This window comes from Kogia breviceps, chromosome 7 (genome assembly GCF_026419965.1).
Source record: "Kogia breviceps isolate mKogBre1 chromosome 7, mKogBre1 haplotype 1, whole genome shotgun sequence".
Lineage (NCBI taxonomy): Eukaryota > Metazoa > Chordata > Mammalia > Artiodactyla > Physeteridae > Kogia > Kogia breviceps.
This window is the reverse complement of record NC_081316.1, coordinates 57,932,488-58,076,666: the sequence shown is the minus strand read 5'-3', so window position 1 is coordinate 58,076,666 and position 144,179 is coordinate 57,932,488. Positions and strand designations below refer to the sequence as shown.

The 144,179-nt window shown below is 39.6% G+C and overlaps 2 protein-coding genes across 7 annotated transcripts; one reads left to right on the top strand and one right to left on the bottom strand.

The window, feature by feature from the left end:
• Positions 1-54,736: 54,736 nt before the first annotated feature.
• Positions 54,737-123,820, bottom strand: PRCP (prolylcarboxypeptidase). 6 transcript variants are annotated; one of them, XM_067038409.1, is made up of 12 exons: positions 123,765-123,805; positions 122,614-122,671; positions 122,083-122,269; positions 90,050-90,190; positions 86,982-87,083; positions 83,929-84,110; positions 83,536-83,693; positions 82,673-82,845; positions 67,373-67,537; positions 66,241-66,428; positions 55,268-55,484; positions 54,737-55,166 (listed from the first exon to the last, which is right to left on the bottom strand). In XM_067038409.1, exons 3-11 carry the CDS (start codon positions 122,248-122,250, stop codon positions 55,268-55,270), a joined length of 1,494 nt encoding a protein of 497 aa, XP_066894510.1. In that variant the 5' UTR covers positions 122,251-122,269; positions 122,614-122,671; positions 123,765-123,805; the 3' UTR covers positions 54,737-55,166. The 6 variants fall into 6 exon arrangements, with proteins under 6 accessions (XP_066894510.1, XP_058923815.1, XP_066894508.1 ...); XM_059067832.2 differs by lacking the exon at positions 122,614-122,671 and having other exon boundaries at positions 123,765-123,820; XM_067038407.1 differs by having other exon boundaries at positions 54,737-55,484; positions 123,692-123,801.
• A 24-nt stretch (positions 123,821-123,844) lies between these two features.
• On the top strand, positions 123,845-143,767 carry DDIAS (DNA damage induced apoptosis suppressor). Its single transcript, XM_067038404.1, has 6 exons — positions 123,845-123,950; positions 130,163-130,288; positions 131,555-131,683; positions 138,484-138,645; positions 139,923-140,040; positions 141,159-143,767. The coding sequence occupies exons 3-6, from the start codon at positions 131,571-131,573 to the stop codon at positions 143,757-143,759; spliced, it is 2,994 nt and encodes a 997-aa protein (XP_066894505.1). The 5' UTR covers positions 123,845-123,950; positions 130,163-130,288; positions 131,555-131,570; the 3' UTR covers positions 143,760-143,767.
• Positions 143,768-144,179: the final 412 nt, after the last annotated feature.

Sequence of the window (144,179 nt, the reverse complement as noted above, 5' to 3'; positions counted from 1 at the left end):
TAGGCTGGACATGGCCTAGGAAAGAATCTCTAAGGTTGAGAATATCTCAGGAGAAACAACCAAAACTAAGAAACAAAGGAAAAAAACAGAACAGAATATCCAAAGACTGTGGACCAATTATAAATGGTGTAAAATTAGTAATGAAAATAGCAGAAGCAGAAGAGAGAAAGGAACAGAAAAAATATTTGAAACAATAATTTCTGAGAATTTCTCCCAAATTAATGTTAGACACCATAGAAAAGATTCAGAAAGACAAGAGAAGAGCAAGCAGGATAAATGCCCCCCAAAACCAGAAACAAACAAACAAACAAAAGCTACACATAGGGATATAATTTTCAAACTATAGAAACTCAAAGATAAGGAAAAAATCCTGGAAGATGCTAGAGAGAAAAAAAACACCTCACCTACAGAGGAGCAAAGATAAAAATTATATCCAACCTCTCCTCAGAAATCATGAAAGCAAGAAGAGAGTAGAGGGAAATATTTAAAGTGTTGAGAGCAAAAAAACCCACCAACCTAAAATTCTGTACCCTGTAAAATTACCCTTCAAAAGTGAAGGAGAAATAAATACATACAAACATTTTTAAAATATCTTTTTTGGAGTATAATTGCTTTACAATGTTGTGTTAGTTTCTGCTGTATAACAAAGTGAATCAGCTATACATATACATATATCCCCATATCCCCTCCCTCTTGCATCTCCCTCCCACCCTCCCTATCCTGTCCCTCTAGGTTGTCACAAAGCATCAAGCTCATCTCCCTGTGCTATGCAGCTTCCAATTAGCCATTCATTTTACATTTGGTAGAGCATATATGTAAATGCTACTCTCTCACTTTGTCCCAGCTTTCCCTTCCCCCTCTGTCCTCAAGTCGTCTTTATTCCTGCCCTGCCACTATGTTCATCAGTACCATTTTTTTAATATTCCATATATGTATGTTAGCATATGGTATTTGTTTTTCTGTTCCTGACTTACTTCACTCTGTATAACACACTCTAGGTCCATCCACCTCATTACAAATAACTCAATTTCATTCCTTTTTATGGCTGAGTAATATTCTATTGTATATATGTGCCACATCTTCTTTATCCATTCATCTGTCTATGGACACTTAGGTTGCTTCCATGTCCTGGCTATTGTAAATAGTGCTACATTGAACATTGTGGTATATGTCTCTTTTTGAATTATCATTTTCTCAGGGTATATGTCCAGTAATGGGATTGCTGGGTCATATGGGAGTTCTATTTTTAGTTTTTTAAGGAACTTCCATACTGTTCTACCTATGGCTGTATCAATTTACATTCCCACCAACAGTGCAGGACAGTTCCCTTTTCTCCACCCCCTCTTCAGCATTTATTGTTTGTAGAGTTTTTGATAATGGCCATTCTGACTGGTGTGAGGTGATACCTAATTTTGGTTTTGATTTGCATTTCTCTAATGATTACTGATGTTGAGCAGCTTTTCATGTGACAAACAAACATTGAAGGAATTTGTTGCCAGTAGACCTGCCTTGCAAGAAATTGTTAAAAAAAGTAATTTAGAGAGAAATAAAATAATATACGCCAGAAACTCGGATCTACAAAAAGAAAGAAAAAGCGTTGAAGAAGGAATAAGTGAAGCTAAAATAAAACTTTAATTTTTCTTATTCTTAATTCATCTAACAGATGTTTGTTCAAAATAATAATAGAAACAATGTATTTGATTATATATGCTTATATACACATACATATGTATGTGTATATCTATATGCTTATATATGCTTATGTATAAATGAAATGAATGACAGCAATGACACAAGGGATAGGAAGAATTAGAATTATTTTGTTATTATGAGGCACTTGCACTACCTGTGAAGCAATATAGTGTTATTTGAAGATAGACTTGGATTAGTTGTTAATGTATGTTGCAAACTCAAGGGCAACCACTAAAAAAAGTAAAAAAAGAAGTATAACTGCTGTGCTAACAAAGGAGAGAAAATGGAATCATATAAAATGCTCAGTTAAGACAACAAAAGGCAGAAAAAGAGTGGAAAACAAACAAAAAAGGAGCAGGGACCAAGGGCAACAAATAATAAACTGTAATAAATATGGCAGATATTAATCCAACTATATCAATAATTACTTTGAACATCAGTGGTCTAAAAGCATCAATTTAAAGACACAGATTGCCAAAACTTATGACCACATGTTATCCACAAAAAAAGCCCACTTTATTATTTTTTCTGGTGGATTTCTTTTTTTCTTTAGCTGTACCATGCAGCTTGTGGGATCTTTAGTTCCCCAACCAGTGATTGGATACTGAGCCCAGCAAGGAAAGGGCCAAGTCCTAACCACTGGACCACCAGGGAGTTCCCCAAACTCCCACTTTAAATTAAAGCACATATAGATTAAAGGTAAATGGATGGAGAAAAATATACCATGCTAACACTAATCAAAAAAAGTGGAAGTAGCTATATTACTTTTGCACAGGTAAGATACCAGGGATAAATAGGGACACTACATAATGCTAAAGGGGTTAATTCTCTAAGAGAATTACTCAGAGAACCTTCTCAGAGGAATCTGATAAGTTCTGTCTGGAACCCAGTACTGAATCAAAAAAAGGAGGAACAGTTGTGCATAACAGGTCAGTTTTCTATATTCACACCATATAACCTCGAAAGTGGGCTTTTTCCTTCCTGAACTGCATGTCGCCACCCACCACCCACCACTGAATTATCTTCCTTTATTATAAAGGATAGTTCAGCTTTCTCTAATTCCTACCTCTGAATTTGCTTCTCGAAATCCATCAAGGCCTCAGCTGAACTAAGGGCCTTCCATCCAGTAACCATACTCCTTAAAAGGAGGTTAAAAAGTAGTATGAAAATAATGTGTATCTGCCATTACAATTCCTCATACATTCCAAAGAGAAAATCAGAGAAATTGACATGTAGAAAGGGAATAAGACTTGTCTAAGACAATTTATCAGTCCAAGCCAGATGTAGCTGAACATCAAACTCTCACCAAACTCAAGTTCTCTGTCTCCTAGGCCTGAGCTATTTTCACCAGAACGTTGTACCCTATGTGGTAGTTTTTCAATTATTCTCTCCATTCTTTGTTTGGACAACTCTTGCTTATTCTTCTATGCTTGGATGAAATATTAACTCCTTAGAGAGACTTTCTTTTATTGCCCCTCCAGCTAGATTAGATTCCAGCATTATTCTCTGTCATAGTACCTGTTTTTATAACATTGGTACCAAAATAATACAATTGTATATTTCCTTGTGCATTTATATTGAATGTCAATGTCGCTCAGTGGGAAGCATGATTTTTTTAAATCATTCTCAACCCACTATGTATTATAGTAACTGAAACAAAGAAAACATTCAATAAACATTTGTGATAAAGAGTTCAATAAAGAGAAAGACAAAGGTTTTGGATGGCTTGTCCTTGTAGACACTGATGTCACTAGGATAATGAAAGACCTTGGCCTGGAGAGTGGCATGGAAGCCAGGGTCTGACACCATCAATGAATGAGGAGAATGACCATGAGACCAGGCAGCAGGAGATAAAGTGCTATTAAACAGAACTTGAAAGAGAGAGCTTTTATATGATCAAACTTTAAGTTGTGATCAAAATTTGTCATCTCCATTCATCCTCTGATGTGAATCAACCTCTCACTGTTCCCAATCCCTCCAACCCAAACTTTTCCTCAGGGCCTTCTAGAAAGCTATTCCATTGAAAACAACTCTTGTGACATCTTTCAACTCTTCCCTCAAATTCCATCTACCATCTTGCCTTAATGAAAACCTAAATTTACCCTAAGCATCCTACTTTGCCTTGCATTTCATTCAATTCGCAGGGCCAGTTCTAGCCTTTTCTCCTCTTCCAATCATGTACTTCCTGTAATTTAAGGTTTTGTCACAAGCCAGTCACTTCTCTCCATTTACTGAAGACTGAGTTGTAGTCTGCCTCTCCACTCTAATATCTGCCATTGCCTTAGTTTACTTTAATGTTCAAGGATACAGTACATCTAACACACTAGCATCTCAGTTCTATGCATGCCACATTTCCACTGTTAAATATTTATCCATGCACTTATCCAACAAATATTTATTGGGCAACTTTTGTAGGCCAGCACAATGTTCGACACTGAGAATACCATAACTGCTAAGATATAGTCTTTATATTTACGAGACTTGCACTCTGGTAAGTGGAGAAGGCTGTGCAACAGAAAAAGTCCTTGAGGGCTAGACCATGTCTGACTTGTTCAACACAGTATCACTAGCACCTATCACTGTATGTGGCACCTAGGAGGAATTTAATACGTATTCCTCAAATGAATGAAACTGACAGATATAAAATGCAATGTATGGAGTAAGCACAGGATGCTATGAGAACAGAAAGGAGAGACAGATAATAGAAAGATGGGGAGAAAGACTCAAAGTATAATTTTCAAGATGTTAAAAATATAATTCTCATTAAAATACTTAAAAATTGGGTGCCATAATTTTAATTAACTCACAAGTAAGGGAAAGAGTAGGATAACAAAATCAGTTCAAAATCAGTGAAAAGAATAGAATCCTAAAATAAGACTGCTAAGTTAATGTTCTACAGGGCAATAAAACCATAACAACGTTTTATCAGATGATTCTTAGACAAATTTATTGGATAATATTTTTTAGTATGACACTGAAAAAACATAGAATTACCTTTTTGCTGTATTTCCATGTTTTAGGCACTTTCTCAACAAAGTCTTCTTTGAGATAATATTGCACCTGATACCTGAAGACTGAGCAGAAGTTGGCCAGTAGGAATGGCAAAGGGAAAGGTGACAAGTGTTCCAGGGAATAGGGAAAGTACAGAGACCTGCTTCACTTCAATCACCCATTACCCTTGTCAGACTCTGGGCTTGATCCAAATGTGAAAATGTTTCAGTTCTGAAATATTAAACCCTAATATCTCACTTTTTGATGACAACTTCCAATTTTTCCAACTTTTTAGTTTACCTCTTTTTTTTTCTTACATAGGCTTTTCCACCTCATAGAGGCCTCTGTTTCCTTGATTCTTCCATGCTATCCCAGGCTACAAGCCTCAGCCCCATCTAAACTCCATGGCTTGACTCTCTGACCTACTCCTTTTTGGTTTTTTGTTTTTTTTTCGGTACGCGGGCCTCTCACTGTTGTGGCCTCTCCCGTTGCGGAGCACAGGCTCCGGACGCGCAGGCTCAGCGGCCATGGCTCACGGGCCCAGCCACTCCGCGGCATGTGGGATCTTCCCGGACCGGGGCACAAACCCGTGTCCCCTGCATCGGCAGGCGGATTCTCAACCACTGCGCCACCAGGGAAGTCCCAACCTACTCCTTTTTGATATCCTCGATTCTGTTACAGCCTGTTATACTGCTATTTTTCCATTGAAGAAATGAATTTACTTGCTTAAATCTATTGGCAGAACAAGTAAGCTAATATTTAAATGGAGGTTTGAATTATTTATGCTTAAATAATTAACTGTAAATTGAAAGGGAAATGGAGGTAGAGTCTTATGTTTTTCTAGACAAAAATGTCATCTGCTTCAAGAGCCCTGTTAGTCTAAATTGAGAAAATAAGCTTTTCTTAAAGTTATTTCTGGGAATTTCCAGTGTGTGAGATGTATACACAGACACAAGTGTCCATAGATCTTTTACTACCTACTGCATGGGTCAGTCTATGAACAATATTTTCATAGTCATAAAAGGGCTGTAAATTAATTTCACTAAAAAATTATACATAAAGTCCAAAAATAATATCTATAACTGCAAAAAACCTACAGCTAACATCATATTCTTAGCAGTAAAGGACTGAACGTTTTCCCCTATAAGATGAGGAAAAAGGGAATAATATCCACTCTCACCTCTTCTATTCAATATTGCACTAGAGAGTCCAGATAAAGTAATTAGGCAAGAAAACAAAATAAAAAGCATCCAGACTGGAAAGCCAGAAATATATCTACTTGCTAAAGACATTATCCTATATATAGAAAATCCTAAGGAATCCACATAAAAACTATTAGAGCTAATAAACTAGTTCAGCAAGATTGCATGATACAAAATCAACATAAAATATCAGTTGTATTTCTATACACTAGAAATGAACAATTCAAAAGTAAAATTAAGAGAACAATTCTGTTTACAATAGCATCAAAAAGAATAGAATACTTAGGAATAAATTTGACAAAAGTACAAAACCTATGCTCTGAAAACTACAAAGCATTGTTGAAAGAAATTTAAGAAGGTCTAAATAAATGGAAGATATGCTATGTTCACAGATCAGAAGACAGTATTTTTAATATGGCAGTACTAACCAACTCACTCTACAGATGTAATACCATCACTATCAAAATTTCAGCTGACACCAAAGGGAGCTGAAAACAGGGAGGCAGTCCCTTCTCCTCTTTTCTCTCCTTCCAATTTCCCACCAGTGCCTCTCACTGGCACAACCTAACTGAAGGAAACCAGCTAGCAAGGAAATCTGGAAAAGTAGTTTGCAGAGTCCCACCCCAGCATCACAGTACAGAGTATAGAAGAGTAGGCTTAGATCTAGGATACACTAGGTAAGTAAAAAAAATGCACAATATACCTCTTTATTCAGTATCCAATCAAAGCTCTCTATGCATATTTAAATTTTCATACAACTGAAGTAACAGCCTCAGGCTGTCTCCTAACAAGATGCAACTAACATTTATACAAAGGATGACATTCTCACCCAAAAAGGGGAGACAGAGTCCCAACAGCCACCATATCCATCTCTGGATGAAGTTAACTTCTGTTTTAGTTCAGTCAAAATTGTACCTGAATATTTTTTAGCCTAAATAGTAAATTGTAAAGTTAATCCCAACAAACAATTCCATAAAAAATAAGAGAAAAGGAGGGAGGCAAAATAGTTAATGTATACTAAAATAAACATAAAATCAAAGACTGAAATAATATCTGCTATAATTCTCATTTCTATAAATGATCACAATCTCTAGTTGAGGTTTATACTTTTTTTATTCCACTAACTTTCCATGTTCCTCTTTCCTTCATCCATTACCTCAGTTGATTAAGGTTCATAATCTTGTGGAACGACCCAAATCTTCATTCTTAAAGGGTCTGAAGCTTCAGCAGTCTTACCTTTATTGGGTCACTATAGTCCACCAGGAGAATCCCCTAGTTTCCAGACATTGTTCTCTTTTCTCCACTGTATAGCAGCAGCCCAATTTTCCCTTGGAAATTAGAATCAATCACCTCAGCCCCGGCAGTCACATCCTTCTTTGTATGTTAGATCAATGACATGAGGAGCCCAAAATAGCCAGGTGACAGTCTCAACTTCCAATTCAATGGAACCATTGCATGTTTCCTGATGAAAGCATACTTTCTTTGAGTATTAATACTTTTTAAATCAGCAGTAGCCAAATACATAAATATGGAAAGAAAAAATTCTGAAATTTTGGGGGTGATGAAAGGAGCAACTCCCACTTTAACCCCTTGATTTCCAGGCCTGTGTATTCTAGCTATGAGATGAGCAGCATTATATATTGGCCACTAGATTAGCATATATTGCAAATTGTAGGATAGCATCCAACCTCTAAAAGTGTTGTTTCCCAGCTGATATTCTACTGTCCTATAAAGCCAGCTCCCTCTGGATAATGAGATATGTGATTGCACAATAAAAACAATGATTCCCATGGGCTAGAGCCCTTAGCCTCACTCTTTTGCTGTAAATCATTATTTCCTTGGACAAAACGATGAAATGTGAGATGCTATGGTGGAGAATAAGGCATTCTGTAAGTCCATAGATGATGGAGCTGGCAGAAGCATTTGGGAAGGAAAGCAAATCTATACCCAGAATGACTATTCTAGTGAGAAAATTTGTTTTTAAAAAAAAAAGAAGAAAAGAAAATGTGTTCCCTCAGTGATGGAAGGGACATTTTTATCAACCCCCTGGGTACAGTGTGAAGTAAGGGGCTCAGCATTCATGTTTGCTGTTGGCAAGTTGGGCTTTCAGCTGTAGTGATAGGTAGGTCAGCCTTATAGACGGGGAGGCCCATGTTGTTAAACCCATGCACAACTTTGTGCAAGCAGAGTGGCTGGGGAAAAAGAGACTGACTTCTACAAAATTGCTCTTAAATGTGCTCCTAAAGCACACTTCTGGCTGAGGCCAGTAAAACATGTGGAACCACATGTAGTCCAGGCTAGAATTTTTTTAATGGTAACAGAGAATTCCCCATGAAGCCATGGGTATGGGTCATTGAGATCACACCACTAGTACACAGTGAAGCTAGCATTTAAATCTGGTTCTGATTGACACCTAAATCTATCCTCTTTCTACTATACCTCCATTGCTTTACAGCAAATTAATGACAACTACGTGAATCTTTCTCCCAAATTGCTTTGTTGCAAACAGAGGTTTTTAGGTCTAGCTCTTTGATAAGCCCTAAACTGAGGAAAGACTTACAAAATCATATACATCTGTGCTTATGAACATCAGAACAAATTTCACTACAGAGTGTGGGCTTCCAAAAATTTCTCTGGAACAAGCTGCATCCTGATTAACCCCAGATGAAGCTCTTCTATATCATGCGGGGAAGATTTGAAGGGTCAGTTTGGGAAGTGGACGATTTATCTGAACATTTGGGTCTTGTAAGCCCCTTTAAACTAGGCTTACTCACTTACTGACTTGAGACTTTATTCCAAAGCCACTATGTGTGATAACTCCCCCAAGTTGTGTCCCAGTAAGAAATTAAGCCTTGTTAATGGGAAAGGACTATCATCCACTTCTATTTTGATGCAAATTGTTCCAGCAGAATAAAAAAGGGGACAGTGAAAGTGATGACACTGATCTAATTATCTGCAGGCCAATATCACCAAGTTTTTGAAAGGAACACACAGAATGGCCTGACACAGACACACAAAACAGCCAGGAAACAATCAGGACCTTAGCAACAAGGCAAAAACTGGCTCCTCTCTGCATAAAGAGCTGTTTTATGAGCATTTCTTGTTACTTTGCATTAAGTCCCACAACCTCCCCCAAAGAAGGTTGCAGTCCATTTTTAATTGATGCCCCATTGCCCTATAATCATTGACATGCACCATTCCACCAACTTCTGCTTTCCAGGACTATTGTCCACAGACCAGTGTCAAGCCCTGGTTTCATAGAAAATGTAACACATAAGAATAAGACTTCAGTGGATACAGAGCCCAAGCATCCAAACAGTGTGGTACTTCACAAACTGTTTCTCATATTATCCTATTAGTCACAAAATGAAGCCAATGTTAAAATCTCCATGTTTAAATTGAGGAAAAAGAAATCCAAAGAGATGAGGCCACGTGACAAAATGTTCAAAGCCAGCAAGTAGAAAGAAGGAGGCCCAAGTCTAAGATTCTTCATACTACACCACACTGCATCTGTGTTAAGATATTGGCAAAAAGAGGAAATGAGAGGTATACCCTAAAAATGACCTTCAATGAAATTTAGCAAATGGTTCCCTGGTTTGCACTTTAGTTTCCTGAATCCAGCCTACTTTACCTGGGTTCCAAGGCCCTACAAACCTTTGCTAAGAGGCTTCTTCTCTCAGCCCTGGCCCTGCCTGAGTCCAGATGCATCCACTGCTCCAAGACCTAACATTAGGGTTCCACATGCTCTAGCACAGGCAGTGTAGGATAGGCAATTATCATAGACTTGGGAGTCAGGCAGACAGACCTGGGTTTGAATCCCATTCTATGAGCTCAGCAAGTTATTTCAGCTCTATAAAATTCTATTTTCTTACTTGCCTATGGAGAACAATACTATGTATCTTGTGAGGAATCAGCACACGATGATTGTTCAACTAAGGGTAGGTGTATCCAAGGTCATACTCTCATTTATATTTAATCAAAATTCTTCCTACTGTTATTGAAGGATAACTGCATTCAAATAAAGTGGTGATAAATCGCCTTACTACCTAAAAATAGCTAACACTATTTAAGGAGTGAATAAATAATTAAATGAGTGACTACATAATTGAATGAATCAATCAAGCCATTGGATATACATGGTATAATTGAATCAATTTAATTAAACAAATACTATTATGTCCCAGGTACTGTAGTAAGTTCAAAATATATAACAGTGAATAAGATAGACAGGATCTTTGCTCTCATAGATCTTAACAGTCTAACAATTACTCTCTCCTTTGGTTTTTGTTATGAAATCTATTAAAACATTGATCAAACTATTGGAACTATTTGCTTTGGAAGATACCCCCTCCACTGGCCTATGAGCACCATGAATATAAAAGCTGGGTCTTCATCACCTGTCTCAGGTCCTGGTAACATTTAACAACTTTATGTACTAGCCCAGTTTCCCATTCCTGAAAGATTTTGCCATCTCCTCTGGACTTTCCTTAATTGTGCACATTCCTGTTGCTCTTCCTTAAAAAAATATTCAGACAGGAGGCTGCCCTAGGATTTATTCCTCAGGATATGGTGGGAATGGGGGCTTTGGCAGGGAAACACTTTTAGGCCCAGTTGCAATGTATGGATCCAGAAAGTGAAGTTAAATAAACTATATATATAGATATAGATATAGATATAGATATAGATATAGATATAGATATCTTAAAAGAAAATGATGACCTTGTGATAGAAAATGAGTCCAAAATGCTATGTCAACTAAAGAGAGCCAAGGGATCAATGAGAGACAAACTGGGCACCAGGGAGCAAGGAACTGGGTTGGAGGAAGCTCCTGATGATGCTCAAATTACCTCTGGAGACCGGAAGCCAATCCTGTGGCTCCTTTTGTATCCTCCCACCATGAATTTGAGTAAGTGGCCCAGGATAGTTAAAGAAACAGAACAACATGGACACTGTTAATCTGTGGCACTTCAAACCCACCCCAGGGACCAAAGAAAATTTGGACCAAGCCTGAGAAAACTTGAGTGATCACCCTTTTCCTGACAGGAAAATTAGCTCTACCTTCAGAGACTTGGGGCTTGACTTAAAAAATGGATTCAATCAGCTGTCAGACACCTGTACAAACAGGATGCACCAGGGTTCCTTCACCTTCTTTCTGGTGTCACAGATCGGGGGAGGACAGATAACAAGGACTAACAATGATTTGTACTTACTTATGCAATGGGTGGAGAAGAGGAAGCCTGAATGCAACTGCCTCACCCCTGTCACGGCTTGTAGCTGGAGATCGTGAACATCTGAGAGTGTGTAGTTTTCAACTGTTTCACAGAGGCACCCTTCGGAGTAAATTGTGCCCAGTTGGTCATTTCAAAAGGTCCTATGGGTAGAGTGAGGCTATGAGGTCTGGAAGGCCACCTGCTCAGCCCCCTCCTTACCCCATGCAGTTGGTAGGGGTGAGAGGAAGGGAGCAGGAAGGGAGAGAGAGCTGGGGAAAGGATAAGGATGCTGTGGTTGCTAAAGAGAAACTGACAACGCAGCAGAGCACTGGGGATTTCATACTCTTTCAGGGTTTTATACACCAAAACAATGGTGAATGAGAATGGTCACAAATGAATAATAACTGGCTGCCAAGAGCCTTGTTAACCATGGTGATTATCTCCCAGCCAAAGTCAACAGGCAGAAGACTGATAAGAGACACCTGTTCACAATTCATTTAGAGCTTTTTTTTTTTTTTAATGTGGAAGCCAAATAATTCAGACTTCCAACCTAGGTCTCTAGTCAGCAAGAAAGCATTTTCCCTTATCCCTCACCCTTTCTGATGCTTCAGAACCAGGGAGGAAAAGGCATCAAACCAGCTGGTCAGAAAGGTCTGCATACAGGCAAGAGCTTCCTTCAAAGGCTCTGGAAGCAGAGCCCTGTGTAACTGTATCTGCCTGTGGCCAAGCATCTTCGGAGGCCCCCTCTCCCACCTCACCCCAGCTCTGAGCATCAGCTTCCCAGCTGCAGTGGTTACCAACCCTCAGACTACAGAAAGAGAAATAAACGGTTGCCATTTATCACCTGTCAGATATTCAGCCACCATTAGTCCTGAACAGCAAAGCCAGACACAAAAAGGCAACTACTAGTCTCTTTCATGTATCTTGATGTCTTGGGGGTAAATGCTCAGGCTTTTGGCTTTCTCCTCCTACTTGTAATCCACCCCAGGAATGGTATTTGGATCTGTGAGGAGGGGGTTACACAGGTCCGGGGCAGCTGGGGAGGAAGGCCCTCATATCTCTTCAGGAAGTTCCTTATGCATCACTCTCATGTCTGGTCCCTAGACTGGTAGACACAGAGGTGTTGTTGATACCATCAGATCTTTGAGGATATCATATCAGTGTCTGCTATTAGTTCAAACTATCATTTGCCCCTGGTTGCAAAATTTCTATTGCTATCTGCCCTATTCTTTAGTCCATCAAGTTTCTTAGCACATCTCAGCCCCATCACCAACCCAAGCAGAAATTTTTAAATTCCTTGTGTTCTTTACAAGCCAAGGGAACCAGCAGTGCTATCTTACACCATCTATCTAGACCAATTCTCAGGTACTGTTACACTGTACAGTTCCTGACTCTGGTTAGGTTTAGTACTAACCCAAATGCACCACTTCTCCTAGAGACTTGAAGGATCCCTAGGCCCTGCACCCAGGCCACTAGTTCCAATGCTTACCATTCCCTCATATCTATCTGAAGACTTCTGTGGTACACGTACACACTCTACACATACATGTGACATACACACACCTCAAGCTTGTACCCTAAACAATGGGGGGCATGATGAGGACTCCAGTGTCTATCTTACCCTACCTCTTCCATGGTCTCTCTTCTTCCAACATTAACAATGCTAAGACAGGTGGAATTTCTTCAGTCTCATGAGTCAGAGCCTTTCCCTGTGTACTCTGACTGTTCCCTGGACTCTGATTTATAGTAGCTATTTAAATTATGTTATAATTTATTAATTTGTTGCAAAATCAATTTAGTGGGTCAAGACTAGCATTTTTGTAAATGAAATAAAATAGAATTGAACAGAATAGAAAATATTAGAGGGCATCCCCTGAAGTAAGAGTAATACTATTTTCTGAAGTTTTTTTGAAGTATAATTATTTACAATATTATATTAGTTTCAGGTGTATAACATAGTGATTCAATATGTTCATGCATTATGAAAAAATCACTACAATGATCTGTTTACCATCTGTCACAATACAAAGTACTGATTATACATATTCCCTATGTTGTACATCAAATTCCCATGACATGTTTATTTTATATCTGCAAGTTTGTACTTCTTAATGCCCTTCACCTATTTCGCCCATCCCCATACCTCCTCCCTTCTGGCAACCACCAGTTTGTTCTTTGTATCTATGAGCCTGTTTCTGTTCTGTTCTGTTTGTTCATTTGTTTTGTTTTTTAGATTCCACATATAAGTGAAATCATACAGTGTTTGTCTGATTTATTTCACTTTGTATAATACCCTCTAGGTCCATGCGTGTTGCTGCAAGACAAGATTTCATTCTTCCTGAGTAGTATTCCATTGTATATATACACCACATCTTCTTTATTCATTTATCTATTAATTGACACTTAGGTTGCTTTCATATATTGGCAACTGTAAATAATGCTGTAATGAACATAGGGGTGCATATATTTTTTCGAATTTGTGTCTTCATTCTCTTCAGATATATACCCAGGAGTGGAATTGCTGAATCGTATGGTAATTCTAGTTTTAATTTTTTGAGGAACCTCCATACTGTTTTCCATAGTGGCTACACCAATTTACATTCCCACAAACAGTGCACAAGTGTTCCCTTTCCTCCATATCCTTGCTGATACTTGTTATTTCTTGTTTGGTGATAGTAGCCATTCTGATAGGTGTGAGGTGATATCTCATTGAGGTTTTTTTTGTTTTTGTTTTTGTTTTTGTTTTTTGGTACGCTAGCCTCTCACTGTTGTGGCCTCTCCCGTTGAGGAGCACAGGCTCCGGACGCGCAGGCTCAGCGGCCATGGCTCACAGGCCCAGCCGCTCCGCGGCATGTGGGATCTTCCCGGACCGGGGCACGAACCCGTGTCCCCTGCATCGGTAGGCGGACTCTCAACCACTGCGCCACCAGGGAAGCCCTCATTGAGGTTTTGATTTGCATTTCCCTGATGATTAGTGATGCTGAGCATCTTTTCAGGTGCTTGTTGATCATCTGTAAGTCTTCTTTGGGAAAATGTCTATTCAGGTCCTCTGCTCATTTTTTAATTGTACTCTTCGTTTTTATTTCCTGAAATTTTTGTTTCAATTTTACATGAATATAGGCATGTGTGTGTATGTTGGGTGATGATTTTTTAAATGTATTTCCTACCATGGGTTGTGGTCAAAAAGTCTGAAAACCACGGCTAAAATTAAATGTTCACGTTAGGAAATCTAAGCTTCACCTTTGATATATAAAGGTAGCTCAAGACCTTTAGAAGTCAATCTTTTCTTTCAAAAATGCCTGATTCTCAAAAATATTCTCCTCCTAAGGATTCATCAATGAATTCAGGTCTGAATAATAGATGAATAATAGGCAATTTTTTCTAGGTGGTATCTGCCGTCCCAGTGTTTTTGCCCTGGGTCCCGGAATACACGAGACCTTGTGTGCACCCTCCAAGAGTGGAGTCTCTGTTTCCCTCGCCCTGTGGGGTTCTTGCAATAAAGCCCCCCTGGCCTTCAAAGCCAAATGCTCTGGGGGCTCTACCTCCTGATGCCGGACCCCTAGGCTGGGGAGCCTTACGTGGGACTCAGAGCTCTCACTTCTGTGGGAGAACAACTGCTGTATAATTTTTCTTCACTTTGTGGGTCGCCCACCCAGTGGTATGGGACTGGATTATATAATGAGTGTGTCCCTCCTACAGTTTCACTGTGGTTTCTTCTTTATGTCTTTGGATGTAGAATATCTTTTTTTGGTAGGTTCCAGTCTTTTTAATCGATGGTTGTTTAGCAGTTAGTTGTGATTTTGGTGTGCTTGTGAAAGGAGATGAGCCCAAGGTCCTTCTACTCTGCTATCTTGTCTCTCTGGCCTCCCAATGAGTCATTGAGTCATTGAGCAAGGAGCTACTAGGCAACAAGATTTATATTAAAATTTATCTGAATGTCCAAAAAGTATATTTTTAGAAAGGCATGTATACCACTAGCAGATCTGGCCCAAGGAACATATTAAGATTCAATGAACTGTTACTCCCTAGTGTTTTGCCAGACATCTCAAAATCAAAGATATCCTGGCTCAGTTATATCCTATCACAAATGTTCTATTTTAATCTAGTGATTCTCCTCAGCCAAACTGATTATTCCTAGAGTCAAATTTAGGGGCAGGCCAACCAGGCCACTTCCCAAGACCCCAACTTATCCGGAGAGCTAAAGCAGATCTATACTATATAACATCGACACAGATGGTTTTAAAAAGTGACAGCAACCCAGTTTCACCAGAAAAATCCACCAACAAAGTCAGAAGAAAGCCTCAGAGGGACTTCCCTGGCAGTCCAGTGGTTGCAACTTCACCTTCCAGTTCAGGGGGTGCGGGTTTGATCCCTGGTCAGGAAGATAGGATCCCACATGCCTCACAACCAAAAAACCAAAACATAAAACAGAAGCAATATTGTAACAAATTCAACAAAGACTTTAAAAATGGTCTGCATCAAAAAGAAAAAAAGAAAAAGAAAGCCTCAGAGTACCTTGTGCTTTATAAATGAGAAGAGTGTTTGGAGGCTGGGTTGAAACAGACAAGACTGTCTCTCTCCGAATTCTGTGCTTCTGTGGGACCCTGACCTCCCCCTCCTTCCCTTGTCTAAAACTCACAGCCTCATACCACTATCTGCCTTGAGACCTTCAAGCTTAATCTCATATGCACTTTATACCTGTTTAAGTCAGACACCCTGTGGTCAGGGCATCCTCATCCTCTGGGCTCTCATCCCCCATTTGGCTCTCTATATCCGATTTTCTGATGCCTTTGACTTCAGGAAGTACCTGAGGAGACCCTTCCACTGTATCCCTCTGGAAGTCAGAGCAGTCATCAGCAAATCCTATATATCCTCAATCTTGTACTGTCCCTTTGCCTTCTTATTCTAACAGAAATCTGACTCTCTTGGCAGGGCACTGCTTACCCAGCAATGCTCTCAAGTGGTTTTTGTCTTATCTACCACAGACCCAGGTGAAGTAAATGTTCTCCTTTCCCATCCTAGTGTCTCTTGACCACACTTACCCTTTCCTCCTAAAACTCCCAACTTTGAATAATGTTGCCAGACCATACTACCCTCTACCCTCTCGTTGTTGCTGTCACCTACTGACATTTAAGTCATGCTCTTTCATTTCCTGGAGACTGTATCTCACTTTTATTCTCAGTTATAATTCAATAATCATATAGCTGTTCTTCCCCATGTCCTGGCTTTTGTGTTCCTTGACCTCATCTCCTCCAGTGATATTGTCTTATACCCCAACGTAATCACTTATCCCCATAGTCATATCCTACACCTTATTATTACCAAGAGTTGCAATTTCTACCTCATCTCAGTTCCAAGCATGCCAATTCTGATCACCACCACCTCTTATCTTTCCAGTTTGGGTATTCCAATTCCAACAAGTCTTTGACCCCACAAAGACCTACAATCTATAGATCCTACTCTTTTTCACTATTCCCCACTATAGCACCTTGCTGTGGCTTCCCTCCCATCTCTATACAGCTTAGCGTCTATAATTCAACATAATAATTTCTCCCTTACATGCTCCTTCGGCTCTCTTTTCCTTTCTCGCTTCATTGTACTCTTCTTGAAAAATTCCAACCTCAGCGAGATCCACCTCTTCACTTCTCCTAGCCGGCACCTAAGCAGCTGAACCTGGCTAGAAATAAACACACAGCTATGCTGACTGGTCTGAATTAAGTTCATGACTCCTAAACTTGAGCAGACCCTCAGAGCTCAGGAATTGTCTCCCAGATCCATTCACTCCCCCACTTTCTCAGATAAGTATTTCATAGGTTTTCGTCTCTATAACCTCCACCCCTCTTCCATCGTTGCTGCCTTTCACATAGAACTTCAGAAGCTGCATCACCACATTTGCCCTCACACATGTGTCTGTGCCCACGTCCTCCACCTTCCCTCTCATTACTGTGAATGGACAGTCTCCTACCAAAGGCCAACCTGTCTACTCCTATAGTGATTCTTTCTCCTCTCCCTATAATCAAGGGCATCACTCCAGTAATTCTCTTCTCTCTCTTTTATGTCATTGATTACTATCTTTCTATAAAATCATCCCCATCTGCATAAAAAGCATCTGAAATTCTTCCATTTATTAAAAAATATTAATTTATTTATTTGCTGTAAAGCAAAATTCTTGAAAGGTTTGTCTTGTGTTCTTTTCCTCCAGTTCCTCTCTGTGTTTTCTAGGGAATCCATCTCAAACAAGAATTCACTCCTACCATTTCATAGCTACTACTCTTATCAAGGTCCTTAGTAATCAACACTACCAAATCCAATGATTAATTCTTAATCACAGTTTACTTCGCCAATCAGAAACATTTGATATATTTTGTTCCTCCCTCCTTCAAACATCGTGTTTACTAGGAATCCAAGAAGCTGAAAACCTCCTTATCTCACTGACTGCTCCTTCTCAGTGTCCTTTTCTGGTTCCTCCTTATCTTCCTGACCTCTAAACATTGGCACACCCCAGGGCTTAGCCCTTGGATCTGCTCTCTTTCCTTCATGTACTCATAACCTTGTGATCGATCTCATCCAGTCTCATGATTTTAAGTACAACTGCCTGGCTGACAATTCTTAAATTTATAAATTCAGTCCAGACTTCTCACCTGACTTTCACACTTAAATATCCAATTGCTTAATCAAATAACTCTATTTAGAAGTCTAATAGACATCTGACATTAACATGTCTGAAGCCAAACTCTTGATCTTCCCTTAAAACCTCTACTTCCAAAATTTTCTCTATCTCAATTAAAGAAAACTCCAAACTTCTGGCTTCTCAGGTCAAAAACTTTGGAGTCAACATTGACACCTTTCTTCAATACCAGACATCGAACCCATCAGCAAGTTCTGCTGTCTGTGTTTTCCAAATATCTACAATCCAACCTCTTCTCCACACCTACATTTTTAGCTCTTTGGTCCAAGACAACAAACCTGGTTTATTGAGTAAAAACTACTAACCAGAGTCCCTATTTCCTCCCTTGCCTTGCCCTCTAAATCTATTCTCCAAACTTTTTTTTTTTAAAGTTATTTATTTATTTATTTATTTTTGGCTGCGTGGGCTTTCTCTAGTTGTGGCGAGCGGGGGCCATTCTTCATTGTGGTGCGCGGGCCTCTCACCGTCGCGGCCTCTCTTGCTGCGGAGCACAAGCTCCAGATGCGCAGGCTCAGTAGTTGTGGCTCATGGGCCCAGTTGCTCCGCGGCATGTGGGATCTTCCCAGACCAGGGCTCGAACCCGTGTCCCCTGCATTGGCAGGCAGATTCTCAACCACTGTGCCACCAGGGAAGCCCTCCAAACTTTTTTAAATGTGTAAGATTGGGTCATTTCTCTGCTCAAAACCTTTCAGCAGTTCCCATCGCACTCAGAGTAAGAGCCAAGGTGTTCCATGAAGAATAAACTAGTCTCTATTTCCTCTGAGTCCTGTATGTACCTGTAATAACACTTATCACACTGAATACTAATGAGCTTGTTTACCAGTCTGCCATTGCCTACTCTGTTAATTCCTTGAGGACATGGAATGTGGACACTTTTTTTTACTTTCTCATTTCAGTATTCACTATGCCTAGTACACAGAAGGAGACCAACACATAGCCATTGAATTCTAATTGCACATGACCACAGTCAGTCCTCCTAAATACCCAATTTTTCTTGAAGAAAAGACCCAGGTACATTCCCAGATAGACTATAAGCTCCATGAGGAGAGAGACTGCATCTCCCTCTTTCACAGTTCTGTCCTCAGTACCTAGTGTGATGCCTACTACACAGTGGGTGCCAGGTAAATGGCTATTGAGTGAATAAATGACTAAGTAATACAATAAATGTCCCACCGCTCAGGCTGACTACCCCTCCCCACAACTGTCATCTCCAGAACAGCTCCCTGTACTTTTTGGAGAGAAGGCTTCGAGCTGTTAGCTTCTTTCAGAAGTGCCGTGTTGGCAGAGAGAAACTGCTAGCCTCGTTTTCCCGGCTCAGCTGGCCGGGCTCCGAGCTGCACGGCTGGCCCTGGATTGGGGGAGAAGGGGAAGGGCAACTATAGATCACTGTTTCAGTGAAGTGAGCAACACTTGCTTCCGCAGGGAAAATATCTTCTTTATTCACCTTCACCTCGATTCCGAAGCGCTCCCGACCAGCCAGCTTTGTCCCCAGACACTTTCTCCTCCATCTCAGGAAGCCAGGAGCCAGGGCCCACTCTCTCTTTTCTGGTGTGTGGTCTGAGTTTCAATTCTGTCTGGCAGACAGTATGGAGGACTCCAGGTCAGCAGGGTCATCAGAATGCTAAGAGGAAGTCTGATTGATGAGCAAGTGTCAGCAGGAATGAATGGGAGCCTTAATTAATGACTTCTGCCCTGTTTCAAATAAAGGTTCCCTTACACCCAGTTCTCTCTTTTCTCTGAAAAAAAATTGGGGTGGGGTAAGGAACTGAGGAAGAAAAAGAGGAAAAAGCACCCCTATAATCCAAAGTTTTCAAAACGACATAAAGGAGACTTCAAAGACAGACATGGTCAGTTTTTTATGTGCGAGACTGGTTCAGTGATTCTCTCCTCTCTTTGTTTCCACGGACAGCTAGGCTCCATTCCAAAGCTAAAAAATAAAAGGCCACATTGTTCTGAGGGGAGCTCGCTTTTACAAGAAATTTCCTCCTCACCACTGGGGCAAATTAACTGCCTCGGCCCTGGGTGCTCCTAGAGCATTTCTTCCCAAGCTGGCTCAGCAGGCCAGCCTCCCACCCCTGCCTGCTCAGACCAGAAGAGGAGCTTAGTAATCCAACTACTCGACTCAACAGACTTAGAAAACTGACCTGCCTAGTGGAAGATCACAAGTCAGAGTGATAAGGGTGGTAACAGGAGATTGATCAGGATTTATGTGCAACAAAGAGGTAACATTAGGGTACAGAAGGGTACCTAGAACAGCGCGTATCTAAACTGAGGTTTACATTCAGGAACTTTAGCTTGCCACTCAGCAATGGACATCTGCCACATGCCTGGTCACTGAGTTGGATGAAACAACAGAATACAAAGAGGACATTTCCAAACTGCAGCTCAGCAAGTCACTTAAACTCTCTGTTCTGGGAGATCAGCTCAGTGCTTTGTGACCACCTAGAGGGGTGGGATAGGGAGGGTGGGAGGGAGACACAAGAGGGAGGGGATGTGGAGATCAATGTTTACATATAGCTGATTCACTTTGTTACACAGCAGAAACTAACACAACATTGTAAAGCAATTATGCTCCAATAAAGATGTTAAATAAATAAATAAACTCTCTGTTCTTATAATCCTCATCTCTAACCTGGACTCATAATATCTATTTCCAGGGGTTGCTGAGGAAACAATAAAATGAGATAACATAGGTACAATTCTTAAATAGTACTTGGCACATAGAGGTTCATCAATAAACGATAGTTTAGAAAGGGGGAGGGGAGTTAATTCTTGTTTGAAGGATTTCCCAGCCTAGTGAGAAAAACAAACATGAAAAACAAGTAATTACATGTATCTTAGTTCTAGTTAACAAATTACCATAGATTGGGTGTCTTATAAACAACAGAAACTTATTTCTCACAGTTCTGGAGGCTGGAAATCTAAGATCAGGGTGCCAGCATGGTCAGGTTCTGTGAGAGTCCTCTTCTGTGTTGTAGACTGCTGCCTTCTCACTGTGTTCCCATTCATGAGGGCTCCACACTCGTGACTTAATTACTTCCCAAAGGCCCCATCTCCTATCTCATTGAGGCTGAGGATTTCAACATATAAATTTTGTGGGGGACACATTCAGTCCACTGCACATTGTGATATTATGAAGGCTACAAGAGGTGTGTACAAAATATAAATGAATATATACAGGTGGCCAACAGGCACATAAAAAGATGCTCAACATCACTAATTATTACAGAAATTCAAATCAAAACTATAATGAGGTATCACCTCATACCAGTCAGAATGGCCATCATTAAAAAGTCTAGGGGCTTCCCTGGTGGCGCAGTGGTTGAGAATCCGCCTGCCGATGCAGGGGACACGGGTTCGTGCCCCGGTCCAGGAAGATCCCACATGCCGCGGAGCGGCTGGGCCCGTGAGCCATGGCCGCTGAGCCTGTGCGTCCGGAGCCTGTGCTCCGCAACGGGAGAGGCCACAACAGTGAGAGGTCCGTGTACCACAAAAACAAAAACAAACAAAAAAAAAAAGTCTACAAGTGGGCTTCCCTGGTGGCACAGTGGTTGAGAATCTGCCTGCCGATGCAGCGGACACGGGTTCATGCCCCGGACCGGGAGGATCCCACATGCCACGGTGCGGCTGGGCCCGTGAGTCATGGCTGCTGAGCCTGCGCGTCCGGAGCCTGTGCTCTGCAATGGGAGAGGCCACAACAGTGAGAGGCCTGCGTACCACAAAAAAAAAAAAAAAAAAAAAAAGTCTACAAGTAACAAGTGTGGGAGAGAGTGTGGAGAAAAAGGAACCCTCCTACACCATTGGTGGGAATGTAAGTTGTTGGTGGGAATGTAAGTTGGTACGGTCACTATGGAAAACAGTTTGGAGCTTCCTTAAAAAACAAAAAATAGAGTTACCATATGATCCAGCAATCCCACTCCTGGACATATATCCAAACAAAATTCTAATCCAAAAAAATACATGCACCCCTATGTTCATAGCAGCACTATTCACAATAGCCAAGACATGGAAAAAACCTAATGTCCAGTGACAGATAAATGTATAAAGAAGATGTGGTACATATATAAAATGGAATGCTACTCAGCTATAAAAAAGGACAAAATCATGCCATTTGCAGCAATATGGATGGAACGAGGGATCATCATACTAAGTGAAGTCAGAAAGAGAAAGACAAATACCATATATCACTTATATGTGGAATATAAAACATGACACAAATGAACTTATCTATGAAACAGAAACAGACTTACAGACATAGAGAACAGACTTGTGGTTGCCAAAGCAGGCAGGGGTGGGGAGTGATGGAGTGGGAGGTTGGAGTTAGCAGATGTAAGCTTTTATATATATAATGGATAAATGACAGGATCCTACTCTATAGCACAGGGAACTATATTCAATAATATACTGTGATAAACCATAATGGAAAAGAAATATTTTTTAAGCCTTTTTTTTAAACTTATTTATTTTATTTATTTTTGGCTGTGCATGGGCTTTCTCTAGTTGCAGTGAGTGGGGGCTACTCTTCGTTGCAGTACACAGGCTTCTCATTGCGGTGGCTTCTCTTGTTGTGGAGCATGGGCTCTAGGTGCACAGGCTTCAGTGGTTGTGGCTCGCAGGCTCTAGAGCACAGGCTTGGTAGTTGTGGTGCACAGGCTTAGTTGCTCTGTGGTGTGTGGGATCTTCCCGGACCAGGGCTCAAACCCATGTCCCCTGCATTGGCAGATGACTTCTTAACCACTGTACCATCAGGGAAGCCCAAAAAGAACATTTTTTTAAATGTATATATATATGTATAACTGAATCACTTTGCCGTACAACAGAAATTAACACAACATTGTAAATCAACTATACTTCAATTTAAAAATACAAGTATAAAGCATGGTATATAGTATAATAACCCTCAAGGGGAAGTTTCAGCACAGATTTAACAAACTGGCCAAATTTAATCTGAGTGTTAAAAATCAGGTAACACTTCACCAAATAAAGGAAGCTGGGAGGACAATCTGAGGAGCGGGCCCAGTGAAATCAGATCAAGCTGCTACTATGAGCTTTATGAGTGGAGATGAACAGATGAGACAGGTATTGGGATAACAGAAGAACCAACTTGGCAATGGGTTGGACGTGGGGTTGAGTCCAGAGAAAGAAGTCAAAGATGGCTGGGATTGGGTTTGATGGCGGGAAGCTGTTGATGCACCAAATTAGTCTCAAAAGGAACAAGGCACAGTCAGGACAAAAATGAAAAAGCAAATTGAATGGATCCAAAACCCAAACCGATGGTGTACTTTATATTCTCTTATGTTTCTGGAAGTGATGAGCTAGATGGAGGACACTTGGCTGACTTTTGCTTAGCAGCCTCAAAAGATAATAGACCCCATTCTAGAATTCCATTACACTTATGAATTACTGATTCAGCACTGCTCCTTTCTGTGGCAATGGTCCCAGTGAGGAGAGAAGGGAAAATACACAATTAAAGGAAACAGAGCCAGCTTGGGCCAGACCCTCAGGGCTTCTGCTCCAGCAATTGGGATTAGATCACACCCCCAATGGAGTGGTGATAGCCAGACCAGAGGGGACGTCTCACCTTACAAAGGGCTCTAGCTCTAGCACTTCCATCTCTAGCCTCACCCCCTACCAAGGTGACAGCTGCCAGCACAACTTGAGGAAAGACATGAATTGGGGCCACATCAAATCCAGCTCTCTCACCAAAGGCATTGGGCATGTGCAGTCTGTATATGAATGCTCCCAGGTAAGAACACCACTTCAAGACCACAATAGGTAATTGTTTCATCTAAATTCATAGAAACAGAGAAAGTTAGACAAAATGAAAAGGCAGAGTAACTGCTTTCAATTGACAGAGCAAGAGGAGACCTTCAAGATGGAAGAGGAGTAAAATACATCAAAAATACATCTACATGTGGAACAACTCCTACAGAACACCTACTGAACACTGGTAGAAGACCTCAGACTTCCCAAAAGGCACGAATATCCCCACGTGGTAGGGCAAAAGAAAAAAAGGAAAAACAGAGACAAAAGAATAGGGACAGGACCTGCACCAGTGGGAGGGAGCTGTGAAGGAGGAAAAGTTTCCACACACTAGGAAGCCCCTTCACTGGTGGAGACGGGGGGGGGGGGGGTGATGTTTCGGAGCCACGGAGGAGAGTGCAGCAACAGGGTGCGGAGGGTAAAGCGGAGAAGTTCCCACACAGAGGATCAGTGCTGACCAGCACTCACCAGCCCGAGAGGCTTGTCTGTTCACCCTCCAGGACAGGTGGTGGCTGGGAGCTGAGGCTCCAGCTTTGGAGGTCAGATTCCAGGGAGAGGACTGGGGTTGGCTGTGTGAACACAGCCTGAAGGGGGCTAGTGCTCCACAGCTAGCCAGGAGGGAGTCTGGGAAAAAGTCTGGAACTGCCTAAGAGGCAAGAGACAATTGTTTCAGGGTGCACAAGGAGAGGGGATTCAGAACACTGCCTAAACGAGCTCCAGAGATGTGCATGAGCCACTGCTATCAGCACAGACACCAGAAACCGTCATGAAACAATAAGGGTGCTACTGCAGCCACCAAGAAGCCTGTGCACAAGCACAGGTCACTATCCACGTCTCCCTCCCAGGAGCCTCTGCAGCCCACCACTGCCAGGATGCCGTGATCCAGGGACAACTTCACCAGGAGAACACACGGAGCCTCAGGCTATTGCAATTTCACACTGGCCTCTGCAGCTAGAGGCTCAACCCACATTCCATATCCCTCCCTCCCCCCAGCCTGAGTGAGCCAGAGGCCCCTAATCAGCTGCTACTTTAACCCCCTCCTGTCTGGGCAGGGAACAGATGTCCTCAGGAGACCTACACACAGAGGAGGGGCCAAATTCAAAGCTGAACCCCAGAAGCTGTGCAAACACAGAAAAGAAAGGGAAATTTCTCCCAGCAGCCTCAGGAGCAGCAGATTAAATCTCCACAATCAAATTGATGTACCCTGCATCTCTGGAATACCTGAATAGACAATGAATTATCCCAAAATTGAGGTGGTGGAATTCGGAAGCAACTGTAGACTTGGGTTTTACTTTCTGCATCTAATTTGTTCTGGTTTTATGTTTATCTTCGTTTAGTATTTAGAGCTTATTATCATTGGCAGATTTGTTTATTGATTGGGTTCTCTCTTCCTTTTTTTAATATATATATATATTTTTCCTTTTTCTATTTTGTGACTGTGTATGTGTATGCTTCTTTGTGTGACATTGTCTGTATAGCTTTGCTTTTACCATTTGTCCTAGGGTTCTGTCTGTATTTTTTTTGTTGTTTTTTAGTATAGTTTTTAGCACTTCTTATCATTGGTGGATTTGTTTTTAGGTGTGGTTGACCTCTTCTTTCTTTCTTTTTTTCCCTCCCTTCTCTTCTGAGCTGTGTGGCTGACAGGGTCTTGGTGTTCCGTCCAGGTGTCAGACCTGAGCCTCTGAGGTGGGAGAGCTGAGTTCCGGACATTGGAACACCAGAGACTGTCCGGCCCCACATAATATCAAACAGCAAAAGCTCTCCCAGAGATCTCCGTCCCAACACTAAGACCCAGACCCACTTGACAACCAGCAAGCTACAGTGATGGACCCCTATGCCAAACAACTAGCAAGAGAGGAACCCAACCCCACCCATTAGCAGAGAGGCTGCCTAAAATCATAAGGTCACAGACACTCCAAAACACACCACAGGACGTGGTCCTGTGCACCAAAAACAGAAGATCCAGCCTCATCTACCAGAACACAGGCACCAGTCTCCTCCACCAGGAAGCCCACACAACCCACTGAACGAACCTTACCCTTGGAGGCAGACACCAAAAACAATGGGAACTACAAACCTGCAGCCTGTGAAAAGGAGACCCCAAACACAGTAAGTTAAGCAAAATTAGAAGACAGAGAAATACACAGCATATGAAGGAGCAAGGTAAAAACCCACCAAACCAAACAAATGAAGAGGAAATAGGCAGTCTACCTGAAAAAGATTTCAGAGAAATGATAGCAAAGAGGATCCAAATCTTGGAAATAGAATGGAGAAAATACAAGAAGCATTTAACAAGGACCTAGAAGAACTAAAGAGCAAACAAATAATGATGAACAACACAATAAATGAAACTAAAAATTCTCTAGAAGGAATCAATAGCAGAATAACTGAGGCAGAAGAACAGATAAGTGACTTGCAATATAAAATAGTGGAAATAACTACTGCAGAGCAGAATAAAGAAAAGAAGAATGAAAAAAATTGAGGACAGTCTCAGAGACATCTGGGACAACACTAAACTCACCAAGATTCAAATTATAGGGATCCCAGAAGAAGAAGAGGGAAAAAAAGGGACTGAATAGTTGAAGACATTACCATAGAAAACCTCCCTAATATGGGAGAGGAAATAGTCAATCAAGTCCACGAAGAGCAGAGTCCCATACAGGATAAATCCAAGGAGAAAAACGCCAAGACACATATTAATCAAACTATCAAAAATTAAATACAAAGTAAAAATATTAAAAGCAGCAAAGGAAAAGCAAGAAATAACATACAAGGGAATCCCCATAAGGTAACAGCTGATCTTTCAGCATAAACTCTGCAAGCCAGGGGAGAGTGGAAGGACATATTTAAAGTGATGAAGGAGAAAAACCTACAACTAAGATTACTCTGCCCAGCAAGGATCTCATTCAGATTCAATGGAGAAATGAAAACCTTTACAGACAAGCAAAAGCTAAAAGAATTCAACACCACAAAACCAGCTTTACAACAAATGCTAAAAGAACTTCTCTAGGCAGGAAACATAAGAGAAGGAAAAGACCTACAGTAACAAACCCAAAACAATCAAGAAAACGATAATAGGAACATACATATCAATAACTACCTTAAAAGTAAATGGATTAAATGCTCCAACCTAAAGATACAGACTGGCTGAATGGATACAAAAACAACACCTGTATATATGGTGTCTACAAGAGACCCACTTCAGACCTAGGGACACATATAGACAGAAAGTGAGAGGATAGGAAAAGATATTCCATGTAAATGGAAATCAAAAGAAACCTGGAGTAGCAATTCTCATATCAGACAAAATAGACTTTAAAATAAAGACTGGGCTTCCCTGGTGGTGCGGTGGTTGAGAGTCCGCCTGCCGATTCAGGGGACGCGGGTTCATGCCCCGGTCCGGGAAGATCCCATATGCCACAGAGCGGCTGGGCCCGTGAGCCATGGCCACTGAGCCTGCGCGTCCGGAGCCTGTGCTCCACAACGGGAGAGGCCACAACAGTGAGAGGCCTGCGTATCGCAAAAAAAAAACAAACAAACAAAAAAAAACTACAATGAGGTATCACCTCACACCTGTCAGAATGGCCATCATCAAAAAGTCTACAATTAATAAATTCTGGAGAGGGTGTGGAGAAAAGGGAACCCTCCTACTCTGTTGGTGGGAATGTAAATTGGTACAGCTACTATGGAGAACAGTATGGAGGTTCCTTAAAAAACTAAAAATACAACTACCATATGACTCAGCAATCTCACTACTGCATATATACCCTGAGAAAACTGTAATTCAAAAAGCCACATGCACCCCAATGTTCATTGAAGCTCTATTTATATAGCCAGGACATGGAAGCAAACTAAATGTCCATCAACAGAGGAATGGATAAAGAAGATGTGATATATATATATATCACATATATATCACAATAGTAATGGAATGTTACTCAGCCATAAAAAAGAATGAAATTCTGCCATTTATAGCAGCCTGGATAGACCTAGTGAATATTATACTTGGTGAAATAAGTCAGACAGAGAAAGACAAGTACTATATGATATCGCTTATATGTGGAATCTAAAAAATAAAACAAAGGAATGCATACAGCAAAATAGAAACCAACTCACAGATTTGAAAAACAAAGTAGTGGTTACTAGTGGGGAGAGGGGAGGAGGAAGGGGCAAGATAGGCGTATGGGATCAAAAGATTCAAACTATGAGGTATAAAATAGATAAGCAACAAGGATATATTGTATAGCTCAGGGAATTATAGCTATTATAACAACTTTTAATGCAGTATAATCTGTAAAAATACTGAATCAATCTGCTGTATACCTGAATCTAATATAATATTATAAATCAGATATACTTCAATTTTTTTAAAAGGAGAGAAATTGTGAAATTGGCTTAGAGGAGATCAACCTGATGTCATCTCACAGCCAGTGAATCTTTAGGCCTGGGGTAATTTGCACGCATCTTGGAATCCTTTGGGGAATGCTGATAAAAGGGGCTTCATTTATCCAGATATTTTAATAGGAATCTGCAGGCAACTGGAACTGCTGTCTTTTAGAGAATGTGCTCTTGTAGGCTGCTCTTGTTCTGGCCTGTCCCCCTCCACCGTCTCCACAATCTGCTACCATCAGTACATTTTATAAGAAAAAGAATTGAGAGATTTCATTTCCATGGAACATAGAATTTGGAGAAATAACTTGAATCTCAATCAAGAACCACCTTCCACTTGCCCATCAATATTGGGAAATCAGGGCTCCAAACAGGAAGTGACTCTATACATCTTTCCATAGTGAGCAGACCTCAAAACTTTTACCTTGGTTCCCACTTCAGTACTTTTTATACTGTTGGGGAAATATAACTAAAAACAAAATCTCTTCCCAGCCCAGAAACCTTCTTCACAAAGGCCAAAGAGAAAGAAAACAATTTTATTAAATTGTTTATTGAACAATTTAAAAGTTGATTAAGTATTAAACCAGAATATGATGCAAGAACAGGCAATCCACTAAGAGATTACAAAGACAGAAAGAAATCTCACCCTTTTATACAGCTGTTACAAGCTGAATCCTTTCCTCTTCAAAATTTAGATGTTGAAGTCCTAACTCCCAGAACCTTGGAATGTGACTGTATTTGGAGATAGGACCTTTAAAGAGGTGATTAAAAGGAGGGCCCTAATCCAATCTAATGTCCTTATAAGAAGAGGAAATTTGTACACACAAAAAGCCACCAAGGGGACTTCCCTGGTATCTCAGTGGTTGAGAATCCACCTGCCAATGCAGGGGACACAGGTTCAAGCCCTGGTCCAGGAAGATCCCACATGCCGCAGAGAAACTAAGCCCATGACCCACAACTACTGAGCCCACGCACCACAACTACTGAAGCCTGCACACCTAGAGCCTGTGCTCCACAACAAGAGAAGCCACCGCAATGAGAAGCCTACACACCGCAACAAAGAGTAGCCCCCGCTCTCCACAAATAGAGAAAAGCCCGCAGGTGGCAATGAAGACCCAACACAGCCAAAAATAAAATAAAATAAAATTTTAAAAAATAAATAAATAAAATAAAAGCCACCGGAGTGTGTGTGCACAACAGAAAAACCATGTGAGGACACAGCAAGAAGGCAGCCATCTGCAAGCCAAGGAGAGGCCTCAGAAGAAACAAAACATGCCGACACCTTGATCTTGGACTTTTAGCCTCCAGAACTGTGAGAAAATTAATGTCTGTCATTTAAGGTGCCCAGTCTGTGGTATCTGTTATGGCAGCCCTAACAAACCAAAGCAGATGCAATCCATTTCAAACATGTTCTCAAGCGAAACAAGAACTAGTCCTCAGGTAAGAGGACTTGTCACATATAGTTTATCCTATATTCACCTGGTAACTGAGGTGGCCATCTATGTCTGCTAATTGGTTTTATCCAAAAGAAAAATGAACTTCTCATATCTTTATAAAAGGAGGAAGTTTTACAACTTGGAGCAGGTCACCCACTGAGGTTAGGCTCCTACCTTCTCCCAGAAACTGGGATATAGGTGTTCTGTCTCCCTTAATGGTTACCTTTCAAAGAGAAGTCTCCCAGGATGGATGGTGATGCAATTGTACAACAGTGAGAATGTATCTAATGCCACTGCACCATTCAATTTAAAATGGCTAACATGGTAAATTTTCTGTTATATATATTTCACCACATTTTAAAAAGAGAGATGGTTCCCAAGTCCTTGAAAGGCATTCCTGGGTTGTAAAACTGGCAAGATGCTTTTTAAAAGATTTATATACATCTCAAAGAGGTAGAGAAAGAATTTGTAAGTTTTCTTTTAAAAATGCTCTAAGGAAGAGGGGAGAAGTCTCTTCTTATTCTCAACAGTGCCCTTACAACTTAAATTCTATTCCTTAATTTCATACTTAAGGAAACTGAGGTCCAGAATGATAAAAGAACTTGCCTGAGGTCACACTTGGTGAATTGCAAAGCCTGAACTTGAATTCAGATGTCCTGATACCCAGGCTAGTTCTCACTTCTGAGATACCTCCAGAGAGAGTAAAGTCCCTATACCTATACCTGGACAAGCAGCATCTTATCTTGAAGCTCACTGCCTGGCTGCTGTGCATATTAAGGAGTCAATGTCCTTTGGCAATGTCTGTGTGGCTAGAGACAACACAATAACTCATCTCAGTTCAGACCAAATACAAACCACCAAGAAGCCTCTCCAGGCCCTGACTCCCTGCTGCAAGGAAGTACCTGCTCACAGTGCTTAGGGAAGTGTCCCTGCCTTCCTTTCTAATCTGTCTTGACTTGGATAGATGGTATAAATTCTATACTCCCCCTCTGCTTCTAGGCCAAGGAGAACCCCTTTGAAGGCAGGGCTTTGAAGAAGCAAAGCTTTGAAGGGGTTAGGAGAGAAAGTCCTGGTGCTTGGCCCAATGTGGTGCCATCTCCAAGAGGCTGGCTTATATTGTTCCAGGCACTAACAATAATAGCGATTACATTTCTACAGCACTTAACAGTTTCTGAAATCCTGTAAAACCGCCTTTATCATCATAATAACCTTCTGAGTAAAAAATGGAAGGTTTTACACACATTCACTACCTACCTTCCCCTTCCCCTAATACACACACACACACACACACACACACACACAAACACACACACACACCACCACCACCACCACCACACATATCACTTCACCCTCCTGTCAAAATATAAACATACATCTTTTCCCTCCACACCCAACCTATTATTTTTTAGTTAAAAACATTCAGGAGTTTGACCAAGTTGCTGACACAGGAGGCTCCTGAACTCCTGTTCTCCCATGTACACTCCAAATATACAGCTATAGACAGAGCAGTTCGCTCTGAAATAAATACAGAAACTAGCTGAGAAACTCTTACACATCAGGCAAATGAGAAAACACCCATATCAAAACAGGTAGGAAAAACTGAGACACACTCTCACCATAGACTCTACTACCAGCACGGCACCATGTACTTGGGAAGCAATTCCCAACACCCAGCTTCTCCCTGAAATGCAAAGGGTTTGGACCCACATTTTGTGATCTAACTTTTAACCTGAGGGATAGGCCCCCAGAACACCAGGTTCTGAAAGCCAGTGGGACTTGCATCCACAAGTCCCACAGGACTGTAGCAAACAAACACACAGTTCCTAATGGTTTCAGGAATATACCACCATGGTTACACACCTCAGGCCAAGCACAGAGGGAGCAGGCAAAAATGCTCATGTACCAGTTTCTTCCTGAAAGGGACTTAAATACATACTTTCCGGGCTGCTGCCTGAGGGGCCAGCTTTCAATCAGCCTGCATCTAGGCACTGAATGCATTCCTGCCCTTTGGCACACTGACAGGTCTTGACACGCCTACTACCAAATAGTCATTAAGAACAAACAAGGCACTTTGGACAATCACAAAGGTTTGTGAGACAATTAAGAGCTAGGGCTGGGCTGAGCAATAAGGTTCATCTCCTACATGAGGCCACTCCATCAAGACTGGGAGAGTTTGCTCTTTAATCTAATTTACATAAACCGACACAAAGAGTCAAAGAAAATGAAGAAATAGAGATTTACGTTCCAAACAAAGTTGAAAGATAAAACTCTAGAAATAGACCTTAATGAAACAGAGATAACAGATTTACCTGATAAAGCATTCAAAATAATGGTCATAGTCTCTTCAGCAAGTGGTGTTGGGAAAGTTGGATGCTGCATGTAAATCAATGAAGTTAGAACATTCCCTCATACTCTACACAAAAATAAACTCAAAATGGCTTAAAGAGTTAAATATAAGACATGACACAATAAAACTCCCAGAAGAGAACATAGGCAAAACACTCTCTGACACAAATCAAAGCAATGTTTTCTTAGGTCAGTTTCCCAAGGAAAAAGAAATAAAAGCAAAAATAAATAAATGGGACCTAATCAAACTTATAAGGTTTGCATAGCAAAAAAACCCATAAAAAAAAACAAAACAAAACATGGGCTTCTCTGGTGGCGCAGTGGTTGAGAGTCTGCCTGCCGATGCAGGGGACACGGGTTCGTGCCCCGGTCCGGGAGGATCCCACATGCCACGGAGCGGCGGGGCCCATGAGCCATGGCTGCTGAGCCTGCGCGTCTGGAGCCTGTGCTCCGCAACGGGAGAGGCCACAACAGTGAGGCCAGCGTACTGCAAAAAAACAAAAAAACAAAAAAAACACAACCTATGGACTGGGAGAAAATATTTGCAAATGATGTAACTAACAGGGGCTTAATTTTCCAAATATACAAATAGCTCATATAACTCAATAACAAGAAAACAAACAAACCAATCAAAAAATGGGCAGAAGACCTTATTAGACATTTCTCCAAAGAAGACATACAGATGGCCAATAGGCACATGAAAAGATGCTCAACATTGCTAATTATTAGAGAAATGCAAATCAAAACTACAATGAGGTATCACTTCACAGAATGGCCATCATCAGAAAGTCTACAAACAATAAATGCTGGAGAGGGTGTGAAGAAAAGGGAACACTCTTGCACTGTTGGTGGGAATGTAAACTGATACAGCCACTATGGAGAACAGTATGGAGGTTCCTTAAAAAAATAAAAACAGAGCTAACATATGACCCAGCAATCCCACTACTGGGCATATACCCTGAGAAAATCATAATTCAAAAAGAGTCATGTACCAAAATGTTCATTGCAGCTCTATTTACAATAGCCAAGACATCGAAGCAACCTAAGTGTCCAATGATAGATGAATGAATAAAGAAGATGTGGCACATATATACAATGGAATCTTAGCCATAAAAAGACATGAAATTGAGTTATTTGTAATGAGGTGGATGGACCTAGAGACTGTCATACAAGGTGAAGTAAGTCAGAAAGAGAAGAACAAATACTGTATGCTAACACATATATATGGAATCTAAAAAAAAAAAAACAGTGGCACTGATGAACCTAGGGACAGGACAGGAATAAAGACTCAGATATAGAGAATGGACTTGAGGACACAGGAAGGGGGAAGGATAAGCTGGGACGAAGTGAGAGAGTGACATGGACATATATACACTACCAAATGTAAAATGGATAGCTAGTGGGAAGCAGCTGCATAGCACAGGGAGATCAGCTTGGTGCTTTGTGTCCACCTAGAGGGGTGGGATAGGGAGGGTGGAAGGGAGACGCAAGAGGGAGGAGATATAGGGATGTATGTATATGTATAGCTGATTCACCATGTTATACAACAGAAACTAACACACCATTGTAAAGCAATTTTACCCCAATAAAGGTGTTCAAAAAAAAAAAGTCTACAAATAAGGGCATTCCCTGGCAGTCCAGTGGTTGGGACTCGTGCTTTCACTGCTGAGGGTCTGAGTTGGATCCCTCCTCAGGGAAAGAAGATCCCACAAGCTGTGTGACACAGCCAAAAAACAAAAAAGAAGTCTACAAATAACAAATGCTGGAGAGGGTGTGGAGAAAAGGAAACCCTTCTACACTGTTGGTGAAAATGTAAATTGGTACAGCCACTATGGAGAACAGTATGGAGGTTCCTTAAAAAATAAACATAGAGCTACCATTCAATCCAGTAATCCCACCCCTAGGCATATATCTGGAGAAAACCATAATTCAAAAATATACATGTACCCCAAGACGGCTTAAAGATGGCGGAAGAGTAAGACACGGAGATCTCCTTCCTCCTCACAGAGACATCAGAAATACATCTACACGTGGAACTTCTCCTATAGAACACCCACCGAACGCTGGCAGAAGACCTCAGACCTCCCCAAAGGCAAGAAACTCCCCACGTACCTGGGTGGGGCAAAAGAAAAAAGAATAAACAGAGACAAAGAATAGGGACGGGACCTACACCAGTGGGAGGGAGCCGTGAAGGAGGAAAGATTCCCAAACACTAGAAGCCCCTTCGCGGGCGGAGACTGCGGGTGGCGGAGGGGGAAGCTCCGGAGCCGCGGAGGAGAGCGCAGCAACAGGGTGCGGAGGGCAAAGCAGAGAGATTCCCGCAGAGGATCGGTGCTGACCGGCACTCACCAGCCTGAGAGGGTCGTCTGCTCCCCCGCCGGAGTAGGCGGGGGCCGGGAACTGAGACTCGGGCTTCAGTCGGATCCCAGGGAAAGGTCTGGAGTTGGCACAGTGAAAACAGCCTGAAGGTGTAGTGCACCACAACTGGCCGGGAGGGAGTCCGGTTGAAGTCTGGAGCTGCCGAAGAGGCAAGAGACCTTTTCTTCCCTCTCTGCTTCCTGGGCGCGAGGAGAGGGGATTAAGCACACCACTTAAAGGAGCCCCAGAAACGGGCGCGGAGCTGCCGAAGAGACAAGAGACTTTTTCTTGCCTTTTTGCTTCCTCGGGCGCGAGGAGAGGGGTTTAAGAGCACCGCGTAAAGGAGCTCCAGAAACGGGTGCGAGCCGCGGCTGTCGGCACGGACAGTAGAGACGGGTGTGGGACGCTAAGGTTGCTGCTGCCACCACCAAGAGGCCTGTGTGTGAGCACAGGTCACTCTCCACACCGGCCCTCCTGGGAGCCCGTGCAGCCCGCCACTGCCGGGGTCCCGGGATCCAGGGACAGCTTCCCCGGGAGAACGCGCGGCGTGCCTTGGGCCGGTGCAGTGTCACGTCAGCCTCTGCTGCCGCGGACTCGCCCCGCACCCGTGCCACTCCCTCCCCCCAGCCGGAGCCCCCGAATCAACTGCTCCTTTAACCCCGTCCTGTCTGAACGAAGGGCAGACGCCCTCGGGCGACCTACACGCAGAGGCGGGGCCAAGTCCAAAGCTGAACCCCAGGAGCTGTGCGAACAAAGAGGAGAGGGGGACGTCTCTCCCAGCAGCCTCAGAAGCGGCGGATTAAAGCTCCACAGTCAACTTGAAGTGCCCTGCATCTGTGGAAAACCTGAATAGACAGCGAAATATCCCAAGTTGAGGAGGTGGACTTTGGGAGCAAGATATACTATTATTTTCCCCTTCTTTTCTTTTTGTGAGTGTGTATGTGTGTGCTGCTGTGTGAGATTTTGTCTGTATAGCTTTGCTTTCACCATTTGTCCTAGGGTTAGACCGACCCGTTTTTCTGTTTTTTTTAATAGAAATTTTTCTTCTTAATAATTATTTTTTATTTTAATAACTATACTTCATCCTACTTTATTTTGTCTTCTCCCTTTCTTTCTTCCTTTCTTCCCTCCTTCCCTCCTTTCTTCCTTCCTTGCTCCTTTCTTTCCTCCCTTCCTTCCTCCCTTCCTCTCTTCCTTCCTTCCTTCCTTTCTTGCTTTCTTCCTTCCTTCATTTCTTCCTTCCTTCCTTCCTCCCTTCCTTTCTTCCTCCCTTCCTTTCTTCCTTCCTCCCTTCCCTCCTTCCCTCCCTCCTTCCTTCTTTCCTTCCTTCCTTTTCTTTCCTTTCTATTTTTTCTCCCTTTTATTTTGAGCCGTGTGGATTAAAGGCTCTTGGCACCCCAGCCAGGCACCAGGGCTGTGTCTCTGAGGTGGGAGAAGCAACCTCAGGACACTGGTCCACAAGAGACCTCCCAGCTCCATGCAATATCAAACGGCGAAAATCTCCCAGAGATCTCCATCTCAACACCAAGACCCAGCTTCACGCAAGGACCAGCAACGAACAGTGCTGGACACCCTGTCCCCAACAAAGAGCAAGACAGGTCTACAAACCCATCCATTAGCAGAGAGGCTGCCTAAAATCATAATAAGGCTACCAACATCCCCAAACACACCACCAGACGTGGACCTGCCCACCAGAAAGACAAGATCCAGCCTCATCCACCAGAACAGAGGCACTAGTCCCCCCAACCAGGAAACCTACTCAACCCACTGAACTAACCTTAGCCACTGGGGACAGCCACCAAAAACAACGGGAACTACGAACCTGCAGCCTGCAAAAAGGAGACCCCAAACACGGTAAGATAAGCGAAATGAGAAGACAGAAAAACACACAGCAGATGAAGGAGCAAGATAAAAATACACCAGACCTAACAAATGAAGAGGAAATATGCAGTCTACCTGAAAAAGAATTCAGAATAATGATAGTAAAGATGATTCAAAATCTTGGAAATAGAATAGACAAATTGCAAGAAACAGTTAACAAGGACCTAGAAGAAATAAAGAGGAAGCAAGCAACGAAGAGCTACACAATAAATGAAATGAAAAATACTCTAGATGGGATCAATAGCAGAATAACTGAGGCAGAAGGATGGATAAGTGACCTGGAAGATAAAATAGTGGAAATAACTACTGCAGAGCAGAAGAAAAAAGAATGAAAAGAACTGAGGACAGTCTCAGAGACCTCTGGGACAACATTAAACGCACCAACATTCGAATTATAGGGGGTCCCAGAAGAAGAAGAGAAAAAGAAAGGGACTGAGAAAATATTTGAAGAGATTATAGTTGAAAACTTCCCTAATATAGGAAAGGAAATAGTCAATCAAGTCCAGGAAGCACAGAGAGTCCCATACAGGATAAACCCAAGGATAAACACTCCAAGACACATAATAATCGAACTGTCAAAAATTAAATACAAAGAAAACATAATAAAAGCAGCAAGGGAAAAACAACAAATAATACATGTACCCCAATGTTCATTGCAGCACTATTTACAATAGCCAAGGCATGGAAGCAACCTAAACATCCATTGACAGATGAACGGATAAAGAAGATGTGGTGTGTATATATATATATACACACACACACACACACACACACACACACACACACAATGGAATACTACTCAGCCATTAAAAAAGAATGAAATAATGCCATTTGCAGCAACATGGATGGACCTAGAGATTATCATACTAAGTGAAGTAAATCAAAGACAAATATTATATAATATCATTTATATGTGGGATCTAAAATATGATACAAATGAACTTATTTACAAAGCAGAAACAGATTCACACATAGAAAACAAACTTACAGTTACTAAAGGGGGAAGGGAGGGAGGGATAAACTAGGAGTATGGGATTAGCAGATACAAACTACTATATATAAAATAGATAAACAAAAAGTCCTACTGTATATTATAGCACAGGGAACTATATACAATATCTTATAATAAACCATAATGTAAAAGAGTATGAAAAAGAATATATATATATACATATGTATAACTGAATCACTTTGCTGTACACCAGAAACTAATACAACATTGTAAATTAACTATACTTCAATTTTTTAAAAATGGTCATAAAGATGCTCACTAAAGTCAGGAGAACAATTCATGAACGAAGTGAGAATTCCAACAAAGAGATGGAAAATATAAGAATATCAAACAGAAATCACAGAGCTGAGGAGTATAATAACCAAAATGAAAAATTCAATAAAGAGGTTCAACAACAGACTACATCAAGTGGAAGAAAGGATCAGCCAACTTGAACACAGGGCAATGGAATTCATTACATCAGAGAAGCAAAAAGAAAAGAGTGAGAAAAAGTGACGATAAGAGATTTGTGGGACACCATCAGGCAGGCCAATATATGCATTCTAGAGGTCCCAGAAATATAACTGAGAGAAAGGGGCAGAAAACCGCTTCAAAGAAAAAATGGCGAAAACTTCCCTAACCTGGGGAAAGAAACAGATATCCAAATCCAGGAAGCCCAGAGAGTACCAAATAAGATAAATCAAAAGAGACCCACACTGAGACAGACTATAATCATCAGACAGACTTTAAGCCAAAGACTGTAACAAGAGACAAAGAAGATAATAATAATAAATGTTGTTATTATTGTCTATAATAATTAAGAGGTTAATTCATCAAGAGCATATAATTATAAATATAGATGCACCCAACAACAGGATAAATAAATATATACAGCAAATATTAACAGATCTGAAAGAACTAGACAGCAGTATAATAGTGGGGTACTTCAATAACTCATTTTCAGTAATGAATAGATCATCTAGAGAGAAAATCAACAAGGAGACATTGTCCTTAAACAATGCATTAGATGAGATAGACCTAATAAACTTTTATAGAACATTCCATTTAACAGTAACAGAATACAGATTCTACTCAAGCACACATGAAACACTCTCTAGGATAGATCATATGTTAGGCCACCAAAAAAAGTCTTAATAAATTTAAATAGATTGAAATCATATTAATCATCTTTTCTTATCACAGTGGTATGAAATTAGAAATCATTTACAAGAAGGAAACTGGGAATTCACAAATATGTGGAGATTAAAGAACACAGTACTGAACAACCAATGGGTCAAAGAAAAAAATCAAAAGAGAAATCAAAATATATCTTGAGACAAATGAAAATGGAAATATAACATACCAAAACTTATGGGATGTATTAAAAGCAGTTGTGAGAGGGAAATTTATAGTGATAAATACCTACATTAAGAAAAAAGAGGGGGCTTCCCCGGTGGTGCAGTGGTTGAGAGTCCGCCTGCCGATGCAGGGGATACGGGTTCGTGCCCTGGTCCGGGAAGATCCCACATGCCGCGGAGCGGCTGGGCCCGTGAGCCATGGCTGCTGAGCCTGCGCGTCCGGAGCCTGTGCCCCGCAACGGGAGAGGCCACAACAGTGAGAGGCCCGCGTACCGCAAAAAAAAAAAAAGAATAAAGAAATATTTCAAATAAACAATCTAACTTTATACCTCAAGGAACAAAAAAAAAAAAAAAAAGAGAAGACAAACTAAGCCCAAAGTTAGTAGAAGGAAGGAAATAACAAAATCAGAACAGAAAAAAATGAAATAGAGACTAAAAATACAAAAAGATCAATGAAACTACAAGCTATTTTTTTAAAAAATAATAAACCTTTAGCTAGAATTACCAAGATAAAAAGAGAAAGGACTTATTTAAATAAATGAAATTATAAGTGAAAGAAGAGACATAACTAATACCATAGAAGTTCAAAGGATCATAAGAGACTACTATGAACAATTATACACCAACATATTGGACAACCTATAAGAAATGGATAAATTCCTAGAAAACTACAACTTAAAGACTGAATTATGAAGAAATAGAAAATCTGAATGAACAAATTACTAGTAAGGAGATAGAATCAGTAATCAAAAACCTCCCAACAAACAAAATTCCAGGATAGATGGTTTCACTGGTGAATTCTACGAAACATTTAAAGAAGAATTATTAGCAACCCTTCTCAAACTCTTCCAAAAAATAGAAGAGGAGGGAACATTTCCAAGTTCATGTTATGAGGCCAGCATTACACTGATACCAAAACTAGGCAAAGATATTACAAGAAAAGAAAGTTATAGGCCAATATCCCTGATGAACATACATGCAAAACCCCTCAACAAAATATTAGAAAACTGAATTTAACAATATATTAAAAGGATCATACACCATGATCAAGTGGGATTTATTCCAGGATGGAAGAATGGTTCAACACCTGCAAATCAGTCAATGTGGTACACCATATTAACAAAGGATAAAAATCATATGGTCATCTCAATAGATGCAGAAAAATCATTTGACAAATTCAACATCTATTTACGATAAAATCTCTCAACAAAGTGGTTATGGAAGGAACGTATCTCAACATAATAAAGGCCACAGATGACAATCCTACAGCCAACATCATACTTAACAGTGAAAAGCTAAAAGTTTTTCCTCTAAGATTGGGAACAGGACAAGGATGCCCACTCTCACCATTTTTATTCCATATAGTATTGGAAATCTTAGCCAGAGCAACCAGGCAAGAAAAAGAAATAAAAGACATTCAGATCAGAAAGAAGTAAAACTGCCTCTATTTGCAGATGACATGATATTTTATATAGAAAACCCTGAAGACGCCACCAAAAGTAAATTTGAAGGATACAAAATCAACATACAAACATCAGTTGTTGTCTCTATACACTAACAATGAACTATCAAAAAGAGAAATAAAGAAACAATCCTATTTACAGTAGCATGAAGAACAATAAAATACTTAGGAATAAATTTAACCAGGGAGGTCAAAGACCTATACACTGAGAATGATAAGATTTTAGTGGAAGAAGTTGAAGAAGACACAAATAAATGGAAAGATATTCTGATATTCCATACTCATGGATTGGAAGAATATTGTTAAAATGTCCATTCTACTCAAAAAAAGATTCAATGCAATCCCTATAAAAATTCCAATGGCATTTTTCACAGAAATAGAAAAAACAACCCTGAAATTTGTATGGAACTACAAAAGACTCTGAATAGCCAAAGCAATCTTGAGAAAGAAGAACCATGCTGGAGGCATCACACTTCCTGGTTTCAAAACATATCACAAAGCTATAGTAATCAAAACAGTATGGTTATGGCATTAAAAATAGAAATAGAGACAAGTGGAACAGAAAAAGAATCCCAAAATAGACCCAAACATTTATGGTAAACTGATCTTCAGCAAGGGTGCAAAAATACACAATGGGGAAAGGATAGCCTCTTCAATAAATAGTACTGGGAAAATGGGAATTCTCATGCAAAAGAATGAAATTGGAACCCTATTTTACACTATACACTAAAATCAACTCAAAATGTATTAAAGATGTAAAGTTAAGACCTGAAACTGTAAAACCCTTAGAAGAAAATATAGGAGGAAAGTTTCCTGACATTGGTGTTGGCAATGATTTTTTTGGATATGACACCAAAAGCACAAGCAGCAAAAGAAACAAATCAACAAAATGAAAAAGCAACCTATGAAATAAGAGAAAATATTTACAAACCATACATCTGATAAGGGGTTAATATTCAAAATATGCAAGAAACTTTTACAAATCAATAGCAAAAATACAAATAACCTGACTTTAAGATGGGCAAAAGACCTGGATAGACATTTCTCCAAAGAAAAACATATTTGAAGATCATAATAATGAGTTCAACTAAAACACAAGCCATAGAGATGTGATGCATGGCAACCTTTTTCAACAGTCCCCCAATAAAATTAAATCTTACAGAAAATATTTCGAATGACTTTTTAAAAAAATTATCTTAAGGATGGTGCCATTTCTAGATGCAATGGAGAAAAGTTAATTCATTACACACAATAGATACTTTAAGCATTGGGGCATAATTCCTTCATTGAATACACAAAAAAGACTTGAATTGAGAGTCTGAGAAAGAGAGAAGGGTCAAGAAGGAAGCCTGGGCTTCAGGCTTGGCACCTGAGAAGCTGGGAGTTCTATTTACTGAAACTAGAAACACAGCACTCCATCCCCACCACTCTGGTTGTAGAGAGTTCTGCTGCATCTACAGTGATATTTCTTGTCCTTTCTGTCCAATCTGCTTGGATGTCCCACAAGCAGAATCACTCCTCATGTCCTGAAACCAAGTTCTCATTTTTCATTCCCTTACATTCCCTCTCTTGCCCTCAGTTGTTTGGACTTTACCCTGGAGATGACAGAAAGTCAGTGTTTTGCAATCATCAGTTCAAGGGCAGGGTCTATGCAGATGTATCTGTGCAATCTCACAGTGCCTGCCACAGGGCAGGTGCTCCATATATATTGAGTGAATAATTAGTTATGCATTTATGATGACTAAACCATTTGGAACTTCCTAAGCAAGAAAGTGACTTAAGATTTGTCTTTAATGGGATTACTCTGGCTGCAGTGTGCAGAATCTCCTAGAGCAGGTTTTCTCAACCTCAGCACTACTGATATTTGAACTGATTAATTCTCTGCTGTGAGGGGCTGTCCTGTGCATAGTAGGATGTTTAGCATCCTACATCACTGGCCTCTACCCACTAATTACCATTAGCTCTCCTGTCACCAGTTATGAAAGCAAAAATGTCTCTTCAGACATTGGCAATGTTCTCTAGGAAGCAAAATTGTCCTGGGATGAGAACCACTGTCCTGAAGGGAAAAGAAAATGAAAGGTCAGTCAGGAGGCCATTCACCACATAATGTCATAGGAGGAAGAAGAGGGAGTACAGTCACATTGATTGAAAATGTCTACTATGTGCTGGGCACTTTGCATATGTTATCATATTTTAAAGAGGGATATGGGATAAGAGAACTCTACTCTCATACCAACTGCCCCCTAAAATCCCTTCAGGGTTACCTGAGGTCAAGCTTCCAAATGATTAAACCCTAAAACAGACACCATCACTTTCTCTGGCCCCATATGAAAGCAGTGGAGTCTAATTCCCACACCATGTCAAAGAGAAGTGTTTGACATTGCTCCATGGATATTAATTTAAGTTATTCTGGGGAGGCCTCAAAGTCACTTTCCAGTCAGGTCCAAGGGGGGACAGGACAGAGGTTCTTTGCACAAGGTGGTCAGACTCCAGAACGTGGGTATCTTATTCCTTTGTCCAAGCCCTCAGCCACCCTTGGGAAGCCTCTCCCTGGGGACCACACAGCAGCTGGGCAAAGAGCTGAATGTTGGAGCCGACCAGTTTTCCTGGTGAGGTCCAGCTCGGAGGGACTTGGAAGGTGCCTCTGCATTCACTCAGCAGCCTGGGGACTCGGTTTGCTCCCACCAACGCCCGCTGATTGCTGCTGGTATTAATAACATAAGCAGCAGGAGGCTTTGCACCAGAATCAGGGCTGTCTGGATAATTATCTAGTGGCCTAGGACCAGTCAGTAAATTACTCTGTGACCTGAGAATTCAGCAGGTTACCACCATCACTCAGGCCTCCTCACTTTATTGCTCTCCCCTCCTGCTGCACTGACATTTATTTGTCTCCTTTACATTCAGAGCGTTGATTTCATGCCTTTTGTTTTGTGTCTTAGAGGTGAGAAGTAGTTTCTTTAGGAAGGCTGGTTCTCAGGTCAGTGGGATAGCTGTAGTGACACCGGGAGGTGGGAATACTGAAGTTTTTGTTTTCTGCAATCATTTAGTGTGCTCCCAGCACATCAACACCTGCTCTCTGTGGTACTCTCAAACGCATTTCTATCTTTTTTGTCAGAGTTGTGACACTGTCTAGTAAACTGCCTGTATATGTAAACTTGCATATTGGGGAAGGGGAGGTCAGAGAAGAAAACTCATATCACTCCCTCCTCACACACTATACTTCAGCTATACCAAATGGGAATGGTACATTCAAGTTAATTTTCCCAAATTACTTGGGGTATTGCATAAACTGTTCCCTTTATCTAGAGCACTCTTTGCCCTCTCCTGCATTGCACTCTTACTCATATTTCAGGTCTTACCTTAGATGTCACTACCTGCACCCCCCCGACCCAAGGAAGCTTTTCCTTGCCCATCCAGAACACAGTTACTCATGCCCCTTCTGGGCTGCCATAGCATCCTATACCTTATTTTTATTACTAAATTCAGTTGGTTGCAATTACCTGTTTTCTTGTCTGTCCCATCTTTCAGATTGTGAGCTCAATGAGAACAAGAACCAGCTCACATCTGTTCCAGGTCCCCATTTAAAGTGGCCAAAAAAATGTAATAAGTAGACATAGGAAGATACACCCTAACTGTTTTCCAGGCAAACTCATTTCCCAGCTTCAGTTCAGCCAGGACACTCACTCACATATCCAACACCAGTCTTCAAAGAGAGCTGTCGTGAAGTTTCCCAGTGGGGAACCTACAGCTTCAGCTAAGGACTTTATTCCCATTCCCTGCAATTATCTACTTTATCTATCCCTCTTTTTAATTCACCAATTTCTATAAATGCACCTGAAGATAATCCTGTAACTATCATTTATTGTTCACTTTAACTCCATAATCCATCTGAAAAACACAGATATTTCTGGCTCAGCTGATTAAACTGCTCTATAACCTTGATTAAGACATTTACATGCATTCAATCTTGATTTCCTCTTGCATAGAATGAGTCCAGATCCCTTAAGTGCCTTCCATCATGAAAGTTTTGATTCTAAAATTTGAAGTATATTTTATGATTCTGCACCATAAAAGTGGCTACAGTTCCCACTTTCTGCAAAACCCTTCTTAAAAAATATTTATTATTATTATTATTTTTGGCTGCATTGCATGCGGGATCTTTCATTGTGGCACGTGGGCTCCCCGTTGTGGTGCAGGGGCTTCTCCCTCTAGTTGTGGCACGTGGGCTCAGTAGTTGCAGCGTGAAGCCTCTCTAGTTGTGGCACTCAGGCTCCAGAGCATATGGGCTCTGTAGTTGTGGCACACAGGCTCCCCAGTTGCGGCACGCAGGGTCAGTAGTTGCAGCGCACAGGCTTATTTGCCCTGCGGCATGTGGGATCTTAGCTTCCTGACCAGGGATAGAACCAGCATCCCCGGCATAGCAAAATGGATTCCTAACCACTGGACCACCAGGGAAGTCCTGTAAAACCCTTTTTTTTTTTTTTTTTTGCGGCACCCGGGCCTCTCACTGCTTTGGCCTCTCCCACTGCGGAGCACAGGCTCCAGACACGCAGGCTCAGCGGCCATGGCCCAAGGGCCCAGCCGCTCCGTGTGTAAAACCCTTTTTGATAAACAAAATATAAATCAAGTAATTAATTAAAGTAAATAATTTACATACTTTTTCCACAAAGGTGCAGTGTGAAAGATCATAATCTGGCCCCAACTTACTCATCCAACCTGCCCACTCCATTATCACCACAAACTGCTTCTAGTTCCTCTCTGCACAAATACTTTTCTAGCCAATGTGCTCTCTTATGTATGCTATTCCACCTGCCTTTCTCCTCCGTACACCTGGAAAACTTCTGTTTTGAAATCCAGCTATGGTTAACTCCTCAGAGAAGTCTTCCTTGATGTGAGATGCAACATGGCACAATGAATAAGGGTTTAAACTGTGAAGTCAGACAGATCTGGGACTCTAATTTGGCCCACCACCTATGGTGGTGGAAAAGTGACTTAATTGATCTGACCAAGCCTCAGCCTCCTCATCTGTGCAATGGGCATAATAGTTCCTACCTCATAGGGCTACAAGGATTGAATGAGGTAACCTAAGGAAAACATTTGACTCAGCTCCTGGCAAATAAGTACTGTATACCATTTAGCTATTATTATTGACTCCAGGTTAAAATTAATCACTTCTGATGCATACTTATCAAGCTGAATTTTACATTCCTGTCTTCCCTACAAGATTATGACCTCCTTAAAGTTCAGAGACTTATTTGTATCTGTATTCCCAGAACTGTGCCCAGCACATAGTAAGTAACGAATAAATGTTTTAAGTTAAATTGAATTATACATTTAGAAAAGAAAGGTATTCTTAAAAGAACAAGAATTTAAAATAATACTTTAAATAAAGTAAGGTAAAATAAAAAATAAAAGTGTACAACATGTTATCTGATCATGCTCTAGATTGGCTGTGACACTTTCACATTCATGTTCAGGTTTTCACTTTGATTCTCACAGTGAATTTATGTGGCAGGTATTATTATCCTGAGTTCACAAATGAGAGAAAGGACTTAGATTTTGCTTCAAATTCACAGAGCAATTTGCAGAACCCAAACCTGTATCACTTTTCTCCCCTCCTATGCTTCTCTTGCCACCCATACCCCCCAAAAAGGAGCAGCTCAACCACTCTTAAAACTCAGGTGTAAGATTTTAAGCTCCCACAAGTGATCCCTCACCCAGCACCCAGTGAAAGCAGGCACAAAGAACAGGGCGCTTCTCCGAGATGCCATTCCCGCTGGTTACTGCGGCCCCTACTTCTTCGCACGCTGGTGGAGAAAGCATGCATGGGCTGTACATTTTGCCCTCAGCATTCTGGAGACACTTGGTTTCTGTCAGTGCTTTGGGCTCCTCCAGGCTTTTTCTGTACTTTTGTGCAGCTGAGAAGGTGAAGCATAAGGGTATCAAAAGCTGCAAACAGTCCCTACCTCTGGAGACAGGCATTTACTAGAAGAAAGAACGGACCAATGGCTCCCCAGAGCATTGTTCAGCCACATTAGAGAAAGGATTAAGCAGATACATTCAGCTATTCTAACAGATTTTCTTTAAGCTTTGAATACGCCTCTCACCCTCACTCAGATAATCACATTAGTTTTGTCATTAAAAGCTCCCTTTTGTAGAAAGTACCTAAACCGCTTAAACCACCCAGAGAGGTCGCATACATTACCAAACACCAAGACAAACAAAAGGGATTTTCTGTTCCACATCTCAGTTTTCCTTATGCCTCAAAAAATCTGGGAAATCAAGGTAGATATTATTTTGCAAATGGATAGTGGCAGGACAGCAATTCTCACTCCTTCCTTCCCTGGGAAGTCCCTTAGCAATCGGAACTGGGAAGACTGGAAAACTTCTTCTGCGCTGGGGCCAGAAGAAAACAAAAGTTTAGCCAGAGATGAAGACAGCAGAGAAAGGAGGGGGGTAGAAAGAGTGTACTTGCCTCTCTGCCACAGGAAATTGCATTTGGAACCAAGGAATGGTACAAAAGCACAGGATTTGGGATCAGACGATGCCATTTACTAGATCTGTGGCTAGTGGTTGGGGGTGGAAGAGTTTCTTCATTTTTCTTGGCCTTATGGTCCTCCTTTATAAAATGGAGGTAGGTAATATCTGCCTTGCTTCCCGCACAGGGATGTTAAGGGGTTCAAAATGAGAAAAAGCAGGCAGCAGAGTTCACGTAAACTATGATACAAGCATTACAGGGGAGGTTTCTTTTGGCTTTCTTTTTATAACCCCCATGATGATAGGTGCTATGTCTATCTTTTTCACAATAACATGATGGGTGCCTAACCCTTGGTACATGATGAGTGCTTAATATTTTTTTTAAATAGTGCTTTTATTGCCTTTCTCACCAAGCTCCATCCACCCTGCAAACTTCCATCCTTCAAGTCTCAGTTCAAATGTTACTTCTCCTTTAGAGCCTTCCTCAAACTTTCAGGATGAATTCATCACTTCAGCTTTCATGCTCCCACAGCATTCTGAATGCAACCCAAATTCTTAGCCCAAAGTATTTAATCATCTGACATTGTGACCATCTCTCCCCTTTAATAGTGAGCTTCTTGAAAACAATAGGGCTTTGCCTTTGAATTCTTACTACCTAACACTGTACTGCATAGAGTAGCCATTCAATAAACGTTTGAATGAACAAATGATAAAAGAACAAACAATCCAAAGAATTGAAGTTATTTGGTCCATTGAAGAGAAATTCAAGGAGGAACTTAAGAATCAGACTTCAAAATAAAGGTTATTAAATTTTAGAGAAGATAATGTGTCTCTACTATACATTGTGCTATTGTGTTTTTTAGAGTGTAAGACTATTGTATGAGCTGAATAAACCATCAGTTTTTCATCTCCTTTGCTGGGTAAAACTTGAGAAAAGGGCCTTAAATTATATGGAGAAGATTTAGGTTAGACTAGAGTTTCTCAACACCAACATTATTGCCATTTGGGGCCAGACAATTCTTTGTTGTGAGAGGTTGTCCTTTGCACTGCAGGATGTCCACTAAATTAGATGCCAGTACAACCCACCCCTTACCCCCCACACACACATACACACCGACTTGTGATGACCAATAACATCTCCAGACATTGTCAAATGTCCCTGGGCAGTAAAATTGACACCAGTTGAAAACCACTGGCTTAGACCTAAAGAATAAACTCCCGCAGGTGAGGGTTTTGTGGCATCAGAAAAGGAGACAAAAGAGGTGGTGTAACTGACCGTGAGTTCCTTAGAGATAAAGCAGATGATTTACTTTACTGCTTTATATTGTACCTTCCATTCTGAAGGTAGATAGATTAACTAAATGAACTGACATCATGATAACATATGAAATGTCTCCTGTTGACCGCGAGATTTCTGAGAATAATCTGATAGCCTGTGTCAGTGAAAAAGGAGGCTATTTATCAAATCATCTGGCTATTTCTATCAAATCATCTGGCTATTTCCACTGTATTGCACTTATTCAAGGGCATTTACTATACATCCTCAGTATCATAGCACCTTACCTATCACCTGAGCAAAAAGTTTCATTTGGAGTTTAATATCTTGGAGTTATTGATGGATCGTTTTCTGCACACCTTTCTTTGGCTCTTTGCATCTAGATTTCAGGGGCTACAAAACAAAGAAAAGCAGTTAAAACCACTCTCCCAAAGCTAAGGAGGAAGTTTGTTAACAGATACAAACATCACTGCATAGAAGCACCTGATTCCCAATCTCTGCTCTACCTCCACATGGCTGGTGAGCTGCCACTGGTCTCATAGTTCACCTGTGAGCCAAGTAGGATAACAGTAGATACAAATGTCTGAGTAGATTCAGAAGCAGTTTTTCAAACTACTTCATTTGTGTTACAAAACATCATTCCTTCCCCTTATTCAACTATCTACAATGACACTTAAACTGGCCAATGAACATCTATTCAGAAAAATTTTGACTGAGTGTTCCTCCAGACACTGTAAAATGCATATATTTCTAGATTAAGTCAGATCAGCAAATACACACACACACACACACACACACCCCAAATATATATACATGCCAGTAGTATATTTCATTAGCTCATTACAGTTTAATCATTATACTTTGGTGTTATGACTTTCCTTTATACTGAAAGGTCACATAAGAATGAATACAGTGAAATTTAGCAATATGTATAGAGAAGTTGAAAATCTTATTCATTACATTTTTCCACTTTCTGAAGCTCTTTCAGGAAGTTCCTGCCTGGGACTCTCCAGGCTGACTGATCTTAAGTACAGTGTGAACTGTCTTTGTTTTCCTCTTTGCAGATGGCTGATAAAAAGCTTAGAGCCAAATTTTCTTGGCCTCTATCATCAGAAAATGTCTAGAATTCCATGGCAGCATTTCCCAGTGTGTGTTTGGCAGAGCATTAGTTCTTAAATGTTGTTGAAAAAGGGGTTCGAGATCAAATAAGTTTGGGAAATGTCACATTCTTGTTGATTTCACAATGAACGTGGCATATCAAAGTTTTGAGAGATTCTGTAGTAAAGATAATCTGTTTAAATTTATTTTAACCATATTCAAAGTTTGATCATGCACCTCTTTTTTATGTAATATCCACTTACATCTGGCCTTACTAGCATTCTGTGGAAACTGTTTGATAAATGCTGCTTTATGGTTTGCATTCCTAGATCCATTTTACATCCCTATCCCTTTTAAATCTCTTCTGTCCCACTTAGGCTGTGCTTACTGTATATCTTTAGATCACCTGAAATCCTTTCAGAACCAGGTGTGACAAAAATCTTAAAATAAATAATAAATAAACATGTGAGCTGTATAACCTTGGGCAAGTCACTTTCACATTCCAGGCCTGGGTTTCTTATTAAAGATGTTAGCCATGTTAAACACACATGTAGAACTAAATGATCCCAAGACTGCTTTTCAGCTCTGCAATTGTATGTATCTCCACTATTAGGCAGCAATATCTGTTAAAACCAGCCCTCTCCTTCACCCCCTTGAATTGAAAAGTGGCTCCAGAGAAATTTATCCACTTGAATGGCTATTTCGAGTCAGTGTTCTATTCTCATCTAACATCAAGGCAGAGTTATATTCAGCTCCCTTGATAAAAAGTGCCAGGCTGATGGAGTAGGAGAGGGAGCCTGGGGCATGAGTAGTTGAAGTGAGGGAAAAGCAGTGAGTCCAAGTTTTAGAGGTATTGAGTACTTGGAGACGCAGGGAAGCCCAGGGCAGGAAGTACTTTCCAAAATCCAGGGGAGCCCAGGGTAGGAGGTCATGTGAGCACATCAGAGCTGTGAAAGATGCTTGGCTATAGAGATGGACAGAAAACTTGGCCTTTCCACCCTGCAAAGTATCCATTCGTATAAATTTACCAAGGGGCTACTGAGACCAGCTGCCCAGTGCCATGCCATTACTAGATGCTGTTTACTAGAAGTAAGGCATAATCCCTTCTCTCAGATAGTTTGGTCTTCCTAAAAAGAGGGTGAAAACATTTAGCAATTTATTGCTAAATGTTTGGGGCATGTGTACTAAATTAGAGGTGGTCAGGCACTGCTGAAAGGTACTAGAGATGCAGAAATGAACAAGACAATCTCTACCTTGATGAAGTTTACATTCTAGCTGACACCCTAGGTGTGAACCTTGTTCTGTGACAGCATAGATTTAAAAGAACTACTCCTATGGGGAGGGGGAAGGGTAAGCTGTGATGAAGTGAGAGCGTGGCATGGACATATATACACTACCAAATGTAAAATAGATAGCTAGTGGGAAGCAGCTGCATAGCACAGGGAGATCAGCTCAGTGCTTTGTGACCACCTAGAGGGGTGGGATAGGGAGGGTGGGAGGGAGGGAGACGCAAGAGGGAACAGATATGGGAACATATGTGTATGTATAACTAATTCACTTTGTTGTAAAGCAGAAACTAACACACCACTGTAAAAGTTATACTCCAATAAAGATGTTAAAAAAGAACTACTCCTTTGGGAAAGCTGAGAAAGACTTCACAGGAGAGGTAATCAAGTTGATCTGGGCTTTGAAGGATGCAAAGAAGTTTGCCAGTGAAAACACATTGGAGGGTAGTGATGAGAAGGGAATTAGACAGAGGAGCAGTATTTTATTTTAATTATTTTTTAAAATAAATAAATTTTTTATTTTATTTCATTTATTTTTGGCTGTGTTGGGTCTTTGCTGCTGTTCACGGGCTTTCTCTAGTTGCGGTGAGCGGCGGCTACTCTTCGTTGCCGTGCGTGGGTTTCTCATTGCAGTGGCTTCTCTTGTTGTGGAGCACGGGCTCTAGGCCTGCAGGCTTCAGTAGCTGTGGATCGCAGGCTCCAGAGAGCAAGCTCAGTAGTTGTGGCACACAGGCTTAGTTGCTCCGCAGCATGTGGGATCTTCCCAGACCAGGGCTTGAACCTGTGTCCCCTGCATTGGCAGTCGGATTCTTAAACACTGCGCCACCAGGGAAGCCCAGGAGCAGTATTTTAGAATAATAGAAATTTTTGTGTTTGAAGTGCAGGTTATTAGGAAAGTGAAAGGCAGCAGTAAGAATGGGAAATGAGTGCAGAGAGGTAGATCTCAATTTTAGCAAAGGCTGTACCAGGGATCAAGTGATGGGTTGGCTCAGTGGAGTCAAATGTACTACAGTTGTAAGAGAATTAGGATGTTTGGGGTCTTCTTAAGAATGTATTGTGGTAAGTACAGTATAGTAGCAGCTCCTGAAGTATATTTCCTGAACATTAGTTCCTTGAGCTCACATCCCATGCTTTGATTACCATCTATTCACCATGGCTCTCCAGCGCAGACTGGGTTCCAGATCTTTACATCCAACAGTCCTACTTGACAGCTAGCTCCACTTGGTTATTTCAATAGTATATAAAACTCAGCATGACAAAACTGAACTCGTAATCTTCCTGCCAAACCTGGTCACCCAGTGGGGCTTTCTTTCCAGTTTATGGCACCAGCATCTATCCAAGCACACAGTCAGAAACCATCAACCCTGACACCTGCCCAACTCATATCTCATATAAAACTCATCACCAAATCCCACTGGCATTCCTTACCAAATCTCTCTCAAATTCATCCACTTCTCATTCCCTCTTCTACCACCCTAGTTAAAGCTCTTTCTCTTACTTGGACAACTGCAACTGTGGCCTCATATATTACATGCTTACCCCCTCCAATACACTCTCCAATTTATAGCCAGAGTGATCTTTTTAAATGAAAATCTGTTCATGCCACTCCCCTGAATAAGGACAGTTGACAGTTTCTCATTCCTTATAAAGACTCCTTATCATGGTCTACTTGAATGAGCTTCCTCCCTGCCCAGGTCTCCAGATTCATCTTATGTCACTTTATCTGTGGTCATGTGGTCATCTGCTGTCCCATACAGAGGGCTTCTTTAGTTCCTTGAGTATACTACACTCAGGGCTTTTGCGCATGCCGTTTACTCCACTCCTCTTCTAGTATAGCCCCCATTTACCGTTTAGATAACCTCAAACGTCACATCTCAGAACAGCATTCTCTTGCTCCCACAGACCAGCTCAGACTATTCCCTGCTGGATTTCCTAATAACCCCACTCTTCATAACACTTATAATTGTACCCTCTGTCTGTATAATTTGACATTTCGTGTCTTCCTCCCACTGGAATGTAAACCTTATTAGTAGAGACACTGTTTGCTTTTCCACCATTGTATCCTCCAGGTTCCAGAACAACATCTTATGCCTTGTAAATGCTCTGTAAGTAAGAGCATTTCTGTAAGCAAAAGTTGTATTCTTGATCACCATTTCAGAAAGTCACAATGCATATTTACAGATTAAAAAAAAAACTATTTAACTTTGTTTAACCCATCATTTTCCAACCTTGCTTAACTATGGATCTTTCTATTACATAAGTCATTGGCATTTTGTTGGACACCTGTGTTCCAAGAAACACTGTTTGATAGTTATATACTAAATTGCTTGAGCTGATCTTCCTCCACCCGCATCCTAAATAGTGTGTCTCTGAAGCCATGCGTTTATGATCTTATCCCTCCCTAACCATCTGAGAGTTGTGGGCTTGTGAGATGGTGCAGCCTCAGGGGCCTGCGGACACCATTCTGGGAAGTCATCACAGGCCTTTTGCAAGCTAAGAAGAGGAAGCTGATCTGCAGAGATGAAGCAGCCATGGGAAAGGAAGCGTTCAGCAGGGCTCCCTTACTCAAATGGGATCAGGTAGGACAACAGGAGTGAGGAAAACTGAAGGCACATGCCTTGTCTGAGAAAATTTCAAATTCAGAATTCTCTTAGCTAGTGGTACTCAAGGTGTGATTCCCCAGAGTCATCTGGAAACTTGTTAAAAATGCAACTTCTCAGGATCCACCCCAAGACATATTACAAACTCTGGGATGGGGCTCAACAATCAATGTTTTAACAAGCCCCTCGGGTAATTCTGATGCACATGCACACTTTAGACTGCTAACCAAACTACAAATAAGAGAAGCAAATCGTACGCACTGGTTGACAACTGGTGACCTCTGCTGTAAGTGAGAGAAAGTAGCAGTCTTGACTTTTAATGACTTTCCAGACCCTAATTCCATTCTTTCACAATTCCTCGTTTCCCAAGTCCTGGAGCTATTCCTGTATAGTTTCAATAAATTCCCTCTTTTGCTTAAGCTGGTTTAATGAGGTTTTGTTGCTTTAATTCAAACAAAGATTTAAGCTACACCAATAAAGTGAAAGCAACAAAACAACAACAACAAACAAACCTGGATGCAAAGCTGGGTTCTGCTAAAAATGAGCAGTGAGGCCTTAGACAAGTCCCTTCTCTCTGGGCCACAGTGCCATCACCTACGAATGATGTGGTTGGACTGGATGACATCTGAGTTGCCTTCAGAACTCTCTAATATACAGACTAGACATTGGCTCCTCTGGATAATCTCTTGACTTCTACAGATCCGTTAAGAAAGATCTCTAAATTTCTTTAGTTCTGCCCATTGACTCTAGGTAGTTAGAGTAACAAAGACAGAATTAAAAAACACTCCAACTCTCTGTGTCTCTCTTTCCTGGTCTTCAAAAGCATCACCTAATAATTAGAGGGATGCTTTAAATAAGGCTTATATGATGCTTCAATTCTCTTTCAATTTAAAATTAAATTTTAGCATATAATAATTAGGCCAACTTTAGTTAAGATTGCTATCTGTCATGAAATGTACATAGAAAAAACATGTACATAAAAAACAGTCATTTTTTGACAACTTTTCTCTTCACAAAAGTGCAACCTATCCAAACAATCAATATTAAGTGAAGTGGCAAAGTATTTTAAAGATTTTAAGTAAAAAAGGTTTCAATGAAAATATCCTAAAATCAATATAGCCTAAAATAAATAGTAAGAATATCCTCCATTAAGCCCATAAACCCTGCATTGTATAACTTCTTAGTTGACAAAGAATAAAAACTAGTATTGTCTTGACCCTTAAATTCCCACCCCAGCAGACTTTTCTCTGATGCTGAAACGAAAATAGTGACCAAATGCTTTGATGGACAACTTATTACAATGAGAACTGAAGGCTTCCGAAACCAGACAAAGATTTTTCTGTATCTCCCAGATGCCAGGGAAAGTAAGGGGAATATTTCAGTCTCCCACCCGAGAACGAACATTATATCTGCATTTTATAAAAAAAATAAGTGCTTTAGAAATACTCAAGCTCAAGATACAATTTTTAAAAAGCAGAAAATGTTCCCAAGGCAGAGTGAAGAAAAAAAAACTGAGAGAAAATAAAAGGAAACAAGGGAAAAGAAATCTTTCAACAGAGTAGAAACTGTTAGTCTCTCTCTCTGTCCCTGAAAGGTTTTGATCCAACCCTATTTGTTATCCTAGAAAAGCTCTTCTGAAGAAAGGTCTCAGTGTAAGAACTGCTTGAAAGAAGCCAACCCCTTGGAAATAGGAATGGCTCAGCCATTTATTAATGTCAAATATGCTGCCTGCATGAATTAGTCAGCTTGTCTTTTGGAAGCCATACAGAAAAGTTCTTGTGCACCTGCCTCTTAGTGTCCTGACACTTCTGGCTTTAATGACAGCATAACAATCACCAGAAAATAAAATTTAAAAACCAAAATGCTGAACATAATTATATTCTACCTTCTGAATAGCTGATTCATCAGTTTTTAAAGGCTTCTTACAGAAGTATCATCAGTAACCACAGAATATAACTTGCTCAGATGTAAAAAGAAAAGGAAAACAGAGTCATTTTCCTAAACTGGCAAAACCTGACCAAACTACCACAAAACTGACCTCAGAAACAAAGAGAAATGGAGCAGAAAAAGGCCAGATTTCTTACTGGCAGTACCATGGTGGCAAATATCCCAGAACTAAGAAAAGCTGCCAAATAGAAGAGAGAAAATTAAAGGACTTTACAAAAACAGCCAAGCCCAGCGCACACAGCATTCCCAACAGCTGGAGTGAGCTTCAGAAGCAACACACAGGTATAAGGTCCAGCCCTATTCTTTATTTACAGCACAGTTCAAAGTCATTAAATCAAGCACAAAAGAAATGGTTCCCATTTCCTGGTTTGGCACTGGATATCCTTCCTACCAGCTGCAATTACATCATTTTTATCCATCTTCTGCTTTTCCTTTTGGGAAAGTAGAGAAGGGGCTAGTGACAAATGGGCCAAAGAGACTTCAACTTCGAAACCAATAAATCCCTGCTTTCAGAGAAACCAAGGAAGTGACTCCCCCTCTTGTGAAAGGCAGTCAATACTCTGCTCCAGGTATCAAGGCCACTGATGGTGTGGGAAAGCTGTCATGAAGAGATTTTTCCTGGAGGTGGCACAAAGATGGCAAGGACTCAGGTCATTGGATGGCTGCTATCACCACCATCACGTTCTCTTCTATCTCAACCTTCGCCACACCAAATCTAATAAACAAGGGAAAGTAATTTTGCAGAGAAAACCAAAGTGAATGGAAATGTGGGTGGAATGAACTTAAAAGAAGAAACTGAAAATGATCGAACGTTACTCAGTGCATCTTTCTCAGACTTGCATAGAAATCTTTGATCCACTGCTTCATGTGTCTAACTTCCAAGGAGCGGGCTAATAGCACAGTGACGGGATCAAAGGCATTGCTGGCTCGGAGATCTAGATGATGCGCTCCCTCTGGGATGACGATCGCAAGTAAGGTGTCTGTAATATCCTTAGTTACTCCACCTCCTGACCACGGGTCTATTTCACCATTGCTAAGTGAGGGAAAGAAAAAAAAGAAGATTATTAGTTTTTTATATCTACACAAATATAAGATAGGAAAAACCTACTATATGCATAACACCTAAAATTATAAGCTTAGAACCTGGGGGATTTGATCTGAGGATTTAATCTGTCATATAGAAAGGTGCTTTATCCTGGAGTTTGACAATATTTCTGCAAGTAGGTACAGAAATAGAACCAGAGAAGACTGAAGGTGATGCCCCATGAATCAACCTAGATCATACTGGGACTTGGAATTTAGAAGACTGAATTCCAATCCTGGCTTCATCACTCAAAAGCTATATGACATTACACAAGTTACCTGACTCAGTCTCCTTATCCGTAAAGTAGAGTTAACAAGGTCTACCTCATAAGGTTGCTTCAAGGGTTAAATCAGATGCTACATGTGGATATGTTTAATAAGTGTCAGGCACATAGGAGTCCCTCAATTAAAGCCAGTCTCCTTCTTTCCTAAGACCCAAATACCAAAGTGATAAAGAAAAATTTCCATATTTAAAAATGCTAATTATCTCTTGGCTCTTTAAAAAGAAAACAAACCTTCAATTAAAAAAAAAAATTCCCTCTTAGTATAGTACTTTGGGAAATAGGGTGGTAGGACTGAAAAAACTGCTCTGAATCTAGAATCAGAACTTTTGGGCATTACTCAAGATACTCATTTCACATTAGCTTTAAAATTAAGGAAACGCTATTAGGTTATTAGTCCTGGCTGGTTCACACAACATTTTAGAATGATGTAAACAGGATCAGTTATGGAAACAGGATATTTAGTTTAGCTGAAAAAAAAGCCAATACAAACACAGACAGCATCCCTAATAATATCTGTTAACAGGTTTGTTGAGATATAATTCATCTCCCACAAAATGGACACTTATACTGTACAAATTCAATGGTTCTTAGTGTATTCAGAGATGTGCAACCATCATCACGATCAATTTTAGAACATTTTCATCACCCCCAAGAGAAACCTATATTCACTGGCAGTCAAATCCCCAATTCCCCTCTACTACTTCCCCTCACTCTCAGCCCCAGGCAACCACTAATCTACTTTCTATCTCTATAGATTTGCCTATTCTGGACATCTCATATAAATGGAATTATATAATGGGTGTTTTCTGTGGTTGGCTTCTTTCACTTTGACATATTTTCGTTTCATCCACGTTGTAGCATGTATCAGTACCTTTTTCCTTTTTATTGCCAAAAATATTCTATTGTATATGGATATGCCACATTTATTTATCCATTCATCAGATGCACATTTGTGTTTTTTCCACTTTTTGGCTATTATGAATATTACTCCTATGAACATTTGTGTACAAGTTTTTACATGGATGAATGTTTTCATTTCTTTTGGGTATATAACTAGGAATGGAATTTCTGGGATATATAATACTTAACCTTTTGATGAACTGCCAAACTGTTTCCCAAAGTGAGTGCACTATTTTATACTCCCACAAACAACATATGAGGGTTCTTTCTACATTCTCTGTATCCTCACCAACATTTATTATGTGTCTTTTTGATTATAGTCATCCTATGTGGGTGTGAAATGGAATCTCATTGTGGTCTTGATTTGCATTTCCCAAATGACTGACGGTATTGAGAATTTTTTTCATGTGCTGATTGGCCATTTGTATATCTTTTTTGAAAAAAATGTCTACTCAGATCCTTGCTCAATTTTAAATTGAATTATCAATCAAATCATTTGATCCATCTTGAGTTAATTTTTTTGTATAGTATGAAATAGGGATCCAGCTTTATTCCTTTGCCTGTGAATGAATATCCAGTTTTCCCAGCACCATTTCTTGAAAAAAACTATTCTTTCCTCAATGAATTGTCTTAGCATTCTTGTCAAAAATCAATTAACCACACAGAGAAGGGCTGACTTCTAGACTGTCAATTCTCTTCCACTGATCTATATGTCTATGTTTATGCCAGTATCACACTGTATTGATTACAGTAGCTTTATACAAAGTTTGAAATCAGGAAGTATGAGTTCTTCAAATTTGTTCTTCCTTTTCAAGATTGATTTAGCTATTCTGGGTCCCTTGCATTTTTAGATGAATTTTAAGATCAGTTTGTCAATTTCTGACTGGTTTAAAGTTTACAAAGCCTTTCATATTTGACCTCACATTATACCACCCATGTGAGGTAGGCTTTATTACAACTCTTATAGATGAGAAAACTAATGCCTAGTGAAGTTAGAAGTCTTACTCAAATCAAGCCTCTGAGATACAAACTCAGATCTTGTAACCTTATTCCAACGCTCATTTTATACTACATTGCATTTCATGGACACATGATTGCTGTTGGAAATCAACAGTACATACCATCTTGGCTTGTGTGGTGCAGAGTAAGAAGAGCACAAACTTCGGGATCAGACACACCTGGGTTCCAGTCCCAGGTCTGCCTCTCATCTTCCTAATCTCATGGAAGCTTAGATTCCTCAGAATATAACAGGGGCTGAAATACCTGGATTTAAGTACCTGGCCCATGGTAGGTATTAGGTCACTTTTCCTTGTACAACATCTCTTGGTATATCTATCTATAAATCACTTGAAATCACTTACAGAACATTTTAATGTGTGTTCTGACATTTGTTTAACGCACATTCTATTTTGCTGATATTGTTACGAAGCCTGAAATAACAAATCTTCAAGGTCATATTATCAGACCTATGAAATTATTTCCAAAATTTGCATAATCATTTAAGATAAACCCTCTCATCTATTAAGTACCATCGATACACAAATGACTATCAAATAATATCTTTTGCCAGGACCTTTCCCCTAAACTTCAGAACCAATATTCAATTATATACTTGACATTTTTACATGGCAGTCTAACGAGACATCTCAAGTTTTCAGGTCCCAAACACAGCTCTTGATACTCTCCAACTCCCAACTAGCCCTGCCACTATCTTCCCAATCTCTGTCAATGGCAACCTTATCTTTCCAGTTGCTGGGCCAAAAACTTGTTACTTTTTAATCTCTCTATCATACCTAATCTGTTGACAAATTCTGTCAGCTATAAATTCAAATATACCCAGAATGTGAACTCTTCTCACCACCCCACTGCCACTGCTCTGGTCTAAGTCACCGTTATCTCTAGCCTGAATAGCCTTTTAACTGATCTTCCTGCTTCTACTCTTGTCTCCCTGTAATCTAATATCAATACAGCAGCCAATTTGATGCTGTTAAAATCTGAATCAGATTCTGCCACTCCTCTCCTTAAAACACTCCAAGTTTTCCCATTTCCTTCAGAGTAAAAACCAAACATGCAGGACCTACAAGTCTCAATCTGGGCCCTCTGCTGCCTCTCTGATTTCATCTCCTGCTACTCTCTCCCTCCTTTACTCCACTCCAGCCACACTGACCTTCTCACTGTACATGGAGGAGAACATGCTGGGACATTTACCTCTCAAGCCTTTGCCTCTGCTTACCTCTCTGCTTGGAGTATTCTTATCCCACCGAACTCATGGCTAGCTATCCTTCCTCCACATCACTATTCAAATTCACCCCTTGGTGAGGTCTTCCTTAGTCACCTCATCTAAAACTTCAAACTTCTCCCCACCCCCACCAACATTTCATAACCCTCTTCCCCTTATTTATTTTTTTCCCTTAGCACTTATCTCCTTCTAACATGCTTATAAGTGCTATCTTGTTCATTATTCATCTCTCAAACTAGAACTCCCCAAGGGCAGGACTTTTTGTCTGTTTTACTACTGTATCTTCAGCACCTGGCACACAGTAGGAGCCATACAAATATTTATCGAATGAATGAAAAAAGAATGTATCTAGTTATTTGTGGCCTTACATTAGATGCCCTACACAAACAAGATCTATAAATACATGCATGCAAGTTTAAAAACATGTAAATCACTTCAGTACTTTTTACATGGGAAAGCAGAGTTCACCTAAGTGATTCATATAAATATATAGAGACTGACCTTCAGCTATGTATAATACTGGCAAGAAATAATGAACTAAGTCAGAAGATCTAAGTTTTATACCCTAGTAAGCCACATGACTTTGGGTAAGTCACCTGATCCCTCTGAACCTCAATTCTCATGTGTATTACCAAAAAAAAATTTTTTTAAAGATAATGCCCCTCACTCACAGAGATATTGTGAGGCCCAAGTTGAATAATATGTGTGGAAATATGGTATAAACTATAAAACACTACATGAATGTGCAGCATTATTATAGTTATTATCATATCCTATAAGCATAAGAAGTGTTAATACTTCTGAGAGGTAAATGAATAATGAAAAGGGATAGAAATAGTATTTCTCACAGAAATTTGGTCAGAAAACTAATGCAATCAATTTTCTTGGTAAATGTACAAATTAAAAAAATAAGGGGAAAGCTTTTGACAAAATTCAACACCCATTTATGATAAAAACCCTGCAGAAAGTAGGCATAGAGGGAACTTTCCTCAACATAGTAAGAGCCATATATGACAAACACACAGCCAACATCATCCTCAATGGTGAAAAACTGAAACCATTTCCACTAAGATCAGGAACAGGACAAGGTTGCCCACTCTCACCACTCTTTTTCAACATAGTTTTGGAAGTTCTAGCCACAGCAGTCAGAGAAGAAAAAGAAATAAAAGGAATCCAAATCGGAAAAGAAGAAGTAAAGCTGTCACTGTTTGCAGATGACATGATACTATACATAGAGAATCCTAAAGATGCTACCAGAAAACTACTAGAGCTAATCAATGAATTTGGTAAAGTAGCAGGGTACAAAATTAATGCACAGAAATCTCTGGCATTCTTATACACTAATGATGAAAAATCTGAAAGTGAAATTAAGAAAACACTCCCATTTACCACTGCAACAAAAAGAATAAAAAATCTAGGAATAAACCTACCGAAGGAGACAAAAGACCTGTATGCAGAAAATTATAAGACACTGATGAAAGAAATTAAAGATGATACAAATAGATGGAGAGAGATACCATGTTCTTGGATTGGAAGAATCAACATTATGAAAATGACTGTACTACCCAAAGCAATCTACAGATTCAATGTAATCCCTATCAAACTACCACCGGCATTTTTCACAGAACTAGAACAAAATATTTCACAATTTGTATGGAAACACAAAAGACCCCGAATAGCCAAAGCAACATTGAGAATGAAAAATGTAGCTGGAGGAATCAGGCTCCCTAACTACAGACTATACTACAAAGCTACAGTAATCAAGACATTATGGTACTGGCACAAAAACAGAAATATAGATCAATGGAACAGTATAGAAAACCCACAGATAAACCTACACACATATGGTCACCTTATCTTTGATAAAGGAGGCAAGAATATACAGTGTAGAAAAGACAGCCTCTTCAATAAGTGGTGCTGGGAAAAATGGACAGGTACATGTAAAAGTATGAAATTAGAACACTCCCTAACACCATACACAAAAATCAACTCAAAATGGATTAAAGACCTAAATGTAAGGCCAGACACTATCAAACTCTTAGAGGAAAACATAGGCAGAACACTCTATGACATAAATCACAGAAAGATCCTTTTTGACCCACCTCCTAGAGAAATGGAAATAAAAACAAAAATAAACAAATGGGACCTAATGAAACTTAAAAGGTTTTGCACAGCAAAGGAAACCATAAAAAAGACCAAAAGACAAGCCTCAGAATGGGAGAAAATATTTGCAAATGAAGCAACTGACAAAGGATTAATCTCCAAAATTTACAAGCAGCTCATGAAGCTCAATAACAAAAGAAAAAACAACCCAATCCAAAAATGGGCAGAAGACCTAAATAGACATTTCTCCAAAGAAGATATACAGATTGCCAACAAACACATGAAAGAATGTTCAACATCACTAATCACTAGAAAAATGCAAATCAACACTACAATGAGATATCATCTCACACCGGTCAGAATGGCCATCATCAAAAAATCTAGGGCTTCCCTGGTGGCGCATTGGTTGCGAGTCTGCCTGCTGATACAGGGGACACGGGTTCGTGTCCTGGTCCGGGAAGATGCCGTGGAGCGGATAGGCCCATGAGCCATGGCTGTGGCCTGAGCCTGTGCATCCGGAGCCTGTGCTCTGCAACGGGACAGGTCACAACAGTGAAAGGCCCGCGTACCACAAAAAAATAATAATAATAATAATAATCTAGAAACAATAAACGCTGGAGAGGGTGTGGAGAAAAGGGAACACTCTTGCACTGCTGATGGGAATGTAAACTGATACAGCCACTATGGAGAACAGTATGGAGGTTCCTTAAAAAACTACAAATAGAACTACCATACGACCCAGCAATCCCACTACTGGGCATATACCCTGAGAAAACCATAATTCAAAAAGAGTCATGTACCAAAATGTTCATTGCAGCTCTATTTACAATAGCCAGGACATGGAAGCAACCTAAGTGTCCATCAACAGATGAATGGATAAAGAAGATGTGGCACATATATACGATGGGATATTACTCAGCCATAAAAAGAAACGAAATTGAGTTATTTGTAGCGAGGTGGATGGACCTAGAGTCTGTTATAGAGAGTGAAGTAAGTCAGAAAGAGAAAAACAAATACCATATGTTAACACACATATATGGAATCTAAGAAGAAAAAAAAGGGGTCATGAAGAACCTAGGGGTGAGATGGGAATAAAGACACAGACCTACTAGAGCATGGACTTGAGGATATGGGGAGGGGGAAGGATAAGCTGTGACAAAGTGAGAGAGTGGCATGGACATATATACACTACCAAGCGTAAAATAGCTAGCTAGTGGGAAGCAGCCACATAGCACAGGGAGATCAGCTCGGTGGTTTGTGACCACCTAGAGGGGTGGGATAGGGAGGGTGGGAGGGAGGGAGACGCAAGAGGGAAGAGATATGGGAACATATGTATATGTATAACTGATTCACTTTGTTATAAAGCAGAAACTAACACACCATTGTAAAGCAATTATATTCCAATAAAGATGTTAAAAAAGAAAACAAGAAAGAAGCATTTAGGTACGTTAAAAACATGTGTATTTGAAATACAAGTTTAAAACCCCTGTTCTACCCTCACCACACTTTTAACCACATTTTTCTTTTTAAAAAAATTAATTCAATTGCAACTTAACAACATCATTCTTGGGGGAAAAAAATCACTCCAAAAATGTACTTTTTTGGGGGTTTTGTTAAAAACAAGAGGAAAAGCTCACATGGAAAATAGGAGCCTTAGTTTTCACCTATGAGATAAATTTTTAAAGTAAACTACACAAGGGGTTGGATTCTCCTAAGTGAACAAATGGCCTTTATCATTATTGCATTTTGACAGGACCAACCCAGATAGGAAACTCTCCATTATTTGCAAAACAAAAAAGCTATCCCAACAGCCACATAATAAGCAAACTGCATTTGATTTAAAAGGTCATCTGAATCAGCCTAGTGGCTTAGCAACAGTGTTTGGAGTTGCTGAGAGACCTAAGATGCACATGGACTTGAATTTCTTGGTCCTAGACATGTGAAAGCTAAACCAGTCACTGGGAAATTTACAGGAAAAAAAAAAAATACTGGCTTTCATGAGAGAATCTAGATGCCTGGATAAAATTCCCAACAGTGAGCCTCACTTAATTTCTGGCAACAATTAATTTGCCCGAGAAATTATGTTAAAGTAACCAGCTTCTCAGAGACTCCTTTTTGAATTTATATTTAAATAACTGAAAATGACCATTTGTAAGATAATTTTTTACCAACTTGAGTTGGGGAAAAAATAAATCCTTCCAACAAAACCACTGTGGAATAAGAACATTGCTGAAATGGAACTATTAATAGCTACTATTAAATCCTCATTCATTCAACACATTTACTGAGTGCCTACTATGTGTCAGTTACTGACTGGGTACAGGTCACTTAACCATGAACAGACAAAACCTCTGCCCTCACAGTGCTCACTTCTACGATAATCTACTCCTCGAAGTAACTCTGGCAGGTAGTCATTATTTCTAACTCATATAAATTGGCAATTTGCCTGAGGTCACGCAGCTAATTCAGAGTAGAAGCAGAATGGCACCCAGGTCTCCCTGACTTCAAAGCCCAAGCTCTTAACTGGCAAATCTCTAATCCAACAATTAAAAGCAGACTGAATTTTCTAACCAGAAAAACAGTCACATTTGGATTTGTGTGAGGTGACTTGAAAGAAGCATGAACATAAAATACACTTTCCACATGGTTCCTTGGACATTTTCTTACTCATCAACCAGTAATGTTTTCTAGCTGATAGCCACTAAGTAGACAGAACAGACACCTAAAGCTGCTCTTTTACTTTCAGAATATGCTTTCTTCAGAAAAGCAGTAGAATTTTGAATTTTTAAATAACTTAAGTTTTACATTGAATTCTTCATACCTAGCAGCATATGGGAAAAGATTTCTTTTTAAAAGTAGACTTGCCACTGCACAAAGATAAACCAGCATTTTCATATAGTTCTGCCTTTAAACTTTCACATGCCTCTGAAGCCTTTCTGAGCCTTATATCATTCCTCATCCTTATCAAACATATTAGGCATCCACTACGTGCCAGTCACTGTAGCAGGTGCTAAAGGCACAGAGATGATTAAGACAAAGTCTCTGTCTTTGAGAAGTTTACAGTCTCATGGGGCAGACAGAAACACAAACAGATAATTTCCACACAGGGCGCAAAGGGATAGTCACAGGCCTTAGAGGAGCTAAGTGTGTGTGGGAAACCTAACCCCCGGGAGGTGTCAGGGAAGGTTTCTTGGAGGATGCCCGAGTCTTAGGAAACAGAAAAAAGAGGAAGAAAAGGACATTCAGGGACAGATAGTCCCCTGTTAGCTAGAAGGTAAAGTAAAGGCTGAGAGTATACTTCCATTTATTCATTCAACGTACATTTTTTGAGCATATATATTTGCTAGGTCCGGGCCAAGTACTTCACTAGGTTAAATTTTTTAAGCTTCACAACAACTCTGTGGGTGATTTTACAGAAGAGAAAACTGAGGGTCAAAGAGCTTAAGTAATTTAAGACAGCTCATTCTGCCTTTGCACAACTCTGTTAGGAAGTCCTTTCTTACACTGAGCTAGAAGTTTTTAACACTGAGCCATAATTTCCACCTACTGGCTTCAGTTCTACTCCTCAACCTTTTTTCACAAAATCTATCCTTTCCCCTGATGATGATGATAATGATGATGACGATAACAATTGTTATTTTGATACCCTGAGGAAAATAGTATAAAAGGACAAATGGATCACTAAAATACTCATCTGTAATGGTTGAATCCAATAAAAAAGGATAATGTATTTGACAAAAACTCAGATATTAAAAGCTTTATACAAGGATTTAAATATTCTACTTTACAATTCAACTTGAACTTCAGCTTTGAGCTTACAGCATCAGCACGCTAGAGAAATCCATATAAATACTACATGGAGGTAAGGTCCTAAAGAAAAACAAGAACATGACAAAGTACTTCCTCCTCTGAGGCAACAAAGATGACCTTGGACACCCAAGGCTTATACTTAAGCCTTTTTCAGTCCTCTCAGTCCTTTCATGTATTCCTGATTTCAAACATCCTAACTTGGTAGTTTCTTTAATACCTTAAATATACTTATTTGCTCAACTGTCACTTCATAAGGTTGAGATGAAAAGTATAGTTTTGAAGACTCCTATTGAGGACAAGGAAAACAATTTCAGGAAATTAAAAAGAATCTTTAAGTTTTCCATATAGGGGGGCAGGTACCCTACTGAGTGAGAAAATAGCATGAACCCAATAAGACAGAGGCTCTTTTGCAAAATGGGCAGTGCCACTGGCCTAAACCCAGAGAGTGATCCTTCAGTCAAAACAGCATTCCTCACTCCTAAAAGCTATTGGTCATGTCTAGAAGGTCAAATGTGACTGTTTAGAAGAGTTTGTAAAAGAATGACATTTACAATTTAAACAATAGGTCCAGGTTAAGGGATATGTATGGGTATCTCTCTACTATCTCCATATAGATTTGGAGAAATTTTTTAATTAAATGGTTGCTATTTCAGTAACTAACAACCTAATATTCAAGCCAAAACATGGAAATTTTGAAGTCGCAATCAGACACATAGAGTCTACTCAATAAACTCCAACGTGAACCAATAACAAATATGACACTACTAGTGCAGCAGTGTAACAGAAGAACAAACATGGGTTTTGTAGTCAGACACGGCAAGGTTGAAAACTGACTTTATCACTTGGTTACTAAAACAAAGCTGGATGAGTTTTGGCAAGTGACTGCTCACAGTGACCTTCACTTTTCTCCTCAGTAAAAAAGGGACTATAAAAACTGCTTCCAAGGGTTGTTGTGAGAATTGAATTAAGTAATTTATTTAAAGTGCCTCATACAGTGCCTGGGAGAGAACAGAGTGGGCACTTCAAAAGTGTTTGTTAAATATATATTAAAATTTTTTATTATCATTGACAACAATAGTAACAGAAATTGAGAACAACAGATGATGCTTCATTTTGTGTTGGAGAGTATTTTTTTAATATTTTAACTTTGTTGCTGTTGTTTTTAAGCCTTTAAGCATACTGGTAATAGAGCAAAAATTCATATCACCTCTCAGCATCCTCTGTCTTTCAAGGAGTAGAAAAACATGATGGATACCACTGCTGTATTCTATATTGTTGTAACTGTGCAGCATTTTCCTGGTTCTCTTTTCTCAGCTATTCTAAAAATGTCTCCGTCAACCAAAGTTTTCTTCAGATCAGCAAAAATTCACCTGAAAATGATGTTCGTGTGCGAACTGATGTTTTTGCCTCCATACATAGTAGGGATCCAAGAGGGCCTTGGTTTCACACCCCACTGTTTAAAACAGTCATCAGAAAATTCCTTAAAGTTCCACGAGTGAGGTTCAAACATGTCATCAATACCATTAGAACAGAAGGGCATGACCATTTCTGTGCAGGTCTGAAAAAGCAAACCAGGAGAGATTCCAGTGAGAAGATGAGGCATAAAATGTTAAATAAATTATCCAAAGTCATACAGCTTGTAAGCAGTAAAGCCAGGGTTTGAACTCAGGCAGTCTGGTTTCAGAGCCCCTGTTCTTTATGCCATACCACCTCTCATTATTCCTGAAGGCTCAGCTGAGAAGTCACAGAAGTTGGGGCTATACATTCCTTCTTTGCAAACTGCTTCATTTCACATCTATTATCATATTTAATCCTCCAAACAACTCTGAAGGAAAAGTATTACTATTATTATTACTAGTCTCATTGTACAGATGAAGGAAGGAATGGAGGCTCAGACAGAATCAAGTTAGACCCCCCCCTTCTTCTCTGTGTCCATAAAATGCTACCTTTATAGGACTTACCAAGATTTATTGTAACATTAGTTTAGTTACCTATCATTTCCACCAAGCTATATTTGATGATTAGATCGTATCTCATTTACCTTTGTGTCTCTGGAGCCTAGAAAAGTGCCTGACTTGTGGTAAGTACTCAGAATATATTCTGTGATGATTAAATACCAAACTGAACTAGTATATATAGTATATATAAGACAGATAAACAACAAGGTCCTACTCTATAGCACAGGGAACTATATTCAATATCCTGTGACAAACCATATGGGAAAGAATATGAAAAAGAATATATATGTGTATAACTGAGTCAATTTGCTGTACAGCAGAAATTAACACAACATTGTAAATCAACTTTGCTTCAGTAAAAGTTTTTAAAAAAAGGAATTGGTATTTAATGAATGTATGAATGAGGAAACTTATCCACAGTCTCAAAGTATAAGGTAACAGAGCTCAGATTTGGATCCAGGTGATAAAATCTTGTAAATTCTCTGTTATAGCATAACCATATCAGTGAAAAGTAAGTTCCACTTTGGGAAATATACACACTTACCTGATAGCTCCAACCCAGGGCTCCCAGACTGCTGGTTGCTGTCTCTGATATATTCAGGCATCTTGCCTGGCCTGAATAATTGTAATATACATTCAGAGCTTGGAAAATATTCTGCAGCAGCCATGTATCAGATACATTGGGATTTTTCAAATACTGGCACACTACCTGTCATTTTAGAGAGATAAAAGGGAGAAGAGTCAAATATAAATATAAAATTACAGTTTAATAAAACAAAGAAGAAATATGAGTTTGATTTCATCATAAAACAATCTTAACCATCTAACGGCATTGCCTGACAATTTCTATCTATTGCATATAACCACTTTCATAAATGAATAAACCTTTCAAATTACTCCCCAAACTATAAAAATAAACCAAAGTTATTTGCATGATATGCAAAGTCCCCCCCACTTACCACTCTAGGTTTATCTTCTGCAGCCTTTGCTCCTAGCAAAACCATTCCCACCACACCAACTTCTTTCCCTCCTCACTGCCTTCGCTCACACTGAAATGCCCTTTTCCCACTCCACTATTGCCTGGCAAACACCAACTCATCTTCTTCAACGCAGCTCAAGTGTCACTACCTCTATGAGGTCGTTGTTGTTGTTGCCTATGCCCTCAAGTCAGGGAGAACTAAATCACTCCCTTCTTTGTGCCTCCTCATCCTGTGTCTATTTCTATCAGAGCTGATACCGCACTCATTTGATTCCAGAATGTCTCCCTTGGCACTTAAGGCATCTGGCAGCTAAATGTTCGCTGAATGAATGACTATACTTTTATGAAAATGTAAAATTTATGAAATTTCTTTTGGAAAAACTACACCAAGCTCCTACATCTGTAACATTGTAAGAAGCATATCAGGCAGCTCCCCAGTTCAAAATACTCCTAACACTCGACTATAATTAGAGCTAAAAGTCACGAGCAAAGGCAGGACTGACTAGTCAGGGACATGGGGAAATTTCAGGGTTATGAAAATATTTCTTATCTTCATAGGGGTCTGGATTATACAACAAACAACACACAATTTGTATGTAAATTTTACCTCAAAAAAATTATAAACAAATATTGAACTCTAGATAGTGATGTTAAAGCTGAAGTATACAGTCTATATTTCATTTATTTCTGCTCTAATCTTTATTTCTTTCCTTCTACTGCCTTGGAGCTTCACTTGTTCTTTTTCTAGTTCCTTGAGGTGTAAATTTAGATTGTTTATTTGAGACTTTTCTTGTTTCTTGAGGTAGGCATTTATCACTATGAACTTCCCTCCCAGAAGTGCTTTTGCTGCATCCCATAAATTTTGGTATGTTACATTTCCATTTTCATTTGTCTCAAGGTATTTTTTAAATTTCTCTTTTAATTTCTTCTTTGACCCAGTGGTTGTTCAATAGCATGTTGCTTTATCTCCAAATATTTGTGAATTTTCCAGTTTTCTTTGTGTAATTTATTTCTAGATTCATACCACTGTGGTTGGAAATGCTTCATATGATTTCAATCCTTTTAAATTTACTAAGACTTGTTTGTGGCCTAACATTTGATCTATCTTAGAAAATGTTCTATGTGCACTTGAGAAGAATGTATATTCTGTTGCTTTGCGATAGAATGTTCTATAAATATCTGTTAAGTCCATCTAGTCTAATGTGCTGTTTAAAACCAATGTTTCCTTATTGATTTTCTGCCTGGATAATCTATCTATCGATGTTAGTGGGGTATTAAAGTCCCCTACTGTTCATGTACTGCTGTCGATTTCTCCCTTTAGGTCTGTTAATATCTGCTTTACATATTTAGGTTCTCCTATGTTGGGCACATAAATATTTACAAATGTTATATATTCTTGTTGAATTGACTCCCTTATCATTAACACAATTCTTTGTGTATCATTATAGTCTTTATTTTAATGTCTATTTTGTCTAATATAAGTATAGCTACCCGAGCTTTCTTTTGGTTTCCATTTGCATGGAATATCATTTTCCATCCCTTCGCTTTGTCTGTTTGTGTCCTTAACATCTAAAGTGAGTCTCTTATAGGCAACATATTGATGGGTCTCATTTTTTTATTCATTCAACCACTCTATGTCTGTTGATTAGAGAATTCAGTCCATTTACATTTAAAGTAATTATTAATATGTATGTGTTTATTGCCATTTTGTTCATTGTTTTCTGGCTGTTTATATAGCTCCTCTAGCTCCTTTCTTTCTTTTTCTCTTGCTCTCTTCCAAGTTACTGTAATCATAGTTATTTTTACTACCTTTGATTTTTTTTGGCCTTCATACTAGCTTTGTAAGTAATTAATCCACTACCTTTACTATATATTTGCCTTTCCAGTGAGATTTATTCTTTCATATGTGTTCTTATTACTACTTAGCACCCTATCTTTTCAGTTTAAAGAAGTCCCTTTTAACATTTCTTATAAGGCTGGTTTAAGGGTGATGAACTCCTTTAGCTTTTGCTTGTCTGGTAAACTCTATCTCTCCTTCACTTCTGAATGATAACTGCCAGGTAGAGTATTCTTTGTTGAAAGGTTTTTTCTTGCAGCACCTTATATACTGTGTCTTTCCCTTCTGGCCTGCAAAGTTTCTGCTAAAAAATCTCCTCATAGTCTTATGGGAGCTCCCTTGCCTGTAACAAATTGCTTTCTCTTGTTGTTTCTTAATATTTTCTCCTTGTCTTTAACTTTTGACATTTTAATTATAATGTGTCTTGGTATGGGTCTGTTTGGATTCTTATTTGGAACTCTCTGGGATTCCTGGATCTGGAAGATTAGGGAAGCTTTCACCTATTACTTCTTCAAATAAGATTTCTGCCCCTTTCTCTCTCTCTTCTCCTTCTGGGAACCCTATGATGTGAATGTTAGACCACCTGATGTAAATGTTAGTCTATAGTCCCTTAAGCTATTTTCACTTTTTTTCATTCTGCTGCTCTGACTGGGTAAGTCCTACTGCCCTGTCTTTGTGTTGACCGATCCTGTCTTCTGTTTCATCTAATCTGCTGTTGAACCCCTCCAGTGTAACTTTTTTCAGTTATTGTATTCTTCAGCTTTGTGACTTCTACGTGGTACTTTTTTTATATTTTCCATCTCTTTGATGAAATTCTGTGTTCATCCATTCTTTCTCCCCAATTCAGTGAGCATCGTTATGACCATTACTTTGAACTCTTTATCAGGTAAATTAAATATCTCTCTCATTAAGATTTTTTTCTGAGGTTTTATCTTATTCTTTCATTTGGAACATATTCCTCTATTTCTTCATTTTGTTCGACTCTCTGTGTTAGTTTCTATATAGTAGAAACAACCACCTCTCCCAGTCATGAAGGAATGGCCTCGTGTAGGAGATGAACCTTGTTGTTCAACCCTGCCTAAGCTCTTCCATGTCTTTCAAACCTTTGTGCTTATCCAAGCAGCCTATTATATTTTTAATAATTCCAAGTAGTTGAGGACATGCCAAAACCTGTCAGCATCCCAAAAGGGAAGATCTTAGCCCTTTCATTCAGGATGACTAGAAGCCAGACCCTCAAGCACCAGCTTTTAAAATTATGCAAATATATACAGTGCTGTGGGACTGCAAGCATGAGCCCTGTTGGCCACCAGAGTCAGGTGATCTGGAAGTGTCCACTGGGCAGTCACAAAAACCAGGGCTCCAGATGAGTGTATAAGCTCTTTTCTAGGTGATATCAGCAAGCTGAAGCAAGACTGAGGGAAAGCACCAAGATGGCATCCATAGCCTACATTCCTTAAGAGCAGCTTTGCAGGCCACTAAATACATGTTAAACCTGAAGCCTGCCCCTCATGCAGAAGCTCCAAACAAGCAAAGAAGTCTCCTTCCAAAAAGACTGGGGGGTGTATCTCAGTCTGCTGGCTATGCAGTGCCCTGAGGGTGGCAGCCTGACAAGAACCATATCTCCAATAGCACAATCCCATGGGACTCAGGAATGTAAGCCCCACCCCCCACCCCCAGCCACCAGAGCCAGGTGATCAAGGGGTGTCCCCTGGGTGGAAGCCACAAAAACTGGGGCGCCAGACATAATAACCGGGGCACCAGACACATGTAAAGCTCCCCTCCAGGAAACACTGGCAGTCTGGAGCATGGCAATAGAAAAAAAATTAATAGAACCAAGACCTGGATTTTTAAAAATAAAATTAGCAAATCTTTAGCCAGAGTGACCAAGAAAAAAAGAGAGAGAAAACTCAAATAAATAAACTCAGAAATGAAAGAGAAGATACTACAGATATTATAGATCCTGTGTATTTCTGATACCACAGAAATACAAAGGATCATAACAGAGTACTATAAACAATTATATATCATCAAATTCAACAATCTTGAAGAAATGCACAAATTCCTAGAAACATGCAGCCTATCATGACTGAATCATGGGGGAATTCTGTGGTGGTCCAGGCATTAAGACTCCACACGTCCACTGCAGAGGATACGGGTTCAATCCCTGGTTAGGGAATTAAGATCTCACATGCCGTGCAGTACAGCCAAAAAAAAGACTGAATCATGATGAAACAGAAAATCCGAACAGGCTGAATACTAGTAAGGAGATTGAATCAGTAAACAAAAACCTTCAAAAAAACAAAAGTCTAGGACCAGATAGTTTCACTGGTGAATTCTACCAACATTCAAGGAAGAATTAATATCAATCCTTCCTAAACTCTTCCAAAAAAAGAGAAAAGGAGGGAACACTTCCAAGTTCATTTTACAAGGCCAGAATTACCCTGATACCAAAACTACATAAGAATGCCACAGGAAAAGAAAATTACAGGCCAATATCCCTGATGACCATAGATGCAAAAATCCTCAACAAAATATTAGCAAACCGGGGGCTTCCCTGGTGGCCCAGTGGTTGAGAGTCCTCCTGTCGATGCAGAGGACACGGGTTCGTGCCCTGGTCCAGGAAGATCCCACATGCTGTGGAGCAGCTGGGCCCATGAACCATGGCTGCTAAGCCTGAGCATCCGGAGCCTGTGCTCCTCAATGGGAGAGGCCACAACAGTGAGAGGCCCGCGTACCACAAAAAAAAAAAAAAAAAAAAAAATTAGCAAACCTAATTCAATGATACACTAAAAGGATCATACACCATGATCAAGTAGGATTTATCCAGGGAAGCAAGGATGGTTCAACATCAACAAATCAGTCAATGTGAACTACCATATTAACAAAATAAAGGATAAAAATCATATGATCATCTTAATAGATGCAAAAGAAGTATTTGACAAAATTCAACATCTATTTATGATTAAAAAAAAATTCTCAACAAAATGGGTATAGAGGGGACATACTTCAACATAATAAATGTTGTATATGACAAGTCCAGAGCAAACATCATACTTACAGTGAAAAGCTGAAAGCTTTTACTCTAAGATCAGGAACAAGACAAGGATGCCCACTCTCACCACTTTTATTCAACATACTATTGGAAGTCCTAGCCAGAGCAATTAGGTAAGAAAAATAAATAAAAGGCATCTAAATCTGAAAGGAATAAGTAAAACTACCTCTAGTTGCAGATGACAAGATATTATATATAAAAAACCATAAAGGCTCCATCAGAAAACTGTTAGAGGAAATTCCCTGGCAGTCCAGTGGTTAGTACTCCACACTTGCACTGCAGGAGGCATGGGTTCAATTCCTGGTCAGGGAACTAAGATCTCACAAGCCGTGTGGTGTGGCCAAAAAAAAAACTGTTAGAAAAATTAATGAATTTATTAAGAAAAATCAATGAATTCAGTAAAGTTGCAAAAAACAAAACCAACATACAAAAATCTTCTGTGTTTCTATATACTAATAATGAACTATCAGAAAGAGAAATTAAGAAAACAATCCCAGGCTTCCCTGGTGGCGCAGTGCTTGAGAGTCCGCCTGCCGATGCAGGTGATGTGGGTTTGTGCCCCGGTCCAGGAAGATCCCACATGCCGCAGAGTGGCTGGGCCTGTGAGCCATGGCCGCTAAGCCCGTACGTCCAGAACCTGTGCTCTGCAACGGGAGAGGCCACAACAGTGAGAGGCCCGCATACCGCAAAAAAAAAAAGAAAAAGAACACAATCCCATTTACAATTACATTAAAAAGAATAAAATACCTGGGAGGAGGTATTTTAGACATGAAAGACCTGTATATTAAAAAATACAAGACATTAATGAAAAAACTGAAGAAGACACAAATAAATAAAAATATATTTCATGCTCATGGATTGGAAGAATTAATATTGTTAAAATATCCACACACAAAGCAATATACAGATTCAATGCTATCCTTATCAAAATTCCAATGACATTTTTCACAGAAATAAAATTTAAAATTCTAAAATTTGTGTGGAACCATAAAAGACCCCAAATGGCCAAAGCAATCTTGAGGAAGAACAATGGTAAAGGCATCACACTCTCTGATTTCAAACTATATTATAAACCTGTATTAATTAAAACAATATGGTACTGGCATTAAAAACAGACACATAGATCAATGAAACAGAATAGAGAGACCAGAAATAAACCCATGCATATATGGTTAATTAACTTATGACAAACAAGTCAAGAATATACAATGAGGGGCTTCCCTAGTGGCGCAGTGGTTAAGAATCCGCCTGCCAATGCAGGGGACACAGGCTCGAGCCCTGGTCTGGGAAGATCCCACATGCCGCAGAGCAACTAAGCCCATGTGTCACAACTACTGAGCCTATGCTCCAGAGCCCGTGAGCCACAACTCCTGAAGCCTGGGCGCCTAGAGCCCGTGCTCTGTAACAAGAGAAGCCACCACAATGAGAAGCCCGCGCACCGCAACGAAGAGTAACCCCCACTCACCGCAACTAGAGAAAGCCTGCCTGCGTGCAGCAACAAAGACCCAATGCAGCCAAAAATAAATAAATAAATTTTTTAAAAAGAATATACAACAGGGAAAAGATAGTCTCTTCAATAAACAGTGCTGGGAACATAGGACAGCCACATGCAAAATAATGAAACTGGATGACTATCTTACACCAGACACGAAAATTAACACAAAGTGAATGACCTGCATGTAAGACCTGAAACCATAAAACTCATAGAAGAAAACATAGGTGGTAAGCTCCTTGACATAGGTCTTGGCAATGATTTTTTTAAATCTGACACCAAAAACAAAAGCAACAAAAGCAAAAATAAACAAGTGGGATTTCATCAAACTAAAAGCCTCCTGCATAGCAAAGGAAACCACCAACAAATGAAAAGGAAACCTACTGAATGGGAGAAAATATCTGCAAATCATATATCTGATAAAGGGCTAATATCTGAAATATATAAAGAACTCATACAACTCAACAGCAAAAAAAAAATATATATCCGATTAAAAAATGGGCAGAAGATCTGAATAGACAGTTTTCCAAAGAAGATATACAGATGGCCAACAGGTATATGAAAAGATGCTCTACACATCATTAATCAAAAGGAAAATGCAAATCAAGAATACAATGAGATATCACCTCACATGTATTCGAATGGCTATTATAAAAAAGACAAGAAATGACAAGTGTTAGCAAGGATGTGGAGAAAAGGGAACCCTGTGCACTGTTGGTAGGAATGTAAATTAGTACACCACTTTGAAAACAGTATGGAGGTTCCTCAAAAACTTAAAACTAGAAATGCCATATAATCCGGCAATTCCACTTCTGGGTATTTACCCAGAGAAAACAAAAACACTAATCCGAAAAGATATATGCATCTCCATGTTCACTGCAGCATTATTTACAATGGCCAAGATATGGAAACAACCTAAATGTTCATCAACGGATGAATGAATAAAGGAGATATGGTACATGTGTACAATGGAATATTATTAAGCCATAAAAAAATAATGAAATCTTGCCATTTGTGACAACATGGGTAGACTTTAAGGGCATTATGCTAAGTGAAATCAGTCAGAGAAAGACAAATACTATATGATCTCTCTTATATGTAGAATCCAAAAAAAAAAAGTTTTTTTTAAATTTAAAAAAACATGCTGGGACTTCCCTGGTGGTGCAGTGGTTAAGAATGCGCCTGCCAATGCAGGAGACATGGGTTTGATCCCTGGTCCGGGAAGATCTCACATGCCACAAAGCAACTAAGCCCGTGCGTGAAAACTACTGAAGCCCACGCACCTAGAGCCTGTGCTCCGCAGCAAGAGATGCCACCGCAATGAGAAGCCCGTGCACCACAACAAAGAGTGGCCCCCACTCGCCACAACCAGAGAAAGCCCACGTGCAACAATGAAGACCCCACACAGCTAAAAATAAATAAATAAATTTATATGTAAAAAAAAAAAAGAAACAGAACTGAACTAAACTGAAAGCTGCAAAAACCTATCAAGCCTAAAGCAATAAGGAAATGCATGTTGAAGAAAAAAGGCAAAAGATTGTTTTACTATTCTGACAACTCTCAATTATTCATGGTAAGTCAAAAATACCTAATTGCATAGTCCTTTTCTCACAAAATGTTCCTGAGAAATATGCCAATTAGAAATACTCAAGAATATATGGAAATCAAGAACCAATCATAGAATTTATTAAACTATCTAATGCCAACAGTTGATCAGCATTCTTTCCTGCATGTGGACATCCCCACTGGACTTAGCTCTTTCAAAATGCAGCACAAAACTACAGAGTAGACCCATGCAATGCAGAGAAGAGCATTATGTTCAAGCACAGCATGGCAGATGAGGCCAGGTGACAGTGCAAGCTGGGCAGGGGGAGAAGGGAGTGCTGATATGCAGCAAAAGTGGCCTAAAGCTCTCGAAGAGAACAGTAACAAATGAGTGTGACTCACATGCTGGCATCAGATCCCCTCTCAGAGCTAGAACACTGGGCCTCTGTCAGGCAAAGAAAAGGAGTCCCTATGAATAGCCATCTCTGCAAACAGCAGTTACTGTCACTCCCTAAAAGACACAAGCATGGCTGGGGACTGGCACCAGCTGACAATACTTGGGTTTTGGCAGCCCCACTTATAGAGAGAGAACGTCCTGGTCAGAAACTTGGCCTCTGCTGATAGAAATTCCATGTCCAGATTAAGGGCAATCCTGGGCCCACTGTCCTCTGTGAGGTCAGAGCACCCTTGGAGTACTGTGTCCAGTTCTGAGCACCACACTCTAATAAGGACACTGACGAACATGAGGAAATTCAGAGAGGAGCAATCAGGATGGGGAGTTGAGGAATAGTTGAAGAAACTCTATAATTGGTCATTTGAATCATTCCCAATCCTTTACTATTGTAAGTAAGGCTACAATAAATATCCTTGGGGCTAAATCTATCTATCTATCTACCTATCTACCCTTGTTTTCCTGAGATAAATTCTTAGAGGAATTATTGGTTTGAAGGAAATAAACATTTTTAAGTCCTTAGCTACATCGTGTCAAACTGCCTTATAGGAAGGAAATACCAGTTGATAATTCTACCAGTATGATAGAAAGAAGGCCTGAAAAATATCACTTAAAATTTGTTTACAAATATTTAAAATAAGAGAATTTTGTTATTTTAGGTGTTTCTAAATTTCCTCTCTAACTCAAAATTCTGTCAGTCTAAGCATCATCCTCTAGATAAAAGACACACTCTCTACATTTCTCTATGCACAGTTGACCCTTGAAAAACACAGGTTTGAACTGGGTGGGTCCATTTATACATGGATTTTTTTCAATAAATATATAGTCAGCCCTCCAGGATGCATGGACATTTCCACCTGAGGTTGATTGAATTCACGGATGGGAAACCCATGGATACAGAGGTCCACTGACTATATACTACACCGTTTTATATAAGGGACTTGAGTTTCCATGGATTCTGGTATACGCAGGGGATCCTGGAACCAATCCCCTGAGGATACCATGGATACTGAGGGAAGACTGTATTCCATTAAGAACTTTAGTAGCCAAGAGTAAATAAAGTTTTCCCAAAAATACTTAAATTATACTAGCCAAACCTCAGCACTATTCCCATGTTTATTCAAAGACTAGTAATTCAACAGGAGATATTCATATACTTTTATTAAAGATCTATAGGATAAACAAAATGCTTACGTAAATGTTAAGCTGAACCATATGAAATTGCCATGTTTATAAGTCAAACACAAATATTGGCATTTTTGGTTCAACCTCATTTAATACTTCAGCTTAAGCCTGATAATCTGCAGGTATTACCCATCTGCTGAGGGCAAGCACTTGGTCTGTTGATTATTTACTTAGGGACTGTGATCTAATCAGACAAGGAAAGATTCTCTGCCAACCACTTCCATCCGAAATACTCAGCACTGAGGTAGCCCCTGTACTACACTTTCCATTTATTTTGTAGACACTAGCAAACAGGGTCTTCTAAGCAATTTCTACAAAAGGCACAGCATTCCTACTTAGACTATAAATCTGCTGATAAAGGGGAAGCTGGGGCTGAGTCTGCTAGTAAAACTATTGACTATTCCTTGAGGTCAGGTGCTTTCTCTACAATGACCCAGGGAGAAACATATAATAACCATCTGCATTTCACAGGGAAGGAAATAAGTTCAGAGAGGTCTGCTACAGATACACAAATTTAAAACTGTGAATATAAGTTTTGAACCCAAACTTTGGCTACAAAGTCCTGGTATATGAATGTCTCTTTGACATCACATAATAACAATTATATGCATATAACTAGCATCAACTTAGTGCTTACTATACACCAGGTCCTATTAAATCCTCATTATGACCCTAAGAAGCATTATAATTACTATTATCCCCATTTTGTAGTTGAGGAAATTAAAGCACAGAGAGGTTAAGAAACTTCTCCAAAGTCAAACAGCCAGGAAGTAGCAGAACGGGGATTCAAATGCAGACCCACTCTGAAGCTTCCATTTGTAACCACTACACTACACACACTCAACCTAGAAGTTATAATATAAGAGACATAACAACACAAACAGTACCTAAACATACCTGTGGCCTCATGCTTAATTTTTTAAACAAATATTTTTTTATTCTTAGATTATATTTTTCTAACTTTATTTGTTTTAGGTAGAAACTTAGAAGGGATTCTGTGGCAATATAAAATTATAAAACTTATTATGCAATAGTGAAAAGGAAACTATAAAAGAGTAGAGAAAAATGAGGTTCAGGAAATGGACAGACTTAGTTCACTTTCTACTTCCTAGGACAAATGTGAACATTCAGGAAAAATGTAAAAAGAGCCTAAGAGGCCCATTTTAATAATTCTGTTTTAAAGAGTGTAGAAATTATGGAGATAGTAGAACATTGTAATCTTAGTACCAAACTAATCAGCTCTGTACCCAAATATTTAGGTTCTGCCCTTTGACCCATGTACACCAGAGAAAGTGAAGATGAATTGCTTAAAAGCTTTAAGTGTCCCTGTACCTATGAGGATAAGCATTTGAATAAGAGAAAAAGAAGGCAAAGAAAATGTTTTTAAAGAAGGAAAGAAGATAGGTTTAAAAAAAAAAAAAAAAAAAAGACCAATCTCTTCTCAGAGAGTATGGTCCATCCACATTAGAGAAAGGATTAAACAGATACATTCAGCTTTTCTAACAGATTTTCTTTCTCTAAGGCTTCAATACGCCTCTCACCCTCACTCAGATAATCACATTAGTTTTGTCATTAAAAGCTCCCTTTTCATAGAATGCACCTAAACCGCTTAAACCACCCAGAGAGGTCGCATACATTATCAAACACCAAGACAAACGGAAGAGATTTTCCATCTTATATCTTATTATTTCACTGTATCTATCTGCATGCTCAGGAGGCTAAGCCAAAAGATTTGGTGAGTTATCAGCTAAAAAATGATTCCAAAATAGACAAACTCTACAGTACCCTTTAAAACTGGTCTTTAAGCTGAGAACTGAGAACTAGCAGTTTTTATGCTGACAGAGCAGTCAAATGACAGAGGGGTTTTCTATTTTCCTTTTCTCTATTCCTAGTGTTCTATCAGCCAAGTCCATGATTATTTCTGCATGAATGTTGCAGCTTCTGTTAACAGTAAACAAAAGCAAATGGAGTCTGAGTGTGCATGGCTCAAAGATAAATTAGAAAGAATGATATTTGAGTTGACATGGAAAATGGCATTCAGTTGCTGCATGTGGATACTTAGAACTGTACAAGGTCCAGGCAGAATTGGAAATCACCTGCTTTTTTTCATAACCCAACTATTACATATTATCTCACCATCCTAAGCCTGAGTTTACAGACTCAGAAAAGGACGACTGTTTGTCAGCCCTTTAAAAAGGAGGAAGTGTATCAGAGGGAGGAGGAGTTCTGGTTAAATGGAACTATCCAAGTGAAAGAGCAGTCCCCAACTGGGTAGTGTTCCAGGGATTAGGGGGTTGGGAGAACAGAGAGGGGGTCAAGAAAGGAGAAACAGAATGAACAGTGAAAGAAAGTGATCTGAAGCTAAGAGTTTGAAAGAGAGGCATTTAGTGGAAAAATTCTAAAATCAGATAGGATAAAATTAGAGATAGATATAGGCAATGGAAGTTTCTCAAGCAAAAGTCAGAGAGATTACTTTTGGTGGGGTGCAGGCAGGAAACAGAATTATAAATATATCATAAGAAATCAAGAATTCCTTAATATGTCAAAAGAAAGGATAAAGTTGGTAAAAAAAACATGAACTGGAGGAAATGACAAGAACAAGTCCTAGATAAAAGAAATAAAAGGTGATTGTGAGGCAAAGACACAAAGTTATCTTGCCTTAAAAATAAACTTTAAAAATATATATGGGGGCTTCCCTGGTGGCGCAGTGGTTGAGAATCCGCCTGCCGATGCAGGAGACACGGGTTCGTGCCCTGGTCCGGGAAGATCCCGCATGCCACGGAGCAACTAAGCCCATGAGCCATGGCCGCTAGGCCTGCGCGTCTGGAGCCTGTGCTCTGCAACGGGAGAGGCCACAACAGTGAGAGGCCCGCATACCGCAAAAAAAAAAAAAAAAAAAAAAAAAAAAAAAATATATATATATATATATATATATATATGTACACAAAAGATAAAAGAAAGATTGTGCTAAATCAAAAACAGATGACAAAATATTTGAGATATACTCCACTAATTTTGAGTGATTATTTAGGAGAGAGATAGGATAGAATATATATTTACGTTTAAGACTCAACAGCAAAATATCTCAAAAGGAACATTAAAGAAACGGAGAGAAAACCAGTTAGACTGTTCACTGTTCTAAATCATAAACAAACGAATATTAAAAAGCTGTATTCCTCTGGCATTTTTTCTAAGTCAGGGTGGCAAACTACAGGCCCCAGGCCAAAGCCAGCCCACTGCCTGTTTTATAAATAAAGTATTACTGGAACATAGTCTTCCTCATTCATTTAAATATTGTCTATGGTTACTTTCTGCTAGAACTACAGAGTTGAGTAGCTGTGACAGAAACTACATGGCCCACAAAGCCTAAAGTACTTACTATATAGTCCTTTACACATAAAGTTTGCCAACCCCTATTCTAAGTAATGAGGGAATTGCCCATACGTTTTTATCATCTGACAACTCAGTTGTTCTCCAAGTGGGCATAAAGATGCAAATGTAATTCTCACTTTGTACAGAGTTCAAAGTTAAATCTGATAGTTGTCACACTGTGGCCAGCAATCTATCCAAATCTTCAGGCAAGTCTTCTAGTTCAGTGCAATGTGGGAGAAGAACATAGCCTCTGAACAAATGGTAGACTCGAGTTCAAATCCCACTTCCACTACCTCTTAGTTGAGCTTAAATATCCTCTCCATAAAACTGGAATTATAACTCTTTTTTCCCACAGTATTTTTGTGGGGATTAAATGAGATAGTATATATGAAAGTGCTTTGTAAATAGTAAAATAATATAGAAAGATAAGACATTATTAGCACATAGACATTTATGGAGACTAATCGGTTCAGATTTAGTTTTTTCTCATTATTTTGATCTAGGTTTTCTTACCATGAGAGAGATCTGCTCTTTAAAATAACTTTGTACTGTCAAAATTCAATTTAATTCAATATGCATTTACCTCTGGCTTGCTATGTGCAATATACTCACTGGTCATTCTACTTTTTAGATGAAGAAAAATATCCCTAATAGCAAATGATCTTGTTCCATTTGGGTTACAAAGTTTTAAACAAGGTATGCATTTAATAATTCAAAAGGACAGTTAAATTAAAAGTGCTTTTGAAACCTGGTTCTTGTATTACCAATTCTATCTACATTCACAGCATTTATTCTAGCTGTAGAGTCTGCTGTATTCTCTAAATTTAATAACCATCAAGTTGGCCAGCTTTTGTTTTTAAAACTAAGAGGAATGCTCTTTACAAAGGAATGCTTAAAAAGAACACATACAATAAAGAATTCTAGCATGAAAAGAACCTTAAAATTTATTGTGTCAAGTGTCTTTAAATTTTCCAGAGTGTTTTCACATCCAATATTTTTTGTTGTTGTTTTGTTTTGTTTTGTTTTGTTTTGTTTTTTTTGCAGTACGCGGGCCTCTCACTGTTGTGGCCTCTCCCGTTGCGGGGCACAGGCTCCGGACGCGCAGGCTCAGCGGTCACGGCTCACGGGCCCAGCCGCTCCGCAGCATGTGGGATCTTCCCAGACCGGGGCACGAACCCGTGTCCCCCGCATCGGCAGGCGGACTCTCAACCACTGGGCCACCAGGGAAGCCCCACATCCAATATTTTATTTGATCCTCAGCACATCCCTATTGAGCACATAGGTATTGTTATCCCATTGTGCAGAGGAAGACAAGGAGGCCCAAGAAGAGAATACACTTGCCCAAGATCACGCAGCTGGTAAATGGTAGTTCTGAACAAGGAACCAGAGTCAGTGCTCTTTCCACTCTACCTTGCTGTGTGGAGTTCATGCGTTTATGATGTATGTAGCACTTAGAATGTATTAGCAGTTGGCTGAATCATAGCACTTTGATAGCAGCTGCCATTTATTAAGCACGGACCACGTATTATATAGCTCTATGTGTCTCACATATATAAATTGTGTATATGAAATGCAGAGCACAGAATTTGGTACATAGTAATTATTCCATTCACAGCAACTATTAGTCTTATTTCTAAGAGTTGGTTCTTAGTTCTAAGAGTTGTAATTCATACAACTCTGTAATCTATGCATTTTATCTCCATTATTAAAATGAGAAAACTGAGGTTCAGAAGAGCTAGGTAACATGTCCAAGTTTGAGGAACCAGAAAGTGACAAAAGCCAGGATTTGCCTAGGTTTGAGGTTTGACTAACTTTAGAGCCCCTTTGTCACTGGGACTTCCTCTGATGCTGAAAGTCAGAGAATGCACACACACACACACAAAAAAAGGAATTATGTGATTAAAAGTGATGAAAGGACATTTTCCTGTTACCTTGATAGGCCAAGCAGGCAAAGGCTGTAAAAAGTTGGACTCATAAGGGTAGTCCACCATTGCCAGATTCACCCAGGTTTCAGAGATCCAGTCTTTCAAACGCTGAACATCCTGAGATTCTGTTAATGGAGTGCATAAGTGAAGGGCTTCAGAAAGCCAGTGCAAGCCAGTACCTGAGAATAGAATCAAATTGTTGGAATCTAATAAGCACTGCTCAACAGAAGAGCTTTACAGATCATTCATTCTTCACCTGGTATTTTAGAAAACTCAGTCTTCTATACAGTTTATCCAAGAATGCTTTTCAACATTGAACAAAATATTTTTAGAACTGGTTAATCTCGTGATAGATAAGTTGCCTATCTTCATAAAGCTTACAAGAATTAGTATTCTGAATCATTCCCTTTTGTAAATAAACAAATGGAACATATAGAGCAATGAGAATGTATAAACTACAACTAATACAAATGGATTTATCTGACAGTGCCGAGCAAAAGACAGCAGAGACAAAAAAATACATACTATGCAATTCTGATTACTAAAAAATTCAAGAGCAAGCAAAATTAATCTATGGTTCTAGAATGCAGGACAGTGATTAGCCTGATAAATGCAGAGGTAGTATCTGAAAAGGGCTTGAGGGGATTTCTGAGGGGATTTCTTGATTTGCATGCTGTTACACTATATATTCACTTTGCAAACATTCACCAAGCTGTGTATTTTGATTTGAGTACTTTTCTATATGTTATACTTAAATACATATGTTATAATTAAATATATAAAAAGTTTACTTAGAAAGTGGGAAGTGTTAAATTTTACACTTAAAAGGGAAAAAATCCCAAGATTACATTCTCTTAATTAAAGCTTACCCTTTTCTGTGAGTCGACTAATGGCATCCCAGGACCTGCGGATACTCTCTGAACAATTTGGGCCACTTTTCCTAAAATCTGTAGTAACAATCTTCATAAATACACCACAAGGTACCATATTCTCAAACTGCCAGATGGGGGCAGAGGATGCAAGAGCTCTAAATGGTAAGAAGTCCAAGGAAGGAGAAAAGAAAAAAATGTAACTCATCGAATCAAGTTTTAAAATTGAAACTTATATTGAACAAAAATGGTGAGAAAAATAACAGCTGTTAATGAAACAGAAATTAAAAATCTCAATACAACAGAATAGAACATGTTTTACCCAAAACAAATCCCTACGTTTGCCTTGACAATTATTAAGATAGTGCTCACATCCAAAGTAAGTGCATTTACCCGACCACCAAATGAGGATACTTCATCCTGAACCAGGCTGCAAGCATGCCACCGTAAGAGCCCCCAAGGGCAATGACAGGTTGATTTCTAGCTCCTGGGATTGTTCTTTTCAAGTATTTGATTAACTTTGCAAAATCAGCCAGAGCTTGTTCTGTTGTCAGAAAATTCAAGTGTCTGGAATCCTAAAGAAAAATAACAAAGAACATGGGTATAAATGTGCACATAATAGCAGCTTAGGCATAGCATAGATCCAGAAAAAAGCCAGATAAGCTTTTCTCCAAATAGAATTTCTAGGCAACTGAGTTAAAACGCCCAGTCAAAGCAATAGCAATGCTGATTTAAACTCGTGAAAAAGTGACTTTAAGTTTGTGGAAAGAAGATAATGTATTTTGCATTCAAATGTAATTTCTATTAAAAGTTATTTACCAAAGACCTTGTTGAGGTAGTAGAAACAGCAGAGACAAACTGTAAGTAACATTTAACAACAAATGTGATAGAACACAATACTAATCTTAACAGACAACTACTCTATTCTTTTATTTCAAATCTTGAAACATTTATAATGACTACCATATAGGCAAAGGTAAACTAAACCCTGTGGAAAACTGAAGTAAGAATCATCAGTAAAAATAAAACTCATCCTTCCTCATCAGAAAGATTATTATTATGTCTGATATACCAACAACTGGAACAAATCAGCCTGCCTGATGTACAAGTATAAAACTGGAGTTAAAAAAAAAAAGAAAAACAGGAACCTATGGAACAACTATTTTCAGACATTGGAAAACAAGCAACACAAGACTTTGAGCCCTGAGAGAAGGATACTCGTCAAGTAAGTTCCACGATCATCTAGTTCTCTACCTAGGGAGAATTTCCTCATTGCAGTATAGGGAGGTGGAACTCAGAGTCCTGCTTAGCTGAGAAGGCTAATGAAGTATCTCCTTTGAAAAGGTGAAAACTAATTCTTCTCCTTTTGAACTTGGGCTGGACTTAGTGACTTGGCTCTAACACGAATAGAATGTGGCAGAAGTGATATGTGACTTCCAGTGTCAGTCATAAAAAGCACTGCAGTTTCTACCTTGTTCTCTTGGATTGTCAACTTTGAGGGAAGGTAGCTGCCATGTCAAAAGGTCACTCAAGGAGGCCTTTGGAAAAACCCAAGAGGGGACACACTGAAGCCTCTTACTAATACCCAGCATCAGTTTGTCACTCATGTGGATCTTCCATGTGAGCAGAGAGGGTCCTCCAGCCTCAGTCAAGTCTTCAGATGACTGAAGCACTAACTGACATCTTAAGCTCATGAGATCCCCTGAAACAGAACCATCTAGCTGAGCCACTCCTAACTCCTTACCCACAGGAACTGTAAGATAATAAATGTTTTAAGCCACTAAGGTTTGAGGTAAACTGTTATGTAGCAATAGATAACTAACACACCTACATACCCATATCAGACTATCCTATCTGACCTTCATACTTTAGTCTCACCACTCTGACTACTCCCATCATCTGGTATATTTTGGAACCAGAGTTCCATCTTTCCTCTTTCCTACTCCTTTAACCTTCCCCCTTATCCAAGATGTATGCTTTCTGGCTTCTTACCTTCTCTCATTGTCTGTGACTATTCTTTACTTCCAGTTTTCATGGCACTATGTATAGCTGAGTGCAGTTTTTTCCCAATTCTCACAATATATCTGTAATATTCCCCTACACTACTGACAAATTCTGTGAGCACATGAAGGGAACAAAGCATATCAAAGACAGCCCTTACCGCCATTTTGCTAGCAACGTATGAACCACAGGGACCTAGGAGAGGAGGTTATGTTTCTATCTGCAACAAGCTGACTACCTCCCAATGGTTTCAGGACCTGTCAACTCCCCTAATCAGATAATTATGCAAAATAATAAGCTAAAGGATATAGCTTCCCATGCAGCCTAACAAATATCAGCAAATTGCTCTGCTTTTCATTTATAAAACAAGGACTATTGATTTATTTATTTGTAACATGAGATAATAAAACATCTGAAAATAAAAATAAAAAGTCCTTTCAAAACAGGAAGCCTAGAAAATGATTAACCCCAATCATTTCTAACTCAGATTTCTCCAAAAGCATGGTATGTGTATAACGGTGGTATGCGTGACAATCTTAGGTAGTGAGCAAATATTTTTAATGTAATACTTGTTTTATTTCAATGTAATTTAGAGAAGAATAGTACATAAAGCCTTACTAAGATAACACTAAGTTTGAAAAGTGAGTTGTGGGACTTTCCTGGCAGTCCAGTGGTTAAGACTTCACCTTCCAATGCAGGGGGTGCAGGTTTGATCCCTGATGGGGAGCCAAGATCCTACATGCCTCAGGGCCAAAAAACCAAAACATAAACAGAAGCAATATTATAACAAGTTCAATAAAGACTTTAAAAATGGTCTACATCAAAAAAAAAAAAAAAAAAAAAAAATGGTCTACATCAAAAAAAAAAAAGGTGAGTTATTTAAAGAAAAATAGTCAGTGAATAATAATACAGATGGCAAATGCATATAGCCAGAATCACAAGGATAGTACATGAGTGACTCAGTTGAGGAAAAGGTGTCCTGGCTTATTAAGTGTAGATTTGTGGCTGAGGCCAAAGCTCCTTTTGAGAACAGAAAGGCCAGAAGGGAATCCAAGTGGCCAGTTGGCCTCACTGAATCATAGCGATGATTTGTCCTTATTTTATTGAAAAACACCTTACTAAGCAAACATTTGCACACTCATTACATTTTTTTCCAGTGGTAGACCCAATAATTTAAGTGTATAATTTATAAAGCGGATTATTTACTGACATTTTTTAAACACTGAAAAGTTCCCTCCAATCTCTGCAGCCATAGATTAAGATTTGCCTGGTGAAGGCTAGCCTCAACACACTGAGTTAAAGACTGATCATTATACATAAAAAGTAAAGATTAAATACAAATTACTGAAATTTTAGGCAGTTCAACTTAAAGCTATCATTTCTTTCTTATAGTGGGACATGTAATTAGAAAATGTTTTAAATTTAAAAGTAGAAAATACACTTACCTTGAAGGAGTTGGCACCAAAGGGTAGGGACTCTCCATAATATCGATGTTCAGCAAACACCAACATAGCTTTCAGTTCCTCAGCCATGTCCCACATGAACCCCTAGGAGGAATTTACAAATTCACAGGATAAAATCAAGTCGTGAAAAAATGTCTGAATCTTTTTGCAACTCATGAAATGGGCCAAAAAGAGTTCTCTGAGAAGCTGCACAATTCATATTTGTTCCACAGGTAAACAATATAATTCCTGTTTAATTGTTGCACAACAATCTCACACTGTATTAGACTGAAACAATTAAAAATAAGCCCAAGTTGCTCAACTACCAGTCATTCCAACTCTCCTTATTCTGACATTCTAGCCTCAGAATCAACATTATGTCTAAAATAGCCTTCAAATTGCACTGTGTGCCAAAGAATCTAGGAAAGAGCTGCGGATAAATAAGTTATCTGTCTACTCACAGATAACTTTTATTTATAACGTGAGAGAGAACAGTACAAATAAACATATTGGACTCCTTTGGGTTTTATGTTAATCTTATTTACATGAAGGTAAGTAGTAGCTAACAATAGCTAATATTAATTGAGTGCTTACAACTTGTCAGATACCCTTCTAAACACTATATGTATTCACTTAATTATCACAACAATCTAAGAGATAGGCATTTTGATTATACCCATTTTATAGACAAGGACACTGAGGCACAAGAGTTTAAATAACCTGTGAGAGTCACACGGCTAGAAAGTGGCAGAGCTAAGATTCAGAGGCCATCTGGCTCCAGAACACAATCATCAAGTGCAGTAAGACCTCCTTATTTCCACACATAATGCTGGTCATTAATCAACCATTGCATTTTTTCACTTACCTCAAATTGTGCCCTCAGAATTCTTCTTAACAAAGCATTCTAGGTGCCCAACTTCAATCGACTAGATTTAGCACAGGTTAAAACTACTTGTCATTCCCAGTGCACATTATTGCTTTTGAATGAGCTGTTGCTCCCTAACAAAGACTAAGAACCTCTAAGATTTTTTTGTTTGTCTTGACCAATAAATGAACAATTAAAAGAGCTGCGTGCATGTGAGGATGGATAATTTAACCTGATATCTGTGATGGTTTCAATAACCCCCATTTTCTCTCTTAACACCTTGCTCATTCCCTGCCATGTATCTGCAGATTCTGTAACACCAGCTCAAGATGCCCTCCTCTGCCTGCCCCCCACTATGGCTTACTGATCACACCCTCCTCTCAACACCACTGTGCTAGGTATAGATCTCTATTACTTTGCTGCAATATTTGCTTACATGTGTGTCTGACCCTACCAGACTATGAGCTTCTTAAGGGTAAGGATTGTCCATCAAAACAGCCAGAGGAGTTGACCTCAGGGTTTGAGAGGAAGCAACTGTATTAAGTGATTATTTACCTGCACCTATTTCAGGGTGTTTTTATTTTTCAAAAGAGGTCCATGTAACATATTAATATTAAATAACATTATGTGCGATCATTGTTCTAAGTTCCTAATTCTTATTTGCCCTCATAACAACTCAATTAACTAGACATTATTATAACCATTTAATATATAAAAACTAAGGCACAGAATAAGAAACTTACTCAAAGTCACAAAGCATAGTGGCAAAACCAGAATTCAAATCTTATCACTGGCTGACATCTTCACTCTTGACCACTATACTATACTGCCTCTCAATAAATAAATGTCCAGAATATGTAAATATGCAACCCAAACATTTTAGTATGTAAAGTAAGGTGTGTCTAGGGCTGGGAAAGGGCCAAGATCTGTCCTTCTAGGATCTGCCTCTATCAGGTACCTGGAACTCTTCCTACCCTGAGTAGCTCTTCCTTTCTACCACTTCAGAGGTCAGAGATTCCCAGCAAGTCTTATTAAATTATGCTGCAGTGCCTATCAGAACAGTGGGTTCTGTGGAGGCAGGAACAGTTGCCTACCTATGATAAAGAACAGGAAAATAAGTCCTGATTTCATCTGTCACTCATCTAAGAGAGACAGATATCTAGGATCTCAGCTCTTAGGGAATTATTTTATTTTCAACTAACATATTTAGACTACTAGCATTCCTAAGGAAATAATCAGAAATGTGGAATGTGATAACACAGTATAATTGGGTTCATATCTTTGCTTTCAGTGCAGTTCAGTTCAACATTTACTAAGACTTCCTGAATACCAGGCACCATGCCAGACATTGGCAGTGGAGAAAATATGATTCAGTCCCCACTTTAAGGTGATTCACAGACTAGTTTTTCGGTAGAAAGTTGCCATTTTCTAGTCTTAGCTCTGGAACATTAAAAAGGAAAATTTCTTCCTTTCATGTGTCCTCCTAAATTAAGTTTTGTTAACATATTCAAGCATTATTATAAAAGATGATAGAATATATAGTTAGGGAAGCAACATAACAGCTACACTTTTTTACCCTCACAAATATAGAAAAATGGTAGAACAGGAAAGCTAAAATATAGCTACAGTTTTACCTTTGTCCATTCCTATTTGACAATGAAACTTGTATTTTTTTTTTCTTATTTGCACTGGCTTTGTTTAGATTTTATTAATTCATTCATTTACCAAATATTTATTGAGTACCTACTATATGCCTAGCACAGTCCTGGATCTGAGCATACAACACTGAACAAACAAAAATTCCTGCCCTTGTGTTCACATTCTAGAGACCATAATAATAATAATAAACTATATGCCATAATATTCCTCCTCCCATTTCCCTCATATCCTTGTTCAATCGTTAAATATAAGCTGGGATTTTAAAAAATCTTTTAAAATTCAATTGTCCAAAAATAGTATTTCATTCTTTTCATGTGTAATTCTTTAAAGCTGAACAGGCTTATTGGATATCTGTATTTATTCTTTTGTGAACTGCCTATTCATGTACTTTTGCTGTTTTTCTATTATTCGTGAGTTTATCTTTTTGTTATTTTTTAAAGAACTTCACAATACAGAAATACTCAGTCATATATACTGCAAAAGATTTTTTCCAGTTGATCATAATAAAAAGGAAATTGAGCCCAGAGTTTCACAAATCTGCACATACCGTATTATTGCAAAACCAGATAATGTCCCCTTCATTACCAGTGTAGAAAAGTATAGATCCACCATCTTCCTTCCAGTGTTTATCAGCTATTAGGTACCGTTGTTTAAAAGTTTTATCAGTATGAAATCCAAAATGATCAACCTATGACAGAAAAGAAACAGACAAGACATATTTCAAAGGAAAGTAATTAAATATCAAACAAGTATTTATATTTATTCTTCCATTAGAATCAATCTATGCTATAAAAATGACAAAAAAATTTAAACTTCATTTGGTTTCATTAGTAGTAATAATATTGATATTGTTATTTTGAAATTATTTTCTTTATATTTTAAGATAAAGCAATGTTATTGGTGGTCAAGATTTTCAGTGTAGGACAAAAGATACAATTATAAAATCAAGTAGCTACTTAAAAACACAATAATGTTAAAATTGAATGAAACAGTAGAACCTATTAATTGGAACCTATTTATTTTTAAAATACAGACATTCCTTACTACCTGAATTTTCATTATTGAAATTTTTAATATCAAAATTCAAGGACTAAACAGACTACTGAAAAGGTCTATAAACATTGTCACCCCAATAACAATTAACATTCCAAGGGCCAGGATTTTGGTATCTAATACTATTCCCCACTAAAAGGAATAGGGCTTGTTAGTGAAATGGCTGCCTGACATTTGGGACAAGGAAGCTACAAGATAAACCAATGCATCTTCCTGTGCAAGGAAGCACTCAAAAATTAATGGAGTTGGGCTTCCCTGGTGGTGCAGTGGTTGAGAGTCTGCCTGCCGATGCAGGGGACACGGGTTCGTGCCCCAGACCAGGAAGATCCCACATGCCACAGAGCAGCTTAAAAAAAAAACAAAAAAACAATTAATGGAGTTATATCTGACAAATATAGGAGCCAACTACAAAGGACTATCATTGGCTAAAGTTTTAATAAATTGAACATAAAACAAATTGAACATAAGAATAACGATTGTAGTTGATTGAAACATTCAATTCATGAAAATCCATTACTCCATAAGGATATCAAAAAAGAAAACGCAAGAAAAATATTCATTTGCCACCATTTAAGTTATTTATTAAACCAACTCCTCACTTAGAAGTTGTAAATAAAAAAGTAAAGAACTCAACATTTAACCTGCCTTTCCAATAGAATTATATTTCAGGGTACCAAATAGTCCCAGTTGATGAAAAAAGGGCTCTGTTTTACCAAATGTCAGCTAATGCAGAAGGAATGACAGAATTAGAAAAATGATATTTGGCAAACCCTAGTGAAGTTACTGATTCAGGAAAGAATTACCAAATAGTGTTAAAAGCATTAGGAGAATGGATGACAGGAAAATGAACATTCATATTACTATCAAAGTAATACCATAGAGAATACTGTCACAAGATCAGGCTGTCATCACCTTAACCTAGTAATCAAAGTTAGCATCACTAACAGTGGTGTGAGCAGGAATTATGTATCTCCTCACATGGCATAACACAAAGCACATTTCACCTATGATGAATTCTTGCCAAAAATGTTTGACTTCTAGCTTAGTCCAGTCTTTACATCTAATTTCCAGTTTCTGGGAAATACAAAGGGTAGAAAAACAAGCTGAAGATACTCTGAAGAGGCAATCAGACAAATCCAAAGGTAAGACATTTTACAAGAAAAAGGCAAGGCAATATCCTGATAAAAGGACTGTTTTAGATTAAATAAAATTTAAGGAACATAATAATCAGATGCAATGCATGATTCCACATTGTATCTTGGTTTGAACAAACAAGATATAAATGACAATTTAGGGACAACTGGGTTAATTTAAATATGGACTAGGTATTAGGTGAGACTAAGGACTTGTTAATTTTGTTAGGAGTGATCATATTGTTTTGGCTACATAAAATAATGTTTTTCTTTTTCTATAGCTGTACATTGAAGGATTTAGAGAGAAAAACGTCATGCAGTCTATAATTTACTTGAAAATACTTCAGCATAAAAAAGTAAAATGAATTTAAAGGAAAAAATATAATCTATACTGAGAGAGAAAAAAACACACTGGATACTGAGACTTTGTGAGATACAATATAAAACATGTCAAAATGACACAATTTTGGGCTTCCCTGGTAGCGCAGTGGTTGAGAGTATGCCTGCCGATGCAGGGGATGCGGGTTCGTGCCCCGGTCTGGGAAGATCCCACGTGCCGTGGAGCGGCTAGGCCCATGAGCCATGGCCATTGAGCCTGCGCATCCGGAGCCTGTGCTCCGCAACAGGACAAGCCACAACAGTGAGAGACCCGCGTACCACACACACAAAAAAGACACAATTTTAAGCTTACATTGAACTTTAAATATATTTTTTGAGTTTTTTCACCCTCCTCTTAATAAACTCACCATTTAATAAATACAATTATTAAACCCTATAATATGGTAAAATTCATATACAACTATCTAAATTTAAAGAGTTACCCAACAGTACAGAGCCCACTGAGCCTTTAGGGTCATAGTGTTTGAATTCTTCAGTGCTTTGGAGGGACAGGAGTGAGAATGCAGGGTGGTCTGGGGCACACATAGGCTGATCCAGTGCTGCTCCAGCCTTCCGGAGCTGGTTCTGACCTAATCCAGATCTTGTAAGATTTCCCTTGGCCGTTGTAAAACAGATGGAACTTCCAGCACCCACTCCATCTACACACACACACACACACACACACACACACACACACACACACACACACACACACACACACACACACACACACACACACACCCTCTTCACATTCATACCAGAGGTCCCAAAATGCAAGTTTCTCAAAACTGCACCTAATGCACACTTCCCGATGTCCACGATCATCACCATATATAGTCCTAAAATACATGGTATTCTAATATAAAGACTATCTACCTTTCAGTAAAATAAGCAGTCTGTATGGAACAGGTATACAATAATGATGTCCATGTGCCAAAAAACCCCTCCCATGACATATGTTAACTCACTCAATCACTTTTTCAACAAGCATCTATTGAATGGGTCAAGTACTTGTTCTAGGCCAAGTAGTAAACTAAGCAACAGGATAAAGAGTTAGCTGAGCCACAGCTCCTTGATTTAACTTAAACTAATTCAATTATACCCACTAAGCCTAAAAGTAAAAAAGAGCAAGAGAAACAGGCAAACAGTGAAGGGAAGATAGACAAGTGACTCCACTTGCTTCCATTCAAATTAGTAGTGTTTCTCCACGTGAGGTCCCCTAGATATCAGTATCAGCTTCATCTGGAACTTGTTAAAAATGCAAATTCTCTGGCTGAATCCCAGGCCTACTGAATTAGAAACTGTGGGGAGCAGAACTCAGTAACTTGTGTTTCAACAAGCCCTCCAAATAATTCTCATGTACAGCTAACATTTTGAGAACCAATGAGTTAGCATAAGCGCCCAAATAAGACAAGGATCTGCTATTCCTTCTCTTGATCTAGGTTTCAGAATACTTCTAATATGTAAGCATCTCACTATGCTGAATGAAACTCTGATGTTTAAAGATGTGAATTACCACCGAAAATGGCCCCTAAATACAAGCCAACTGCATCATTTGAAGCTCAACAGGAAAAACCATCATCTGTTTCAACAAAGGAGGAAGGACTAGCTGTGTTGGACTTAAAGGAAGGAAGTACACAGCTCTCTAACAAGATGCCTTCCCCTGGTATTCTCAAAGATAATTCTGCCATAGTGATTTTCAACTTACCCACTGACTTTAGAGCCTAGCCTTGTAAACTGAGATATTGCCGTTCCCTTTAAAAGCAGCCCACAAAGAAACCTATTTCAATAATACAGTCTAAAGGTTTCAAATTTGAAAATATGGGTATGTGTTTGTATATATCATGTTAAATGTATATGGTAAAAAAATTCTTGCCAGAGGAAAAGCTTGTATCTAGAATTACAAGAGCCACAAGAACTTTAGACAGAGAAAGCCAAACTTCCTTCTGTGGCTACTCTCAGGGCACTCCTCCTCCTAGCAATCCCTAATTGTTTAGCTTGGGGAAAAGGGGGTGGAACTCCGGTATGACAAAAAGAAAGCAGGTTAGAAGTCAATAGATCTGAACTTGAATTGCTACTGTGGGGCCTCAGGCAAGTCACTTAACCTCTGTGAGTCCCACGGTTGTCCTATATAAAATAAGGATAATAACACATAACTCAAAGGATTGCTGTGAAGATTAGAGAAAACATATCCAAAGTATTAGGTATAGTCCCTGATATATAATACATGCTCAGCGAATGTTAGCTCTCCACTCCATCCCATCTGCACACCAATCCTAAGCATGGAGTACTTAGATGGGGTAAAGGCAGAGTGATGAAGCTCTTCACAGAATTATAGGACATACCCTTAGAATGTCAAAATCTCCTATCTCTTGAGGGCTTCACCTAAATATTAAACAGCTAGAAAGAGGTAATGAAATATCATTTACAAAACATTAATTTGCAGAATATTCTTGACTCTTCCTAATTACCAACGATATCAACTTCGGGCTACACAACTGTAGATATTTTCCAATACCTAACCACCCAGCAGACTAGGTGCAGTGTGCCCTCTGCTGTTGAGAACTGGGGCCTGCATGCCACTTACAGCCCTGTGCTCCTGAACAGAGATTTTATAAATCACAACATAAAAGGAGACAGGGAGGTAGATGCCATTTGATCTGCGTTGTTCAACTGAAGAAACCAGACTCAAAGTGGTCAAGTGCCTTGGTCAAGGTTACAAGTCAGAGGCAAATCTGGAATTTTTAATTGTTTTTTCAATTTGGTGTATTGAGATAACTAAACACAGGCATGACCTCAAAAAGTAAAAACACCTCTAGTCACACACAGCAGTCCTTTCTAAAATGTGGTCCTAGAAATTTCAAGAGATGCTTCCCTTCTTCACCTTGTAGAGGATAAAGAGATCCATAAGAATGGGTAGGCAAGAAGGAATAAAGAGAACAACATCCCTTAAATAGTTTATTGTGGCAAAAATAACTATTTGGACTTTAAAACTGCTCAAAAATAAAATTTATACCCAGAAAAGCCTGTAAGAACATCACATCTATTAGAAACAGTTTTGGTGGCTACTTGGAGTGAGGGTTAACACAGAGCACCTGCTCGGTGTCTGGTACTGTGCTGGTGCTTTACACAAATCACCTCACCATCCTCCCCATTACCCTCTGGGGGCATGTTCATTATACCAGTCTTATAATAAGGACACTGAAACTCAGAGAGGTCAGATAACTTGTCCAAGGTAATATAACTAATAAATAAAAGTCAAATACAATTGTTTTTCATGTGCTTTAATCCACTACCCAATCCTACCTCTGACAAAATCCAGCCTGCTTTTTTTCACTGTAACACACTATGGCAGATGGGGCTGGCTACAAACTTCAACCTTCAGCAGGGAACACTAGAGTATCTTCATTTGCAAAATGAAGTACCTATCCCCAAACACATACTAACAGTTATACTGAAGAATATAACTGAATGCTATACTGAAGAATAGTCTTTTCACTGACCTGACTCAAGAATTGTTACTATATTGTTTTTAACTCAGTTAATCAGGCTGCTGATTAAAAAAACAATCACGTTGACTCTTAGTAGCTTTTAGTTTTAAGAAACTCAGTATACAGTTGGTTTCATTTACATACCCAGATATATGATAATAGTTAACTGAAATTTTACTAAACAAATGAAAAGTATACTCAGAGATATACAAGACAAAAAAATAGACTCACACCTCCAATACATTAAAGCATCTTGAAAGAGGGCTCTCTGGTCTCCAATTCTAATCCAGAGACGTTAAAATGAACTAAGACGTCCCTTCTTCCATTTGATGTGTGTACCCTGTATTAGTTATGGAATTACGGCATTACATTCTATTAGAGTTCCTAAATGGAGACTGACATTGTTTCTGGGCAAGCTTGATCTCCCCTGAAGGGGTAGACACCTTCATGTTAAAAGGACACAATTTTTCAAAGAAGGAACCAAAACCTGAAAAGAAGATGGGGTTTAGGCAGGATCTAGGTCTACAGTTGGAGAAAAGTCCTATGAGTGGGGTCCTACTAAGTTGTCCCTCACCTAGGAGTAGCCACAGAACTGGGTCAAGACGGGAGAGCAAGCCATATCTTATGAGTCAGATCATGGGTGACTAGGTTTATTTCTACTTTATTATGTCAGAACCTTTCAAGAATCTTTTGAATGTTCTACCTTTGTTCATCTGTCCTACAAAGATACCAAGAAAGACTGGAGGGTAAATCTGACTTAAAAGAATTAAAAGGGAAACAGTAACCCTTGATGACAGAGTGGTGGTGGTGATAAGGAAAAGAATCACAAGTCCCTCCAAGAGGAAGGTGAGTCCAAGAAACAGGAATGTCATTCCCTTCCCACAGGGGTGCTCCCTTCATTGCCATCCTTAGCAGGTCTAGTTTCCATTTTAACAAGGAAGGTGGAAGTTTCCTCAGGGATAACCTTCAAATGAAATCATCCTTCTATGTAATAAGATGCTGCATACCTTCACACATCTTTCTGTCCATATTAATAAGAGAGAAAATTGTATTCCTTCCTTCTGTATATTATTTGTAACCTGCTCCTAGTCTCAAAAAAGAAACTCTTAGATATAAATTATTTACTTAAAAATAAAACAAACTGGGAAGGGAATAAAAGGATACGACAGAGTCCACCGTGGAAAAAGTTTGGCTATCCAGCTTCCTACACCTACAAATGAATTGTTAGAAAGGCAAGAACACAATAGCTACCACTGTGCCCCTGTACAAGACAGATACTTTATAAATAATTATTAAATGAATGCAGTCCAAATCTTCCTAATGTGGTTCCCCACATTTCTGTGTAAAAGGTCCTCTTGTTAATGTTAAAAATTCTCACACACTTTATGGGCCCAGCCGCTCCGCGGCATGTGGGATCTTCCCAGACCGGGGCACGAACCTGTGTCCCCTGCATTGGCAGGCGGACTCTCAACTACTGCACCACCAGGGAAGCCCTTCATAGACACTTTATATCATGTTATATCAAGCCAGTGCTTGAGAAAATATAAGAGAAGCTATTATAAATTCAATAGTGGTATAAATAAATATCACAACAGCATCTAAAAATAGTATATACTATTTTTAATAGTATATACTTGGTAGGAAAATGGATTCAACACAATTCTACAGTGTTCAGGAAGCCTCCTTTCCCCTGACCAAAGACTTTGGACCCCAAAAGGAGAATCACATTAAAATTACCAAATTACACTAAATTACACCAAAATTACACCAAAATTCTATGACATCAAAATATTCTCTGCTCTACTGCCGCCAGCCGCGGCGGGTCCTCAAAGTGCAGCAACAATCGACGAGAGGTGGTAGGGAACTGAACGCACCAAGGTATGGGATCAGAAGGGCACAAGCAACTGATGGTTGCAAGGCAAATTTAATAACGAAGCATAGCCATATATATACCCCTAAAGCAGGGACTTTGCATAGTCATTGTAAAGTAGAAACTTTGCATAACCTTTGTTCTGTGGAACTAAGCAGGTTTACCGTCTCTCGGCTTAGTCACCACCTTATCTGCATTATCTGCATCAGCGAATCTATCGCTTGTTCCACAAAGGCACCAAGTTCCCCTCCAGGATTGCATTTCCTAGCTTTAGGGAACAACCAGGGACTCCCATTAACTGAGCAGGTCCCTGGGGCGATCTGGCCAAAGGCCATCTCCTTTTTAACGTTCATACCATAAAGTCCAGGATGCATACCAAGGAGAGTACAGTCGGGCCCTGAGGCTTATGAGGGTCTTAATGGCGCCTTCCTCAGAGGGCAATGCTGGCCACACTCTACTACTAAAACAAAGGTGAAGATATCCTGCCCTTAAGAACACCTAAAACATTCCAGTAAATCAAGAAATAACATGTTTTGTCAAACAATAGTCAGGTGTCTCAGCAGAGGAAGATTCTGGCATCATCTGTTGGCTAAACAGCTCTGTGAGCGCACCACACGATCAATAACTTCCTGTGGCTTCAGGAAGCTCTGTACCACTAGAATTACCTGGCCACAGTTTAAGCTCTCAAATTAGAGATAAAGTGTCACTGAAATTATTAAATATCTAAATCTTAGTAAATGTTATATCGTCAGAGGGCGCTGTTGTATAAGTATTGAGTTGGCCAAAAAGTTTGTCCGGGTTTTTCCGTGTTATGGGAAAAACCTGAATGACTTTTTGGCCAATCCAGTAGTAAAGTAGGAGAACCGTTAGGTTTTAAATATTAGATTCATAAAATTTTAGGACAGTAAGGGAACTTAAATCTCAAGTCCAAACTCTTAAATGAAAAAATCTGAGATACAAAAATGTCAATTATTTTACATCTTTCTTTTTAAATAAAGATATATTCTCATAGTTTAAAGTCAGGGTTCAAAATGCATGCTGTTAGAAGTCAGACTAGTGATTACCCTTGCGGGGGAAAGTCACTCTAAAAGAGAATGAGAGGATTCTGGATTTAGGATGGTGCATTTTTCTATACCTATAAGATAGATTTGTAAATACTTAAGATTTCCTTTAAGATACATGTATTATGTACACATGATGTTTATATTTATATTTCACTATAGTCATATGTAAATTATACTAAATCACATTTATATTAAATTTTTCTTCAGATTGTACTACAAAGCTACAGCAATCAAGACAGTATGGTACTGGCACAAAAACAGAAATATAGATCAATGGAATGGGATAGAAAGCCCAGAGATAAACCCACACACATATGGTCACCTTATTTTTGATAAAGGAGGCAAGAATATATAATGGGGAAAAGGCAGCCTCTTCAATAAGTGGTGCTGAGAAAAATGGACAGCTACACGTAAAAGAATGAAATTAGAACACTGCCTAACACCATACACAAAAATAAACTCAAAATGGATTAAAGACCTACATGTAAGGCCAGACACTATCAAACTCTTAGAGGAAAACATAGGCAGAACACTCTGTGACATAAATCACAGCAAGATCCTTTTTGACCCACCTCCTAGAGAAATGGAAATAAAACCAAAAATAAACAAATGGGACCTAATGAAACTTAAAAGCTTTTGCGCAGCAAAGAAGAACATAAACAAGACAAAAAGACAACCCTCAGAATGGGAGGAAATATTTGCAAATGAAGCAACTGACAAAGGATTAATCTCCAAAATGTACAAGCAGCTCATGCAGCTCAATATCAAAAAAACAACCCAATCCAAAAATGGGCAGAAGACCTAAATAGACATTTCTCCAAAGAAGATATACAGATTGCCCACAAACACATGAAAGGATGCTCAACATCACTAATCATTAGAGGAATGCAAATCAAAACTACAATGAAGTATCACCTCACACCAGTCAGAATGGCCATCATCAAAAAATCTACAAACAATAAATGCTGGAGAGGTTGTAGAGGAAGGTGAACACTCTGGCACTGCTGGTGGGAATGTAAATTGATACAGCCATTATGGAGAACAGTATGGAGGTTCCTTAAAAAGCTAAAAATAGAACTACCATATGACCCAGCAATCCCACTACTGGGTATATAACCTGAGAAAACCATAATTCAAAGAGAGTCATGTACCACAATGTTCATCGCAGCTCTATTTACAATAGCCAGGACATGGAAGCAACCTAAGTGTCCATCGACAGATGAATGGATAAAGGTGTGGCACATATATACAATGGAATATTATCATCCATAAAAGGAAACGAAATTGAGTTATTTGTAGTGAGATGGATGGACCTAAGAGTCTGTCATACAGAGTGAAGTAAGTCAGAAAGAGAAAAATTAATACTGTATGCTAACACATATATGGAATCTAAAAAAAAAATGGTTCTGAAGAACCTAGGGGCAGGACAGGAATAAGGACACAGACATAGAGAATGGACTTGAGGATACGGGGAGGGGGAAGGGTAAGCTGAGACAAAGTGAGAGAGTGGCATGGACATATATACACTACCAAATGTGAAACAGATAGCTAGTGGGAAGCAGCCACATAGCACAGGGATATCAGCTCGGCGCTTTTTGTGACCACCTAGAGGGGTGGAATAGGGAGGGTGCGAGGGAGACACAAGAGGGAGGAGATATGGGGATATACATATATATGAATAGCTGGTTCACTTTGTTATAAAGCAGAAACTAACACACCATTGTAAAGCAATTATATTCCAGTAAAGATGTTTAAAAAAAATTTTTTTTCTTTCACTTAAAAATGTGTATTGAGGGCTTCCCTGGTGGCGCAGTGGTTGAGAGTCCACCTGCCGATGCAGGGGATACGGGTTCGTGCCCCTGGTCCGGGAAGATCCCACATGCCGCGGAGCAGCAAGGCCCGTGAGCCATGGCCGCTGAACCTGCGCATCCGGAGCCTGTGCTCCACAACGGGAGAGGCCACAGCAGTGCGAGGCCCACGTACCGGAAAAAAAAAAAAAAAAAAAAATGTGTATTGCGTATTTTTAGTGACAGGAATTAGGAAAGAGAATGGAGTAAGATACAATTCCATCTCTCAAGTTTTGAATCTAAAAAAAGTGATGAGCATACTAATAAACAATCACAAGATGGTATGGTTTAAGTTCTATATACAAAGTGCTGTGGGAGCTTAGAAGTTACGTTCCGACCTGCAGGAATCATGCAAGGCTTCACCAAGGAAGTGATATCTGAGGTGAACTCTGAAGAGTAACAAGAATTTTTTCAAGTACAGAAAAGCATGTCAAGCAAAGGCAGCATAAGGAACTCTGCAGAACAAGTATATTGAGGAACTGTTGCTGTTTGTGGCAGAAGTTATATAGTTCATGAGAAGAGATGGGAGATGAGATTAGATTCACCAGGCTGCCACCTGATGTACACAGGAAAATCTCCCTATAAAGAGAAACCCAACTGAAATCTGAGATTGCCTCTCTAAACCAACAGTGAATGAAATAGGTACGCTAGAAATAGAGCCTTAATGAGGCAAAGACTTTCATCTGTTGTGTCCACTGCTAAGTCCCCAGCGACTAGAATAATGTCTGGCACACAGTAGAAGATCAATGACTATACACAGAATAAATGCATGCATGCATACATCCTAGTTCTGCAGTTGGTATTAAAACAAACCCAACACAGCTTCAGAGAACAGCATGACTCAAAGCAGTGAGAATGGAAATCAAAGTTTGCAAGATCAAGTTTGTGAGGATTCATTTATTGCACGGGTCTGTTACTGGCTTTGGAAGTGCTGCAGAATGCTGTAGTCAGATGTGCCTTTTGCCCAGTGACAAATCACATGCCTGAGGAAGAACCCAAGCATAAAACCTAAACCCGACTCATAAGAGTTTAGCTTTATCCAGGCTGCTGAGGAACCAGGAACTGCATGCCCACTGCTGGGAGGAGAAACAGGAAGATAAATACCTACAAATTAATATAGACAAAAGGCCAGCATCTAGGTGGAGGGGCAGGGGAAGGACTAATCAGCATTTTACTGAAGTATATAACCTAAAAGGTCATGTATGACCTTGTGACAGGGTTATAGTCACAGTTTTTAGGGCTGTAAAGGACTTAAACCTGTGGCTCTCTGGCAGTGCACAGTTATTTAACCTGAATGACAGCTTCTTGTAAAATGTATATTATACTGGATCATTCAGCAGTATACTAGTGTTCAGTATACCCAAATGTGCTGCAAAATGTCAATTTGATCAATGTGTAAGATACGCTTTTCCACAAAGAGTTTTATGAAGAAGAAAGAAACATGGTAGAGGTATAATGCCCAAAGGCAAAAAGTGATTAGAGAGAATAGTTGAGACTATAGGTGAGAGGGGGATTAGTGATGCTGGGAGATTCTGAGGAGACAGGAGAAAATGGGGTCAAGACACAGATGGAGGGATTTCATTTGGACAGGAGGAACCCCTCCTCCGTTGGGAAACAGATGGGTGCAGAAGGAACTACATCTCTAGGTGGAAAAGGAGAACACTGACGGGGTTCTGGCTAAAACACTTCTCATACAACAACTAAGTTTTTTAATCAGTGAAGTAGGGGGCAAGGCTATCTACTAAAAGAGAGTAAAAGGGCATAGTGTGGCAATGATTTGAAGATAGAGGTGAAAGTGCAGCATGGAAGAAGGAACTGATACTCAGGCCTTCATAAGATCCCTGAGTTTAGAGACTAAATTTGCAGGTACAACAATCTACCTAGTTGTGGGTTTGCTTCAACAGACATCCACGACCCAGGATAGAAGTAGAGAAGTTTAATGGCTGGATAAAACTAGGATAGGAATTTCATAAAGAGGCTGTGGCAGAAAACAGGAGGCAAGGGAGTTGAGGTCATCCCTGATGTCCATGCATCCCCAAAGCCATGAGGTCCTCTCCATCACAGGCAAATGCTGCCGAAATCTGCTTGCTGAATAGCAAGGGAATCTAAACTATGTTATATTTATTCCATTTTTAAAAGTGAAAAATCTTGCCAGAACTCATATACAGTAATCCCCCCACATCCATGGTGGGAACATTCCAAGACCCCCAGCAGATGCCACAAACTGTAGGTAGTGCTGAACCCTATACGGTCAACAAACCCAATATAGTCAGCTCTCCATATTCTTACCCGTATATTTGGCTGCAGAACCTACAGATACAGAGAGCCAACTGTATTATGCCATTGTATGGCACGATATATAAGGGCCTTAAGCATCCGTGGATATTGGTATCCACGGAGGGGTCCTGGAACCAATTCCCTGTGTGTACAAAGGGAACATATTCTATGTTTTTTCCCATGCTAACAGATGGGTAGCATATACAGCATGGATATGCTAGACATAGGGATGATTCAGGTCCTGGCAGGACAGAGCAGAAGGTATGAGATTGCATCACACTACTCAGAACAGCACACAATTTAAAACTTATGAATTGTTTATTCTGGAATTTTCCATTCAGTATATTTGGACCAAGGTTGACTGAAGGTAACTGAAACTGTGGAAAGGAAAACCACAGATGAGGGGGACAAACTAATGTTTTTCTTCCTTTATGATGGAAAAGACGGAGGCTGGCATCTGGTAAAAGGTAAAATGATAAAGACCCCCACACCCACCCCCCAAAAGGCAAAACCATACTTCTCAAGTACAGGATACAGACCTGTGTATGTATGTAATATACAATCCAATCTTCCGTATTCCTCCTCCTCTGAAGGGATGGTCCTCCTGCAGAGGGCTGTGATGACTTCCCAAATCTACTCTTCTTCCTGAGCAAAACCCCAGTTCTTACCCATATAACATGACTTCTAAAATCTTCACAACCCCATTCACATCCTAGTTCAATTATCTTCCCTTTCATGGATGGTATGCCCAGAATTGAGCACAATGCATGAAATGTGGTCTAATGAAGTGCCTTGCTCACCAATGGCTAGAAATAAATAACTAGTGAGTATGTTTATAGATACAGCTCCACTAATGCAGCCTACTTTAAATTGAGAGTCAGGGAAGGTGTACTGGGTTGAATAATGTCTCCCCAAAAATTCATGTTCTTCCCAGGACCTCAGGAAGTGACTTTATCTGGAAATAGGGTCATTACAAATATAATTAATTAAGATGAGGTCGTGTTGGAATAGGGTTAGCCCTTAGTCCAATATAACTGGTGTCCTTATAAGAAGAGAAGAAACACAGAGACAGATACAGAGAGAAGGCCATGTGAAGACACAGATATACAAAAGAAAGACAGTCACGTGATAACAGAAGATGACACTGGAATTATGCAGCTGCAAGCCACTAAGGATTGCCAGCAACTACCAGAAACTAAGAGAGAGATGGAAGAGATTCTCCCTAAGAGGAACCAATCACACCAACTCCTTGATTTTGAACTTCTGGCCTCCAAAACTGTTAGAAAATAAATTTCTGTTGTTTTAAGCCTCCCAGTTTGTGGTACTTTGTTACAACAGTCCTAAGAAACTAGCATAGATGGCCTCTCCATGGAGGTGGCACTGGGGGTAAAGCCTGAAGAAGCCAGCCAGGGGAAGAACTCCAGAAAGAAGGAACAGAAAATACAAAGGCTCAGAGACTTGGCATGTTGTAAAAACAGAAAGGAGACCACAGTGTCTGGAACATGGTGAACAAGGGGAAGCATTGTGGTATGGGATGAGGCTCAGGACCAGGTAGGCCACAGTAGGGAGTTTAACACAAAGAGCAGTGAGAAAGCCTTAAAGAGCTGTAGGAGTGGGCTTCCCTGGTGGTGCAGTGGTTGAGAGTCCACCTGCCGATGCAGGGGACGCGGGCTCGTGCCCTGGTCCGGGAAAATCCCACATGCCGCAAAGCAGCTGCTCCCGTGAGCCATGGCCGTGAGCCATGGCCGCTGAGCCTGCGCGTCCGGAGCCTGTGCTCCGCAACAGGAGAGGCCACAACAGTAAGAGGCTCGCATACGGCAAAAAAAAAGAAAAACGGCTGTAGGAGTTATTCTGATCTATGTTTTAAAGAGATCGCTCTGGCTGCTCTATGGAGATTGGCCTGGAGAATGAGATGATAAAGAAAGGGAGAAGAGTAAACAAAAGGCTACTGAAAGGTCCAGGTAAGAGATCATGGCAAGACTGATAAATAAGCCAGGTTTCTTCAGTCACTATATATATGATATATATAACATCATATACCACTTTCTAAAATCGTAATACACCCAGGAAAGATCACAATGAAAAAAGACCCAATGTATGACATCAGTAGTATTTGCATAACAGCAATCAACAAAAGGAAGTCTTTTGAATAGCTATAACCACCACTATTGTCCTTTAATAACTGATTCTGCACTGACCCTGACTCTGGACATTCTAAATAGCAAGAGCCCCACTAAAATGGTGAAAGAGTTCCAAGGCCATCAGGCTCCCAGTAGCATTTAATGGACGTGAACAAAGCAGATTTTACTTCTACCCTTTTCATCCAGAAACTATTTAAAGAAATTATACAACGTGAGAATGTAACTGTTCTCAAACCTGATGGTCTCTGTTCCTCTCTGGTGTGACAAAAGACATCAGGGACCACAATCTTTACCTGGTTACCTCTGTCAAATCAATAAACTACATTTTTAAAAAGTAGTATATACAAAGAAGATACTACTACACAATGCTAAAATGCATCTCTTCCTCCCCCACAAAGGACCTTCTGTGAATCATACTGTGAGAACCGCTGAAACAGAAAACTTACAGCATTCTCTCTTTAGAGATTGCTTTAAAGAAATAATTTTTTATTACACTAATACATGACTTTCAAGGCTTTTAGCATTCCAAAAAATTAAACTTTACAAAATGCCCACATGAAGATCATACACAAAAGGATGCAACTGAAGAAAGTAGCAGCCTGAGCTTTTTCCTTCTGGGGAACTCCAACATCCAATTTTCAGTCCTGGTTTCACTATAAAGTGGCCTCTAGAGACTCTTAATCATCATCTTAAAAATACACTCTATAGACTACTCATTGTTTTCAGCATTCATCCGGTCTGAATGATAAGGGCGCTGTAAGAAAGATAAAGGAAGGGAAAAGGATATCCTCAGCTGAAACCAAAAAGCTGGGAATAATAGCAGCAAGTTCAAACAGGACCAAGTTGCTCCTTGATTACTTTCAGGTGCTTTTGCCATTAGGCCACAGTCCTGATAGCAACTGCCCAGAGCTAATAGGATATATAGATAAATGACAGTCAGTGTTTACAGTCATTCATTCATTTAACAAGTATTTCTTGAGTGCCTACCAGGGGTTAGTGCTAGAGATATACAACAGTGAACAAGCTAGATATGGCCACTGCCCTCACATTGCTTATAGTCTAATGAAAGAAGCAGATAATAAACAAGCAAATACACAAATAAAGGAACACGTAGAGGGACTTCCCTGGTGGCTCAGTGGTTAAGAATCCACCTGGCAATGCAAGGGACTTGGGTTCAATCCCTGGTCCAGGAAGGTCCCACATGCCACGGAGCAACTAAGCCCAGGCACCACAACTACTGAGTCTGCGCTCCAGAGACCACAAGCCACAACTAGTGAGCCTGCAAGCCACAACTACTGATGCCCACGCGCCACAACTACTGAAGCCCGTGTGTTCTGGGGCCCGCGTGCCGCAACCACTGAAGCCTGCATGCCTAGAGCCAGTGCTCTGCAACAAGAGAAGCCACCGCAATGAGAAGCCCTTGCACCGCAATGAAGAGTAGCCCCTGCTCACCACAACTAGAGAAAGCCTGTGTGCAGCAATGAAGACCCAACACAGACAAAATAAATAAAATAAAAAATAAAATAAAATAAAATAAATTTTAAAAAGAAGAAACACTTAGAAACTGTAATTGTGCAGATTTGACTCTGACAGAGAATAACAGAAATAGACCTAATTTTAATAGGGTGATCAGAGAAGGGGTCTCAGAACAGGCAATAGTTCATTAAGCCTTTAATCTCCAAAGCCTTCTAGTTAGGTATGTCAACTGTGTGAAAAGGGGATTCTATTCAATGCCACTTCTTCCACAAACCATTCCTTGGTCTTCCTGCCTTCTTTGTGCTTCCATGGTAATTTCAGCTCTATTATAGTGCTTTTCAAATGTAGCCTTTGCACTGTATTTACCTATTTACACATGTTGTACACCTGCTATACTATTATAAACCCTAGACTAAAGTAACCCTATATAGGATGCTAGAATCTATTGATCAAAACCATGTGTACTATTCCCACCTGCCCTGTGAATAATGTAAGGCCTGCACTAAGGGCTAAATGTACATTCTCTCATTTGTTCGTCACAGGAACCCTATGAAGTGAAGAGGCTGCATTTTTTCCACCATGCCATACTGCCTCCCCTTTCTTGTTCATGTCTGAATCCCCACAGCACAAAGTACAATGGGCACAGGACTTGCTCCATCAATGACTGCTGAGCTGAATTGAGCAGAAAAAGTGAGAAGTGTGATGTGATGATACCAGGAGAACAAGTAACCCAGGCTGGACTTGGGCTATACCAGTTAACTCTACTCCAGGCCCTTGGGGCCACCAGTGAGGCTCTGTTAGCTTTCTATCAGGTGTGTTAGCCTCAGGAAATGTGAAGAGATCCTAAAATTACCAAGTTAAAATCCTACTCAACTGTGAAAGAGTAGAAGAGTGGCAAACAGAGGTGACCATGATTAATATTGATTCTCCTTAGCAAGGACAAGGCCCTTTCATACCCCATCACTTCCTGAGTGCCTACTGCATATGTCTGGCTATACTGGATACAACGATAAAAAGCACAGTCTTTGCTCTCAAAGAAGACACAGTCTAGTGGAAACAAGTGAGTAAAGAAACTATTTCTACACAAGGGATGCACATTATGCACAGGATGCTTGTTATGGCAGCCAAGAGGAGACACAACCCAACTAACTGCTGGTACAGGAGCCTAGAGAAGAGGCAAACTCAGAGAAGCTGACAATGCCTGTGCTGGGACCCTGCCCACCTCTTTTCCAACCTCATCTTCTGCCACTTGCCCCTCTCATAATTCAGAAATCATTTGGATATAATATGCTTTCTCACATCTTCAAAATTCAGAAATCATCTGGATATAACATGCTTTTTCATATCATCTGGATATAATATGCTGCACACAGATTTACCCCTTCCTGGAATGTCCTCCTCCCTCACGTCGTTACAGAAAACTCCTACTTCACCCTCCATCCATCCAGGTGTTCACTCGAGCACTGTCTCCTCTGTAAAGCCTTCCATGACAACCCCAGGCCCAGAGGAAAGTGCTTCTTATCCAGTGGAAAAACCCCTGCTTTGTAGTCTGGCAATCCTGAGTTGAAATGCTGATTGTACCACTTTCCAGTGAGGTAGATTCCAGCAAATATTTTCACATCTATGAACCTCAGTTGCCTCATTTCTAAAAGGGGCTACTAATATCTTCCTGACAAGGTTGCCAGGATTCAAGTATGTATACAAATCCCTGACCACAGTAAAGGCTCAAAATTTATTGAATTATAGCAAATAACCCCTAAGGATTGATGGCCATCAATAATTTTATTTTTTGTATTAAAAAAATACACAAAAGTACATTACAACCATATGGATATTTTTACAACATTTAACATGTGACCCTGGGGGTCACATGACCCCCACATGACCCTGGGGGACCTAAAAAGCAATTTGACAATGCATTTTCCCCAGGTATAATTCTGTCTTTACTAAGGCAGTAAAAATCATGCAAGATAGCCTTTACATAAAGGACCTTCTACAAGAGAAAAGAGCTGCCAGAAAGTATATAACCAAGAAAAGCTTTGCCTCAAAGGCTCATTTCATTTAAAAAAGAAAAGAAGGAAGGGAGGAAAGAAAGGAAGGGAAGGAAAATATCAGTGGAAAAGAAACAGCACATTCTTAGGAAAATTATTCAGCGGTAAGAATTACAGTCTGTCAACACTACTTACTGTAGGATATCCCCTCCCTTGGGACTTCCCTGGAGGTCCAGTGGTTAAGACTCCACATTCCCAATGCAGGGGGCCCAGGTTTGATCCCTGGTCAGGGAACTAGATCCCACCTAGATCCCACATGCTGCAACTAAGACCTGGCACAGCCAAATAAATAAATAAATAAATGTTAAAATATATATATATATATATATCCCCTTCCTTTAAAACTATAGGGCTTCCCTGGTGGCGCAGCGGTTGGGAGTCCGCCTGCCGATGCAGGGGACGCAGGTTCGTGCCCCAGTTCGGGAAGATCCCACATGCCGTGGAGCGGCTGGGCCCATGAGCCATGGCCACTGGGCCTGCATATCCGGAGCCTGTGCTCCACAACAGGAGAGGCCACAGCAGTGAGAGGCCCGCGTACTGAAAAAACAACAACAACAACAACAACTATAATTCAAGAAGCCTACAATGAAAAGGTAGTTACCACCATTTGTAAGTGATGGTGTTTTCATCTCATAGCATAGTACCTCTTAGAGTTCCCCATTTTAAAAAGTCTTTTTTGTTCATTCCCAAAATGGATGAGTATTAAACAAGAAATAAATCTTCTCCCTTGGGCTTCCCTGGTGGCGCAGTGGTTGAGAATCCGCCTGCCGATGCAGGAGACACGGGTTCGTGCCCTGGTCCGGGAAGATCCCACATGCCGCGGAGCAACTAAGCCCGTGAGCCATGGCCGCTAGGCCTGCGCGTCCGGAGCCTGTGCTCCGCAACGGGAGAGGCCACAACAGTGAGAGGCCCGCGTACCGCAAAAAAAAAAAAAAAAAAAAAAATCTTCTCCCTTACAGTATCCTGCTTTTGCTCCTTAGTATTTAGAAATACAATCCAAGTCAGGAAACCTCAATTACAAGCCCTGCTATTATGCAAGCACATAAACACTAAGGAAGAAAACAAGTAAAGAGGAAATGAATGTATGTTATTCCCACCTGCCCCTGTGAAAGGAAAAACCCTTGAAAGGAATGATTTAACTACCAAAGGAAAAATCTGTAAGACTACTAAGGGATACCCAAGTCCCCAAGTCCCTTCTTCCCCAAACAGAATCATCTTCCTACAGTAGGAACAGTTTTCACCGTGCAGGTCTCTCTCCTCTGAACTCTCATGCTATAAACCTCTCCTGCAATACTTTACACTCACCCTTAGTAAAGATTTTTGCTTCCAGGACTTAACCTCTCCATTACAGGAGAAAGATTCATCTTTGTAAGGTCCATCTAGTCTAGATTAGTGTTTTATAAAATGGAGGTTGTGACCCATTAGTGGGTTATAAACTCAATTTAGTGGGTCACAGTCAGCATTTCTCTTTAACAAAATTGCACATTATTCAGCATACAGAATTATTCAGCATTATTCAGCATACAGAATCTATGTCTACCAAGAAATTTAAAAAATCTAATAGCCTGAATTTATTATGCTCCTATGGGTGTATTAATTCTAAGGCTTTTCTACTTGAGGGATAGCTACCTATTAAATCACATTCCAAGATGTAATTATAATTCAGGCAACAAGAGCCATTTCACAAAGTAGAGCACAGTTAACAGCCAAATGAATGCTACAGACATTAAGTACTCGAGAAGCCCAGGGAAGGATAGCTCATGCTAGGCTAGGTCAGTTGAGGAAGGTTTCCCTGAGAAGTGAGGCTTAAGCAGGGCCCAGTAAGATCTGGATTGGAAAAGAGGAGAAGAGAAAAAAACACAGTGCCAGCTGGCCTGGACGGAGGCCTAAACAACAGAGGAACTCAAGAGGCTACTGTAGTAGTTTACTTTGGGCCTACACAAGGTAATAATTCTGGGAATGTAAAGGAAGGGGCAAAAACTAGGAAGGAATCATGGACAGTCTTCATGATTGATTGAATTTTTGGCATGAAGGTGAAGGTGAGGGAATCAAATGATTCTAAAGTTTCCTATTCTGGGTGACCAAGAAGAGAGTAGTGCCATTAACAGTAATGTGAAAAAAATCAAAGTCGTTTTAGAAGGGAGTCTCATGCAAAATGTAATAAAACATTAATATTTGTTATAAAAGTTTATCTTATTCTGAACGCTTATACCTCTGAGTTGTACCTAGGCAGCCATATGAGGAATACTAAGCAATATAAGTAGCATCCTATTCTTAAGGCACTCATTACCTGGAAGAACCAAGGCTTGACCACTCAGCCAGTTCTTAAATTAAAACAGTTCCATACCTGTTGGCAAATAATTATCTTAGCATCTTGAGTGACACTGTCCCCTTCTCTGTGCCTAACTTCCCAGCTGCCCCAGTCCCTTCTCCACACCTACAGACCTAAAGAACTAACCTACAGCACTGCAAGAGGCCTCAGCTCTATGACCAGTTTCTGCTTTGACTGGGCAGTGTCTATGCCACGTTGGTAGCACTAGGCAAAATATAATAAAAGCAAGTGTTAACAGCATTCAGAAGATGGAGTAATCACTTCAGGTTGGGCCAGTTATTCATTCAAACAGCTGTTGAGCACATACACTGAAGATACACTAATGGATGTGGTCCCAGCCCTCAGGCTGCTCACAGGCTAATGGGAACACAAACATATAAACAAATCATTGCAATCCAGAGTAGTAGCACAGAAGTATCTGTAGGGTGCAATGGGAGACACAAAGGGGATGAAGTCAATTACCCAGCCCATCAGAAAGAAGAAAAGCAGTCCCATAAAGTTTCACAGAGAAGGTGGTCCAAGACATGAGCAGCAAAGGATGAACAGGAGCGTGCCAAGCAGAGAAAGGAGAAAGACAAACCATTCCAAGCAGAGAGATACCAGCACTGTATAAACTGCATCTCAACATAGTGTGTACAAAACAATGAGATGACCAATGTGTAATGCATGGCACAAAGTGTCAATAATAAATAACAAATTTTAGAGATTTTTTTCCTAGCAGATTTATGTTTGTAAAGGTTGATCCTAAAATGTATTTCCATTGTCTAAGCCTACACTAGCTAAGCCAGGGATGGGGCAGTCAAGATATCCTGAGAGGCATGGATTCAGTCAGTCTGGAATTAAATGAAGTACATGGAATCTGCACGTCAACTAGAGTTGCCTGCACTTGTTAGATATGTGTAATCAAAGGTGAAGGAGGGACAGTAAATGGATTGGAGTATGAATTAGGAGCAAAAGACCAACAGAAGACCTCACTACTTTTCCAATTAACAAAAAAGGGCTTCCTAGAGGGAGACTTTTTTTTTTTTTTTTTTTTTTTTTTTGCGGTATGCGGGCCTCTCGCTGTTGTGGCCTCTCCCGTGGCGGAGCACAGGCTCCGGACGCCAGGCTCAGCGGCCATGGCTCACGGGCCCAGCCGCTCCGCGGTATGTGGGATCCTCCCGGACCGGGGCACGAACCCGTGTCCCCTGCATCTGCAGGCGGACTCTCAACCACTGCGCCACCAGGGAAGCCCGAGGGAGCCATTTTTTAACAGAAGGGAACAAGCGTGCATTAAAACAAGCCAGACACCTTGAAAATTGAAGTATTTAAAGAATAAAGCTTTGTAGGAAGACCAACAGAAAAAAGTGTACATATATATTTGCCTTGAGTGTGGAGTAGAGAAAGGTCACATGAAGAATAGAGACTACAGATAAATGACTATAAATTCAAATTAATAAAAGGATTTGGCTATGTTATAGAATTTGACTGCAAAAAGCCTTTCTGGAAATCTTTAAAAACCATGATCCATATTTTTTGGAAAGTAACTCCCCTAGCATCTCAGCCAACATCCATTTCACCATGGTAACACTCACATTCTTCAGAGATGGACCAAAGCACTGGGGGTATATAAGTAACAGCAATAGGCTCTTCTATATCTTGCCTAAGGTCGGATATTTGCATTTAATGTCTGCAATAAAACAGGTCATAATATGCAGTGTCATTCCATCAGCTCAGTGCCACATATACAGAGCTTGGTGCTGTGGCCTCCCAGATCCACAGATGAGTGAAACCCAAGATGGTTGCCTTTGAGGAGATCATAGAGAGATGCTCAGTAAATATGAATTCCCTTCTCTTTTAAAGTGTGGTCATTGGGCTTCCCTGGTGGCGCAGTGGTTGAGAATCCGCCTGCCGATGCAGGGGACACGGGTTCGTGCCCTGGGCCAGGAAGATCCCACATGCCGTGGAGCGGCTGGGCCTGTGAGCCATGGCTGCTGAGCCTACGTGTCCGGAGCCTGTGCTCCACAACGGGAGAGGCCACAATAGTGAGAGGACTGCATACCACAATAAAAAAATAAAAAATAAATAAATAAAGTGTGGTCATTTTCTAGATATTTATATAGTCTAGACTATATAAAAAGGCAAACAAAAATCCTGTTTTGGTCTGCACTGGCTGCACCAGTCATGGTCATTTAAAGCCAATTGTTCAAGAGAAGGAAGCATCCGACGCCAAGGAGAAGGGAGTCATCACCACTGCTTTCCAAAATTGTTGTATGAGCGGCTCCCTCAAAGGAAGAGGCCATCAGTGCTCAGGAAGTGACAGAGGTTTCCGACAGTTTTAAAGCACAGTGTCTGCAGTGTGACCCATGGTTCAAACTGCATAAAAATAAAAATTAACTGACAAATGATAACAAGTACTTCCTCACTTTCCTATCTGATGAATCAGCCATTGTTTGGGTTGCAGTTCCTTGTTTAAATTAGGTTATTAAATCACAATGATGCTGGCCAAACATGCTAGTCAGATGCTATCAGCAAAACTTATGAAAAATGCCAAAGTGTGTCAAGGCTTAAATATACACACACACAAAACACACACATGCTTTTACACTAATAAAATCTAACCAGTACCAAGGGCATCTTTCAAACACTTTGTTTTTTGTTTTCCTCCTGAAAACCACAAATGTTCTGTAATGTAGTGGAAAGAGAAGGGAATCTGAAGACAGATTTGAGTTTGAGTGCCAAATCTGCCATCTATTAGAGCTATCTGAACTTGAACAAGGTACTTCATGTCTTTGGGCTTGTTTTCTTACCTGTAAAATAAAAAATAATAATAATACTGATACTTAGCCCAGATGTGTCTTGTGATGATTCACTTGGATAATACATTCATGCAAGTGCCCAGCAAGGGCCAGCAGGAAGTGAGAGCTTGGTGTATTATTAATATATTTTTCAGTGTATTATTAGCATGCACCTCCCAAGTCTGAAACCACTTCTAAAAACACACACGAACATACACAATTTATGTGTTTAATATTGCCACTTAGAAGGAAGAAATTAATGTATGAAACCTTAGCAATTTGTTCTGAGTGTTCACTTAAAAAGCCATAACCTTGCAAAGTAAAATTTAAAATAAAATTTTTTTCAGCTCTTTTAGGTAATGACTTGGTGACAGTGAGAGCATCTTACACACCAAATATGTTGTGGTCTAGTATGGGATATGCTTTTGCTTTTGACTTTCTGTCCAGTTACCAGTAACCAGTGCTAGGACAGGGCAATACATTTTTGGTACACATTCATTGCTGTATAAATTACGTAGCTCTGAGGAAAGGCATATACTGCAGCAATGAAACATGGTGGCTTTGGATATGGCCAAAGCCATATCCAAATTTTAAATTTCTTTATAAATAAGATTATCTTATTTATAAAGAAATTTAAAATAATCTGTGATATCCCCTTCATCACTTCATATGCTGAAGATTATAAATCCATATCTCAAGAAACGACTTATTTCCTCTTAGGTGGCAAAACAATGGTTCAAATAGCCGGCCTTCTCATAAAACTGGTTAAAGAGATTAGCTTAAATTTTCAGTCTAATATCCTTTAAAACAATAACACTTTATTAAATAAACAGGAGCCTAGTACTATTATTCTAAACAGCATGTTTAAAGATGAGACCAATATCCAGACTTTTAAAGAAAACAAAATACATGGGTAGAGTTAACTAGACTTGACTCCGTAATCCAGGGACTGGGAGACTTTCAAAATCAGAGTGCCAAACAGTGATCTCTGTCCTTTGGAGTTACTGGGTAGGAGGGGGAGCATGCAAGGACCTCTGCAAGTGGAGTAGAAGATGAAGATATGGCAGGGACTAGTCCATGCAGCATAGATTAGGGACCTTTATACGAACTCTTATTAACTTATTCTAAGCCAAATTTTGTACATGGACTGCTGGGAAAGCTTAAAATGGAGGATTCACTAATGCATTTGTGGTAAATTGTATTAAGCACCAAGCTTAAGGGGACAAAGTTCCACAGTAGTGACCTCATTACTTTATTCCCCGTGGAGATTATTCCCCGTGGAGAGTGCCTTTTTGTGATCATCAATGGAGGTCTCTTAACATCCTTTACTCTAGAATGTACAAAGCCACCCAAAAATATGTCATAGTACATTTTGTCTCAGGTGTCATAGTCCCCTTCTGCTACTAACGTAGTTCCCATTCATTTTTTTAAATTAATTTTTATTGAAGTAGAGTTGATTTACAATGTTGTGTTAGTTTCTGCTGTACAGCAAAGTGAATCAGTTATACATACAAATATATCCACTCTTTTTAAAATTATTTTCCCATGTAGGTCATTACAGAGTATTGAAAAGAGTTCCCTGTGCTATACGGTAGGTCCTTATAGTTATCTATTTTATATATAGTAGTGTATATATGTTGATCCCAAACTTCCAATTTATCCCTCCCCCCTGTTCCCCCCCTGTAACCATAAGTTTGTTTTCTACATCTGTGACTCTATTTCTGATTTGTAAATAGGTTCATTTGTAACATTTTTTTTTAGATTCCACATATAAGCAATATCATATGGTATTTGTTTTTCTCTGACTTACTTGACTCAGGATGACAATCTCTAGGTCCATCCATCTTGCTGCAAATGACATTATTTCATTCTTTTTTATGGTTGAGTAATATTCCATTGTGTATATATACCACATATTTAACTATTCCTCTGTCGATGGACATTTAGGGTGCTTCCATATCTGGCCATTGTAAATAGTGCTGCAATGAACACTGGCGTGCATGTATCTTTTTGAATTATGGTTTTCTTTGGGTATATGCCCAGGAATGGGATTGCAGGATCATATGGTAGTTAGAGCTACCATATAATCCTACAATCCCATTCATTTAAATTCTTCTTTCCATAACACAAAACCAAAGCCAGAAGAAAGTTCTGTATTGTTAAAAACTCTGTTATGTTTCTTTTCACTCTCTGAAATCACCCAACTTGCTGTTAAAAAGAGAATTGAAACTCCTCTTATTTCTCAACTTTATTAATGTGTAATCTGGACTTCCTTAATATCATGTGACTTCCACAACTATTTCTAAATCAGACCATAACTTATAAAATCTTCTATCTATTCCAGAAATACAGCTATTACAGAGGCAACATGGAGTATGGGTTCTGATGACACCAAAGCTCAGTTTAAATCCTGGTGTTATCATTTATCAGCTATGTGATCATGAATAAAATTACTTCATCTCTGAACCCTCTATTCCTCTGTAAAAGAGATGTAGTACCTCCGTGCAGGGTTAGAGATAAGTATATGAAGAGCACATATGCAGTACCTGTCACAAGGTGAACATGTCGTACTATGGTGAATAGAGCAGTGCTCTGCCCCAGCACCAACTCAACACCAAGTTATGTTCTTAAAGTCAATGAAATCTTCAAAGAAGGAATACCCACAGAGTGTGTAAGTGGAAATAGTGACAACACTGACTTCACAGTGTTGATCGCCCACCTCTTGCCTCATCATCTCTGCCCCCTGTCCCAGTCTTACTGACCTTTCAATTCCTCCTACTCTTTCCTAAATTAGTATCTTGTACATGATACATCCTCTACCTGGACAGAAATCTCCATCACCTCCCTTCTCCTTGCCAACTCCTACTGAGCTTCCTGTCTCTGCTTTTAACACCATTGCTGACCAGAGGAAGCCCTGATACCCAAGACTTAGGACCGTACCGTAGATTCCACAGCAAACTACTTCCTTAAAACACACGTCACACTTGTAATTACTTGTCACTATCTTCTTTCCCACTAAACTGTAAGCTTCATAATGTACATTTTCGCTTTCCCCTTATCCCTAGTTACTGACACAGTATATGGCACATAGGGAGAGTTCAATAAATATTTGTTGAATGAATATATAACTGTGCTGCTTTACTCTATAAATGTTAGCTATCATAACTTCTATAATAGTTATACTTTCATACATATAAATTGTATCATATAACCAAACTGCAGGGCTGCTCTGGGAAAAGTTCCTAAAGAAATCTGACTTTAATAAATCTGCCTTTTCCTAACCCCACGTGGGCAGTCCTCACAATACAAGCAGCAAGAAAGAGATCAAGAGCCTGACAGAGACAGGGCAGCTGCTTCTCTCCAGTCACAGCACCGAAGGGCAACTTGGAACTAACTGACTCATACACAATAGACAGCAAGGATTTACAAATACACATAGTTAATTATCCTCTGTTTGCAAATGAAAAGCCAAAACCATAAAAAGTACTCCCTTTACTTTAGCTCTCTAATAAACAAAGGCAGTACACAGTCACCACAGAAGCAGCTTTTAAGGAGATATTGTGCCTGATACATTCATTCTTTACCCTTCCCCTAGCCCACATCCTCACACAAAGCAGAAAAAACAGGGAGGGGCTGCTGCACTCCCTCCCACAACTCCTTCTATGTAGATACTTTGGGAGAAGGGTCAGTACAGACAACCAGCTTCCAGATCATCCAAATAAGAGGAAGAGAATAAATAAGCCTGTTTTTATTTGCCTGGCTTCCTACCTCGTTCCCCCAAAGCCTTTTAGATAGTTGAGAATCAAGTTTCCACACTTTCCTACCCTATACATACACACCCCTTCCTTACCGCAATGTGCAGAGAAGCAGAAAAAGGGAAGGGGGGGAGATATAGATTCAAAAAACGTTTGTGCAGATGACACTCTAAGTAAAACAGTGTGCAGTATGCTGTAGAGGGGTATGGATCCTTCAAGACAGGCTTCCTGCTTTAAAAGGGGAACAAAAGGTTTTAACACAAGGCTAGAGTAAGTCACATGCCATGAGAGAAGTACAAAGAAAGATCTGACCAATCACACACTTTCTGGGCGATTAAGAAATGGCTCCTGGAGGAGGCAGTATCTGAGATGGGGCTTAAAAAATGCGCGGGGTTGATAAAGGAGGGAAGGGCCAGAGAGGCATTCCAGGCAAAGGGACAATGTGGGTTAAAGCATAGAAACAGGAAAGGAATGGGCATGTGTGGAGAACAGATTAGCAAACTGGAAAGGTGGGTTGGAGCCAAAGGGTGGAAGGCCTTGAACATACAGGATTTTGTTCTTAATAAAGCAAACAATCAGGAATCATTGCAGGTCCTGAGCAGAAGAGTGGTTTGACTGGAGGGGAGGTGATTAATGTGGCCCATGGGGACTGCAGTGGAGGGGGAACTGGAGGTTGCAAGGAAGGCCAGTCCAGTCCAAGAAGGCAGTAATGGAAGCTGCAACAAAGCATGAGGGCCATACAAGTGAAAATAACAGATATACTCTGAGAATGGATCAACCTAACTTGTTGTTGCAAAGAATATGGGAGAAGGAAGAGCCAAAAATACCTGACATTTCAAGCTTTAGGAACTTTATACTTTCTGCTCCCTCTCTGACCCAGCGTCCCTTCCTCAGGGAAACCTTCCTGAGATAAGCCTTTCCCATCTGCTGTACCCCATATTTATACATAGATATCACCTTGCTTATTTCCTTCAAGGCAATCATTACAATCGATAATTATCTTATTTATTTAATGTTTATTTGCTTATTATCTACTTCCTAACCAGAAAATAAGCTCCACATGAGCAGTCCAACTATTGTCTCAAGAACCATGCCTGGCATATATATAGTCCTCAATAATTTTTTTTAAATGATAATAGTGCGACCAGGAGAAAGTCATCACTTAACCAGATAAGTCTGGTTTTGAGTTAAAACTACAGATCCAAGTAGAACTATAAGGAGGCAGAATTAGTTAGTAACTAAAACGCAGTTGGTGCCTCAGTTTCTCCATCTATAAATTGGGGGTAGCAGTACCAAGACCTCGTGAGATCACTGTGAGAATTAATTAGCTAATATATGTAAAGTGTTTAGAACACTGCCTGGCAGTGTTCTAAACATAGTAAGAGCTCAATAAATATTTTCTATTATTACTATTATGATTATTCTTAGAGAAATATGTCAAAAGTGAGACAGAGACAGATCGATCTACAATTATGGCTTTGGGAATGATCTGCAAAGCAGCTGTGAGAGGAACCATGGGCTCCTATCTGTGAAAAGTACAGATAGGAGGGGTTGGAGACTTAGGGAAAATATATGCCTTGGTTCTACTTAGGTGGCCTGAAATCCTCCCCGTCTCTTTGAAACATGTACAATTCCTCTGGAAACCTTTCTTCTTTCCCGTCACCCTCTTCTCCCCTTTCTTTCAGAAAACCTTAGGTTGAAATGGGGTTATAAAGGGCCATTGTTCTTTTTTCCCTCTATCTCCACTCAAATGAGTTCTTCATCCTTGTTTCAGCTGTGTATGGAAGATAAGGATGTAAAATATTCAAGGAAAAAATGGCAAAGCAGCCATAGCCAGGCAACGAAAGAGAAACAAGAGTAGTCCGAGTGTTTACCCAGAGATGGGATGGTTATTTTGGATAAAAGAAATCAAATATGCCTACTAAATCAACAACATTTGAAGACTCTGAAAGAAGAGGAAATATAATTGGTAAAGAACCGAAGTAAAAGATGAAAAGAAAAATAAACAAAAAATGATTTGTGTCAATTAAATAATGGTAGACTTTGCTTTGGGTTTTCATTGGATAGTCATCCATTCACTCCCTCAACAAATATATATTTTGTACTTTATATTTTTATGGGCTCTTCTGGGTACTGGACAGTGCTATCTAGCTGAAGAGACATACAAAATAGTAAATGTGAAAAAAGACCAACTAAAGTCAAGAAAGTTGACATTTCAGCTGGGATAGAGGTATGAGTTTAACTAGCAGAGAAGAGGGATGGTATTTCAGACACAATTTCTGACACAGTCAACTTTAATTCTATGTTCTATGTTGCTAAAAGTATATGTGTACAGGGAAGGTGCAGGGAGGTGGGGGCCTATGGCAGGATATGAAGCTGAAAGACCAGCTGGGGTTATGAGATGAGGAACAATACCAAGGACTTGGCCCTTCATTCTGCAAGTAGTCAGTTATGAACGAGGGCTCAGCTTTTTTACCAAGACCATTCACGGAGCTTATATGCATATAAGGACAGCTGGGAAACGCTTCGTCAGCTGGATAGATATAACCGCAGATAAATAAAATTATTATAATGTTTGATGAAAATTAAACCTTGAATAAAAACTAAACCTTAGTTACAATAATAATTGCTTATTATTAAAAGGCATAAAAATATTTCATGTGCTCTAACTAAAAAAATTAAAGTTGAGTTTACACATACTTCTCAGTCCCAACTAAAAATCTATGGTCCAGAAAAGTTGGCCATTACTATAAAACCATTATTATGCAACAAATACATATGTGAAAGTTTTTCTCATAAAAATGAAATAAAACTCAATTGGAGTTGATGTAAAGAAAATTATTATGGTAATAAAACATTTGTAGAATCTGTGTCCTAAAATATGAACTAAATATAAGCCAGAGGGCAAAACATGGCTAAGGCCAGACCTTATAAATCACCAAAAATGGAAAAAGAACTGGCCTCAACTTATAAAGAGTGAAGTGGTCAATAAAGGAATCTACAATGAAGGAATATAAATTAGGACCTAAGAGATCATTCAGTCTCTTTCTACCCTTTCATTCCCTACCCCCCTTTTCTGCTGATGGTTCTCTCTCATCATTCCTAAAAGGATTGTAGAGATCTTCATTCCAATAGTTCCCCTTCAATGTAACTTTAATTATGGAACTCTGCAATATCCCAGTACATAAAACATAAAAACATAAAGTTCAGGCCGAAAGAGGTCAGGGAGAGAGGGGGTTCTGGGGTACCCTAACTAGGATTCCACTTGGGCCTTCCCCATCCCTTTGAGACAGCTCCATAAAGAGCCCTTAATTTTCCTCAGTAAAATGTGAAACACATTGGTCCTTGTCCAGACCTCTCAATTTACAAATGAGGAAGCTGTAGCCTAGAGAGTTGCCTAAGAAAAAAAACCCCTGTTTCCTAGTATTCCCACTAAAACTAGAATGCTTTCTCTTCCTCATAATCTCTAAATTTCTGGGTTAAAAACAATTTCTTATAAATTATTCTGTAAGTTCACGCCATCCCTCTATCTCAAATTCCTATTCAAAATTCATAGGTCAGTAACCATGAATTTAATAAGTGCCTACTTGAGGCCAGATACTCTGCTAGGGACATGTGATCTGCTCTCATTTAACCAACACCAAATCCCCTGGAGATCTAGAAATTGGGCACAGAGAAGTACTTGAAACTTCCCAAGGTCACAGAGGTAGTAGATTGGAATCCTGGTCTATTTGACTCCTAAAGCCAAACCTCAGACTCTTGCACTTCGAATCCCAACCTTTCCCAAATCTTTGCCTATCTTTTCACAGGCTCCCAGAAAAACAGAACTGTAAGGGATCCTGTCATTTCACACAGGATGTACTTCTTCATCCAGGTTTCTCAGGGAATACCTACCTCATGCTTCAGCCAAGCACAAAGGCATTATGCCTACCTTAAACCCCTAAACTCAGGCTTCAGAACTATAGAGATGCTCACCCCCACCCACCTCCCCAAATCATGAGAGACTCCTACAACTTCCTTTACAAGCGTGAGCTACATATATGTTCAGTTTCACGGAGAATAGGGAAGGTTAAAAACTCTTAATAAAAGGTCTACAGGGGGCTGCCCTGGTGGCGCAGTAGTTGAGAATCCGCCTGCCAAGGCAGGGAACACGGGTTCGAGCCCTGGTCCAGGAAGATTCCACATGGCGCAGAGCAACTAAGCCCGCGCGCCACAACTACTGTTCCTGCGAGCTAGACCCACGAGCCACAACTACTGAGCCCGCGTGCCACAACTACTGAAGCCTGCGCACCTAGAGCCCGTGCTCTGCAACAAGAGAAGCCACCGCAATGAGAAGCCCGCGCACCGCAACAAAGAGTAGCCCCCGCTCGCCACCACTAGAGAGAGCCCGCGTGCAGCAACGAAGACTCAACTCAGCCAAAAATAAAATTAATTATTTAAAAAAAAATTTTTTTTAAGGCCTACAAAATCACCTCTGAGCTGAACATGAGACAACAGGCTGGCATTTTAGGTTGAATAAATATTAGATATTATCTAATAAGATATTGGAAGTTTGAATTTAGGGGCTGCTTTGGGACAAAGGATGACTGTCACCTTGAAGTAGGTGCCAGAGTTGGGATTAAATAATTTGAATTTGGCGGGAGGCCAAAGGAATTTTCATTAGGGCAGCCTCTGGGAGCAGAAGGTGTTGCAGTCACTGCTGTGGCCAATCACAGAAGACAGTGTAGAGCCAGGACTGATAATAAATTATGGGTAATGGGAGGACAGAATGTAAACGGACTGGGGACTTGGGGCCACCATCTGTAAAGTGTAAGCCAAAGTTCGGACAAGTCCTAGGCATTAGGGGTCCGAAATTTCGGGTGAGCTCCGGTGCCTGGGAACCACGAAGTCACTCCTCGCCACCCGCTCCGCCACCCCAAACCCCTTCCCCCTTACCTTCTGTTGGATGTAGTGAATCGAGTACTTCATGGCAACAGCGGGGCGGGATCTGAAGCTGGTTGACAAGTGCAGGCTGCTGAGGGCCCTCAGGGCCGGCGGTACGGGTGTGGCGGCCCCAGGAGTCAGGAAAGCCAGGAGCAGGAGCAGGAGGGAACGACGCCCCATGGCTCAGGCGGGCTGGCTGCTGCAGTGAGGGTAAAAAGGAGACAGGCAGATGCGCGCAGCCCGAGCCGGGCCCGCCCGCAGCTCCGCCCGCGGCAGACAGGCTCCTCCTCCCCGGGGGAAACCCAAAGCCGCCCCGCCCCTCAGCAACTCCGCTCAAACCCGGGTCGCCCAAGCCATACCGACCCCGTCCCCGTCCCCGAGGGTGGCGCCAGATATTACTTCTCTCTTGTACCATCTCCTCTTTAGAGTGCACCTTTATTCCGGTCGCACTCTAATTCCATTGCCACATCCTCGTCCTCCGCAAATTCCATATAATAGTAATAATATCAATAATAGTACAGCCAACTAAAAATTGGTACTTGCCATCAGCCTCTACAAGGATTAAGTCACTAGCCACTTCAGCCTTGACCTTCAACACACCCTAAAAGGAGTTCAGGGTGGAGATCAGGAATGAGGCACTCTGTGCTCTGGGAAAAACTGGCAGAACAGGCCTTTCAGATATAGTTTCAGGAGATTTTATGAGCCCAAATTCTTGCATCTTCTCATATCCAGAAAAGCACTAAAATCATCAATGGTGACATCTGCTCCTTGTGACCAGCAGCTAGCCTCTGCCAAAATAGTGTGCTTGACTGCACATACCCCCTTTCACTAAAATCATATGTAACATTGACCTTCCCCGCTACCTCTTTGGAGCAGCTCCGCAGAGCTATCTGAGATGCTGTCTCTCGGGCTCTAGTTCTCATTTTGTCCCCAATAAAAGTTAACTCACAACTCTCAGGGTGTGCTTTTTTTTTCCCCCAGTGGGCAGTACCATGACAATTTATTGATGGTTTACTACAGCACTAGGCTTAGTGACACACCATCTCATCTAACTCAACCATCCCACCTATTTTGTGGGTCCTGTATGTTTGTTATTCCCATTTATAGCTGAGGAAACTGAGGCTCGAGAGGTGCTGGGACTTGCACTAGGTCAGTAAGGAGTTGGTGGAGCACTGGCTTCGCAGACGGCTGGGTGTGGCTCCTTTGCACCCCACCTCCATGATGTCAGCCTAATCACCTCCTATGGTACTCTGTCGGTGGGTCACCCCAAACCTCCGTATAGCCCACACAGGCCATCCCTCACCGTCAACGGAAGTCGCCCGGGAATCCCACTAGATCCCGGGCCCTTCTTCCACGTTACGCCCCCTTTCTTCTTCCGGCAACCCGCAGCCGCTTCAAGCCCCGCCTTCCCCCTCCCCCTTGTCCCCCGGCAGTGCCATCCCAAGCCGGCAGAGGCCCCTTTTGTCTTCGCGGCTCCCCCCAGCACCCACGTCCGCTTCTCCTTCCAGCCAGCCCGCTAAACCCCGGTCCGAAGGGCGCTCCCGCCCACTCCCACCCTTTCCTGGGGTCCCTACGCCCAGCTGGCTCAACGCTACCCGAAAATCAACTTTACAGACTGTACTAGTGCTCCACCAGTCGGCAAAGAACCTTCGTCAAACACTGTCTGACAAAAACAGTCACCCGCAAAGGCTCACAGGTTGTGCTAAATCTCCACCATCGGCGGCTCCTTCTGATTGGCTCTGAGGAAGACCAGCCATAGCGTCACTTCCGGCGGAAGGAAGCGCGGGAGATTCGATTGAAGGGCGCCCGTTTGCAGCCGAGTGTTGCGGGACTGCGTCACTGTGCTTCGCCCGGGCAAGGGTCCTGGTCCTCTGCCTCAGGTGAGGAGCTGGGAGAGGAGGTTCTCGGGGAGCAAGGGCCGGAGACTCCTAACGAGACCCTTAACGTCGTTCTGAGTGAGACTCAGTGCATTCTATGTTGTTTTTTCAGGAGTCAGTCTCTTCTAGAAAAGGGCGGTTATGAGCGTAAAAGAGTATGGTCAATTATTTTAATTTGAGACAGTGCTGCTGCAGTCACTCAGCTAACTTTTGTATGTGCCATCAGGTGGACACGGGTGAGCGTCTGGAACCGGACACACAGGGAGGAAAAGGTGCTACTTGCGACTTTTGAGGTGCTCGGAGATAAGTAGGTAGCTGGCTTTTCCACACTGCTTTGACGACCCAGAGGGAAAGTGCTTAACTGAGCAGTGTGCTCAAACCAGAAACTTGAAAGTTTACTTTTTTTAAAAAATTTTATTCAAGTATAGTTGATTTACAATATTGTGTTGATTTCTTCTGTACAGCAAAGTGACTCAGTTATACACATATATTCTTTTTCATATTCTTTCCCATTATGGTTTATCACCAAGATATTGAATATCGTTCCCTGTGCTGTACAGTAGGACCTTGTTGTTTATCCATTCTATATGTAATAGTTTGCCTCTGCTAATCCCAAACTCCCAATCCTTTCCTCTCCTATTCCCGCACCCCCTTGGGAAACTTGAAAGTTTTCTAGGTGCCTTTCTTACCTCTCACATCCAGCCAGTCATACCAGCCTCTTGAATAGCTCAGATCCATACACTTCTCTCCACTTTTACTGTCATTACTTTGGTTCAGCACGACTACTACATAACTATGCCAGTAACCTCCCAGCTGGTTCTCCTTCTTTCAATCTTGTTACATTTCAATCCAGACACCACATTGGAGGCTGATAAAGCACAAATCTGATCTGGGCATGCCCCATTAAAAACCTTTCCTTCAGTCCCTCCTATTTGCCCTCAGGTTTAAGTCTAAACTTAACATGGTTCACAGGGCCCTTCTTGTCTTTCTGAGTTCCTCAAATGCACCATTATCCCTCACCTCCAGACCTCTTCTAAATCCCATCCCCAACACAGCTAATTCTTACTCATTCCTCAGGTCTCAGTTTATGAAGCCTTCTAAGTTAAGAAGCCTTTCCTAACCCTGCAAGATTGGGTCACAAAGCACTCAGTAGTTAGTTATTCATTCTACAGATAGTTTTTAAATGCCTCCCTTCTCTGTTCCAAGAACTGCTAGGTACTAGGATTACAATGGTGACCAAGATGTTAGATTCCTGTTCTTTTTTTAATTTAATTTAATTTTTATTTATTTATTTTTGGTTGCATTGGGTCTTCGTTGCTGCACACAGGCTTTCTCCAGTTATGGGGAGTGGGAGCTACTCTTCATTGCAGTGCATGGGCTTCTCATTGCCGTGGCTTCTCTTGTTGTGGAGCACAGGCTGTAGGTGCACGGGCTCAGTAGTTGTGGCGCACGGGCTTAGTTTCTCCGCGGCATGTGGGATCTTCCCGGACCAGGGATCGAACCCATGTCCCCTGCATTGGCAGATGGATTCTTAACCACTATGCCACCAGGGAAGTCCGAGATTCCTGTTCTAATGCAACTTAAACTTTTTATGGGTGGACTTAAGAAGAATAAAGTGTAATTTGTTTGATTTAGGTTGGTCTGAGAAGGCCTCTCTGAGGAGTTAACAGTTAAATTGACGCCTAAAGGACAGCCATGCAACAGAAGAAAGGAAGAACATTCCAGATTGAATAGATTATGCAAAGACCTTAAAGCAGTCTAGAGCTTGGCATCTTAGTGTTCAAGAACCTAAAAAAAGAGCAGTGTTGCTGGATCATGTTCAGAAAGAACAGTTTTATGAGATGAGTCTGGAGAAATGGTCAGGGACCAGATCACACAGTTAGGATTCTAATACAGCAGCATAAGCAGGAGATGATGGTGGTTTGGATTAAGCTGGTGGTAGAATATATTAGGGGAAGAGTGAATGATGGTTCTTATTTATTTATTTATTTATTTATTTATTTTTGCTGCGTTGCTTCGCGTGGGCTTTCTCTAGCTGTGGCGAGCGGGGGCTACTCTTTGTTGCAGTGCACGGGCTTCTCATTGCAGTGGCTTCTCTTGTTGAGGAGCATGGACCCAAGAGCATGCAGGCCTCAGTAGTTGTGGTATGTGGGCTCAGCAGTTGCAGCACACGGGCTCTAGAGTGCAGGCTCAGTAGTTGTGGCGCACAGGCTTAATTGCTCTGCAGCACGTGGGATCTTCCCGGGCCAGGGCTCGAACCCGTGTCCCCTGCATTGGCAGGCAGATTCCTAACCACTGTGCCACCAGGGAAGTCCCAGAATGATGGTTTTTAGATGCGGAAATAGACTCGAGGGTGTCAAAAAAGACTGATGAATGTGATGTTAGACTTGAGGGAAAGAAAGGAATGAAAGATGACTTGACTCCTGGGTATCTGGCTTGAATTACTAGTTGGAGAGTACTGCCATTTACTGAGATGGAGAAAATTACTATTAAAGAGGTTTGAAAGGAAACTAAGAATTCAGATTTTTTTTTTAACCTATTAAGCCCTGAGATGACTGTGAGATACCCAAATACATTTGGCTGTCAGATAAGCAGTTGAGATATGGAAGTCTGGAACTTATACATGCTGTGTACCTTTGTGCCACTTCATTGGTAGTTCTACATTGTCTGTCTTAGCCAATAGATTATAAATTCTTTGAACATAGATCCTGATATTTCTATCTGTAACTCTGTTCCCTTCCCCATCCCTAGAATAGTACTTTACCTATCATAAATGCAGTGGACAAACTGTGCATTATACTCACTAAGATTTTCCTGGCTAATGTTTTTAAAATATTTTTCACCAGTACTTCTCCAAACGAAAGAGGTTTTGTCTGGTTTTTGCTTATTTAATTTTCTTAACGAAAGAGGTTTTGTCTGGTTTTTGCTTATTTAATTTTCTTATCTCCTGCCTGCCTCTCCCCTTTCCAGATTTTTCATGTTAATGTCAGAAAATCATTTCTCAGGGACTTGTTATGACTGCCTTTAGAAAAATTAGACAAAGTATGCACCCTTTGAGGAGACCATTAGTTAGTTTTAATAAAGCAACTCAGAATACCCACCCTATCCATAGCTGAGGACTCTTTGTCCTGTAAAATGTGAAACGGGAAATCTGAGAGCAACAAAGTGACAAAGATTTTCTTGCAAAGCAAGAACAGTTTGGGAAGGAATGAAGAAAGGAAAAAGAGTTAGTCATATCTCCTTTTCTGTATGCCATTAGAAGTGGGGACTAGTTTTTTAAAGGAGTGATTTCATCCTTTGGTCACAGTCTTGAAACAAATACAAATAGTTTGTGTGAAGCTTGAGCAAACAATGTAATGGACTAGAAAGACTGGTGAGCTACTCATCAGCAGTCATGAATTGCAGACCTGATGCTACCTGCTTCTTGACCTTTAATTAGTTATTTAATTTCTCTGAGTGGATCAAATAATCGTATAAGAGAGAGAACTGTAAAGCATTCAGAAGAATTTATGAGCCCAACCAGTTTATAAACTTCATTAAAATAGAATCCACATCTTACACTTCTCTTCACCACCCTCCCCATAGGCTAATTCACATTAAATACTTAATTAAATTTTTTCTCCATGATCTAACACTTAGGAAGAATTATTCTAGATTCTCTAGTCTAGCCCAGTTATTTTGGATTTTCTAATCTAGTCCAGAGGAGGAAAAAAACTGTATCAGTGTGTGTGCATGTATGTGTGTGATTTTTTATAGGCTATTAAAAACTTGGTAATGAGGGAATTAAGCTGAATTAAGCTGAAAAGCCTTAATAGTAGTTTTCAAGTGTAGGCAACATAAGCCTTATTTGGAAACTTGTGAGACGTGCAAACTCTCAAGCCCTCACCCCAGACTTAATGAAATCAGACTCTGACGTTGGGTCCCATAAATCTGTGGTTTATCAATCCCTCCAGGTCATTTTGAGCACACTAAAGTTTGAGAACCCAAAGCATCTCTAGTGTGAAAAGGATGCATCACCTGTGTTAGCATGATTCCATTAAATATTTGCTTCACCTAATGCCCCTTCTTCAAGTAACTTTGTTTATAATTTAGCTTAATATGTTTTTTTTTAACATCTAGTTTTATCCAAAAGAAGATAGGGGCTTTTAAGATGAGTTCCTTCCTTGTGACAGTAATTTTTTGTGATAAATTAGTAAAGCATCTTGGATTATAGTTCATCTCCCATGACTAGAAACAGAGAAAGCAAGTATTCCAGAGTATTCCATGTTAAATTAAAAATGCACTATAATATGCCCACCTGGACCCAGCATATTTTCATAAGCATAAGTCTATCAGAGTCTTCAGTCTTGGACATTGACTTGAGCAATCTCTGGCCATCAAAACAAAAGCCAACTAAGGTCCTAATTAATTCCCTAACATTTATACTTTTCTCCCTCTCTCTCCATCTCATTCTCCTGTTTCTACTTCTATATGTGAGAGATTAAGAGGACCCAAGGTTTTTATTATATTTATTGATTTTTCTAATTAAAAAAGACATTTAGAAAATATTTAAATAAGAAATATTTAGATTTTTTTTTTTTTTTTTTTTTTCAGTATGCGGGCCTCTCACTGTTGTGGCCTCTCCCGTTGCGGGGCACAGGCTCCGGACGCGCAGGCTGAGCGGCCATGGCTCACAGGCTTAGCCGCTCCGTGGCATGTGGGATCTTCCTGGACTGGGGCACGAACCCGTGTCGCCTGCATTGGCAGGTGGACTCTCAACCACTGTGCCACTAGGGAAGCCCGAAAGTACTTTTTAAAAGAAGGTTATCTGTGTGCCTAACTATTCTCTTTCTCCCCATTCCCCCAAGCTAACACTAGATCAGTCCTCTGATCTGTACTTTTTCTTTATAGAATTGTCCACAATTTCAGTTTTTTGGTGTGGTTATTGGTCACTATAAGTCTAGTGACCAGGTAGGGACCTTGTATATTTTGTCCATCTCTTATTATTCCCATCACCTGGTATTTATCAGCTGCACAATAAATGATTGATAAATAAGTAAATATATTGTACTTATTAAATTGGAATATGGTTTGCTGACTGTGATGGAACTGAAAGCAATGTAATGCAATATCACCATCCTTCCCAATAAAATCAAGAAGAAAGATAAATTGCAATAGATACCACATATGGAATTGTTCCTAAGTCTGTGATCATGTTTTCCTAACTTTAGTATTCGCTCATTCCTGATGCTTCATTCAGTTATCCATCAAACATTAATTCAACATACTTTAAGTCAGGCAGTAGAGAGAGAGGCAAAACAAACTAGATGACAAGAATCATAAGAAAATACTATGAAAATAACAAAAGGAATAACTAATAGTGACTGTCTAAAAGGATCTTATTGCATTTTTTTTACCAGCCAATGAATGGAAAGTCTTTTTGCCATTTGCTGGAATTTACCAAGTGAAACGCAAATAGTAAAAATACTTTAATGACCTTTTTCATTTCAGTTCTCAAATTTATTTATTTCTCCACTAGAGGGCAATAAACCCTTAAATAATGACAATTTAACCATCCTTCCTTTTAAAATAACAGCAGTTAGTGCTTGCACAATTAATTTAGAAATTCACAAATATTTCTTATATATGTGTTTATATATGTGTTTATATGCTTATATATGTTTCTCATTTATTGGTGACTTGATAGACCGGGTCTCCATCTTCATGAAACTTTAAGACTAATGGGGGTAGAACCAACAAAAAGAAGTAAGCATGTATCATCTGATATATAATTGTCATGATTGCATATATCACGAGCACGATTAGTACCATGAAGGAGTAAAATGGGTGATATCATAGAAACTAAGAGGAAGGAAGTATTTACCTGAGATGAAATGGGGCTCTCTAAGGGGTAACATTAAAGATTGAAGGATGAGAATGAGCCAGCTATTTGAAGTACTGAGGGAAGAGCATTTTAGACAAAGAGAAAGGTAAGCACAGAAGCCTAAGAAAGATTATTTGGTGTGTTTGAGGAGCAGAAAGAAGGCTAGCATGGCTTGAAGTGCAGTGATTAAGGGGGCGAGTAGTACAAGGTGAAGTAAAGGAGGTGGGGCTAGATGAGCTAGGGCCTTAGAGGCATTGTGAAGAATTGAGGCTTCATTCTAAACAGCAAGATTTTAAGCAGGTAAAAGACGACATTTTCAGGAAGGAGTTTTGTCCTATTTTATCTCCCCTAGGTCATAGGCAGGTGTACCACCATGTTACACCCTACCCCAAACTGGATTTTAGAGGAAATGTAGAGGGAGGATGCCTTTGCTGACATACATTCCATCATTTATTGCACTGGCAAGAAGGAACTTGAGGTAAGTAGCACTAAAAACAGCAGTGTTCTCTGGCCTTTCTTTCTGCCTTTTCCTTGTATCCTGTATCACCTCCTCTACCTTGTCCTTAGAGATGGCCATGTAGCCTAAAGTGACAACCAAATCTAGGAAGACATATCTGCTTTTGGTAGAACCTTATTAGTCATGTATACCTAAGGGTTCAAAAACAAGGATAACAACAAGAATTAAGCAGAGTTAGATTTTTTTTCTATGCCCCCTTTAATAACATAGATGGGTGATTTATGTAAATCCATTTATCTATAATCTTTGTAAGTTTCCAACTTACTGCCTTAGGTGGCAAGATTTTATTTTCACAGGAATATTTTGATTGATGGACAGGATTAGTAACATTTTAAGATACACATTCCATAATCACATTTCTAAATTTGTGATTATCCTCAGGAGGAGCTATACCTAAAAGATTCTTTTATTTTTAAACTGATGACTTCCACTTTGTCAAAATTTGCTGATGCCAGTCTCAGAAACAGTTTCACCCATTTGCAGAAGTTGAAAGCTTTTGCCATGTGTTTACAAATGAAAATTTATTGGTATAGCTTTATCTTGAACATGTACAGAGATTTTTATTTCAGAGCATTTATATTATGCTATAAATAAGCTAATCAATTTAAAAATTTTTGATAAACCAACATTTGAGTTTTTAAAAGGAAAGTATAAAAGAAGCAAACTGCTATTTTATTGTTTTACTTCTCTGATGTGTTTTATACAAGGCTCATAAAGCACTTTGAACTCTCATTTGACCATGCAACATTTTTATTTTTCTATCTGTACACTCTAAATTGTCTCTTTTTCCTCTTCAAGCTGTGTAAAAATATACATACTGAAATCTAATGAATGATTTTTTTTCCAGCTGAAAAGAACTATTTCCCACCAATTTAGGTTCTTTTAAACATTCCTGTAAGTTCATTTAAGTTCCTTTCTGTTAATAGTGGAAACAAGTTCTATATAGCTTTCTTATAAAGATGTTGAAAGAAGTTAAATGATACCTTTCTTTGAATTACTGGGGTGGAGCATTTATTTAAAAACAGAATATTTGCTTGAACTACTCTGTTTTAAATCTTATTTTATTATTAAACAGAAGAAGAAAATTAGTTTTCCAATACACTAACATTTACTACAAAAAAAAATCTATTGGTGTTGCAGTGAAGTTTAAGTGATTTTCCTAAGAAATGAATTACACACATGCAATTAAAGATTTGCCATTCATCCCAAGGCTATTTTGTTTTGCAGACCACAGTGAGGACACATGAATAGAAGAAGAAAATTTCTTCTTGCCTCAGTTCTTGCTCTCCAGAATTCTAGTTTTATATATCCTTCATGTCAAAAGTGCTTCTCTCGGATAATCCTGGTCTCCAAAAGGTAAAAATAAAGCCTGAAAGTGTGAGAAAGAAAATGCCAAGTGTACACTGTAGATTTCCTATGGCTCAAAGGCAAGTAAGGATTAAATTTGTACCAGGACATAAGATTCTCTTAGATTGGTTCTTCTGTAAATCCTGGAATAGAATTGGCTGGTAATCCTCTATTACTAGAGACATGTTTCATATTATCTCCAAGTCTTTACTAAGTACCTGCTTCAGAGAAGAAAACTATTTTCTCAGAGAGGAAGTCACGAGCCTGGTGCAAAAACTTAGTACACTTCTGGGATATCCCTGGAAATAGTGTAGGGGTTTTTTGTTTGTTCATTGTTTGCTTATTTTTGCATAATCTCCAGATTATTTTTTAATAAATGAATAAACTCCCTGAGAACAGGGACTATGTTATTGTAACCTCTCTATCCTTCAGCACCTAGAACAGTGCTTGGCACATAATACTTTATTATGGTGCCCAGATTCAGGCCAAGTAGACCTGAGAGCCTAGGATTCTTCTCTGATATTTATAGAGTTCAGGTGAGAGGTTAGGGTTGGAGTTCCTTAAGAATACATTCTCTCTTCCTAGGGGTGAGAATAAGAATATCTAGTAAGTACCTAGTAGTATGTAAGTAGAGTAGTAGGCCAGCAATATTCTTAACTAGTCTTTTTTGTCTAGTTAGCATTGTATGGGGAGGAATTGACAGTTCCAACCCACACCTGGACTCGTAAGTCATCCTTCCAGTAGTTTTCACTCTTTGTTTATTAAGCCATTCTTTCAAGTACTCATTTGTAAACTGAGAGAAAACCTATTTGTGTTATTCATCATTAAATCCTTAGCGTTCAGCCTATGGTTTAGTTCATAGAAAATACACAATAAATGTTAAATGAATGAATAAATGACAATGTGATAGTGTCTAGGTTGCCTTCAATCTAGACTTAGCTTCACTCATTTTCAGGTTCCTACCTATTTTCTGAAAAAACTAAAACCCAGGGACTGTTTGCCTTTGATCAGGACCTATTCTTAGAAGCAGTGTGGTATAATGGAACGATTTCAAGCTTCGGAAAACACGACAGGGTTGTATATAGGCTCTGACACTTGATAGTTGTATTCTTGGGCAAGTATACTTTACCTATTGCATTATATCCTGATTATTAAAAAGCACAGTTCTCTGGAGCCAGACTGCCTGGGTTCAACTCTCAACCCTGCCACTTAAAGCTGTATAGCCTTGGACAAGCCACTTAAATTATCTGGATCTCAAAATGGGGAAACTAATAATATCTGCTTCATAGGATTATTGTGAATGCTTCAAACATTGTGTGATACATAATTAGTAATACATATATATAATATATAAAAATATATATATTATATATATATATAATATATATAAAGATGTGAAACATTTTTAAAACTGAGTTTTTTTCCCCCAAGTCATTTCTTTTAAAGATAATCTATAATAACCATTTAGGTTGAACAATACTGCCATTTTTACCTCTTTAGACTGGTAGTAACAATAGATAACATTAATGAATGTCTACTATATGCTACACATGGTGCTAGGAACTTTGTAAGCATTATATCTTTTAATACAACAGCCCTGTGAGGTGATGCTACTGTTAATGCCAACTTTCAAAGGAGAAAATTAAAGCTTAGAAAAGTTAAATAACTTGCCCCAATCACAAAGCCAGCTAGTTAGTGGCAGAAACATATTCAAGCCTAAACAGTCTGACTGCTATCTACATCCATAATTACTATATTACCTCTAAATTAGCAGTGAAATTTGTATGCAGAATGAGACCTCCCCCTCTCTTTCCCAGAGTTTAAGATGCCCCCAGAAAACTGTGCTCTAATTGGACCATTTAGTCACATAAAATCCACAGCACTTTGTCCTTGCCTGTAGAAATGTAGTCCACAAAAATATAGCCTCTTCTCTACAGATATTACATTGACAGTGCTACACAAAGTCTATTCCCATAATTTCCATTGCTATCTTTTCTACTGTTATTTCTGCTTTCTTTTTTTATTACCTGGAGTCAGTTGTAAGCCAGCACAGGAAACAGAAATTCCTCACTGCTACAGCACAGCGAGTTTATGACAGAGGAATTCCACACTGTAGCCTTTGCAGAAGGTTTTAGAGACAGTGAAGAGCAAAAAGACTGCTCCCTAAAAGTTTTTCATTGAACCCTAAATCCTCAGTGACAACCACAATAGGTTTTGTGTTTTATGGGATTAACTTTTTTCTCTTGTTAACCTCCAAGATTAGAGCAGTGGTGGTTTTCAAATTACTGTTCTGCAGAGCCTTAGGGTTCCATGCTTCTAGAAGGAGATATAGGATTAGAGAAGTAATAGTGGATTGTGCTAACTAGTAGGTAGGGCTTTAGGGCACCCACTTTAGTTTCAACAACAGCTCCATTCTCAGCCTTGAATTAGGGTTCCAAATTAGATTTCTTTTCAAAAATGATTCCATGACATAGATAAAGATACAGATAAAGACATAAAAATGTAAAAAGTATATGTACAGTTGACCCTTGAACAACATGGGGCGCCAACCCTCTGCACAGTATAACTTATAGTTGGCCCTCCATATGTGCAGTTCCTCCATACCTGTGGTTCCTCCATAGGCACAGTTCCACATCCAAGAATTCAACCAAACACAGAATATATAGTACTATATAATATTTACTCTTGAAAAAATCCATGTATAAGTAAACCTGTTGCAGTTCAGAACTGTGTTGTTCAAGGGTCAGCTGTATAAAAGTTAGTTTGGTCCTTCATTATCATTCATATATATATATATATATATATATATGAATATGTGTATATATATACACACATTTGTATATGTGAATATGGTAATTTCATATGAAGGAACAAACATATATATATATATATATATATGATTTTATATATGTATGGGGGAGGTGTATGTACTCCCAAAAATTATGAGCAAGAAAGGGGACTCATTTGTCCATATAAGCAATCCAGCCAGCCCAAACATGTAAATTGCCCTTCTGATTCACTTAACAGGACCCATTATCCCTTTGGTCTAGAAATCTGTCTCTAGCACTGAGAACTTTCCTTTCCTATGTTAATTTTAAATATTTTTCATTACCTTTACCTGTGAAATATGTCAAATATTGTGTGTTATGGTTATGTGTGCAGTTTTCTGGGAGAGAGTCTCCATTGCTTTCATCAGATTTTCAAAGGGTTACTAATCTCGTCAATTTTTCTACTTTGGGGCTAAATATAAATACACTAACCTAGAAAAATAAATGAATGAAACAGTGTTTTAACTGGTATCAAACAAAAAAGGTAGCAAATATAAGTATTATTTTAGATAGATCCTTTCAGAGGCTTCTTGGGGTCAAAACTTTTCATAATAATTCTAAGGCATAATTGGCCTTTTCACTCTCATTCTCGTAAAAGTGCATAGTGGAGTTTTCCAGAGGCTCCATGACATGTGATATCACAGCAGAGTGAGCAGAGAAGGAGGTATGAGAATCCAGCTGTCTGTTAAGACAGACATTAAACAGGTTTGCAAAATATAAAACAATGCCACTCTCTTTTCACTAATTTACTTTGGAACACATAGTTATTTTTCATAAAAATATGTTCTTTTTGTTAACTTTGCAATGGATCTATTTTTTAAGGTATTAATAAGTATTTTTTAGAATTCTCAATTTCTCACTTTCATTTAACTTCTCATTTTCAATTGGAAACATAGATAGATATTACCCACATAAGCAAAAGCTCTTCGGTATTCTCAGTAATTTTTAGGAGTATAAAGGGTCCCTGAGACCAAATATGTTTGAAAACTGCTATTCAATAACAAATGACATTTTGGAAATAGGGGTGCCTCTAGAAGTTAAATCAGAGGACTGTGATTTGAATGTGTTGTCTCTACCCTTGCTTCTCAAAATGTAGTCTGAGGAACAGCTGCATTGGCATCACCTGGGAACTTGTCAGAAACGCAGAACCTTGGGCCTTGTCCCAGACTTAGTGAATCAGGATCTTCATTTTAAGTAGATCCCTAGGTGATTGGTATGCATACTGAAGTTTGAAAAACTGTGATCTGTATTAGTCCATACTAACATTTATTTCAATTCAGACTTATTCCCAAAAGGATTAAAGGAAACTACATAAATATCCTCATTTTATATATAACATAAAAGTGTAAATAATTTAGTGTGTATATGCATTAATGCTAATAATGCATTAATACTAGTCTTTGTTAGGCTATCATTGATACTCTGTATTTGTAAGATAGTTCATTATTAACCATACTTTTCTTATAGTTATACAAGAAAGAACTCCAGGCAAGGAATCCAAAGCCTTGGATTTGGTCATAAAAATCACTAACTTTGTCACATTGGGCAAAAATTCACCCCAATTTCCCAGTTTGTGAATGGGAGTAAATGCCTTGTATATGTATCAGAAGGAAATAATGTATGTTGAAAACATTTGTAAACTGTAAAACACTGATGCATGTTAATTCTAAGATTTGCTAAGAATTTTACATTAGACCTGAATGTATTTTTAGTACATAATTTTTAAAGAAGTTCTAATATATATTTAAAACACTTAATTCATTTCACTAGAGCTTGGTACTAATGAGGTTTTATGCCCTGGTAAGTTGATTACCTTCACTTCCTTCTATGGCCAGACTACAACACAAACTCCAGCCAATTTGGTTAAGATTATATGAATGGATTGGCACAAATCCATCATCAGTGTGGAAAAAAAATTAATAATTAGCCCAGATGTAATGATGGTGAATCAGTAACTTTTTAACATTTATTTATTGTTTTTATTTATTTATTTTTTTGGCTGCGTTGGGTCTTCATTGCTGCGCATGGGCTTTCTCTAATTGCAGAGAGCGGGGGCTACACGGGCTTCTCACTGCGGTGGCTTCTCTCTGGTTGCAGAGCACAGGCTCTAGGCGCACAGGCTTCAGGAGTTGTGGCATGCGGACTCAGTGGTTGTGGTTTGCAGGCTCTAGAGGGCAGGCTCAGCAGTTGTGGCGCACGGGCTTGGTTGCTCCTCGGCATGTGGGATCTTCCTGGACCAGGGCTCGAACCCGTGTCCCCTGCGTTGGCAGGCAGATTCTTAACCACTGCACCACCAGGGAAGCCCCAGTAACCTCTTAAATGAAGGATTAACTTTTGTTCAGAAGAGTCACCTTGTGAGCCATGGAATTCAGGCTCCCCCTAGTGGCTGTCTGGCAGCAATCAAATTTATACAACTGTCTCTAACATTATTTTCTATTCACATTTTTAAGCCAGATCATTAGCGACATGAAGAAAAAAACAGTTCTAGGATTAACCATTACCATAAGATGTTTTAAGGGGTCAATTTGTTAAATTAAGAATGTGAAAAATGGGTAGCACAGTTTGAGATATTGCAAACAACTAAAAAAGAGGGAAGCATAAGTAGAAGTGATGGTAACCATCACGATACTTAATATAATTATGAGGGAGAAGCAGACTAAACACATTAATTTGACAAGATCTGTACTAGATTCTTTCTTTACTTTCTTTTCTTATACTTTGTCTTATTTTATCCTTCTTCAACCCTGGATTTCACAGATGAGGAAATCTAAATTTAAGGGATTTAGTATCTATCCCAGGACCAGACTGCTAGTATATAACAGTAGTGTTATACTTGACACACAGTAGGTTTTTTAAAAAAATTATTTATTTATTTTTATTTTTGGCTGTGTTGGGTCTTCATTGCTGTGCGTGGGCTTTTCTCTAGTTGTGGTGAGCGGAGGCTACTCTTCATTGCAGTGCACGGGCTTCTCATTGCGGTGGCTTCTCTTGTTGCAGAGCACAGGCTCTAGGCCTGCAGGCTTCAGTAGTTGTGGCACCCAGGCTCAGTAGCTGTGGCTCGCGGGCTCTAGAGCACAGGCTCAGTAGTTGTGGCACACGGGCTTAGTTGCTCCACGGTAGAGGGATCTTCCCAGACCAGGTCTCAAACCCGTGTCCCCTGCATTGGCAGGAGGATTCTTAACCATCACGCCACCAGGGAAGCCCATACACGGTTATTTTTGATAAGAAAAGCTTTGGCAAAAAAAAAAAAAAAAAAACAAAAGAAAGTGTTTGATAGAATTCAAACTTGAAAAAATAAATCAACTAATGTCTAAACATGACCTAGGCCATCTTCACTAGTAAACATGAACCACCACCACCGCCCCCCCAAAAGAAAGAATGCCTTTGGCCATAATTGCCTTACAAACAAGTTAAACAAGATGTTTTGTACCTAGTTTTTGTAATCTAATAAATTCTCAGCATATTTCAATGACTTAAATTAAAGAAAGTAAAGTTATTCTTATAATAGTGAGAAAAATATGACTAGGTACTTTGTGTATAAATGTTTATTAAATGTTTCAAGATTATTCATTGTCCTTTTAACAGAAGATAGACTCAGGTCTTCATTTGGTGTGGTGCTCACTTCATTATATCTAGTTTGCCCCCACCCCCAACCTCAGACAGTAATATGCGTCATTTGTTAACGATGATTTAGCTACCCAGTAACAACCAACCAGCCAGCCTCCCTCTCTCTCCCCCCACCCCACACAGTTTTCCTTCAATTTCTATCAATTTGGTGCTACTTAATTTAAATCAGTAAAGTAACTGTTATGAATAGAGAAAATTCAAAAGAGGTTGATCTGAAATCGTTTAAGAAGGATGTAACTTGGACATTTTGTACACAAAATATTATTTTTAATCTTTACTTTTCCAGATTTGTTTTACATCATATTTTTTAAAAGTTAGTGAACATCTCTATGCTTTTTTTCTCCACTTTTCCAGGTCTAATTGTCCAAAATGTGGCTCTACTGGTGAAGCTGAAAATGCCAGTTACAGATATAAGCTTGCCTTAAAAGTTGCAGAATCAAACAAATTATTTGGTATTACTGTATTTGGAAGCTGCTTAGATGCATTTTTTGGTCTTACAGCCACTGGTTTGCACAGGTAAGAATATTTAAAGCATTCTTTTTCCTACATCAATAGAATGTGAAGACGTTGGGGTTTTGGGGTTTTTTGTTTGTTTTATTTATTTTTGGCTGTGCGGGGTCTTTGTTGCTGCTCGTGGACTTTCTCTAGTTGCGGTGAGCGGAGGCTACTCTTTGTGGCGGCATGCGGGCTTCTCACTGCGGTGGCTTCTCTCTTGTTGCAGAGCACAGGCTCTTGGCACGCGGGCTTCAGTAGTTGTAGTGCACAGGCTTCAGTAGTTGTGGCTTGCAGGCTCAATAGTTGTGGCGCATGGGCTTAGTTGCTCCGCAGCATGTGGGATCTTCCTGGACCAGGGCTCAAACCCCTGTCCCCTGCATTGGCAGGCGGATTCTTAACCACTGCGCCACCAGGGAAGCCCCCAAAGATATGTGTTTTTAAGGTAATATGCATTTAGTAAAAAAGATGATCACTCGACCTCAGATCATCAGTTCATTTAAAAGATAATCAAGTGAGAAATAAGAGATGTTTATTTACTGAATACGTATTGTGATGATGTTAAACCATTCTCCAACCAAACTAATTAGACTATTAAATTACAAAACTCTAATCCAAGTTAGAGAAATATATAATAAGAAAGTAAAATTGTTTCAAACTGAAGGATTATTCAAATCAAGTGGCTAAGGTCTTTTGAGGTGGAAGAAGCTATTTGAAGGAATATTTGCATATCAGAAATTGAATTTTGTCATTTATTTTATTTGCATTGCAAGTTCATCTGCATAGTTTGACCTGTTAAGATGTTCTGAGAATGTAAGGATATATGTAAGCAACTGAAGCTCTTTCTCCCCTTCAATCTTCTGCCCTTCTCCCCTAATACTTAACAGAGGAAATCTCTGTTCATCTCCTTATAGTTGAGAGCAAAGTGATTTGAAGAAAGGAAGGGCCAAGGGACCACAGCCAGGATTGCCAGCGATGAGGAAAGACTTCCCCCTCTGCTCTGAGGAGAAGAGTTAAAGATCCCAGCACTACTCCCACTGACACTTTTAGAATAATTGCTGGGCCTGATTACTAGGCAGGCATCTACTTTATTCACACTTGATCCGTTGTTTTTGTCTTTCTAGGCTATAGGAACCTAGAGGGAACAAAATGAGTAGCTCTTTAAGTCACTTTTTTTTTTCCCTTTATGTAACTCAAAAGTTTCATGCTGTATTTTCAAACTAATTGTGTCTTCTGACTTTATGGAAAGTTAAAATTTCAAAGCTTATCTCTTCCCATTTTTTATTTTCTTTCCAATCAAGGTACATTGAAGATCCTAACGAAATTCCAGAAACACTGGACAGTGATGCAACTCAGACCCTATTAACTAAAGCAGTTGAAACTTGCTTTATTGGACAAAGCTTTATTTTTGGAGTGACGGTAATTGAGACTAGCTTTCTTATTATGCTAACATTTCCATTGTAATGAAATGATTTTAATTTTCTAAATAGTTTTTAGGAGTCATAAGTGTGAGAGCCTGTGGAAGCACTTTAAGCTTTGTAAAAATAGGCTATAGGTGATCTGTTAAAATACCATGTATGACAACTTCCTCTTTCAAAAGTTAGAAGAGCCTCATTCAAATGCATTCAGAGTTTTAAAAATCTAAATTTATTATAAATTCACAAGTGTTAGATATTTTGTTTTGATATTTGGTATTTACTGTACCCTCTAAATTCAGTTCAGGTTCTGTAGTAAAACTTTCATCAACTCTAGCTTTTTAATCTTATCTATAAAAGGAGAAAGGGAACTAACATTGAAGGCAAAGTAACTGAGTGTTGATAACTATAAGAATAGGTTAGGAAGGATCATCTTAAATAATTATAAAAGTGTCTATAGAAAAAGTCTAGAGAATGTGCTGACTGAAGGAGTAGTCGTTTTCTGTCCTTATATGCTAAAGGGAACAAATCAGTATTTTGCCTACACTGCAATCAGGGTTTTAAAAAGAGGAATACAGCACTTCACAGCTGAACAGTGAGAAAACCCAAAGGGAAGATGAAACCAGGAGCTACAGAGGTTTTCTTCCTTAAAATCTCAGACGGCTCTTTTTCTTCTTCTTTTTTTTTTTTTTAAAGTGAGAACATTCCTTTAAACACTCAAAGCTTATGGAAGCTAATGAGAAATATAATAGTAGTTACCATTTATTGAGCAACTACTGTTTGCTAAGCACTATAGTTTTTTCTGTTATTGTTAATACAGTAATCCTGTATTTGTATCCTTATTTTATAAATAAGAAAACTAAGGCTCCTAATAACTTGTCCAAAGTCCCAACACTAGGAAATTTTAGAACCAGAATTTAAAGACAAGTCTCTTTACTCCAAGGTTTACTTCCCCATAATTTCAATTCCTCTAGCATTAAACCCTATAATGCTAGAGGAATTGAAATTACAGGGGTGGGGGTTATAGTTGCATCTGTTTTTAACCTTTTAAATCCCTGTTTCACATTTGAGTCAAAGGAAGAAAATATTATTCTGATTTAAATTCATTTGCTTCTTTCACAGAATTTTGAAAGCCAACGTGGACAAGGTTCAGGTTCCAGTAACCTCTTAGAGCAGTACTCAGACCACAAGAGAAAAGTTAAAGCACTAGTAGCTTGCCAGATTGTTCTACCAGACCCAAGTGTCGTAGGCTTCACTGTCATTGACTATTTCCATCGGCTTTTGCAGCTTTCTGATACCAGGAAACTTCACTGTGGCTCCCAGGCACCTAATAGCCACTTACTTGCTTTAGATAATTCAAATAGCGATGTCAGCAGCATATGTGGCCCTGACAGCAGTTCTTGTTGTTTTGAGTCCCATGGCAGAGATGATTTTTCAGGATTCTGGCAGCTATCACTTGAACTCACTTCCGTTGTTTCACAATTAATAGATGATGATGATTTTTCAGCTTCAGAACAAAGCAAGGCCATTGATACTCTTCACCAGAACAGAATGTGCATCTCCTCTGCAGAGGCCACTGGTTCCAATAGCTGCCATGATACCATTCAGGGTTTATGGAGCCCTGTTTCTTATATGGATAAAAAGAGTGCAGCACAAAAGCTGGGTGAAGAACTTGGCTTACAAGCTAATCAGCCAAGTGTGGTTCATAGCAATCATCATGAAATTGGAGTTCCTGGTTCTAATTTATTCCCTTTGAAAGTGCAAGAGCCCCTTGAGCCAAGTAATACAAAATCCTTCCACAGTGCAGTGGAAGTTAAAAATATATATTCCCAGCATGAGCTAACATGTCACCAGTATCATGATGTAGATACCCCCACTAGCTTTCAGGAGAGATCTATGTGCTGTCCACCTTCATCACTCAGACTTGAAGAGATAGCTGGGGGTTCTCAGGACTGTGACCCTGAGATCTGGGCTGACCTTCCACTCTCTGAAAGCCTAAACAAATTTCTGGCAGCTATCGAAAGTGAGATTGCTATAACCCAGACAGATGGCAGTAGCAGGAAATGTCATCTAGATAATGACGTCAGTAAATTACATGCAGACCACAGCAGGTTATCCGTGACTACACAGAGAACTACTAGATCCTTGCATACACCACCTATAAGCTTAAGATCACCACAAGCAACAGTCAAAGCAAACTCCAGCAAAAATAACTTCCTTTCCAACTGTGAAGCAAATCCAAGTCCTAGTGTTCATAAGGAGTCACAACCAGAGAACACAGCAGAGACTATCTGTATAAGTAGTAGTGAAAAAGGCATTTCTGAAAATCTTCTACCAAATGTTTATCTGTCAGCTCTGTTTCCATCTTCAAAAGGCCCAGGCACAACAGTTACTCTTAAGCCTACCAGAATTCCACCACATGAGGCTGAAATTTCACCTAAGCATGATACTTCAGAGACTGACCATTCTTGTCTCAATAGCAAATATTTTAATGGATGTGGAGAAAAATCACTATCCAAAATGAGTGAAAAGTTGACAACTTTGAGTTCTAGGAGGTATAATGATGTTTCCAACCTTCACAACTTAGAAAATAAACAATACTGTAGGCGGCCAAAGAACCAGGGTGACAGTTTGACAATTTGCAGGAAACTCACATATCCTTTAGAAGCTCTTTGCAGTATGCCAAATAGAAGTACGAACACATTGAAAGAAATGTCTTTTGAGCACACTGTTAATAACCTAACAGTAAACTGTTCTACTGGTCATGAAGGTGGCTACAATGCTTCTGCTGATCTCTTTGATGATAGTCCTAAAGAAATGGACATGGCAACAGAAATGACCAAAAAGTCACAGGATATTTTGTTACAGTGGGGAAAGTCTTTGGCAGAAAGTCATCATACAGAATCTGATTTTTCATTGAGATCATTCTCTGAAAACTCCAGCCAGTCTTCACAAAAATTATCCTTGCAAAACACATCTGCCTCTCTGTATCTAAAAACATGTCCCTCTCCACCTCATTTTCAGTCAGATTCAGAATATGATTTTGAAGATAGCCAAGACTTTGTTCCATGTTCACAGTCAACTCCAGTTATAGGATTCCACCAAACTAGAATTCATGGAATGACAGGAGCTTTCAAAAAATTACCTACCTTTTATTTGGACCTTGATGCTAACTATAAAAAGACAAGGATTTCCACTGTAAATGATGCACAGCAAGCCATCCCTAGTGGTCCAAAAAATGTAAAGACACCCAGCCAGAAATTCAGAAGCCCTACTATATCTAGTATTATACAACCAGAGATCTCCAACAACAGTCCTGTTGCTAAGTACCTTGAAACTGATGTTGATGAATGGGTCCCTCCTACCACACAAAAAGTATTTCCTTCAGAAATGCTTGGATTCCAGGCCGTGGGTATAAGGAAATGCCCTGCTGCTTATAATTCTCCTGATCAAAAAGAGTTACCAAGGAAAAAACTGAAATATGTCAAACAAAGAACTGATAAATGCTTAATTAAGAAAAAGTTAAATTTGAAGAATATGCTTACAGCAGCAGAACAGAAATCCCCTGACTATAACAGTACAGGGTTAGGCTGGATTTTCAAAGAGTCAATTTTGGGACTTGATTCCTGTTCAGAAGTCAAATGTTGCCTTCCATTTTCAGAAGGTTCGTCACCTTCAGTGCCTGAAACTAAAAGTGCTTGGTCTCCTGAATTGTTCTCGTAAAATGTCACCTGATCCCAATTTCTGAGCTTTTAAAGGTAAGTCTGTTTGGAAACTCTTGCCTCCAGTGTCATGGAAAGTGTTCTTACATTTTGAACACTTGAAGAGAAGCAAATAGAAAAGAGGTGCTGTTATGCCTTTTTAAATGGGGGAAAGCCATTGTTTTTCCCAGTGTTTTATCCAGAATATTCTGATTTCAGATAATTTGGCACTTTATCTTATATTATTGATTGTACTTATGTAATACTGTCAGTTTTGCTTGTTGAAAGTATTTGTTAAAATCACACATACATTCAGAAATAAAGCCTTTGCAAACCAAAACTTAGTCTTTCTTAATTGTTCAGCTTAGATCAGAAAATGTCTACCATGTATTAAGCCAACTACTGTTCTGAGTTTGTGATACAAAGCTACAGCACCACTGAT

Bases quoted from the DNA above. Each gene is read 5' to 3' on its own strand.
- PRCP (XM_059067832.2), bottom strand. From the start codon at position 122,250: ATGGGGCGTCGTTCCCTCCTGCTCCTGCTCCTGGCTTTCCTGACTCCT. The intron at 67,538-82,672 runs GTAACAGGAAAA...CTAAAATGACAG, and splicing joins TGCCTGCTTGGCCTATCAAG to GTAGTGTGCCAGTATTTGAA. The intron at 55,485-66,240 runs GTGAATTTTTGC...TCCCTCACTTAG, and splicing joins CACACGAACATCATTTTCAG to CAATGGTGAAATAGACCCGT.
- DDIAS (XM_067038404.1), top strand. From the start codon at position 131,571: ATGAATAGAAGAAGAAAATTTCTTCTTGCCTCAGTTCTTGCTCTCCAG. The intron at 138,646-139,922 runs GTAAGAATATTT...TTTCCAATCAAG, and splicing joins ACAGCCACTGGTTTGCACAG to GTACATTGAAGATCCTAACG. The intron at 140,041-141,158 runs GTAATTGAGACT...CTTCTTTCACAG, and splicing joins GCTTTATTTTTGGAGTGACG to AATTTTGAAAGCCAACGTGG.